Source organism: Petromyzon marinus, chromosome 57 (genome assembly GCF_048934315.1).
Source record: "Petromyzon marinus isolate PM22_M1 ecotype Great Lakes invasive population chromosome 57, UKy_Petmar_22M1.pri1.0, whole genome shotgun sequence".
NCBI classification, from domain to species: Eukaryota; Metazoa; Chordata; class Hyperoartia; order Petromyzontiformes; family Petromyzontidae; genus Petromyzon; species Petromyzon marinus.
Genome location: NC_133723.1, coordinates 6628465 through 6750360, shown reverse-complemented (window position 1 = coordinate 6750360; position 121896 = coordinate 6628465). Strand labels below are relative to the sequence as shown.

Sequence of the window (121896 nt, the reverse complement as noted above, 5' to 3'; positions counted from 1 at the left end):
CGCTAAGAGTGGCGGGCGATGTGGAGGAGGCTCACTAAGAGTGGCGGGCAATGTGGAGGAGGCTCACTAAGAGTGGCGGGCGATGTGGAGGAGGCTCGCTAAGAGTGGCGGGCGATGGCGGAGAAGGCTCGCTAAGAGTGGCGGGCGATGTGGAGGAGGCTCACTAAGAATGGCGGGCGATGTGGAGGAGGCTCACTAAGAGTGGCGGGCGATGTGGATGAGGCTCGCTAAGAGTGGCGGGCGATGTGGAGAAGGCTCGCTAAGAGTGGCGGGCGATGTGGAGGAGGCTCACTAAGAGTGGCGGGCGATGTGGAGGAGGCTCGCTAAGAGTGGCGGGCGATGTGGAGGAGGCTCACTAAGAGTGGCAGGCGATGTGGAGAAGGCTCGCTAAGAGTGGCGGGCGATGTGGAGGAGGCTCGCTAAGAGTGGCGGGCGATGTGGAGGAGGCTCGCTAAGAGTGGCGGGCGATGTGGAGAAGGCTCACTAAGAGTGGCGGGCGATGGCGGAGAAGGCTCACTAAGAGTGGCGGGCGATGGTGGAGAAGGCTCACTAAGAGTGGCGGGCGATGTGGAGGAGGCTCCACGTGCCGTCGACTCGCCCGCCTTGCAGCCGCACCCTCCCCCTCTTAGCAAGCTTTGTGAATGCGTCGGCCTTCCACAAGTTCCCATTTTTTTCGTTGAAGAAACTCACCGTGAGATTAACAGGGCGGATGTCACGGTTGTTGTTTTTTCTTCTTCTTCTTCTTGCCAGCGAGCTGACCACGCAAGGCGCTTGTGGTTTTTTTTGGTCGCTGTTGCTTTTGTGGCGTGCAAGGAAAGTTTCTCAACGCCGCCTCCGCCGCCCTTATAAAGCGAGCTGGTACCCTGCTTCGCCCTACTCGCCTGCTTAGGCTTCCAAGTACTCGTTGGGCGTTCGCACGATCAAAGTAAGTATGTGTGTGTCCTTTGTAGCCCCCCCCCCTCTTTTATCTGAATAAAGAAGGCCACGGTGGGTCCAGGGTGGCTCCAGGGTGGCTCCATGGTGACTCCGCAGTGGCTCCAGGGTGGCTCCGTGGTGACTCCGCGGTGGCTCCAGGGTGGCTCTGGTGGCTCCGTGGTGGCTTCAGGGTGGCTCCAGGGAGGCTCCGTGGTGGCTCCGTGGTGACTCCGTGGTGGCTCCAGGGTGGCTCCAGGGTGGCTCCGTGGTGGCTCCGTGGTGGCTCCAGGGTGGCTCCAGGGTGGCTCCGTGGTGGCTCCACGGTGGCTCTGCGGTGGGACTCGAGTCACGAGCAAACCGAGACAATTCTTTAGGTTCCCCAAATTCATGATAAAGAACATTTACGAGAATCCATCACCTATCAGTTAACGTTTGGCAAAAAATTCCAGCTCTGCGGAAATATTGGTGTGCGTGCCATGGGCATGAACATTTCGGTCCAACGGGACGCCAGAAAGTGCCCCTTCTCCAGAACTCGAGATCCTCCTCTGCCTCTACAAAGCGATGCAACATCGGAACAACTTTCTAAACGCTTCTGAACGACGGCCTCCTCTCGACATCAAACAAATACGCTAGCCTCGTCGTTCGCGGCACCGTTGTCAAATCGAACGCTAAATGATGCCCCCCCCCCCCCTCCCCGCCACTACCTCCTGTACCGCATGTCGATGGCGGTGCTCGTTTGACCATACTTCACCACGGAGATGGCACCGCTGGCTGTGGCCGCCCTGCTGCTCGGCACCGCCCTCATCGCCGCCGCCACCGCTGCGGATCCGGCGCTCGACTCGCACTGGGGGGCCTGGCGGGACATGCACGGCAAGAGCTACGAGCAGGCAAGGCTGCGCTGCTGCTGCTGCTATTGTCTCACGTAACGGCGATACACACGGAGGGGGCAGGTGGGGGGGGGGGGGCGTGGGGCATGTGGAGGGGGGGCAGGGGGGGAGCCACCTGGGCACACTGCGCCCGTGTAAAATCATCGCGTGAGTTTTTTCTGAGGGGGGGCAGGGGGGGTTGGGGGGGGCATCTGGGCTCACTGACACTCCCCCCCCTCCCCATCATCATCGTGCTGCTGTCACAAAGCCCCCAGTGGTGGTTTGACGTGGCGTGGCGGGCAACCCTCGCGCTACTGACGATGTCTCATCGGCCAAAGTGCCCCCCTCCCCGCCACCGCCACCCTGACAACGACAACAACACCGTGCGTAGAGCAATAAGTGCACTCGAGCCGGAGAATCACAGCAGGAGTAGCGGCGTTTGCCGCTCGTGTGTCGCTCTTCGCGTTCCCCCACGGGGTGTCGCGTTTCTCGGTGGACAGCAGTCGCCCGCGCGCTGTCCGAGAGTTTAAAATCAGGGGTGGGGAACGTCCTGGCCCGCGGGCCGTATGAGGCCAGCGAAATCATTTGGGTCTCTGGCCCTGCCAAGGCAACCGCAGGCGGGACTCGAAATTCAATAAATCTAGGGGAGCAAACCTGGAAAAGCAGTTGCGAGTAGCAGCAACATCGTCAATGCCGGCTAACATCACCACACGCCTCGCCAAAGAGGAGCAGTTCCAGCCATCGCATTAGTGGTGAGTTAATTAAATGTTTGACCAAATATAACGGGCTAATTCACCCGTGATTAAACCGAGTTTTCAGTTAAATCGGGCATTCACCCGTGATTAAACCTGGTTTTCAGTTAAATCGGGCATTCACCCGTGATTAAACCTGGTTTCAGTTAAATCGGGCATTCACCCGTGATTAAACCTGGTTTTCAGTTAAATCGGGCATTCACCCGTGATTAAACCGAGTTTTCAGTTAAATCGGGCATTCACCCGTGATTAAACCTGGTTTTCAGTTAAATCGGGCATTTACCCGTGATTAAACCTGGGTTTCAGTTAAATCGGGCATTCACCCGTGATTAAACCTGGTTTTCAGTTAAATCGGGCATTCACCCGTGATTAAACCTGGTTTTCAGTTAAATCGGGCATTCACCCGTGATTAAACCTGGTTTTCAGTTAAATCGGGCATTCACCCGTGATTAAACCTGGTTTTCAGTTAAATCGGGCATTCACCCGTGATTAAACCTGGTTTTCAGTTAAATCGGGCATTCACCCGTGATTAAACCTGGTTTTCAGTTAAATCGGGCATTCACCCGTGATTAAACCTGGTTTTCAGTTAAATCGGGCATTTACCCGTGATTAAACCTGGTTTTCAGTTAAATCGGGCATTCACCCGTGATTAAACCGGGGTTGCCAGTTAAACTGGGCATTCACCCGTGATGAAACCTGGTTTTCAGTTAAACTGGGCATTCACCCGTGATGAAACCTGGTTTTCAGTTAAATCGGGCATTCACCCGTGATTAAACCTGGTTTTCAGTTAAATCGGGCATTCACCCGTGATTAAACCTGGTTTTCAGTTAAATCGGGCATTCACCCGTGATTAAACCGGGGTTGCCAGTTAAACTGGGCATTCACCCGTGATGAAACCTGGTTTTCAGTTAAACTGGGCATTCACCCGTGATGAAACCTGGTTTTCAGTTAAATCGGGCATTCACCCGTGATTAAACCTGGTTTTCAGTTAAACTGGGCATTCACCCGTGATGAAACCTGGTTTTCAGTTAAATCGGGCATTCACCCGTGATGAAACCTGGTTTTCAGTTAAACTGGGCATTCACCCGTGATGAAACCTGGTTTTCAGTTAAATCGGGCATTCACCCGTGATGAAACCTGGTTTTCAGTTAAACTGGGCATTCACCCGTGATTAAACCGGGGTTGCCAGTTAAACTGGGCATTCACCCGTGATGAAACCGGGTTGACGAGCGTAGCGATGCTGAACTTCGTCTCCACCCTCGTCTCCCCCTGGTGGTGCACAGGCCGAGGAGGGCCAGCGTCGCCTCGTGTGGGAGCACAACCTGAAGATGATCGATCGGCATAACCTGGAGGAGGCCCTCGGCAAGCACTCCTACACGCTGGCCATGAACCAGTTCGGGGACATGGTACGTGCGGCCGCATCCCCGATGCTGTATAGAGCATGCGGTTGTTACCGTCTGATACGTCTGCACGGCACGTCAACTTCGTGGTTGGAGAGGGGGGGGGCGGGTATGTTTGAGTGTACTTCAAGCGCGCCTGTCGATGCGATGTTTGGCGAAGGGAATGCCCAGGACGGGTTCAGACTTGTGCAGAGACCAAACGGACTTTACGAGATGTATGGATGTGGACAGTGAGAATCGAACTCGGGTCGCCGCTTTTGTAGCGAAGCGCTAACTGCTACGCTACCGCTCCCCACACACAAATATCAAAAGATCCCCCCCCCCCGTATGACCTTTAACAGACTGTTGGGGCAAGTGCTGTTAGCGAGCACCTATTGAAGGCCGGCAAGACACACGAAAGAGTGGGTGGCCAAGACCACGCCCAGCCGCCTTTGTCTCCCTCGTGGCGATGTTCACACACTGCACCAGGTACTAAGTTGAGGCCGAGTCGACCTAGGGGAGGAGGCCCAAGACTGGTTCAGATAATCGGCGTTTTGTTGTGGCCGTGAGCGGGAATCGAACTCTGGTCGGCGGGTTCGTAGCGCTAACCGCTCACACTACCGCTCCTCACGCATTCACACTTTCCCACACACACAGACACACATGTCCGTGCACGCACACACCCGCACACATACGCAAACACTCACTCCCACTCACTACAACCTCGCGGAGGATCGCTACTCCGAAACAAAATCGTTTCGCGGTTCAGTTTTGCAATTGCGAGTTCGCGTCTTAAAGACCATGTAATTTGTCTTAACATATTTTAATGGAAGCTGGTTCGTAAGCACGATGAGTTCGTAAGTGCGGGCGTTCGTAAGTGCGGGCGTTCGTAAGTCGATGATCGCAGTCACTCACACCGAGACGCTCATCGGCTCATGTAGCGCGCCCCCTCGTGGAGGACTCTGGGTTGCAGCGGCGTGAGCGAACTTCTGCAGAACTGCGACCACCATTCGTCTATTTTTCAGACTTTATCTCGAGAGCTACATTGCAATTGTAGTGAGCGACTTCCGACACGCGTCTAGTAGAAGGCTTCGTATTTATTAAGAGCACGCCGGACGATACACCTACACCTCAGGCTGTCCAAACACGCAGCCCATCTCCGTCCTGCGCTGATGAGACTCACATGGAGTGAACACGATGATGAGACTCACATAGAGTCACAAAGATGTAAATGCCACTGGTTGTTCACGTTCTGCAGATGTAGATGCCACTGGTTGTTCATGTTCTGCAGATGTAGATGCTACTGGTTCTTCACTTTCTGTAAATGTGGATGCCACTGGTTCTTCACGTTCTGCAGATGTAGATGCCACTGGTTCTTCACGTTCTGCAGATGTAGATGCCACTGGTTCTTCACGTTCTGCAGATGTAGATGCCACTGGTTGTTCATGTTCTGCAGATGTAGATGCCACTGGTTCTTCACGTTCTGCAGATGTAGATGCCACCGGTTCTTCACGTTCTGTAGATGTACTGTAGATGCCACTGGTTCTTCACGTTCTGCAGAATCAGATGCCACTGGTTCTTCACGTTCTGCAGAATCAGATGCCACTGGTTCTTCACGTTCTGCAGATGTAGATGCCACCGCCGCCATCTATTGCGCGGCAGCCCGAACTCACGACTCTCGGTCTGAACAGGCAACTGGACAGGTTTGTTCGTATCTCTGAAAGTTCGCAATTCGAATGTTCGTAAGTAGAGGAGTCCCCGTACCATCAACCGCCCCCACCACCGTTGCAGACGGAGGAGGAGTTTGTGCAGACGATGACGCGGCCCATGCTCGTGAACGAGACGGAGGTCGCGGCGGAGTTCGTGACCTTCGAGCCGCCGCCAAACTTCACGGCGCCCAGCAGAGTGGACTGGCGCAAGACGGGCGCCGTCACGGACGTCAAAAACCAGGTGACCTTGCCAGTGCCCTTGCGTCGTTGCCAGTACCGTTACCATTGCCAGCGCCTGTGCCGCTGCCGGTGCCGGCGACATTGCCTGTGCCAGTGCCGGTGCCGCCGCGGATTTGTCCGTCTCGGTGTTTTTGTCCGTCGTGACAGGCGAGCGACGGTGATTTCCTCGGAGGCATAATTTGGTGCCCATCTCCCGTCGAAACAAAGCCCCCCCAAACTGAGCCGGTAGTGGGAATGTTACGTTCCTACAGGAACATCCTACGGGAACGTCCTATGGGAATGTCACGTTCCTACAGGAATGTCCTACGGGAACGTCCTATAGGAATGTCACGTTCCTACAGGAATGTCCTACGGGAACGTCCTATGGGAATGTCACGTTCCTACAGGAATGTCCTACAGGAATGTCCTATGGGAATGTCACGTTCCTACAGGAATGTCCTACGGGAACGTCCTATGGGAATGTCACGTTCCTACAGGAATGTCCTACGGGAATGTCACGATCCTACGGGAATGTCCTACGGGAACGTCCTACGGGAATGTCACATTCCTACAGGAATGTCCTACGGGAATGTCACGTTCCTACGGGAATGTCACAATCTTACGGGAATGTCACGTTCCTACGGGAATGTCACGTTCCTACAGGAACATCCTACAGGATCGTCACGTTCCTACGGGAACGTGACGATCCTACGGGAACGTCACGATCCTGCGAGAACATCCTACGGGAATATCACGTTCCTGCGGGAACGTCCTACGGGAACGTGACGATCCTACGGGAACGTCACGTTCCTACGGGAACGTCACGATCCTACGGGAACGTCACGATCCTACGGGAGCGTCACGTTCTAACGGGAGCGTCACGATCCTACGGGAACGTCACGATCCTACGGGAACGTCCTACGGGAACGTGACGTTCCTACGGGAGCGTCACGTTCTAACGGGAGCGTCACGATCCTACGGGAGCGTCACGTTCTAACGGGAGCGTCACGATCCTACGGGAACGTCACGATCCTACGGGAACGTCCTACGGGAACGTGACGTTCCTACGGGAGCGTCACGTTCTAACGGGAGCGTCACGATCCTACGGGAGCGTCACGTTCTAACGGGAGCGTCACGATCCTACGGGAGCGTCACGTTCTAACGGCCATCGCGAGTCTGCTCATGGGACGACCGCTCGCTCCCATGACACTCCACCTCACGCAGTCTCCCTGTCGTTCTTTCTCGCTTCTTGCCCCCGTTGCACTGGGACAAACTTCCTCTCCACATTAGACTCCCCCCCCCCCCTCCCCCCGCTTTCCTCCTTTCGCTCTGCCCTCAGCTCCTTTCTCTTCTCTCTGCTGCTCTTTCTCTTCCACTGCCTCCACCACCACTACCGGTTCCTCCAACTCACTCCCAGTCCCCCCCCCCACCACCACCCCGCTCCTCTTCCTCCTACGACTCTTTAATTCCTGACCCGGCTCCCACCACGTCTCGCTTTCTCCGCTGGGACCTAAGGGGCCCTCCATAAATGACGTCACGCACCTAGAGGGGGGACAGACATTTGTGACGATGTGTGGCGAGGGGGGGGGGGGTTTGAGAAATGTGACGTCACATCAAAATGCGCAACTTTATAAATAAATATAGACAACACGTTCTAGTAAATTAAATAGACTTTTAAATAAATGTTTTCTCCTACAACATCAGAGTGCAGCGCCACATTAAATACGCACTACAATGACAATAGTTTAAAGCGATTTGAAGCATGTTTTATTTTCAAAATGGAAATATGGTTTTGGGGAGGGGGGAGGCAGAGCTTTGATGACGTCATATTTGAGGGGGGGGTCTGACTTTTTGTGACGCCGTGTGACGAGGGGGGGGGGTCAAAAATCGCGTGACGTCATTTATGGACGGCCCCCCTCGCGTTGCAAAGTGCCCCGTGGAAGGGCACTGCGATATATGGATCCAAAACAGAATAGAAAAAGTACAGCGAGCTAAACCAAGGCCGTAGCTATGGAGTCAACATTGGGGAGGACCAAATCTTCCAGGGGGTCTGGGGGTGTCCCAACCCAGAAAGAAAAAATATCGAAATTTTAAAACTCATTTCCTGCCTAAAATATTAATAAATCACTAACACATAGGATTAACTTTTTATTTATTTTTGACAATAATGTCTAATAGTGTATTGTATTACATTGCTCTGTTTTACCTTTTTTTACTTTTTCTTGTTTCATTGTCTGTAATGGCAGAGATTAGGGATTAATAAAGTACAACCATAACCACAATCATATAAACAGACATCTATTTTATAGCAATACAATGGTGGGGACTTGGATTCACCACGCCCGGTCGCCTTTGTCCCCCCAGTGGCGATGTTCACACCACAAGAGTTACTCGTTTCAGGCTGAGTCGACCTAAGGGAGGCCCAGGACCGGTTAAAATAATCGTCACCGGTGGTGGCCGTGAGCGGGAATCGAACTCTGCTCGCCGGGTTCTCAGCGGGGCGCGCTAACCACTACACTACAATGCGTTACGCTTCCACGTGCGTGGGTCACGTGACAGATTTGACGTCACAGCTCACTTGCCGTGCAAAAAACATACGCATTATTGAGCTTCCCCCCACCCACCCCCCCCCAAAAAATAGAAAAAATAAAAAAAGTGTATTTTTATAATTTTTGCATGGTGTACACCCTGGAGAGTACCCACATGCCAAATTTCACGTCTGTTGCACGTCGGGAAAGTACCCTAAACATTTCGAACAGACACACGCAATCACAAACTTTGCCTTGTTATGCGCATGGAGATTACGTCCTTGAGCTTAACACGCGACGATTTTTGAGGACCTGCGGCTGGGTAACCGCGGGATCCGTGCCGCTTCGTGCAGGGCGCGTGCGGCTCGTGCTGGGCGTTCAGCTCCACGGGCGCCCTGGAGGGGCAGTGGAAGCTCCGCAGGGGGCAGCTCGTATCGCTCAGCGAGCAGAACCTCGTCGACTGCTCACGCGTCGGCAACTACGGCTGCCGCGGGGGGTTCATGGTCAACGCCTTCAAGTACATCCACCAGAACCGCGGCATCGCGTACGAGCGCAGCTACCCCTACACAGGGCAGGTGAGTGTCTGAGAGGGTGAGTGTCTGAGAGGGTGAGCGTCTGAGAGGGTGAGCGTCTGCTAGGGTGAGTGTCTGCTAGGGTGAGTGTCTGAGAGGGTGAGCATCTGAGAGGGTGAGTGTCTGCTAGGGTGTCTGCTAGGGTGAGTGTCTGCTAGGGTGAGTGTCTGCTAGGGAGAGTGAGAGGGTGAGCGTCTGCTAGGGTGAGTGTCTGCTAGGGTGAGTGTCTGAGAGGGTGAGTGTCTGAGAGGGTAAGCGTCTGTTAGGGTGAGCGTCTGAGAGGGTGAGTGTCTGAGAGGGTGAGTGTCTGAGAGGGTGAGTGTCTGAGAGGGTGAGTGTCTGCTAGGGTGAGTGTCTGAGAGGGTGAGTGTCTGCTAGGGTGAGTGTCTGAGAGGGTGAGTGTCTGCTAGGGTGAGTGTCTGAGAGGGTGAGTGTCTGAGAGGGTGAGTGTCTGAGAGGGTGAGTGTCTGCTAGGGTGAGTGTCTGAGAGGGTGAGTGTCTGCTAGGGTGAGTGTCTGAGAGGGTGAGTGTCTGCTAGGGTGAGTGTCTGAGAGGGTGAGTGTCTGCTAGGGTGAGTGTCTGCTAGGGTGAGTGTCTGAGAGGGTGAGTGTCTGAGAGGGTGAGTGTCTGCTAAGGTGAGTGTCTGAGAGGGTGAGTGTCTGCTCGGGTGAGTGTCTGCTAGGGTGAGTGTCTGAGAGGGTGAGTGTCTGCGAGGGTGAGTGTCTGCGAGGGTGAGTGTCTGAGAGAGTGAGTGTCTGAGAGGGTGAGTGTCTGCTAGGGTGAGTGTCTGAGAGGGTGAGTGTCTGAGAGGGTGAGTGTCTGCTAAGGTGAGTGTCTGAGAGGGTGAGTGTCTGCTCGGGTGAGTGTCTGAGAGGGTGAGTGTCTGAGAGGGTGAGCGTCTGTTAGGGTGAGCGTCTGAGAGGGTGAGTGTCTGAGAGGGTGAGTGTCTGAGAGGGTGAGTGTCTGAGAGGGTGAGTGTCTGCTAGGGTGAGTGTCTGAGAGGGTGAGTGTCTGCTAGGGTGAGTGTCTGAGAGGGTGAGTGTCTGCTAGGGTGAGTGTCTGAGAGGGTGAGTGTCTGAGAGGGTGAGTGTCTGAGAGGGTGAGTGTCTGCTAGGGTGAGTGTCTGAGAGGGTGAGTGTCTGCTAGGGTGAGTGTCTGAGAGGGTGAGTGTCTGCTAGGGTGAGTGTCTGAGAGGGTGAGTGTCTGCTAGGGTGAGTGTCTGCTAGGGTGAGTGTCTGAGAGTGTGAGTGTCTGAGAGGGTGAGTGTCTGCTAAGGTGAGTGTCTGAGAGGGTGAGTGTCTGCTCGGGTGAGTGTCTGCTAGGGTGAGTGTCTGAGAGGGTGAGTGTCTGCGAGGGTGAGTGTCTGCGAGGGTGAGTGTCTGAGAGAGTGAGTGTCTGAGAGGGTGAGTGTCTGCTAGGGTGAGTGTCTGAGAGGGTGAGTGTCTGAGAGGGTGAGTGTCTGAGAGGGTGAGTGTCTGAGAGGGTGAGTGTCTTAGAGGGTGAGTGTCTGCTAGGGTGAGTGTCTGCTAGGGTGAGTGTCTGCTAGGGTGAGTGTCTGAGACGGTGAGTGTCTGAGAGGGTGTCTGCTAGGGTGTCTGCTAGGGTGAGTGTCTGAGAGGGTGTCTGCTAGGGTGTCTGCTAGGGTGTCTGCTAGGGTGAGTGTCTGAGAGGGTGAGTGTCTGAGAGGGTGAGTGTCTGAGAGGGTGTCTGCTAGGGTGTCTGCTAGGGTGAGTGTCTGAGAGGGTGAGTGTCTGAGAGGGTGAGTGTCTGAGAGGGTGTCTGCTAGGGTGTCTGCTAAGGTGTCTGCTAGGGTGAGTGTCTGAAAGAGTGAGTGTCTGAGAGGGTGAGCGTCTGTTAGGGTGAGTGTCTGAGAGGGTGAGTGTCTGCTAGGGTGAGTGTCTGCTAGGGTGAGTGTCTGCTAGGGTGTCTGCTAGGGTGAGTGACTGAGAGGGTGAGTGTCTGCCAGGGTGAGTGTCTAAGAGGGTGAGTATCTGCTAGGGTGAGTGTCTGAGAGGGTGAGTGTCTGCTAGGGTGAGTGTCTGAGAGGGTGAGTGTCTGAGAGGGTGAGTGTCTGAGAGGGTGAGTGTCGGCTAAGGTGAGTGTCTGAGAGGGTGAGTGTCTGCTAGGGTGAGTGTCTGCTAGGGTGAGTGTCTGAGAGGGTGAGTGTCTGCTAGGGTGAGTGTTTGAGAGGGTGAGTGTCTGAGAGGGTGAGTGTCTGCTAGGGTGAGTGTCTGCTAGGGTGAGTGTCTGTGAGGGAGAGTGTTTGAGAGGGTGAGTGACTGAGAGGGTGAGTGTCTGCGAGGGCGAGTGCCTGCGAGGCGCGAGGTGGAAATTCGATGCTAAGGCTGCATTTGGAATTGGACATCGGCATTGGAGTCTTTGTTTATTTACCCTGGAGAAATGCGTTTTGGTCAAACCGGCCGATTGGCTGTCCAGACCGTCATGGAACGTCACTTGGATAGCTTGGCGGCCCACAGCGACACCGGCTTGTGCCTCACAGCAAGACGCCTCTGGGTTTGATTCCCAACTCGGGTGCCTTTCTGTCTGGGGTCCGTACATTCACCTCCCACAACGCTCGGGAGCGACGCGCGGCGCGCGAGCGACGCGGTCGTCTGGAATTTTTCGTCGACCGATCCAACCGGAGCCGGCCCGACCGTCGTCCCAAGATTCAATCCGAAACCGGCTCAGGGTGGCGGACAAAGAAAGCCCTTTCAGGCAAGCCCACAACGACCGACCCCAGCGTGCCGTGCACCCCCCCCGCCCCCCGCCCCCCCCCACCCCGCGTGCCTTCCCAAGGACAACCGGCCATGCCGCTACGACCCCCGCAGCCGCGGGGCCTACCTCACGTCGTACGGGCGCATCAGGAAGAACAGCGAGGCCGGCCTGCAACAGGCCGTCGCGAACGTGGGGCCAGTGGCCGTGGGGATGGATGCCAGCCAAAGGTCCTTCCAGTTCTATAGAAACGGTAATGACCTCGCTAAGCGTTAAGCACCATCATCATCATCATCATCTTTAGCTTGTTGTCTTTCCCCCCACACCCCTGATTAATTATCTATGTAAAGAAGTTCAACGTGCGTGTTTTCAGAATGCGAATTAGCTATAACGCAATGAATGTATTTTTTTTTTATAACGCGGACGCGAATTGGATGTAACGCGATCTAGCGAACGGAACTACATCGCGCGCGAGTAGGAACAAGCGGTTTGTACGGCCGCCTCGCCGTAGCCTTATTGCGCAACCCATTGGGATGCTGCTGGATGCTTCTAGATCAGCGCTTCTTCTTCTTAACCTAAGCACCTGCCTGGGTATTTTGTACCATCGGACACTCCACCCGCACAACTCCCAATTAATTGGTGATGGGGCAGTTGTGGAGAGAGTGGAGAGTTTCTCATACCTGGGCAGTGTGCTCATGACCGGCTCCGGTTTGACAGCAGAGGTCTCACTCCAAATCAGTCGAGCGGCATTATCTTTTCATCGGCTGCGTAATGCTGTGTGGAAGTTCCCTGGTCTGTCGCTCCACACGAAGCTCCAGGTCTTCTCGGCCACGGTCATTCGCTCCCTTCTCTACGCTTGCGAAACGTGGACCCCCCTAATGAAACATCTTCGCCGGTTATAAACATTTAGGCTGGCCTGCCTATGATCCATCCTGGGTTTAACCAGACTGGATTGTGTGAGGAGCTCACAAATCCTTGAAAGATCTGGACAAAGTCCCATCGGTGAGCTCCTCCGGCAGACAAGGCTGTGTTGGTTGTGTCACGTAGCCCGCATGCCCGGCCACCGCATGCCGAAACAGCTTTTGTTCGGCCGCATAGAGAGGGCTAAACGGGCACGACATGGGCTGGAGAAGAGATGGATTGATGCTGTAAGGGAGGATTTGGAGCTGTGTGGACTTGCCGATGACTGGTACCAACGGTGTCAAGATCGGCCTCTGTGGAGGAGGCTCGTGAAGGACGCTACTAGGCAGTTGGAGGCAGTCGCCCTCCAACAACAACGGAGGGCGGAGGAGCGATGCCCACAACAACGAGCGGAGCGCCGGGTGGCTAAAGCACAGCAAGTTAGCACAGTAGGGGGTACAGGTGCTGCATCAGCCAGTCGTCTCAGTCAGTCAACCCGTGGCACCTGGGTCTGCCCCGTGACCTCCTGCCAGCGGGCGTTCGAGACTTCACGTGGCCTCAACGTGCACATGGCCTGGCACAAGCGTCGTGGTGACGTCACCGCCACTTAGTGGCGGATGGCGGTTGTTGTTGTGTTGTAGTAGTGGTGAGTGCACTAGTGGTGACTGCACTAGTGGCGAGCGTCTTATCTGTTTGCGTTTCTCCCTCGCGATGGTGACTTTTTTGTGGGATAAACGTTGAGATGTATAAGGGGCACGGGGTGACCAATGAGTTCTGAACTGGCCTGTAACAAGGTAAGAGGGCACCGGTCGAGGGGTTTACAGCGAGACGGCGACGTCGACTCTTCTGACGCTTCTCGGCGACGTGACTGCGCCGCAGGTGTTTACTACGACCCGCGGTGCAGCCGCACCAGGATCAACCACGCCATGCTCGTGGTCGGCTACGACCAGGAGGGGGGCCACGAGTACTGGATCGTCAAGAACAGGTAGGGCCGGGTTGGGGGAAGCGGGCACGCTGCGACGGGCACCCTGGAACGGCTCCCTGGTGTCTGCGGTGATGAGCGGAGGGTGGGGAGGGGCAGATTTTTGTTTATTTGCATTTTTTGGAACCTTTATTTTTATTATTTATTTCTTATGCATTTTTGTTATTTCTTATTTCACCTTCATTTAACCGGGTAAAAAAAACCCTTGAGGTTAAAAAACCTCCTCTTTTGCGACGGGGTGGGCGGGGGGGGGACCTGGCATGAAGTCGGCGGACATGGTCGATGCTGATTGTCCGCGCGACTTCTCGCTCCGATCCGCGGACAACGTGTGTGTGACCAAGACGCAAAGAGTTGCGGGCGATCGTTGCGACGGTCGGGATGAACCAGGCCTGTGGGGTTAGGGGAGCGAGCGCAGATACGGCAGTGGCCACAGACTGCCGGATCTGATTATGATCGGAATCGCGGGTAAATGTGAATTCCGGATAAATAGGGCTGCGGATAAAAGGGGTTTGCTGCTTTATCGGTGCCCCCAGAGGAACAAAAAATATGTTCCCACCAGTGAGCACCTTTGTCTCTTACCACTTAATTATACTCTTAGGTTATGTTTCGATTTAAAGCTTTCGTGACTGCAAGGATTCATCTTCTTTGGTTCTTTCGGTAAAGTCACGTAGAATGAGAATAAAATAATAAATTGATAAAATAAAATAACACAATAATATTCTCACGACGTTTCGGCCACAACACAAGCGGCCTTCATCAGGTGAAGGAACGAGACTGTCTGGTAGGACAGCGCTGGAGTGGACAATCTCGTTCCTTCACCTGATGAAGGCCGCTTGTGTCTTGGGTTATGGTTAAGGGATCGGGTTAAGGGGGTAGAATTAAGGGGTAGGTGGGTGGGATTGCATTTGGTTCTGCGCTCAACTCAGCGAGATTTCCATCTCTGAGAATGGGAGCTGTCGATGTGACTGACGCGTGACAAGCACGACGGCTCCCAGATGGCAATGGGCCACCTCGTTAAACCTCAGCGGCTAAGGGAGGTCCCTTTAAAGGAATCTCGGAAGAGGTGACCCACTTGCCGTGCGCCGGTCTTTAAGCACAGAGGCACTGTTCTCGTAAAAAAAAAACACGCGCGTCAAGAAATCACGAGAAAGTACGTTGAGGGTTTTTGTTGTTGTTGCTGTTGTTGTGCTGTTATTGTGTGCGCGTGGTTTGCTTCTCGTCGTGAACGTCTTTGCGCAGCTGGAGCAAGCGTTGGGGCGACGGAGGCTACATTAAAATGGCCAAGCACCGGAACAACAACTGTGGAATTTCCAACTACGCCTGCTACCCAATCGTGTGACCTCCGCAGCAGCGGAGGCCGCGCGCGCGCTCGCACGCGCATGCACGCACGCACGCACGCGCGCACACACTCACACAAAGATCCCCCGTGTAGCCTTAACAGAATGTCGGGGCAAATGCTGTTAGCGTAGCACCTATGAAGCCCGGCACGATACACGAGGGGGTGGGTGGCCAGCACCACACCCGGCCGCCTTTGTCTCCCCAGTGGCGATGTTTACGCAGCGCACCAGGTCCTCATTTGAGGCTGAGTCGACCTAGGGGGGAGGCCCAGGACCGGTTCAGATAATCGTTCTTAGTTGCTGGCCACTCTCCTCTCTGCGTCTTTGCGAGTTCAGCCGCGCCTCCATCTCGCCCCTCGCGGGAGTGTGGTGGGAGGCGCGTGTGACTTGCCCTGTGTGTGCGTGACTGTGCGTGCGTGTGCGTGATTGTGCGTGCGTGTGCGTGACTGTGTGTGCGTGACTGTGTGTGCGTGACTGTCTGTGCGTGACTGTGTGCGTAACTGTGTGTGCGTGCGCGTGACTGTGTGTGCATGAGCGTGAATGTGCGTGCGCGCGTGAGAGTGGGGAGCGGTGGTGCAGCGGTTACGAACCCGGCGACCCGAGTTCGATTCCCGCTCACGGCCAAAACCGGTACGGTTAAGGGACTAACCCCGACCCACCCACCAGCGACCAGTACGAGCTTTTACCCCTAACCCTAACCGATGAGCCAGCTGACCAACCAGTCACCAGTACGAGCTTTGACCCCTAACCCTAACCAACTAGCCAGCTGACTAACCAGCCACCAGTACGAGCATTAACCCCTAACCATAACCGATGAGCCAGCTGACCAACCAGCCACCAGTACGAGCTTTGACCCCTAACCCTAACCGATGAGCCAGCTGACCAACCAGCCACAAGTACGAGCTTTAACCCCTAACCCTAACCAACTAGCCAGCTGACTAACCAGCCACTAGTACGAGCTTTGACCCCTAACCCTAACCAACTAGCCAGCTGACCAACCAACCACCAGTACGAGCATTAACCCCTAACCCTAACCGATGAGCCAGCTGACCAACCAGCCACCAGTACGAACTTTGACCCCAAACCCTAACCAACTAGCCAGCTGACCAACCAGCCACCAGTACGAGCTTCAACCTCCTGACCAAATCGCCAACCATCCATTTGTATCAGCTCTTCCCATAACCAGAACTGGCCAACCAGGAAAAACACCCGAGATTAAACGAATACGAGCAGAATTCTGTTTTTGTTCCACCGCATATGATTATTATTAAACAAAAGATGAACGTGTTTTAGTCCACCGGCCTCTTGGCCCTTCCAAACGAACAGCGATCGAACGAGCGGTTTGTTCAAGCGAGCAAACTCTGGAGCCGGGTTTCGACATTCCGGGGACGCGTCAGAACAAATCTTCGGGCAGCAGTTCGCATTCGCTCGAAACGCAACCCCAGATTGGCTGCCCCTTTCCACGTGACGCTCCGAAGCTAAAGCCATTGCGAGATCGTCACGGCGTCTTTGGCCGTTCGCCCCAAGGCGGCATCAGTTTGAAGCCAGCGGTTCTTATGAACCTTTTCTGCAGCCTTTGCGCCCCCTTTGGTTCTTCATCATTACGATTTTATTTATACAGGGACTCCTCTATTTACGAACGAGTTAGGTTCCAGAGGTCTGTTCGTAAGTCGATTTGTTCGTAAGTCCGACTTTACTCCTCTCGATTGCAAACGTGTTGTACGGCGTGTAGACTAAACACGGGGAATGGCTTTAAAGGTTGTATAATATAAATTTAGATGTAGATGCCACTGGTTTGTGATGATTGCTTGTGTTGCAGTCGAAACGTCGTGAGAATGTTATTGTTTTATATTTTTTTTATAATTTTATTGTTTCCCTTCTACGTGACTTTACCGAAAGAACCAAGAATATGAATCCCTGCAGTCACGAAAGCTTTAAATAAAAAATGCCACTGGTTCTTCACGTTCTGTAGATGTAGATACCACTGATTCTTCACGTTCTGCAGATGTAGATGCCACTGATTCTTCACGTTCTGTAGATGTAGATGCCACTGATTCTTCACATTCTGTAGATGTCGATGCCACTGATTCTTCACGTTCTGTAGATGTAGATGCCACTGGTTCTTCACATTCTGTAGATGTCGATGCCACCATCTATTGCGTGGTGAATGAACTTACGACTCTCGGTCCGAACAGGCAACTGGATTTACGAACAGGTTTGTACGTATCTGTGAAAGTGCATAACTCGAATTCCCATAAGTAGGGGAGTCCCTGTTGTTACTTAACGTCCCCGTGGCTTAATTTGTGTCTTCGATGATGAACCTTCTAAAAGAAAAAAAATCTGGCCACGTCTCGCACACCCCCCACAAAGGGCATCTCGCATCCCCAGGGGGTGGGAGGGGGGGGGGGGTGTGCACCCCCAAGTTAAGAAGAAGAGCCACTGCTTCAAAGGTGACTTGCGTCAAGCGAGCCCAGGTGTCAGCCCCAACCTTGTGGATTTTTACTCTGCGCCGGGCACCGCTATAACAACTCTCCTATACTTCGCTAGGGAGCTCCTTCAATTGCTCTTGTTGTTTGTTGTTGTTCCGATCGTCAGTTTTGGAGTTGACGGTGCTGCTGGTCCACCACGTCGCCACCTTCCCAAACTTGGGCCCGTCACGTGGGGGGGGGGCGAGTGGGGGGGGGGCGAGTGGGATGGGAGGGCGAGTGGGGGGGGGGGAGCGAGTGGGGGGTGGGTAGAGAGTGGGGGGAGAGTGGGGAGGGTACCGACTGCCGCTGCTCTGTCGCCTCCCCCGCTACGGCTGCTATCGTCTTCACTGTCGCTTTTGTGAGTGACATCGGCCCCCCCCCTCCCCCCGCCCACCGCTGGCTAAGGGTCAGGGTTCATATTTATGGATGGCACGGTTGGCTACGTACGGTGCGAAAGAAGTTCAACGTACACACGTAAAGGGTATGGGTTAGAGTCTCGGGTTATGGCTTAGGGGTTAGAGTTCAGATTTTTGGGATAGAGATTATGGTCATGGGTTGAGGCTCGGAGTTATGGGTCGGGGGGGGGGGGTCTTAGAGTTTAAGGTTAGGAGTTAAGGTAATAGTGAATGATTTAGGGTTATCGGTGTATGGGTTCGAGTCTAGGGTTAGGGGTTAGAGCCTCATCTCTTTATGATCGTTTCCGCTTTGCACGATCCTCAGTGGAAGTCTTTTGGGGTCCTGCTCTTCGGCATTTCGCTTTCTACAGACTTCAGATCTTAACGAATCAAATGCGTATAATGATTATTTTTATATATATAGCTGCAGCTTGCACTGTCATTTAAAGATGCAATGTTCAATAAAGGCACGTTTTAAAATCATTGTTAACACACCGCTGAGAAGAGTGCTGTTACTGTTTTATGCTGTGATGTAAGGCGCGTTGGCAAGTTATTGTGGCATTAAGTGCCATATAAATGCAATTCCGAATCCCTTTAATGGCAGATGATGTTTCCCGATTGATGACACAGACGGGCACGTGGCAGCATACGAGCGTTTTTACCCTTTCTGGCCATAATTCATATTATTGGTTCTTTCACGTAGAAGGGAAACAATAAAATAAACAAATATATATAAAACAATAAAATTCTCACGACCTTTCGACTGCAATACAAGCAATCATCGTCAGGTGTGAAAACCACAGCGATGATTGATGACGATTGCTTGTGTTGCAGTCGAAACGTCGTGATAATTTTATCGTTTCATATTTTTTTTATAATTTTATTGTTTCCCTTCTACGTGATGAATTTAAGATGTTCAAACACCAAATAGATTCCCTTTTGCAAGGGCTCAAGTCGTGCGCAATGATGTTTTCATACTTTAATACTGGCAAAACAACAAAGGTATCCCACGATATAAAGCTGCTCAGCCCCAGTTGTGCATGCTCTGACACGTGTTTTGGTGCTGTTCGCCTCTTGGCGTTGTTCTCTGACACTGGTGGTGGGATCTAGGCCATAGAGAAGACTCTCTCTGGTGTAAGGGGCCGTCCATGAATGACGTCACGCACCTGGGGGGGGGGTTCAGATTTTTGTGACGATGTGTGACGAGGGGGTGGGGGGTTTGAGAAATGTGACGTCATATCAAAATGCGTAACTTTAAATAAATATAGAATTGTTATAACAACACTAATTGATATAACAACACTCCTACAACATCAGAGTGCAGCGCCACATTAAATACGCACTACAATGACAATAGTTTAAAGCGATTTGAAGCATGTTTTATTTTAAAAATGGAAAAATGGTTTGGGGGGGGGCAGAGCTTTGTGACGTCATATTTGAGGGGGGGTCTGACTTTTTGTGACGCCGTGTGACGAGGGGGGGGGTCAAAAATCGTCCAAAATCGCGTGACGTCATTTATGGACGGCCCCTAAGCCAATCAGTTTTAAAGACAATACGTATAGTATAATTATCATGTTTGTTTGCACGTCCGCCACAAAGTACTGTGTGCGGTTAATGCAGACAGGATTCCTCGTAAAAGGGTTACCTTGGGTGTTTGGACATCTTAACGCAACAGGGAGAGGTCAAATATATTTTCTTACTTTTCCATACTTTGATACAGGATGTGTGAACACCGAATAGACACCCCTATCGCAAGGCATCAATTCTGCATCGACCACACAATACTTTGTGGCGAGACATGCTCAAGTTTGTGTGTCAAAGACAACGTGTGTGTTATCAGCGCGTGTTTGTTTGCTTCATTTGCCACAGGTACGTGTGGTTCATATATTTGGTGTTCGAACATCCTAACACAACTCAGAAAAGGGTAAATAAACACCTCTTATAATTATATATTTTTTTATTTCTCAGCATGAGCGTGTCGCCAGCGAGCAGCAATGCGAAATGAATTGTCGCCCTCTGCGCCACGCTCCAAAGTCTGTGCCCTCCCCACCTTCACCATCCACCCCCCCCCCTCCCATATCTAACCGGTGTGGTGAAGTATGGTTAAACAACTCCCAAGACCCGAACCACGTCGAGGCGAGGGGGGGGATTGGTAGGCCCTCATCCAGCAGTGGATTAACCAAAGGGCTGTCTGCATGCACGCGGTGCTGCCACCCGAGAACGCGTTGCGCGGGGAATGGCGCGCGTTGCCACGGTAACAATCCATCTCGACGCCGATGGATTGTTACACACCGCGCGTTGCCACGGTAACAATCAATCTCGACGCCGATGGATTGTTACACACCGCGCGTTGCCACGGTAACAATCAATCTCGCTCGACGCCGATGGATTGTTACACACCGCGCGTTGCCACGGGAACAATCCATCTCGACGCCGATGGATTGTTACACACCGCACGTTGTCACGGTAACAATCAATCTCGCTCGACGCCGATGGATTGTTACACACCGCGCGTTGCCACGGTAACAATCAATCTCGCTCGACGCCGATGGATTGTTACACACCGCGCGTTGTCACGGTAACAATCAATCTCGCTCGACGCCGATGGATTGGTACACACCGCGCGTTGCCACGGTAACAATCCATCTCAGCGCCGATGGATTGTTACCCACCGCGCGTTATCACGGTAACAATCCATCTCGACGCTGATGGATTGTTACACACCGCGTGTTGCCACGGTAACAATCAATCTCGACGCCGATGGATTGTTACACATCGCGCGTTGTCACGGTAACAATCCGTCTCGACGCTGATGGATTGTTACACACCGCGTGTTGCCACGGTAACAATCAATCTCGCCCGATGCCGATGGATTGTTACACACCGCGCGTTGCCACGGTAACAATCCATCTCGCTCGACGCCGATGGATTGTTACACACCGCGCGTTGCCACGGTAACAATCAATCTCGCTCGACGCCGATGGATTGTTACACACCGCGCGTTGTCACGGTAACAATCCGTCTTGCTCGATGCCGATGGATTGTTACACACCGCGCGTTGTCACGGTAACAATCAATCTCGACGCCGATGGATTGTTACACACCGCGCGTTGCCACGGTAACAATCAATCTCGCTCGACGCCGATGGATTGTTACACACCGCGCGTTGCCACGGTAACAATCAATCTCGACGCCGATGGATTGTTACACACCGCGCGTTGTCACGGTAACAATCCGTCTTGCTCGATGCCGATGGATTGTTACACACCGCGCGTTGTCACGGTAACAATTAATCTCGACGCCGATGGATTGTTACACACCGCGCGTTGCCACGGTAACAATCAATCTCGCTCGACGCCGATGGATTGTTACACACCGCGCGTTGCCACGGTAACAATCCATCTCGCTCGATGCCGATGGATTGTTACACACCGCGCGTTGCCACGGTAACAATCCATCTCGACGCCGATGGATTGTTACACACCGCGCATTGCCACGGTAACAATCAATCTCGCTCGACGCCAATGGATTGTTACACACCGCGCGTTGTCACGTTAACAATCAATCTCGACGCCGATGGATTGTTACACATCGCGCGTTGTCACGGTAACAATCCATCTCGCTCGATGCCGATGGATTGTTACATACCGCGCGTTGTCACGGTAACAATCCATCTCGACGCCGATGGATTGTTACACACCGCGCGTTGCCACGGTAACAATCCATCTTGACGCCGATGGATTGTTACACACCGCGCGTTGCCACGGTAACAATCCATCTCGACGTCGATGGATTGTTACACACCGCGCGTTGCCACGGTAAAAATCCATCTCGCTCGATGCCGATGGATTGTTACACACCGCGCGTTGTCACGGTAACAATCCATCTCGACGCCGACGGATTGTTACACACCGCGCGTTGCCACGGTAAAAATCCATCTCGCTCGACGCCGATGGATTGTTACACACCGCGCGTTGTCACGGTAACAATCCATCTCGCTCGACGCCGATGGATTGTTACACACCGCGCGTTGCCACGGCAACAATTCATCGACGTCGACTCCAGGCCTACAAGGGGCGATGTATCGATTGTTCGTGCAGCCGGTCGAATGTGACGAAGCGGGTTCTGTTCTTGTGCCGATAAGGCCGAAAAAAAATAGGGGATAACGGAGGGCATTGCCAAACGTCTGTGGTTGTTGCGCGCGAAATATGGGGAAGTGATGAGGTCAGACCAGTGAAAATAACCAATAAAAAATACGATCGACCATGAGCAACGGTAATCATGATGTCAACTCGTTATTCGACCGGTGCTTGTGGAGTACGGTTAATCAGCCACGCGTGTCGTCATGCAGCGTACACATCTACAAAGTGGTTGGTTATCTCGTGGTGGCATTCTTCCCCGTCCCACTGCTCAGAACTTGTCCAACGTCCCCTTCAGTCTTGATTTGCGGTTTGTTCCACCCCGATGAAGATCGCTCGTGTTGCGACGGAAACGTCGTGATTTGTTTGATTTTATTTCTACCCTACGTGACTTTACCGAAAGAACCAAACAGTATGAACAGCCCCTCCCTTAGTGATGCAATTTTGGTCGATCTCTCTTTTGCAACTCGGTTGCATTTTGATCGTCGTCATCAGCGACGGTGTTGTCCGCTGCTGACGGAAGATCTCCCGCGGTAAAAGCCATCGCTCTCTCGCTCTCTAGCTCTCTCTCTCTCTGTTCGTGGTTATCGCGCGCGCAATGGTTTACGATTCGTCGCTTTTCTCCCGGCTTGCGCGGTGAGCCGAGTTCGGCGAGTTCACCGAATTTATATCGAGTCCGCCGAATTTTGCCAAGTTCGCCGAATTTGCCGAGTTCGCCGAGTCCACCGGATTCGCCGAGTTCACAAGTTCACCGAATTTGTCAAGGTCACCGAGTTCACCGAACTCGGAATTCACCGAACTCGCCGAGTTCACCGAATTCACCGAGTTCACCGAATTCGTCAAGTTCACGAGTTCACCGAACTCACCGAGTTCCCCGAATTCGTCAAGTTCACCGAATTCACCGAGTTCACCGAATTCGTCAAGTTCACGAGTTCACCGAACTCGCCGAGTTCACTGAATTCACCGAGTTCACCGAGTTCACCAAACTCGGAGTTCACCAAACTCGCCGAGTTCACCGAATTCACCGAACTCGGAGTTCACCGAACTCGCCAAATTCACCGAATTCACCGAGTTCACCGAATTCGTCAAGTGCACGAGTTCACCGAACTCGCCGAGTTCACCGAATTCACCGAGTTCACCGAGTCCACCGAACTCGGAGTTCACCGAACTCGCCGAGTTCACCGAATTCACCGAGTTCACGAGTTCACCGAATTCGTCAAGTTCACGAGTTCACCGAACTCACCGAATTCACCGAGTTCACCGAACTTGGAGTTTACCGAACTTGCCGAGTTCACCGAATTCACCGAGTTCACCGAGTTCACCAATTTCACCGAGTTCACCGAACTCGCCGAGTTCACCGAATTCACCGAGTTCACCGAACCAGCTTGGCGCGCGGTGGTGGGGGGCTTCCTGCCCGGCTCGTTCCCTCCCTCCTTCAGGTGCCCACTCCATCGTGAGTCTCGACCACCTCGTCATCGTCCACCTCGTCATCGTCCACCTCTTACACCTCGTCATCGTCCACCTCGTCATCGTCCACCTCGTCCACCTCGTCATCGTCCAGTTCGTCATCGTCCACTTCCAGCTGGAGGCGTGGCTCTGCCCAAGCCCGCCACGGGGTTGCCCAGGGCCCATGTATGTAGCAGGGTGGGGGGGGGGGCACGGTGGTGAGATGTCATTAATAATAAGCACAAACTCTTTGGTTCTTTCGGTAAAGTCACGTAGGTAGAATAAAAAATAATAATAGATCACGCAATGGTCTTCAGGTGATTGCTTGTGTGGCGATCTTCAGGTGATCGCTTGTGTGGCGATCGAAACGTCGTGATCTATTATAATTTTTTTCTACCCACGTGACTTTACCGAAAGAACCAGAGAGTTTGGATTCCTGCAGTCACGAAAGCTTCAAATCAAGAATAATAACAACATTTATATAGCGGCTTTTCATCAAGCGCTGTACAGGGCACAGCAGTAGCATACACTCAGCAAAATATTTTTTTTATATTATAGACACATTTTAAAAATCCATTTACGAAATTAACTAAAAGTTGTGGAAGGGTATCTAAATATGTTTTAAGGCGTATTTTTTTTTAAATGCCCACAGACTTCAGAGATCCCTGCTACATCGTGAAAAAGCGTTCCATAGCCTGGGGTCTACACGGGGAAACATCTCGGTCAGCCGCAGACAGAAGTCTCAACCTGGGAATACAGAGAGAAGATCTGCATCATGCCCAGATGTTAGGGACCTTGAGGTGGATATGTGGGTGCAGCGTATCAATGATGTAGGCTGGGGTAAGATGATTCACCGCTTTCTAAGTCAACAATAGGATTGTAAACTGTATTCTATGTGAAACTGGAAGCCAGTGCAGGGAGGCCTAAACGGGAGTAATACGATGTGAAGAAGGTTGTTCTGGTGAACACCCTAGCAGCCGCAATGTTAACTTCCTCACCTGGTATACAGGAGGTCGTGAGTTCAATGCCGACCCTGACGCCTGCTGTGATATTTGGAGTTTGCGTGTCTCTCTCCCTGTGGTCGTGTGGATTTCTCTCCGGTTTTGCCCCCAGTGTTTAGAATAAACATCACCACGCGTTTAGAGTATTTGGCTGCTACCATAAATGTCTACATGATGATGATGATGATAAGCCCACTTCGTTGAGCTATCATTTGTGGCCAAGTCGCTTCTGAAAAACAGCTACGCGGTTCAGTGGGCCTCACCTGGTAAAATAAAAAAAATAGTTTAGAGTTTGTACGTGCATCTTTCGCACCGTACGTAGTCAACCGTGCCAATCAGATGCGCGTGCTGTTTGTACGTGCTGTCTGTCTGTGCGGTGTGTGTCCTGCGGTGCGTGCGCCGTGTGTACGTATGCGTGTTGAACTTCTTTCGCACCGTACTGCGTCTCACGGCTGTCAGTGGGGCCAGGAGGGAGATTACGATGAGAGCAACGGGGGACATTGGGACAGGGTGGCAGGGAGAGGTGGGGGGGGGACCATGCACGTGTTGGTTTTATTTATCCGGTTGCTCCTGTTTCACCGATTGATTGGGCTGACAACGCTTTATTAACGTACTAGTTCATTACGCCTGTCTTCGCCAAGCAAAAGTTCTCAATAAATGTAATAATTAACCTGATGTGATTTATTTTGTACGATTTTTTTTTTATCTACGACCGGACCAATGACAACTGCTCCAAACATTTGGTATTTTTCAGCGAGAAAAACACAAAAATTGTTGACGACTTGTTTAAACTTCTCAGATTTAAAGACGGACCCATCAGAAACCGCTCATTTTAAAGATTCTGTTCTTTTTTTATTAGAAAGAACAACAATTTATAAACTTAATAGTCTATGAGGGGAAGCTCTGCTAGCCTTTATCGTTTTTTTAATGATTCAGATTTGAACATCATAAAATGCGGATTTTTTCCATTAAAAACCGCTAGAATTCGAAATATCTCAAAAACAATAAAATATAGAACTTTACTTGCCGTCTCACGCTCTATCTATTTTGAACGGTTTCTGAATGACGCAACGCGCAAATATGTTTATGGGGCACTTAAACATCGAGATTTGGGGGCCTTAAAATGAAATATTTTGGATTTTTAGATGTTTCCTGTTGTTTGTGTCCTAAAAGCGACCCATGTATGAAAACAGTAGAGTCAACTTGCGGTGTGAGTGGACTAGTGGTCACGGGAGGTAATGACAGGGGAGTCAGCCTACAGTGTGAGTGGACTAGTGGCCACGGGAGGGAATGACAGGGGAGTCGGCCTGCGGTGTGAGTAGACTAGTGGCCACGGGAGGTAATGACAGGGGAGTCGGCCTGCAGTGTGAGTGGATTAGTGGCCACGGGAGGTAATGACAGGGGAGTCAGCCTACAGTGTGAGTGGACTAGAGGCCACAGGAGGTAATACCAGTGGAGTCCGCCTACAGTGCGAATTGACTAGTGGCCACGGGAGGTAATGACAGGGGAGTCAGCCTACAGTGTGAGTGGACTAGTGGCCACAGGAGGTAATGCCAGGGGAGTCCGCCTACAGTGCGAATGGACTAGTGGCCACGGGAGGTAATGACAGGGGAGTCAGCCTACAGTGTGAGTGGACTAGTGGTCACGGGAGGTAATGACAGGGGAGTCAGCCTACAGTGTGAGTGGACTAGTGGCCACGGGAGGAAATGACAGGGGAGTCGGCCTGCGGTGTGAGTAGACTAGTGGCCACGGGAGGTAATGACAGGGGAGTCGGCCTGCAGTGTGAGTGGACTAGTGGCCACGGGAGGTAATACCAGGGGAGTCCGCCTACAGTGCGAATGGACTAGTGGCCACGGGAGGTAATGACAGGGGAGTCAGCCTACAGTGTGAGTGGACTAGTGGCCACAGGAGGTAATGCCAGGGGAGTCCGCCTACAGTGCGAATGGACTAGTGACCACGGGAGGTAATGACAGGGGAGTCAGCCTACAGTGCGAATGGACTAGTGGCCACGGGAGATAATGAAGGGGAGGCAGTCTGCAGTGTGAATGGACTAGTGGCCACGGGAGGTAATAACAGAGGAGTCAGCTTGCAGTGTGAATGGACTAGTGGCCACGGGAGGTAATGACAGGCGAGTCAGCCTACAGTGCGAATGGAATAGTGGCCACGGGAGGTAATGACAGGGGAGTTAGCTTGCAGTACGAATGGACTAGTGGCCAAAGTAGGTAATGAAGGGGAGGCAGACTGCAGTGCGAATGGACAAGTGGCCACGGGAGGTAATGACAGGGGAGTCAGCTTGCAGTATGAATGGATTGGTGGCTACGGGAATGATCAAAAATAGGAGCGTGGCCAGGTGACGGAAGAGGACTGTGGAGTCTGCTGGTGGAGCGAGCGGTCTGGAGCCAGCGTGAAGGTTCGGGAATCGGGGCGTGGCCTCGGTCCGTATATAAGGGAGATGCGCGGGAGACTCGAGGCTGTTGCAGTGGGGGTCTCCGCCTGCTCGAGTGAACGTGTCTCTTCAATAAAGAAAACATCTCAAGAAAGTGTGTCAAGTTGTTATTACACACGTACCAAATTTCAGCTTTCTACCTTGCCGGGAAGCACCCTGGAGGTGTTTGAGACGCACCGATTACAGGTCTTTTAATTTACTTAGATAGCTAGATTAACGTATAGACGCAACGAACACGCCAGGCACAGAAAAGAGAAAAATAAAAACAAACTGAGTGACGTTCCAGAGGCAGCACCGTCACCCAATTGAGGCCGCACATTTGGAACAAATTTCACTTTTGATCGACTCTATTTGGCAAACTCCACACGAGTGACAATTCGGACAACATGCAACCTGAGGAAATGATTGCCTGGCAGCTGTGTTGTTCTTACAAGTGCTTCACCGCCAGTGTTGCCAAAAGCACCACGCCCGGCCGCCTTTGTCTCCCACTGTGCCGATGTTTTCACACATCGCACCAGGTGCTGATTTTGAGTCTGAGTCGACGTAGGGGAGGCCCAGGACGGGTTCAGATGATTATAATCGTCACTGGGTGCTGGTGGCCGTGAGCGGGAATCGAACTCGGGTCGCCGGGTTCGTGGTGGAGCGTGCTAACCGTGATGCCACCACCACCAACATCACGACACAAACAACCTCCTACCTCCTCGTGGTGCCGGACGGTAACGCTGTGGTGGGCAGTGCCATGAGGGGAGGGCCAACTCAGATTGGCCTTTCCCTTCATGGCGTTTGTAACCACCACAGCGGCCAAATGGGGGCTCTGGATGGGTGCGAGGGGCTGGTGACCCCTCCACCTTCAATTAACTACCACTAAACTACGATGTAAAAAAACTTATTAAGCTGGTGCCGGAGGCCCCGGGGGGACAGGCATCTATGGCGTCTCCTGGCTAAACCCCATTTGGCAGAGCCAGGAGACTGAATCCTTACCCTCGGGGCTCCTCCAGAAACAACAAAAAGTCACTTCGGATGGCCACGTGGAATGTTCGAACGCTCACTGCAGAGGAGAGACTGCTATTCCTCTATCGGGAGCTGGACCGGCACCTCCTGGATCTCTGTGGTATTCAGGAGGTCCGGTGGACCGGCTCTGGCTCCTGCTACCATGAGGGGTGGACAGTCCTCTACTCGGGGTAGGAGACTGCCAAACAACAGGGTGTGGCTCTTCCTATGAACAAAATAAATAAGGGGGCGTGGGAGCATGGCGGTGAGGTGTGGGAAGCTGTAAGCCCCAGGCTACTTTGGGCTCGCCTTCCCATCAACCGGAGGCGAGGAGTGGTGGTCGTGGTTACTTATGCCCCCGTCGAAGACGAACATCCGTGGAGGGATGCAGGCAAGGCCGATGAGTCAGATGCCTTCTATGACTTCTTGTCACAGGTGCTGGCAAAAGTGACCACCACTAACACCACCACCAACACCACCACCATAACCGACACCACCATCACCACCCCCCACCAACACCACCATAACCAACACCACCATCACCACCCCCACCAACACCACCACCATAACCAACACGGCCATCACCAAAAACACCACCCCCACCAACACTACCACCATAACCAACACCACCATCACCAAAACCACCACCAACACCACCACCACCAACACTGTAGTATCGGTCCGCATTGGCCACTAGGAAGCGGAGCGTCCACAGACATCTCGCTTCGTGACAAGTGACACAAGTGCCCAACACCGCGGTGCCTGCTGTCACCCTGCCCAAGCTTCTGCCACCCTCCGCTTAGCGGTGAACGCGGCACCGGCTCAACGTCAGCCTGCTGCCTTCATTCCCCCTCTCGTTTTCTCCTCGCTGCCTCTGAGTGCCCCCCCCCCCTCTCTCTTTGAGAGAGAGCGGTAGTCCGTAACACTGCGCAGCAGCGAGTTACAAGTTGACATAATTTTTTATGAGACAAAAAAAAATTATTGCTGATGGTGGCGCGTGTTTTTTTTTTGGGTTATTTCCACCGGCCTAACTTCATCACTTCCCCCATTCGCGCGCAACAACCACAGACTTTGCCAATAGCCCCGTCATTCCCTTTTCTTCCCCCTGACTTATCGGTCCAAGGCAGATCTTGCCTCGTCACGGATTGCAGCACCAAACGTTTGGAAACAACCTGGAGCGCATGATTAGCGCTGGATAGCAACCACATTTGCCAATGTGATTTGTAACTGTGATCCTTACCCACGTATCCACAGTTCCATTTTAATGTGCAGTTTTATTCAGGGGCTGTGTGCTGTCTTGGTGTGGCTCTGGGACTGTTTTTTTGTTTCCTGCCCTGTCCAAGATTGCATTTATTGTTGAAACATCGGCAGGCATTTATATGCACTTATGCAAAGTGTACTTCAGTACTTTATTTGTATTTTTATTCAGTGACTTGTGTTTGGACTGTTTGTTGTTGCAACTTTCTGACCCGCCCCGACTGGACATCTGTAAAAAAGAAAGAGCTTCATAACTTATCAGATTCTTCCAGTCTACATACAGATTCTGATCCTGGATTCACTCACATCCCATACATTTGTGGCAGTGTTGAAAGTGTTTTTTTTAATGATCCAGTATGCAAAGAAATGTATCTGACAACATACATACACACATACATACTATACTACATAATGTGATTCCATTGCACTTGATGTACACATTATAGGCTACGTAACGTCATCGTGCATTTAAAGAGACTTCTTCGTGTCGTACGGCTCACGTAGATGCAGAGCATCGACTACAATATTCTTTGGTTCTTTCGGTAAAGTCATGTAGATAGAAAAAAATAATAATGAAAATAGAGTGATTAAAAATACCACGACGTTTTGATTGCAACACAAGCGGTCGTCATCAGGTTAAGGCGTTAGCCTCTAAAGGCAAACTGTTTATAAAGGTTTGGAGATGGGCGTAGCCCAAGTGTGTCAGTAGAACCAGGACCAGCTGCTGACATATTTGAGCTACGCCCATCTCCAAACCTTTATCAACAGTTAGCCTTTAGATGCTAACCCCTTAACCTGATGACGGCCGCTTGTGTTGCGATCGAAACGTAATTTTTATTCACTCTATTTTCATTATTATTATTATTTCTATCGACGTGACTTTACCGACAGAACCTAAGAATATCAATTCCTGCAGTCACAAAAGTTTTAAGTCAAAATCGACTACAATTTGACATTCCGGTGGTCAAACCCAGACCACAGCGTCAGGGGCCAGCGGAGTAGCGGATCGCCGCCGCTGTGATGTCGCCTTCGTATTTGTGGATCGGGCCATTGCGTCGTTACACGTTGCACTACGGTCTGTTCTGGAGGACCACAGTCGCACACCACTACTGCTGGAGAGTTTTTAATTTTCCATCTGCGCATCATCAGGGTGTCCGCATCTGCTGCTGCCACGGTTTGTGTAGCGGATGCGGTTTAGGGTGGACCTTAATCAGCTTCGCGGAAGATCAAACCCCAGGGATCTGCATTGACTCTTGCACTGTAACGGGGCAACGCTGTAACCCTTAACATCACGGTGGCTAGGAGATGTTAACTACCTCGCCTGGTATACAGGAGGTCGTGGGTTCGATCCCGACCCTGACGCCTGCTGCTGTATATTTGGAGTTTGCGGTGTCTCTCTCTCTCTCCCTGTGGTCACGTGGATTTTTCTCCGGGTCCTTCGGTTTTTCCCTCCACATTTAGAACCAACATCACGTGTTTCGAGTATTTGGCTGCTATAAATTCCCACATGCTCACAAGCCACTTCGTTGAGCTATCATTTGTGGCCAGGTCGCTTCTGAAAAAAAAGAGCCATATAGCTCAGTGGGCCTTCCTTACCCGCAAAAAAAAATCATAGTTCATTCCTCGCTCACATCGCATCTGGCGGAAGGGCGTCTACGAGAGGGTAGAGTGCCCCTCTGGAGGGTAATGGGCCTACTCTTCCACGCAGGCCAGACGTCTTGGAAGAGGACGGCAGTGTCCACGTTTAACCCCACCGCACGAGACCTGTCGATCGACTCACTCGGCTCTACCCATGTGTAGCGACTAACTCGGAGACAGACTTGGAGGCACTTCTTTTATTGAACGAGGACCATCGGGATAATACACACACCCTACGTGGGTGACCACTCTATACACAACTCTAACCGTCTAACACTGACGGCGCTCAACGGAGACAGCCAACAACCATCTAGCAGCGCAATGTCGAGTGAAGACGGCATCGGTGATGGCGACGACGAGATTGGTAATGGCGATCTTGAGCAGCACGACGGGGATCCCACTTCCAGCAACATCCACGGAGTCCCACACAGAGGGGGGGGGCCCTCTTATACTCCCAGCGTGGCCTAGCTCCGCCCCCGGGCCACGCCCCCTCTCTGGAACCTACTAGCAGGGTTCCCGAGGATTCCCGATGGGCCCCCCTCTGTGACCTTTCCCCCCTAGATGTCCCCCTCCCGTGTCTATCGTGGCCTGCTGAAGTCAGCACTGCCGTACACCGCAGATCCCCTTTACCGCCAGCAGCCAGCGCTATGCCACTGCACATGTGTACAGAGTGCTTCAAAAAGATGTTAACGCTTCTGAGAATTTGCAACGATGCCACAAAGAAATGTGCCTCTGGGCTCTGGACAAGGCCGTAATTATGATATGTATTTGGGGGTGGGGGACACACATCCCCTCCAATATATTGCTATAAGAATAATTGCTATGCTATGTAAATAAAAACAACAATTTGCTAAACCTTGGCCACAATATCTGGACTTGTCTTCATGCAACAATGCATAGATTTCTGTTTATATGATTGTGGTTATGGTTGTACTTTATTAATCCCTAATCTCTGTCATTACATACAATGAAACAATATAAGGTAAAAAAAGGTAAAACAGAGGAATGTAGAACAATACACACTCTTAGACATTATTGTAAAAAAAAAGTCCATCCCATGTGTTAGAGAATTTATAAATATTTTAGGCAGGAAATTCGTTTTCAAATTTAGATTTTTTTTTTTCTGGGTTGGGACACCCCCAGACCCCCTGGAATATTTGGTCCCCCCCAATGTTGACTCCATGGCTACGGCCTTGGCTCTGAAGACCACCCAGAGAAGATTCCGGGCCACGTGTTGACAATGATGGCGAACAAGTGGGAGACTCTTTGACTTTGTGAAGCTATTAACATACATTTGTTATCATGTTACTGTGTATTAACCTTTCTTCTTCCCGTTAAAAACAATAGTCCCATGTAAGTTTTAACTTTTTTTTAAGCACCCTGTGCTGCTGGGGTTGGTCTGGGGGTGAGAGGGGAAGATTTAAAAACAAATTTGCACCATTTTTTGAATTGTAATAAATATAAGAATCAAACGAATCTCTCCCGTCTCCGTCGTGCCTGTATCTCTCTCTTCTCTCAATCGACAACCCTTGGATTGCATCTCGAAAGGTTCACATCTGTCCTGCTACTCCATCACCCTTCCGTTATCTAACAACTCGTTGTCTGCATGTCTCTCATCTCGCTGCCTCGCTGTCTGTCGTCTGCTGTTGCTGTTCTGCTTCTTTACCCAGGAAAGCCTCACTTTCAGGAGGGTCGTGGCATTTGTATTTTCATAGGAAGGGGCACTCCCGATCAGCACGTTTGGCTACGTGCGGTGCAAAAGAAGTTAAACATTCGTGCATGTGTACACATCGTACACACGTACACAGTACACGCACCGCAGTAGACACATCGTACAGACACGCAGTACGTACAAACAGTACGCACCCACGATCAGCACGGTTGGCAACGTACCGTGCAAAATAAGTTCAACATACGTGCATACAAAAAAAACCCCCTGTAAACTATTCGTAATCGATGTCCATATTGCAACCGGGTCATTCACGGGCGTTATTTTTTCAAACGTGGCCCGTAATTTGTTTAAGAGGTCAAAAAAATACGCAGAGCGCAAGTGTTAACCAGGGGCGGCCGCTCGATTCGAACCACCAACCTTTTGCAAACGAGCGGTGGGATCTGCCACCGCTTGGCCAAGTCACCGCCCCCGATATCCATAGACGATCTGTCAACTCATTCGGAGTTTAGCCCCCCCCCCCCCCTCCAATATGCCAGCACCACCGCTGTCAACAACAACGACAACAATGACAACAACAGACGGCTGCCACAGGTCCAATTTTTGTGCTTTGTTTTAACCCGGCGAGAACTCAAGAAGCCAGGGCGAGCGTCACTTGCCAAGAGGGCGATGAAAAAATTGAAGTAAAGCAACGAGGCTCCCCCCCCCCCCCCAAAAAAAAAAAAAAGGACACAAATTCCCGAACCGTTCCAACTCTTCGCAGACCCCGGCCCAGGTCACGCTTTCACAAGGAGCACAGCGGTTGAAGATAAGGCAGGAGACTTCACTCTTCCCCGTGACGGCAGCCGCAGGTTCTCATAAACACTTCACCTTTTTGTGGTTATTATATATTTTTTTGGCAGGACGGGGGGTGGGGGGCTGGGCTGGGGTGGGGTGGGGGGCGGTGGTGGTGGTGGTGGGGGTACAGAGATATTTGCCAACACATCGAGTTAGTTCAGCTGACTGTCTGCGATTCTGGCCGTGTATAAAAAGAGGAGGCGACCCGATCGCTTGAGACATCACGGACAAGGTCCCCCTCCCAACTTGGTCGGTGCATCTCGCTTGCAAGTAAGGGCCTCTTGCATTCATCCGTAACGCGATTGATTCCGCGAGCATCACACCACTGAGGCTTCCACGGTGGTGGCAGCGATGCGTTCAGGTACTAGTTGGCACATGGTGGCAGCAATGCGTTCAGGTGCTAGTTGGCACATGGTGGCAGCAATGCGTTCAGGTGCTAGTTGGCACATGGTGGCAGCAATGCATTCAGGTGATAGTTGCCACATGGTGGCAGCAATGTGTTCAGGCGATAGTTGGCACATGGTGGCAGCAATGTGTTCAGGTGCTAGTTGGCACATGGTGGCAGCAATGTGTTCAGGTGCGAGTTGGCACATGGTGGCGGCGATGCGTTCAGGTTCTAGTTGGAACATGGTGGCAGCAATGCGTTCAGGTGCTAGTTGGCACATGGTGGCAGCAATGCGTTCAGGTGATAGTTGGCACATGGTGGCAGCAATGTGTTCAGGTGCTAGCTGGCACATGGTGGCAGCAATGCGTTCAGGTGATAGTTGGCACATGGTGGCAGCAATGTGTTCAGGTTCTAGTTGGCACATGGTGGCAGCAATGTGTTCAGGTTCTAGTTGGCACATGGTGGCAGCAATGCGTTCAGGTGCTAGTTGGCACATGGTGGCAGCAATGCGTTCAGGTTCTAGTTGGCACATGGTGGCAGCAATGTCTTCAGGTGATAATTGGCACATGGTGGCAGCAATGTGTTCAGGTTCTAGTTGGCACATGGTGGCAGCAATGCGTTCAGGTTCTAGTTGGCACATGGTGGCAGCAATGTGTTCAGGTTCTAGTTGGCACATGGTGGCAGCAATGTGTTCAGGCGATAGTTGGCACATGGTGGCAGCAATGTGTTCAGGTGCTAGTTGGCACATGGTGGCAGCAATGTGTTCAGGTGCGAGTTGGCACATGGTGGCGGCGATGCGTTCAGGTTCTAGTTGGAACATGGTGGCAGCAATGCGTTCAGGTGCTAGTTGGCACATGGTGGCAGCAATGCGTTCAGGTGATAGTTGGCACATGGTGGCAGCAATGTGTTCAGGTGCTAGCTGGCACATGGTGGCAGCAATGCGTTCAGGTGATAGTTGGCACATGGTGGCAGCAATGTGTTCAGGTTCTAGTTGGCACATGGTGGCAGCAATGTGTTCAGGTTCTAGTTGGCACATGGTGGCAGCAATGCGTTCAGGTGCTAGTTGGCACATGGTGGCAGCAATGCGTTCAGGTTCTAGTTGGCACATGGTGGCAGCAATGTCTTCAGGTGATAGTTGGCACATGGTGGCAGCAATGTGTTCAGGTTCTAGTTGGCACATGGTGGCAGCAATGCGTTCAGGTTCTAGTTGGCACATGGTGGCAGCAATGTGTTCAGGTTCTAGTTGGCACATGGTGGCAGCAATGCGTTCAGGTGCTAGTTGGCACATGGTGGCAGCAATGCGTTCAGGTTCTAGTTGGCACATGGTGGCAGCAATGTGTTCAGGTGATAGTTGGCACATGGTGGCAGCAATGCGTTCAGGTTCTAGTTGGCACATGGTGGCAGCAATGTGTTCAGGTGATAGTTGGCACATGGTGGCAGCAATGCGTTCAGGCGCTAGTTGGCACATGGTGGCAGCAATGCGTTCAGGTGCTAGTTGGCACATGGTGGCAGCAATGTGTTCAGGTGCTAGTTGGCACATGGTGGCAGCGATGCGTTCAGGTTCTAGTTGGCACATGGTGGCAGCAATGTGTTCAGGTACTAGTTGGCACATGGTGGCAGCAATGCGTTCAGGTACTAGTTGGCACATGGTGGCAGCAATGTGTTCAGGTGCTAGTTGGCACATGGTGGCAGCGATGTGTTCAGGTGCTAGTTGGCACATGGTGGCAGCAATGTGTTCAGGTGATAGTTGGCACATGGTGGCAGCAATGCGTTCAGGTGCGAGTTGGCACATGGTGGCAGCAATGTGTTCAGGTTCTAGTTAGCACATGATGGCAGCAATGCGTTCAGGCGCTAGTTGGCACATGGTGGCAGCAATGCGTTCAGGTACTAGTTGGCACATGGTGGCAGCAATGCGTTCAGGTGCTAGTTGGCACATGGTGGCAGCAATGTGTTCAGGTTCTAGTTGGCACATGGTGGCAGCAATGTGTTCAGGTTCTAGTTGGCACATGGTGGCAGCAATGTGTTCAGGTACTAGTTGGCACATGGTTGCAGCAATGCGTTCAGGTGCGAGTTGGCACTTGGTGGCAGCAATGTGTTCAGGTGATAATTGGCACATGGTGGCAGCAATGTGTTCAGGTGCTAGTTGGCACATGGTGGCAGCAATGTGTTCAGGTGATAGTTGACACATGGTGGCAGCAATGTGTTCAGGTGCTAGTTGGCACATGGTGGCAGCAATGTGTTCAGGTGCTAGTTGGCACATGGTGGCAGCGATGCGTTCAGGTGATAGTTGGCACATGGTGGTAGCAATGTGTTCAAGTAATAGTTGGCAATGTTGAAGTCTGCTGGCCTCGACGGGTCTTCATCAGTGAGGAAGAGTTTGTGTCGTGTTGCTATTCCTTCTCCGTTGAAGGAGCGCAGACCGCAGTGCGGTTTGCTGGATGGCCCACAGATTGGCTTGCATGGCCACCACCACACTACTGTGGCTTGTGGCTTGTCTTTAATGCATCTATATGGGTCTTTATAGGTCTCTATGGGCCTTTACGCGTCTCTGTGGGTTTGCTACAAGGTCCATAGTTTGGCTTTGCATCGCCACCATCTCACTCCAGTGGCTTGTGGCTTATATTTTCCGTTCATGAAGGAGACGCGCGCATCAGCCTGCTATCGATGTTCTGATGATGCGAGTGATGGTTCCTCCACCGCGTCGTTGAGGAAGAATGTCAATGCCCGGAACAGGTGCGATCATAATAATAGGGGTTTTCCCCTTTTTTCTGGCAACAAAACTGAAACCTTTTTACAAGGATTCATTTCTGCATTAACCACAATACCTGCAGTCAAAATGCAAACAAAAAAACATACTATGATAATATATGATGCATTGTTCTTGAAACTGATTGGTCCACACCAAGGGACGGCGTTCTTTTGAGCCTCGACCCAATTGGTGCTCGACCAGATGACGCCAAAAGGCGTACAGTTCAAAGACAATCCACTATCAAAGTAATGAGGGCTCGGGGTGAGCATCTACATCATCAGACCTCCTTTGCCAGGACCAATATGTAATAATAGGGTTTTTCCCCCTTTTTTCTGGCAACAAAACTGAAACCTTTTTACGAGGATTCATGTCTGCATTAACCACAATACCTGCAGTCAAAATGCAAACAAAAACATACTATGGCAATATATGCCTTGTCCTTGAAACTGATTGGTGGTTCACACCAAGGGACAGCTTTCTTTTGAGCTTCGACCCAATTGATGCTCGACCAGATGACGCCAAAAGGCGTACCCTATTATTACATTTCGGTACTGGCAAAGGAGGTCTAATGAGGTGCGATCATGATGATGTTTAGGGTCCCGAATGAGGTGGCATTGCTCCACTCTACTCGTCAGTGGCTTTATACTGGTAGGAACGAAGTTGTAAACTGAGTGTACCAGCCTGCAATAGATTCATGTGTCCGTCCGTCCGTCCCCTTTCAATACTTTAACGAAGTGAAAAATTCCAATGTTCCTACCAGCCCACCCTGCAGGGACCTGTTTTTTACTTTCCCGCATCCGGGCGAGATTCTAGGATGGTGACAGCAGCAGCAGCGGCAGCAGCAGCAGCAGCGTGATCCCAGGGGATTGCGTGGTGGGGTCGTTGATGAGAGTTCCCTTGGCGCCCTCTCCCGATACAGAACGGACAAACTAAGAAGAAGAAGAAGAAGAAGAAAAGAAACAGCCAAAAGCGACTTCCTGCTCAAATGAGCATTGGCAGTTTGTTGCTCATCTCATATTTTTTATAGCCCTCCAATGCCGGTGGTGGAAATTCTGCATTCCTATGGCAGGGGCGAGTCGTCCTGTGATCCTCGTTGAAAAGTGGTACCCATTCAAGCGGTACTGATTCCATGGGCTGAGGCAACACCTTAACCAGGTCTTGAACTCGCAACATTCCCGATCGAGAGCTGCCTTGTTGAGCCACCTACTGGGACATCTGCGAGCCTGGTGGGGACATCTGTGATAAAGAGCTTCACCGCTCATCGGATTCGCCCGGTCCAAAAAAAGATTCTGATTCACGTTGGCCGAACTGACAGAGAGCAAACAAAGATCCCCCGTGGAGCCTTACCAGTCTGTTGGGGCAAGTGCTCTTAGCGAGTAGCACCTATGAAGGCCCGCATGGCACACGAGGGGGTGAGTGGCCAACACCACGCCCGGCCGCCTTTGTCTCCCTAGTCGCGATGTTTACAAACCGCACCAGGTACTCATTTGAGGCTGATTCGACCTAGGGGAGGAGGCCCAGGTTCAGGTTCAGATAATCGTCATTGGTGTTGAACAGACAGTACCAGTCAACACCTTATCAGTGCCCTACCTTATTACAGACCAATTCAGACCTTATTGGTGACCCCGTGCCCCTTATAAATCTCAACTTTCATCCTACAAAGGGGCCGTCCATAAATGACGTCACGCACCTAGGGGGGGAGGGGGGGTCAGACATTTGTGACGATGTGTGACGAGGGGGAGGGGAAGTTGAGAAATGTGACGTCACATCAAAATGTGCAAATTTAAATTAATATAGAATTGTTAATACAACACTAATTGGTATAACAACACATTGTATAACAACACATTGTTATAACAACACACACCATCAGAGTGCAGCGCCACATTAAATACGCACTACAATGACAATAGTTTAAAGCGATTTGAAGCATGTTTTATTTTAAAAATGGAAATATGGTTTTGGAGGGGGGGGGCAGAGCTTTGTGACGTCATATTTGAGGGGGGGTCTGACTTTTTGTGACGCCGTGTGACGAGGGGGGGGGGGGTCAAAAATCGTCCAAAATCGCGTGACGTCATTTATGGACGGCCCCCAAAGTTACCATCATAAGGGAGAAGCATAAAAAATTGAAAAACACTTTTTTTAAAACTCAATTTCCTTCGTACAAGAACACGGATAAACCGTACGGGTTGACAGCTGTGAGACTCACACACACACACAACGACTCTCAGTCTCAAATTGTAAGGTGCTGGTGAAGGTGGTGCTCAGCTGTTCGCCCCCCCCACACACCCCACCCCTCACAGTGGCGAATCAGAGGACCACTGTGGCTCCGCCCCTCCTCCTCCTCCTCATCCCCCTCGTCGTCGTCATGGTCACCGTTACCGTGGCGACGCCGGCAGGCCCGGAGCAGCGGGGAGACCCTCACCTGCAGCCGCACTGGGAGGCCTGGAAGAGCCGCTACGACAAGGCCTACGACGAGGTGTGACAAGCGGGGATTTAAGTTGCGGTGGTGGTTCAACTTAGAACGCCGCCGCAGTGGCTCGGAGATGTTAACTACCTCGCCTGGTACACAGGAGGTCGTGGGTTCGATCCCAACCATGACGCATGCTGCTGTATATTTGGAGTTTGCGTCTCTCTGTCCCCCCGTGGAGAGATGTTAACTACCTCGCCTGGTACACAGGAGGTCGTGGGTTCGATCCCAATCATGACGCATGCTGTATATCTGGAGTTTGCGTGTCTCTCCGTGGTGGGATATGAACTACCTCGCCTGGTACACAGGAGGTCGTGGGTTCGATCCCGACCCTCATACATGATGTTTTTCTGGAGTTTGTGTCTCTCTCCGTGGTGAGATGTTAACTACCTCGCCTGGTACACAGGAGGTCGTGGGTTCGATCCCGACCCTCATAGTTGATGTTTTCTGGAGTTTGTGTCTCTCTCCGTGGTGAGATGTTAACTACCTCGCCTCGTACACAGGAGGTCGTGGGTTCGATCCCAACCATGACGCATGCTGCTGTATATTTGGAGTTTGGGTCTCTCTGCCTCTCCGTGGTGGGATGTTAACTACCTCGCCTGGTACACAGGAGGTCGTGGGTTCGATCCCGACCCTAATACATGATGATATTCTGGAGTTTGCGTCTCTCTCCGTGGTGAGATGTTAACTACCTCGCCTGGTATACAGGAGGTTGTTAGTTCGATCCCGACCCTGACGATGCATGCTGTATATTTGGAGTTTGCGTGTCTCTCTCTCTCTCATCATCATCACGGTGGCTAGGAGATGTTAACTACCTCGCCTGGTACACAGGAGGTCGTGAGTTCGATCCCGACCCTGACGATGCATGCTGTATATTTGGAGTTTGCGTGTTCACCCTCCCCGTGGTCGCGTGGATTTTTCTCCGGGTGCTCCGGTTTTTTTTCCTGCAAATGTAGAATCACGCGTTTAGATTATTTGCCTGCTGCTATAAATGTCCGCGCAATAAGCCACTTCGTTGAGCTGTCATTTGTGATAGCCAGGTCGCTTCTGAAGAGGAGCTATACAACTCAGTTGGGCCCAACCTGGAAAAAAAATAAACATATTTTAGTTTTAAAATTGAATATATATTTTGTTTACATTCAACGAATGATAGGGAAGAGATCGTTTCCACATTTGCATGCTTTGTCTAATGATGCAGGGGTGGGGAACCTTTTTTCTGCCAAGGGCCATTTGGATATTTATATAGCATCATTCGCGGGCCGTACAAAATTATCAACTTAAAAATTTGCCCGTTATATTTGGTCAAACATTTAATTAACTCGCCCCTAATGTGATGGCTGGAACTGCTTCTCTTTGGCGAGGCGTGTGATGACGTTAGCTGGTATTGATGATGTTGCTGCTACTCGCAACTGCTTGTCCAGGTTTGCTCCTAGATTTATTGAATTTCGAGTCCCGCCTGCCAAGCCTTGGTAGAGGCCAGACCCAAATGATTTCGCGGGCCCTATACGGCCCGCGGGCCAGGACGTTCTAATGTGTCCGTGCGATTCTCCGCTGCCACTAGAGGCCGCTACACTCTCCACCCTCGTCTCCCCCTGGTGGTGCACAGGCCGAGGAGGGCCAGCGTCGCCTCGTGTGGGAGCACAACCTGAAGATGATCGATCGGCATAACCTGGAGGAGGCCCTCGGCAAGCACTCCTACACGCTGGCCATGAACCAGTTCGGGGACATGGTACGTGCGGCCGCGTCTGTGTCCGCATTGCTACACAAGTGCTGCATGGGCATCGTCGTCATCACGATCCATGGGCGGACAGCCCCGTATGTGTCCTCTGCACATTCTGTCAGTTGTCTCCACTTTCCTCTCTGCCTTGTGACAGTATGCTCAAGTGGTGCCACATCTTTCTGACACCAATCTCTCCTCTCTGTGCATAAGGTATGCAATTGTCATCATTAGCTTTGTTGTTTCATGCATACCTGTCTACCCCCTTTTTAGTGTCTGCCTTATTGCAGACCAATTCATACCTTATTGGTCACCCTGTGCCCTTATAAATTCCAACGTTCATCTTACAAAGTCCAATCACAAGGGAGTATTGAAACGGCTGTACGCCGTATGGGCAGTGCGGGATTATCTTAGTAGCAAAAGTAGCTACACATGTAGTAGTAGCTGCTACTACATGTGTAGTAGAAGCTACTACTACACATGTAGTAGTAGCTACTACTACATATGTAGTAGCTACGGGCCCCGCACTTTCAAGGGCACCCGCGCTAAATGCTTTCAAGCTATCAATTCCGGTTCAGTGATTCTGCACTTGCTCTATCACTATAGTACTATACCGCCTTCAACTATTATGAACGACTGGGTGTTTAAGGTTAGCGATTTGTCGTATTATCTGGCCGCATAGCAAATGAAAAAAAATACAATTACATTACTATGCGGGTAAAACATTTTTTTTACACGTGTTTGTTTTTTATTTAGGGCCCCATTATAACATATGCTACAGGTCCCGCACTAGCTTAGTCCGGCACTGTGTGTCGTGAAGCACACGCACGGTATACATGATATCTGTTTAACAGTGGGCGGTGACGATAACTTGGCTCCCTCGTCTTCTGCCCCATCCTCTCCCCATGGCAGTCGGAGGAAGAGTTCCAGCTGCAGATGGCGGCGATGGAGCCGCTGGCAGATGACGACGATGACGCGAGCGAGGAAGACAACGAGGTGAAGAAGTGGACAGAGTCGTTCATCAACGCTCCACTCGACGTGTCGCTGCCGAACGAGATCGACTGGCGCAATCGCGACGTCGTGACGCCCGTCAAAAACCAGAAGAAACCGGTATTCTTCCTTCATTCCATTTATTTGTTGAGCAAGAAACTCGCCCCCCCCCCCCCCCCCCCACTAAAGAGGGCATCGCAATACTTGACCGTATGAATCTTACCTATAAAATCAAGACGCATGTAAAAAATATATATATAAAAATGTGAGGACATACTCAAGGGATCAAGGGAAAGCTGAAAGGAAAAAAAAGAGTCTTGCAGAGTTTCCTGAACTGTTTGGCGTTCGGAGACAATCTGAGGGCCGGTGCATATGAGTTGCACATCTTAGGCGCTCGCTCCTTCGCTCACCCGCCCCCTCGCTCGCCCCGTCGCTCGCACTCGAAAGACTTGACCCCAAAATCGCGCAGTTCTTTAAACAAAAACAAAATTCTAATTTGTTTTTCACTTTTCCATGGATAGTGTCTTAAATCCCCCACTCAGCCTCTGTCCACCGAACAGCGTGTGGCATGGGTGTGGTTACTTCTGGATACCTTCACATCATCCAAGACGTCTGGCCAGTGTGGAAGAGTAGGCCAAGGCATTTTCTAGAGCTCTCTCTAGTGGAGGACCATTCCACCAGCAGTGGCGTGAACAAGAAATTGTGGGGCTCCACCTTTTACCTTTTACCCTGTGAGAGTGGTTTTCATGGGGATGTACCCAGAGTTTCATTTTTCACTGAATATTTCCCAGGCTACGGGTATACTGGAGTAGTCGGCACGTCGCCAGTAGCTACAGCTCTATATTTGGAGAGGTATACTGGATGTGGTGCCCAGGGCGCAGAAATATTTTCCGGGTCGCTGGCAGACTGGGAGGTGGCACATGTACACGCGTGTATGTTGAACTTCTTTCGCGCCATACGTAGCCAAACGCGCTAATCGTAGATGCGGGAGAAGGACGACCAACTAAGCACATAAAAGCAGTTCTACAGAAATTAGTTTTCAATCTAGGTAAAACAAACTACCACATGATTGGTAGCCACAGCCATAGCTGGAGAGACATACTGGATGTGGTGAGTCGTGTGCATAAATATGATTTTGTAGAAAGGGTCCCTTGTAATAATAATAATTACATTTATAACGCGCCAGATTTTGCAGGCAAGGCAATAACTCAGAGGCACGGAGCCAAGCTCTGAGCTGCTCGGAAGCCTGACCCAACACAGATAGAGGCCTTTAGATCTCTCTTGAAAGTAGCAGTGCATTTAACGTTGCCGATGTGCAAAGGGGTCGAGAGTTCCACTCCGAGGGGGCGACAGCAGAGAGCCGACGTGAGGCTGTAACAGTTCGGGAACCGGAAAAGGGGCATATGACCAGCTTGAGAGGTTTCACTGGATGTGGTGACTCGAAATTCAGTTCCACGCGCACACACACACACACCGGTCTCTTCTCTGGGGATCACCACTCTGCCGTCACTGTAATAACTTAGACATTATTGAGGTCGAAACGATTCAAATGCGAATATACGTCATTGATTTTTAAGAAAATTTGGTTTAATTTAATTACATTGTTCATATATTGTTTATTAACTCTTGCAGCCGTGTGTCTCAAAGCTGGCAGAGTCACCCTCTCAAAAAAAATTGCACGGATAACAATGTGGGGTTATTTTACTCGGGATAACAAACAATTTCGGAAAACCTCCACACCTTTCCCGTGCCGCCCGGTGACCCTCCCCGTGCCGTCGTCTCCCCTTCTCCGTACCCCCGGGGGGGGGGGCGTGGGGCAGAGGAACTGCTGGGCCTCGTGGGCCTTCTCGGCCACGGGCGCGATGGAGAGCCACTGGAAGATCAAGCGGAGCGGCGAGCTGCTGGAGCTCAGCGAGCAGCAGCTCATCGACTGCTCGCGCCCGTACGGCGCGCGCGGCTGCCGCAAAGGCTCGGCGAGCATGGGGTTCGTCGCTGTGCAGCAGATGCAGGGCATCAACACGGAGGAGAGCTACCCGTACGAGGGCAGGGTACGTGCCGGGGTAGCAGAGGTGGCGGCAGCAGCGTGGCATGGTTGTTGGCTACGTACGGTGGGAAAGAAGTTCAACATACAAACGTACAACGTAGTGCACACGGCACACGAATGCAGCACACGCACCACAGTACACACAACACCGCATACAGAATACACAGTACGTACAAACAGTACGCGCCTCCGATCAGCACGGTTGGCCACGCACAGTGCGAATGAAGTTCAACATACATACTGCACATAGACTAACACTGCCCATGGACTCAACACTGCACCTCCCATCAGCACGGTTTGCTACGTACGGTGCGAAAGAAGTCCAACATACATACTGCACATAGACTATCACTGCCCATGGACTCAACACTGCACCTCCCATCAGCACGGTTTGCTACGTACGGTGCGATAGAAGTTTAACATACATACATACTGCACATAGACTATCACTGCCCATGGACTCAACACTGCACCTCCCATCAGCACGGTTTGCTACGTACGGTGCGAAAGAAGTTTAACATACATACTGCACATAGACTATCACTGCCCATGGACTCAACACTGCACCTCCCATCAGCACGGTTTGCTACGTACGGTGCGAATGAAGTTCAACATACATACTGCACATAGACTAACACTGCCCATGGACTCAACACTGCACCTCCCATCAGCACGGTTTGCTACGTACGGTGCGAAAGAAGTTCAACGTACGTACATGCATGGGCCCTGGGCAATCCCGCGGCGTGACCTTGGTTAAAAGGGGGGGAAGTGAGGGGGGGTGGTGGGGCACGAGACACAAGTTGATGTTCAACAAACTCTACACGAGTGTTAAACGCTCAATCGGAATGAGGAGGGAGTGAGTGACAACGCGATTTGCTTTCGTCGACCCCGCATTCTGCTCTGGCTCTCACCCCCGTGCTCCCCCACCCCTGTATGTGGACATAGCTGCGATGCCCATTTATTGTAATGATTTTGCCCATTGATTGTAATGATTTTGCCCATTGATTGTAATGATTTTGCCCACGTCATTTACATCGCGTTTGATTCCCCGCCCGCCCGCCCGCCCGCCCGCAGGACAACATTGCGTGTCGCTTCAACATCAGCCAGCGTTCCCCGGTGAGGGTCTCCGGCTACAAGAGGATCCCCAGCGGCAGCGAGGCCCACCTGCAGGCCGCCTTGGCCACCGAGGGGCCAGTGGCGGTGGCAATCGACGCGCGGCACATCAAGATCTTCTACAGTTCCGGTCCGTACAAGCCCCATCCGCAACCACGATTCCCACAAGATCCTCCTTCCGCCTGCACGCCGTCCCATCTCCCCATCTCTCTCCCTCCCGATGTCCCCCAATCTCTCGCGCAGGGGAAACTGCGCAACAGCTGCGCCCTGGATGTTGAGCAAGCTGTGCCCTTAGGGGCCGTCCATAAATGACGTCACGCGATTTTGGACGATTTTTGACCCCCCCCCCTCTCCTCTCCTCGTCACACGGCGTCACAAAAAGTCAGACCCCCCCCCCTCTCAAATATGACGTCACAAAGCTCTGCCCCCCCCCCCCCAAAACCATATTTCCATTTTGAAAATAAAACATGCTTCAAATCGCTTTAAACTATTGTCACTGTAGTGCGTATTTAATGTGGCGCTGCACTCTGATGTTGTCGGAGTGTTGTTATAACAATTAGTGTTGTTAGAACAATTCTATATTTATTTAAAGTTGCACACATTGATGTGACGTCACATTTTTCAAACCCCCCTCGTCTCACATCGTCACAAATGTCTGACCCCCCCCCCCAGGTGCGTGACGTCATTTATGGACGGCCCCTTACTCGCCAAGGCAGTGGTTCTTAACCTTTATGGCAGCGTTGCACACCTTTGGTTCTCGGTCGTAAATAAAAAAAAAGTACAATGTTAATAACTGCATAGGGTTGGATGAAACAAGGAAAGTTTTTACTTATGTGCCCCGAGCTTAATTGACCTTATAAAAAAAAATCCGGCCATGTCTCGCACCCCCAGAAAGGGCGTCTCGCACCCCCCGGTAAAGAACCACTGGGCGAATGGTTCCCAGTGGTTATCTGCGCTCTGCGAGGCCCCGTTACGTTATGGGCGAATACAAAAAATAAAAAAATAAAACAGTTTATTTTTTATTTTACGAGGTAAGGCCCACTGAGCTATGTAGTTCGTATTCAGACGCGACGTGGCCGCAAATGCGAGCTAAACAAAGCGGCTTACCGCGTGCGAAAAATGTATAGCAGCAGGCGAATACGCTAAACGCGTGATGTTGATTTAACATGTGAAAGGAAAAACTGGCGGACCCGGAGAAAAATCCACTCGACCACGGGGAGAGCAACACGCAAACTCCAAATATACAGCAGCAGGCGTCAGGGTCGGGATCGAAACGACGACCTCCTTGCATACATGGCGAGGGAGTTAACATCTCGCGGCATGAGCGGTAGAGCGAGTGGCTCATCTCACCACCCTACCATCCTCGTGTGGATATGTTGGGGGTGTCCAGATACCCATGACACCCGCAGTGGGTGAACCCATGATCCCCAAAACCCACTCCGATTGCCCCCCGTGACCCCAAACCTCCCTTCCTCTCAACTCCAACCCCATACTTGCTCTCAACTCCCCCTGCTCTCTCTGATCCTCCCTGCTCTCAGCAAACCCACCCTTGTGTGGACGAGCGCCGGACAAAGGTTCTCGTGGGCCCTAGGCCCTTCTGCTTCGTAGGCCTTCAGTGATAACTTTCAAACAGTTTGTGGTGCTGCTGCTGCTGCCCCATGATACTACCGCCGCTGTCACTCCGCTTGTTTCACCCGTTGGTACTTACTTGGTCCAGCTGCTGGACAGACGTCGTTCCTGCTGACTGCGTTCATTATATAGTCTCTCCCTAACTCGATTGGGAGCTGCGCTGTGTGCCGCGGAGAAGCAGATTTCATTTAAAATTATTGGGGGGGAAAAAATTAAGCCTAAAAATATTACGAGCGAAAAATGTCTTCAGCTATTTTTGTTGACACTTGATTAGCATCATATCGGATGACGCAGCTTTAAAGGGATGCCTTTAATGTTCATCGACAACAAATTCAATGTTCTGGCAGGACGACCGCGTTGCGAGCGCCACGTTGCTTTACTTCGGTTTAATCTTAAACATGTGCTTGGCTGTTATTTTAGGTGTATTCAACAGTCGTACTCTATAACCAGGAGCTCTCACCTGGGTTTAAATCCATCCATTAGCTCACACGAGCGAATCAATGATTTGAATGAATGAACGAGCGAATGAACGAGCGAACGAATGAACGAGCGAGTGAGCGAGCGATGATTCCTGTGGTTCCCGTACAGGCATCTACTACAGCCGTTTTTGCCGCAAGAAAGCCAACAGGCTGCACCACTCCATGCTGGCCGTGGGATACGGCACGGAGGATGGCAAGGATTTCTGGCTGCTGAAGAACAGGTGAGGGGTGGCTGGGGGGTGAAAGGTGATGGGGTGGTGGTGAGGGGGGGGAGGAGTTGCGGGGGGTTAAGGGGGGGGTGAGGGGGGGTTAGGGAGGGGGGCAGCCACGACATAAGCGGGTGCAGTGTTGCAGTGGAAGTCACGTTATGTGTGAGGCGCTCGCCTCGTCACGCTGTAACAAGAAACAAAGAGGCGGATTTTGTTGTAGTGGTGGCTCGCCTCTGGCTCCGGCTCCGCCTCGGGCTCTAACGCGGCCTCGGCTCAGCTTTGAGCCGAATGAGTAGCTCAGCCGTGGCTCGGCTTCAGGCTCAGCTAGCGGAAATCCCGAACTTAGCTGGGAGCCTGGGACCTTGCCGGGTGTCGGCTAAAGTAAAGTATGAGGTGCCACGGTGGCGAGGAGATGTTCACTACCTGGTCTGGTATACAGGAGATCGTGGGTTCGATCCCGACCCTGACGCATGCTGTATATTTGATGTTTGCGTGTCTCTCTCTCTCATCACCACGGTGGCTAGGAGACGTTCACTACCTCGTCTGGTATACACGAGGCCGTGGATTCGATTCTGACCCTGACGCTTGCTGTATATTTGGAGTTTGCTTGTTCTCCCCGTGATCACGTGGATTTTTCTCCGGGTCATCCGGTTTTTCCCTCCACATTTAAGAACTAACACGCGTTTAGAGTATTTGCCTGCTATAAATTTCCACACGATGATAAGCCACTTGAGCTATCATTTGTGATAGCCAGGTCACTGAAAAAGAGCTACACAGCTCATTCGGAACTTAAACCTGGTGCAATAAAATAAATAAAGTAAGCGTATAGCTTTGGGTTGGCTCACTTGAGCCAGAGCCAAGCCGGAACCAGCTCTGACTCAGATTACGGCCCTAAGTTTTACTTAGTGCTGTGTTATTCCAAGTGTAAACCCCTCCGAGATTCTTTATTCCATTCCCAGTCACTTTGTTCCACTGTGTCACTCTCCACAATGTCTTATCCATGTCACAGCAGCAGTAGCAGGCGAGACTTGCCTTGGACACGACTTTTCACTTTGCTTGTATGAAGGTCCCTCTGTAAATTTATTACCAGCCCTCCTATGTCCCACATCCAGTATACGTCTCAACACTAATAGCTGTAGCTACGAGTCACGCGCCTACTACTCCAGCCTACCAATGACCCGGAGAACATATATATATTTTTTATGAGAAATTAATCCGTGCCTGTAACGAGCAAACGTAACCTAACATAGGAAGACCAAACACGATCGTGTATTGCAGACACGGTGCATGTTGTGTGTGTGTGTTGTGTGTAGCTGGGGCGCTGGGTGGGGAGAGCAAGGCTACATGAGGCTGGCGAGAAACAGAAACAACAACTGTGGTGTCGCCAGCGATGCCACTTACCCGATCGTGTGACCCAGCGAGCGGCCAGGCTGCTCGGCCTAGAGGCGCTCGAGCTCCAGTGCCCATCACCCCTCCGCCGCTACCACGTCCATCACGTCCATCACCTCCACGTCCATCACCTCCATGACCTCTACGTCCATCACCTCCACGTCCATCACCACCACGTCCATCACCTCCACGTACATCATCTCCACCACCTCCACCACCACGTCCATCACCACCTCGTCCCATCACCTCTACGTCCATCACCTCCACCACCTCCACCACCACGGCCATCACTTCTACCAACACGTCCATAAAAGTCTACGTCAATCACCCCCACCACCTCCACGTCCACCACCTCCAACACCATCGCCTTTTGCACCGATAACCACCATCGTCATCGCCAACATCTCCATCACCACCAACACTACTTCTGTCTGTACTAACATTACCACCACTACCAACACCATCATAGACACTGACAACACCACCACCGCTAAAAATACTACCACTACTACCACCACCAGACACATACCGACACTTCCGCCACGACTACCATCGACGCTACTGATACTTCCATAATCACCACAACCACCATTACCAACACAACCGCAGACGCGACTGAAACATCCATCGTCAGCACCACTTAACAAGCATCACCACCGCTTTAACTGACATAGCCACCACAACCTTCACCACTGCTGCCTTTGCCACCACCACTGCTAACACTACACTACTACCAACACCACCACAACCAAAATCATACCCACCAACACCACTTACATCAACACCTTCAGCACTACCAACACTATCATAGTCTTAACACCATCACCATCAGCACCGCTGCCATCGTCAACTACCACTGCAATGGCTGCCACAAACACTGTCGCAACTACTACTGCCCCCATCGCCACCAAAAGCACCACTGTCAGTTCGCTTTTTAGTGGGCCGTGAGGACTGGAGTTTCCGAATCATCGTCCGATCTTTGGGTCGGACATAACGCATTGCCACTCAGACATACTGAGGAGTTGACATTGGAGGCTGGTTGATCGGGACACGACAAGACAATATAATTGGGTTTAAACGTTGCGATATTTCTGAATTAAAATGCAGCAACAATTCTTGCTTGTGGTGTTTTGCCTATGTTTAGCTTTCCATTTTAATTTCCCAATAAAATATGTTGAACAGTTCATTTTTTTTGTTTGTGCTTTCTATTTGACTTAAATCACGATTGCCGAGCACAGGCCCAAAGACGCCAAACGGCCTGCAACAATTAGGACCCAATAGAAGTGGCCACAGTTGGAGTTACCTACGATTCGTTTCTCTGAATTAGGCACGGTTACAAATCACAACTTGGGGGGGGGGGAAAGAGACGACGGGAGGGAATAACAAAGGAGCGCGCTGCAATGGAAGAAGCCGACACAACAAGTGTTTTGACATACAGGACTACGAGCTGTACAGCATGGCGTGTGTGTGTGTGTGTCTCTGTTAGGTAATAAAACAAACTATAAACTTTAAATTTCGATTTAAAGCTTTCGTGACTGCAGGGATTCATATTCTTGGTTCTTTCGGTGAAGTCATGTAGAAGGGAAAAAAAAAACAATTACAAAAAACAATATTGTTTTATTTTTTATTATTTTATTATTTCCCTTCTACGTGACTTTACCGAAAGGACCAAGAATATAAACGATAAACTATTTTTAAACTACAAACGATTATAATTTACCAGGTAAGACCCACTGAGCTATTTTTTTTTTAAGAAGCCACCTGGGCCACAAATGATAGCTCAACGAAGTGGCTTATCACGGGGAACATTTAAATCTACCAAATATTCTAAAAGCATGATTCTAAATGTTGAGGGGAAAAATATATATATACGGGGAGCGGTTAGCGCACTGCGTTACGAACCCAACAGTGACCTGAGTTCGATTCCCGCTCACGGCCAACACCAGTGACGATTATCCGAACCGGTCCTGGGCCTCCTCCCCTAGATCGACTCAGCCTCAAATGAGTACCTAATGCTGTGTAAACATCGCCGCTAGGGAGACAAAGACGACCAGGCGTGGTGCTGGCCACTCACCCCCTCGTGTGCCGTGCCGGCCTTCATAGGTGCTCGCAAACCGCACTTGGTTCAGAAGTCTGTTTAGGCTATACCGGGGATCTTTGTCTTTAGGTAATTAAAATATATACAGCATTGGTTTTGTGGGTTGACACCTGTTACACAGCCTACTTTTGCCAACGACGATGTAACGAGGCATTTAACGTCCATTTATCAATTCATCTTCACAAACCTGTCAACCCCTTATCAGTGTCCTAACTTATTACAGACCAAATTCAGACCTGATTGGTCACCCCGTGCTCCTTATAAATATCAACGCTCATCCTACAAAGGGGCCGTCCATAATTGACGTCACGCGATTTGGGACGATTGTGACCCCCCTCCCTCGTCACACGGCGTCACAAAAAGTCAGACCCCCCCTCAAATATGACGTCACAAAGCTCTGCCCCCGCCCCAAAACAAATTAAACATGCTTCAAATCGCTTTAAACTATTGTCATTGTAGTGCGTATTTAATGTGATGTTGTAGGAGAAAACATTTATTAAAACGTGTATTTAATTAAGTAGAACGTGATTTAAAGCTTTCGTGACTGCAGGGATTCATATTCTTGGTTCTTTCGGTAAAGTCACCACGTAGAAGGGAAGCAATAAAATAATAAAAACCACAGCAAGAAAATTTCAAATTTTATTGTTTTATGTTTTTATTATTTTATTGTTTCCCTTCTACGTGACTTTACCGAAATAACCAACAATATAAGTAGAAAGTGTTGTCTATATTTATTTAAAGTTGCACATTCTGATGTGACGTCACATTTCTCAAACCCCCCCCCCTCGTCACATATCGTCACAATGTCTGACCCCTCCCCCACCCCCCTAGGTGCGTGACGTCATTTATGGACGGCCCCAAAGTCACCATGACAAAAGAGAAACACAAACAAATAGACAAACACATTTATATTCTTAGCTCTTTCGGTAAAGTCACGTTGAAAGGAAACAAAATATAAAAAATACAAATTCTCACGACGTTTCGACCATAACACAAACGGTCGTCATCAGGTGTCACCCTTCAACGTGACTTTACCGAAAGAGCTAAGAATATCAATTACTGCAGTCACGAAAGCTTTCAATCAAAATTTAAACACATTTATTTTTATTATTCTTAGCTCTTTCGGTAAAGTCACGTTGAAGGGAAACAATAAAATAATAAAAATATATGTTCATATTCTTAGCTCTTTCGGTAAAGTCACGTTGAAGGGAAACAAAAAATAATAAAATATATATTTTTAGCTCTTTCGGTAAAGTGACTTTACCGAAAGAGCTAAGAATATGAATTACTGCAGTCACGAAAGCTTTAAATCACATTTATTTTGCCCGGATTGAAACGGCTGTACGCCGTATGGACTTGAAGGACTCAATTTCCCTGTACATTAGTACAAGAATACTGGGCATGAACCGTATGGGTTGACGCGGTGTGTCTTCACTGGTTCCACGAGGTGGAGCGGTTACCTGCAGGTGTCACGTCAACATTACTTATGTAACATGGGCCCACGTGTCATTAACATAATGTTTACGTTACCCCCCGCCCCACGCTCGCTCTTCTCATAAATTAATAAATTAACGGTCGCATCTCACGTTTCCATTGGTTCCGAACTACGCCCGGCAATCATTATTCCCACCACTCATTAGCATAACGCGTCACAACCAGTCTAAGCTTGTACATTAACATAATTTATGCAACCCCCCTTTTTTTCCGTCGTTTCTTTTGCGGCGCGCGCGTGACAATTGCGTGTACAGCCCGCGCGCGCGCATAAATTAACGGCCGATTCTCGCGTCCATATTGGCTTGGGCCGCCGAAACTTACACGCCCCCTCCTTCCCTCCGCGTCACGTTACGCCCCCCCCCACCTCCGCAACCCACCGCCAACTGGCTATGGGCGCGAGCGCGTCGCGTGCGCGGATGTTTACGTTTTTGGCGCCGCTCGACAACCGTCGTCCCTAACGCGCGCGGTGTGCGCACTTGGCACACAAGCAAAAGTGCGACCAACTCTCATCGCCTCACCCCCCCCTCCGCCGCCGCCGTCGTCGCCGTCAAAATTGAGAACATTTCTGAGGGAAAGTCGACCGCGGCGATGAAGGAAAACCACAGCCCGACGCTGTCCGACGAAGACGACGCGGACGAGGTCGCGTCGTCGTCGTCGACGGCGTCGTCCGGGTCGGGCTCGTCGGCCTCCGGAGGCGAGTGCGGCGGCGTGGAGTACGCGGGAACGCTTAGCAAGTGGACCAACTACCTGCACGGCTGGCAGGAGCGATACGTGATGTTGGCGAACGGCACGCTGAGCTACTACAAGTCTGAGCACGACACCGAGTTTGGATGCCGCGGCTCCGTGTGCCTCGGCAAGGCGCTCATTACGGTTTGTTTTTGTTTTAGTTGTGCGTGTGTGGTTTAAAAAAAATAATATGAAAAAAAGTATCGGTTTTTTTTGTCGTACGTGGAAAGTTTATCGTTGCGCATTGTTGGCGTCGTAGTGGCGATCTGATGACGACTTGGCGACGTTAAATGTACTCTCGCGCCGTGTTAGATTTTGCTTCTGAAAACCCTTTTTACGTGTAAAAAAAAACACCCCGGAAACTGTGTACGTTGAGAATGTCGTTACAGCGCACCGATGACGCAAACGCGCGGTAATGTGTATATTTAATACAAATCAATAGCGCGCAGCCTGGAGAAGGACCGTCACTTTAGCGTCGGAACTCGGTTGGACCCACCACCCCCCCCCCATAGCCTACAGAGGCAGATCCGTGTCTGTGATATCGGCAGAGACACCATCGATTTCCTCCCAGCAAGCCTCACTGCTGATGAGACACCGTGGTGTCAAAACCGGTCCCAGCGTTTATTGCCTCTCGATCTCAACGCTGCTGAAATTACGCGTGGCTGAAGGGATGTGTAAGAATACACGCACGTACTTTATATGTGGAGACGCACGTGTGAAGGAGATACTGTCAATGGATCTATGCGCGAATGCACGCATGTGCTATTGAAGACGGGTTGCCCGAAACGTCGCCTGTGATTAGCCGGGTTGGCTACGTACGGTGCGAAAGAAGTTCTACAGACACCTGTCAACCCCTTATCACAGTGGCCCTATGCTGTTACAGACCAGTTCAGACCTTAATGGTCACCCCGTGCCCCTTATAAATCTCAACGTTCATCCGACAAAGTCCCCATCACAAGGGAAAAACACAAATAAATGTTTTTATTTTATTTATTACACGCTTTTATTTAACTTGTTGCCGTTGTTGTATCCTCAAATATTGTAACTCAATTTTAACCCACTTTCCAATGTGGTTTCGACTGCAAACCTGGTATACTGATGTCATACTGATGACAATACTATATTCTATCAATAAAAAATCTATAATTTAAAACATTCTTTTTTTATGTTAGATGTTTTGGCTTGGGTCAAAATTGTCCACTGTTAACTGACGTTGGCTGTAATTGACCCACGGTCCCCCTTACGTTGTGGCAAGCTTCGGGGCCACTTCCTGGAAGTCGTGGAGTTTTTTTCCATTACTAGTACGGTACATTTCATTAAAGCGTGTTTAAAAAAAAAGTGTTTTTAAAATATGACTTATTTTGTTGATGCCCGTATTGAAACGGCTGTACGCCGTATGGACCTGAACACTAATTTTCCCTGCACAAGAATACGGGGTAAACCGTATGGGTTGACAGCTTTTCAGTCTCGATTTAAAGCTTTCGTGACTGCAGGGATTCATATTCTTAGTTCTTTCGGTAAAATCACGTAGAAGGGAAACAATAAAATAATAAAAATATAAAGCAATAAAATGCTCACGACGTTTCGACTGCAACACAAGCAATCATCATCAGGTGTGAAAACCACAGCAATAAAATTTGAAAAATTTCACACCTGATGATGATTGCTTGTGTTGCAGTCGAAACGTCATGATAATTTTATTGTTTTATATTTTTATTATTTTATTGTTTCCCTTCTACGTGACTTTACCGAAAGAACCAAGAATATATATAGCTTTGCAGTCGTATATTTGTCCACGTAATGTTTAACGCAAGTATTATTGACGAACGTGTAGACATTTAGTCTGTATTTTTTTGTGCACCACTGTTAACGGTAGCAGCAGCAGCAGAATTGCCAAATTATGTGCTTACATTTTTACTCGCTCTCTCCCGCCTTGCCTTTAAATAGCCTTGTAGCCAAACATCAGCAGGAATTGGACCCGTTCTCGCCAGATCTCAAGCTAAGCAGGTTTGAGCCTGGGTAGCAACAAACTGGTTTGCTATACGGGCGAGCGGAGCAATTTTGTGTGGAAGCAGAGAGCGGTGCAGGAAAAAAAGCAACTGTTGTACTGTACTTCTGTGCTCCCCGGGTCTCTGTTGCGCCTCCTTCAACTCGCCCTGACCCAGTGTGGCGGTCGATAGTGTAAAGAGTATGTACCACTTTGTTGGAAGTCAATATTGGTTGTCCTTTTTGGATGGACTTGCCCACCCCCCCCCATAATAATGTGGAATTTACACCACTATGCTGGGCGTAACGATTCCCTTATCCAGCAGTGGATTGACAAAAATGGCCGTACATATGTACATTTAACTTCTAAGTAAACTTTGAGATGCTCACTTGATTGAAACTGCTGGCGCCTGACCGTGCCGTTAAGGTATTTTCTTCTCTTTAACAACGGTTAAAATTCGCGTCCAAAAGTCACTAATAGCTACCAGATAAGATATCGTAGATATGAGCTATTTGCCTCTCGTTGCGTTTTTAATGGCCTGTTATCTTAATTGCAATGGATAGGGAGGCGCAGTGGTTATCGCACTACGCTGCTATGAACTTGACAACCCGAGATCGAGTCCCTTCCACGGCTAACATCAGTGGCAAGTGATATCTGAATTGTTCCTGCTGTCCCAGCACTTGACCAACCCGCATCTCCGATTAGCACGGTTGGCTACGTACGGTCCGAAAGAAGTTCAGCCTACACACAGTACATTGACCAGCGTGGTGAAGTATGGTAAAAAATCCACGAACAACATGGCGTAGAGAGGCCATGTGACTAAGGTGGCTCTGATCAGTGTAAATTTCACATTTCTGTGCCTGAAGTCAGTCCATAGAGGACAACCACTGTTAACCTCCCACAAACTGGTTTATTGACCCAGTAAGGATGATTGGTTGAGTCGACCGCCAAATTACGTAGTCAGGAGTGTTTCACTGAACCATTAATTCCAACGTTGTTGATAATAAAAGTAGGACCTCTTGGTTGGAAGTCAACATTGGTTGGCCTATTTGATGGACTGACCCACACCATAACAATGTGGAATTTTCACCGTTGGGCCCCAAGTCTCCATTGACATTCGGATAAATTTTGATGTGTAATGTTAAATTGTTTTTGCCATAATAGTTTTTTTTTATTGAGGGGAGGTTGCTGCCTGTCTTAAGCTGCATGCACAGACGTGACACATGATTGCTCATCTGCAATGGTGGTCTTGATGCAGTGATGGAAATTCCACATTTTCTTGACGGTTGCCTACTGCTTGGGTCTTGATCCAATGCAGTGCCAGATTTTATGTTCGTTTTGTTTATGTTCTGTATGTGTGTGCAGAACTCTCAAGTTGGCTGGCCACTCAAAGCGAGAGTCTTGAATTGCGTTATTTATAAGTGAAGAATTGTATTATTTACTCAGATATTGGTGACAGTAGGAGACCTTTATTTAGGATCATGTGAGAACCCTTTGAGACCAGGAGTCTCTTTCTCAAGGGGAGACCTGGGTAGAAGTAGTTACAGCAAACTAACCTTGGCTTGGAGACCCCAAACTGCAGTGACCTTGCCTGGTGAAGTATGGTCAAAAAACAACGCATGACCAATACGGTGTGCGTGGTGGGGGCTTCATCCGTTTGAATTAGGAATGGTTGCAATATTTTTTTTATTTCTCATGGATTTGCATCGAGAATGCATACACAGCAAGCCGTAAAAAGTGCATAGACACATAAACGTACATAAATGACCTTTATTCATAACCGGGTATGAGCGCATTCAGTTTAGGAGTAATTTTCAAGGGAGATATCGGTTTAAATAAGTGCTGAGAAACACACGAACGCAAATATAATAATACAGTGTATGCATTGGGGGGAAATCCCATTGTTAAGATTTTCTGATGAAAATAATATTCAATAATGAAACTTAAATAAAAACGTGTGCTCAGTCAGACATTTGGCTGGTAACAATAAGGTTGCATTATTGAAGCACCAATAATCACTATGACAAATGCGCATTGATTAATGTAATATGCTCAGATGTCTTAGTATCTGTTTAATAGGGTGGGCAGCAAGTGCCTCTACCCCTCTCCTAAAGCTGTTATGGCCCTGTAGAGATTCATATTTATTTGGACTTCCTGCTCACCATTTACATTGTAAGGAAAGTCATTATAATGACTGGTGTAGGTAAAAACTATTTTTTTATTTGAAATATTCAGCAAGGACGCGGAAGAACTATTTCTGAAATCCTCCCTCGAACGCCGGTCCAGTGCCTTTCAATGTGAGCAGGTGCCACGTTGGCGTCCTGAGGTGATGATGGTGCGCTGGGAGTGGTTGTTTACCTGGGGCGACCGGACAAACTGGTCTCAAGGCCACGGCTCCGTGCCTGCCTGCCTGCCTTGAGTGACAGCAACCTTGCTCAATTTATAATCGGCCAAGAGGACACGTATTCACTATGCCATGTGCAACAAAAATATTGTACTGATCGAGTACCCCCGCAGCAGTCGTAAGAGGCTGTTTATCGTCGTCGTCGGCAGTTGTCGTGATCAATCCACTGCTGGATGAAAGCCTCCCAAGCTGTCGCCGCCTCTCGCGGTGTTGCAATGCAACGATGTACGCATGATGAACATTCTCTTGGGTGTATTTCCTTCTTAGACTGCTGGCCAGTATCTGTTCTAGCGACTTGCCCAGCCCACATTATTTTCTTAATAGTCAAATGATGTCTTTAACTTGCGCAAGTTCTCTAATCCATGTGTTCCTCTTCTGTCTCTCAATGTGATTCCATGTGTAAAATCTCTTTATGTCTCATCTTGATCAGTTCAGCAGTTCCACTGCTGGATTATATTTTTTCTGCCTGAGGACGACCGCTTGTGTCTACTTTCCTTCCATTTTCTGTTGTTCCTTTTTTGTCTTAACTCCATGTTGCAGCAGGATTTTTTTAAATAACATCTGGCAATTGAGCATCATTATTTTCATAGTCCACAAACTGCTGATTAAACTTGAACAAAACTTATTTATGATCTGTTCCGTTAAGCAAATACTGCTGGAAAACGTTTATGTTGAAGGCCCATATGCAGATGTACCAATATGTTAATTCATAGTGGTAAAATAGTTCCTTGTCAAATTTGTTTTAGACCATCAGCCATTGTTTATGCAGTGCTCTTGCCAACAACATCTGGCAACCCAATAGTATTTGGTTTAACAAGCCTGACTTTCTAATATTACCCAGATGCTCTAAACTGGTCCAAAGTGTGCCTATTTAAATGATACTGGAAAACATTGGTCCAAACATATTGTTAGTTTTTTCGGTAAAGTCACGTTGAAGGGAAACAACAAAATAATAAAATATATATAAAGCAATAAAAAATTCTCACGACGTTTCGACCATAACTCAAACGGTCGTCTTCAGGTGTGTTGGTTTATTATTTTGTTGTTTCCCTTCAACGTGACTTTACCGAAAAAACTAAGAATATGAATTACTGCAGTCACGAAAGCTTTAAATCAAAATTGGTCCAAACACTCAATGGCTAATCAACGGACTAAAAACATTTTCTGTATATGTGGAGGGATGAATTGAAGTCTGTTTCACAACGGCTCATAATGATTTATTTAAAACGTATTTGATATATAGTTAAAAAAACAGTATTGCAATATTGTTCTGTCATTGGAAGTTTGCAAATTAACATCCTGATTGGTGGTCAACTCGCCCAATCATTCGTCTGGGGTTGATAAGTGAATTTCCTGTGGATAAAACTGACCCCACACGTATTTCCCTGCCCATATGAGCAGCGAAACAATGCCTTTCATTTTATTTAAGTAGTCAAATCCGAGGAGACAGAGCAATTAGATCGCTTCGCGGGCAGGTGCTAGGTGGACTATGCAGGATCTTCAGAAGTGGTGTGTCGGCTTGGGGAGGCCTTCACCCAGCAGTGGATGGACCATGGCCGATGATTTTGATGAGTAAAATCTACAACCCATGTATCTTCTCATGCAGTTGGATCATCTAACCACCGTGGTTAGATGATCCAACTTATTAGAGGTACTGAACCCTGCAAGCTTCATCAGTGCATTCACCGAAACCTTCCTAATTGGAAAAATAAAGTATGATTTCTTCAAAACATAGGTATATATTTTATTAGTGCGAACTTTGCTATACTGTGTGTGTCTTGAATGCCTGGGGTTCGATCGAACCCTGGTTAAGAGCCACTGTACGTCGTTCTAACGTGATGCAAGGGATACCAAGGGTGTGTATCAAAGTTTTTGCAGGCCACATCCTGCTGTTGAAACTTACGGGTGGATTTTCGAGAAGGACATTGCTGAGCTCATGCTTTTCACACAATAAGTTTGTTGAATGAAAACATTGAAATAAGTTTGTGCATGGCTCAATAAGGATGGTGTGTGCATCTGCCTTATAGTATTAATTCTGTAATAATTATTTTGTATGTATTCGGGAAAGGCTCACAAATTCTGAAGACATTTCAGGAGAATCATACATGGCCAGTTCTTGAATATTCTTACATGGGAGAGGAATCCGATGTACATGAAGATATTCCACACACGTGGACAGGATAATTCTACCGTCCTTCATGGGAACAAATCATGTCTAGTGATGTTTTTTGGAGATAAAACAAAACGTAATGCCAATTTTACACCTGCTGAGTGGACAAGGCAGTGTCGAGAGGCAATATCACACTTTATTGCATGTACTGCAGTGTCATGACATTTTCCGCATCTCCTTGCAGATAATTCACCCAACATCCTCCAGGCCTTTAATATCCTGAGCAGGCCTTTGTGCTTAACTGGCATTGTCAATGTCCAGTGGATATAAATAAATAGCTCTTACATCTTGATATGGCAACCTAATGCCCTTTGGGTAAACATTTGTGCTACAATTTGAAGTTGTATTGACTGAGCACTCATTATGAAAGTCACGTGACCTGTTTATCTGATGGAAGTTTAAGCCGTACAGTTTTCCACGAATGAGGGCTTACGTGTCTGATTCACTTTCAACTTTAGCAGGAGCGGCTTTTGGGAAGAGTGGGCGCACACACCTTAAGTTTCTAAAACAGGTGTGGCCGGACAGGTAACGAAACCACATGAATTGTGTTGCGTAAGAATGGGCCACGTAAGTTCTTAAACCCGCAATGTGGAGGAGGCTTCTTAGCTTACTAGCCTTTTGCCCATCGAAGGACGGGTGTATTGCAGTAAATTTGAAACTTGCAAGTGAAAAGCAGACCGCGACGTGATATTCATTGCATTAATGCGTGTGCAATTTGTTCATAATGACGTCCTTTTTACTTTAATGTCTCAACAACGTTACGGAGATCGCGTGACGTGAGGGTTCTGCCTTTGTAGTGAGGGTTGTAAGTTGACGCAGAGGAGGGGGGAGGAGGTGCCTCGGCCCCCCACGTGGAGTGAGGTCAGCCGCAAATTATTATGAATGGGGGGGGGGGTGTCCATTTGGAGGACGTCACCTTATGATTATTAATGAGGGGGGCTGTTCGATGTGGAGTGATGTCACCTGCTCATGATTTTTAATAAGGAGGGCTGGTCAACGTGGAGTGACGTCACGAGCGTTGCACACAGACATTCTTGGCTCATAGTAGGTAATAATAATGGGGGGGGGGGCCTCCATTTGCAGGACGTCACCTGCTCATGATTATTAATGAGGGGGCCTGTTCGTTGTGGAGTGACGTCACTTGCGCATAATTATTAGTGGGGGGAGTACTCCATATTGAGTGACGTCACCTGCTCATGATTATTAATAAGGAGGGGTGGGGGGGGGTCCATTTGGAGGACGTCACCTGCTCATGAATATAAATGAGGGGGGCTGGTCGATGTGGAGAGACGTTACGAGCGTTAAGGACAGACATTCCTGGGTGATTATAGTACGTATTTTGCAAACCACATAACAATGTACAGTGCTGCATTTGTAAACACCGCTTAGCATTCAATATTTAAAGCAGTTTGCTCTTTAGTTTTGTTCAGTGCTCAATTTGTGCGTAGTGTAACTTTTGTTGTATACATGTTCACGTATCACATACAGTATCTGTCTACATACAGTGTCTGTCTATGGCTCAGTCCCCAGCGAATTGGATTTTCAACGTTTTTGTCACTGTACCTACCGCCTTGCGTGTTGTAAGTTGCTGTACATCAGGTTAGTGCATTGTTCCCTTTCATAATCGGTTCCTTTTGTGACATTTCTCCATGCGTTTTAAGTTAAAATATTGCGGTATGAAAGACATTTTGGCGATTTCATTCACCTCACATTTATGCATTTTAGCCCAGTCAGATTGTCTTAGCCCTTAGGTATTCTTGTTAAATAATAAATGATAAATAATGCAAGTGCTGTGGGTGTGATGAGTTCAGTTGATGACTGTATTGTTTGCTAAAAGCCGAATTTTTTTTAACACAGAAAGGCTTACTTAGTTCTGCATTTGGAAAGAGAAGCATCAACTTCTTGTTTTTACTCAATGAACTTTTTTTTTCGTTATGCCACATTGCGGCATAAATGCTTGCCTTGCAAACTGAGTTGAGGTCATAAGTACAAGTCCTGTGGTCACTCAAGGCTGCCACTGATAAGACAGGAAGAATTGCTCTTGGCCAATTCTGTTCATGCTTCCAGGCTGGTCATCCCTTTATCTACGCTGATGTACAAAGTTTAAACATTCATACTGTTATAGCTATGGGATATTTTTTTGCCAGTATCACAGTATGAAAAATATTAATAGGTGTTACCCTTTCTGGCAATAAAATAGGTGTTAAGATGTTAAAAAAAACAATTAAGTCGACATTAACCACACGTACTTGTGGTAAAACATGCAAACAAACATGCTTCAATAATATTAATACTGTATCGGCATGCAGTGAGGAATGTCACATGTTTGATGTTATGTACGTATGTTGAAGTTCTTTCGCACCGTGCGTAGCCAACCGTGTTAATCGGAGGTGCGAAATACGTGAGTGTTTGAAGAGTTATTTTGAACACCAGATGATTTATTTTGAGCATGCACGTTGAGACAGGTGTACGCTTGGAATTATTTTGAGAAACAGAAAGAAGAGCATGGATTAGAGAACATATTCAGGTTAACGACCTCCATCAGTTGTTAAGGGATGTAAGTGGGCTTGGGCAGGACACATCGATGGAACGCGTGATGACCTGTCAACAATATTGATGGGAGTGGCGGCCAAGGAATGGAAGACGTCGGTCGAGGAGATGGAGTGATCAAATCAACTCGTGTTTAGTTTGTTTTGTTTTCACCTGGTGACGACGTCAGGAGACCGGTGTGCGTGTGCTGGGTGGATTGTTGCATCGCAGGAGAAATGGCGGAGGCTTAAGCATCCGTCATCCAGCAGTGGATTGACTATGGCTGCTGATGGTGATTTTTTTTTTTAGAAAGTACTACTTATGTCCAACAAATCATGTTGCCTCCTTTATGTGCTATATGTTGCACTGCAGTATAATTTACATGTAATGCTTTTCTCTGTCCAGAATAAGGAAATGTACTCTGTAGGCCATAGCCACAGGAGACTGGTTACCAGACTCATTCGCTTTTGGTCTTATTACCAGTAGTCAGATTGGGAATGGTGGCTTCAGTGGCTAGTGCGCTGCGCTATGAACCTGGTGCCCCGAGTTAAATTCCTGGCGATGGCTGCCATCCGCACCTCCGATTAGCACGGTTGGCTACGTCATGGTGAAGTATGGTCAAACAACCCCATGACCGATATGGTATGGGGAGGGCCGCCTTCCAGCAGTGGATTGACAAAAAAGGGCTGTAATTAAAATCATTATTACAACCAATTGTCAGGGGTAATTGCGTTATTCACACCTTTACAGTTCTGCAGTTGTACATTTATTGAACATATTTGTACTTGCAGTATAATTGCCAATTATGGAAATTTTAAAATTGCAGTGTAAGCAAACCTTTTAAATAAAAGGTTGTGTTTTTTTGTTGGTGTACGCATTAAGTTATTGCAGCGACACTAAAGAAGCAAAGGGTTACCTTATCCCCGGATCACAGTTGGTTTAACTTAACAATGCAAGTTTTCTTTCCATAGGTTTGGACACCGTAGAATAAAAAAAAAATATTCCTATTGTACTATGACACAATCAGAATGATACTTATACTGGAGGAATCCGATTAGCTATAATAAAGCTCCTCTTCACAGATGTCGAGCAGGGCCGGGTAAGAACGTTTCAACAACAAACATCACAAAAACATGATCGTAGTGCAAAGTACAAGCAAAGGTAAACAATTCACCCAAACACATAAAAATGCAACGAAACCATCCCACATCCTACCATGGCAAAGGCCCACTGAGGCATTCACTTATTTGTAAGAAGCGATCTGGCCACAAATGACGCGTTTGTGCTCTGTGGTTTGACACATGTACGCATCCCTATGAGAGATTAAAAACTCAGCCGCCTGCCATTCGAGCGGTGGAACAGTGCACAACCTTGTTTACATTTTCACAGTTCGGTGCAGCCTTTCATGCATTGACGCGCATACAAATAGTAATATGGCTTTTAATTTAGATGTCTATTACACAGATGGTGTTTTCAGTAAATGCTTAAATCTGTAGGAACTAGCCTTTTGCCCGTCCAAGGACGCCGGGTGTATTGCAGTAAATATGAAACTTGCAAGCGAAAAACAGACCCTTGACGTGATATTCATTGCATCCATTCGTGTGCAATTTGTAAGGCCGCGGTGACACAGACTTATTTCATTTAAAGGTTATAATCCCTTGTGCATCGTGACGTCCTTTTTACTTCTATGCGTTACGGAGATCGTGTGACGTGAGGGTTCGGCCTTTGTAGTGAGGGTTATAAGTTGGCGCTGAGGATGGGGGAGGAGGCGCATCGCTCCCCCATGTGGAGTGACGTCACCCGCTAATTATTAATGGGGGGGGGGGGGTGTCCATATGGAGGATGTCACCTGTTCATGACTAATAATGAGGGGGGATATTCGATGTGGAGTAACGTCACCTGCTCATGATTATTAAAGAGGGGGGGTTCTCCATGTGGAGTGACGTCACCCGCTAAATCTTAATGGGCGGGGGGGTGTGTCCATTTGGAGGACGTCACCTGTTCATGATTATTAATGAGGGGGGCTGGTCGACGTGGAGTGACGTCACACGCGGGACAGACATTCTTGGCTCATAGTAGTAAATATTTGCATAGGCTCGTGTGATATGTTGTCTCCTGCGATGCCATGGTGAGCATTTTTGTAATTTTTAAAAATTTTACTTTTGGACACTGTGCTACAGTCGAATGTGGTTGTACACAAATGCTAATAGTTTATTTTATTGCCAAACAATAAAACTGAACTGTACACGTTTGGGAATCAGTGATCCTTACCTGATGGTCTGTATTGCATGCATATGACACCATATTTCCTCATGGTATTTGATGATTCAAACTTTAGTTCATGTAGTACACCTGTCAGAAGCTTGGTGAACTAACACAATTGTGCTACGGTTCGATGATCTCAGATCGAAATGGACACCGTTCACCGTGACCTCATGAGTCACGTAATGGACTGTGTGTTCTTTTAAATTATTAGCAAGGGATTGAGCACACGCAGTGAGTTATGGCAGCCGTGGTTAAGAATGTATCATGCAGAACTGTATGCATAGTGAAACCATACTTGACTTTAGATCTCTCAGCCACCACCACCCATACTCGGCAAATAACCCCCCCCCCCTTAACTGATGCATTGCCCAAAAGGAGCACCTGTCGTCACTGGGACCGCACCTATCACTGTGTGCCATTCCAGGCTGTACCCAGCATTGCACAACTCTGTTTAAAATTTGCTTGCTTAAATACTGATGGATAATATTGTTCTGGAAAGCCAATAGGCCAATGTACGATGTAAAAACATAATTTGATTTATGTGGTGACAGAACAGAGTTCTGCTTAAATGTGCCTTTAAAATCCAGTTGGTCCCTCAACTAACTGCAAATTCATATGCTTTGGGTATTTCGGTAAAGCCACGTGGATAGAAAAATAATAAAATTAATACAAATAATAACAATATCATGACGTTTCGATCGCAACACAAGCAATCATCATCAGGTGAAAAATATAGCGGCAGGAAAATAATATATTCTTTCCTGCCTCAGCAGCTCTCCCGTGATATTTTTCACCTGATGACGATTGCTTTTGTTGTGATCGAAACGTCGTGATAGTGTTATATTTTTTATTAAGTTTATTATTTTTCTATCTGCGTGGCCTTACCGAAAGACCCAAAGAATATGAATTCCTGCAGTCACGAAAGCTAGAGACAAATAATGCTCATGTGAAATTGTACTGATGTGTCGTGAACATCAGAAGTTTATTATCCGAGTAAATTACCAATTGAGCTATGCGGTTCTTTTTCAAGGGTGACTCAGCCAGCAGACAGACACGGCAGCGAGGGTTAACGAACACGATATAAAATATAAAAAATATAAAGTAAATCAAACCAAATGATCTCACAAAACAATTACCGTACATTCGCATTTGTTTTGTTTGTACCTCAATAATGTCTGTACAGCGATAGCAGAGTGGTTAGCCTCAGAGAAGCAGCTCCATGACTTGCTTTTGAACCAGGAAGTTGCGTCAGGTGCAGGGTATAACAATTAACGGTGAAATACTTAATTAGATACACCATTTAGAGGATAAGGGTGTCGTGAGCGTGCAAATAAAGAGCGAGCATGTTTGCATTGCACATAGAGAAGATATTGTGGCTGAAGAGAAGCAGGAGGGCCCGGCTAAACTCTCACGTGGTTTTGTTTTGCTGTGTGTGTATGTGTGTATTGCAGCCGCATGAATTTGACGAATGTCGATTTGACGTCCGAGTCAACGACAACGTCTGGTACATGAGGGCAGAAGATGCCAACGAGAGGAGAATTTGGATGGAGATCCTGGAACAGAGCAAGGTACGCTGGTTTCGGGGGTTTACTGCTTAACGCGAGCCATTTGTTCAAAGACAGGCTGCATTGTGATGTCTACAAGCATGTTGTTGCACCTATTACAGTTTGGTAATTGACGGCCCTAACAGCTCCTCCACTCATCACTTGAGACGTGATCTCAAGACCCACATTCTCTCTCCTGTTTCTTACTCGCCCTCCATTATCTGTGAACTTCATGCAAAAGGTAACCAACGCCCTGGCAATTGGGAGTCAAACAAAGGAGTGAAGTCTTTCCTTCTGCTGCGGTTAATTTTAAATCTACGTGTAAGTGCTCGTGACACGATTGGCGGCGCAAAGAATTTTAGTTGGTACATAGGGGGTTAGCCATGGGTGTCAGGTTGCAGTGCATAGGAGCAGCTTGGAGGGTTTTTGTCTGAAAACTGGTTTTACTGCATGCCTCACGTGTCAGAAAAGGAGGTCTTAACAACCAAAGCCACATCCGTAAAGAATTTTTACGTTCAATAAATAAACTGCTAATTAATTATGCTTCCAGACAGTGTTAAATTAAATTAAATTTGACGTTTAAAATGCACTTGAAAGGTGAACGGTATTGCTATAAATAAACCCGGGCACGTGTCTGTTGTGTGATAGCATAAACACAATTATGTGATTTTAATCTAGCCCCACTGAGCCTCAGTACTCTTTTTCATACGGCTTCTGCATTGGGATATTTTGGCCATTTTCTTCTCATGGAGCGTTTTGTGTGTCGGAAGTAAACTTGAGTACCGGTACGTAAGGGGGATAAGACTCCAAAGATCCATGCAAACTTGTTTACAAACTTGCTGTACTGGCATGAGCAGATATGTTTCCTCTATATATGTATCCGCCCCTCCACATACTTTTTGACAAGAGCATCCTCTGTCTCTCCAAATGGAACAAATACTCTTATACTGCATGTGGAGAGACATATGAAAGAGAACCTTGATGTACTTATCTCTTTTGTTGTTTATATTCTGCACAACAGCGCAAATAATTATTTAGTGTTATCTACTGCCATAGATGTCTTGGCCACATCACAGCCCAGTGGATTTCGGATTGCTAAATCTACATGATCAATTTATGATGCGCATTTGTGATAAGAAGTGTTCAGGCTTACCATCTCTTACCTCTAAGGTATTGGATTACATACACGTGCCACCAAACTCGGCTCAAAAACACAATTGTTGTGGGTTTGTGACCCGCTGATTCTGTTCACACCTACAATAACCTTGGCTCACAGCTAAAATTTACCACTTGGAAATGCTCTGCGTAGCGCATGCATATTGGGTGTGTACTTGCGTTGAAAGTTGTCACTTGGATACTCTCTTAGCAATAGTGGAGGACAAATTGGTGGTGAGCCCTCAGTTCTCATCTCCACGAGTGATCCGTGGGCAAACAGGAGGCGTCATTGTGTGGTGAGCTATTCTAGATTCTCGGCAAGTCATGCGATAACCACATTCATTCCATTGGCTACAATGGGGTCAGTATTTACACTAATGGCGTAATTCTTACGAGACGGTATTTGAATGTAATGCCACTGGGAGAGCTAGCAAGGAGAAGCTTTTGTTTGTTTTGTTTGTCCCCTGCAATGCAGCAACCGCGGTGCAGTAAACATTTGCCCAAATTTGCAAGAGTATATTCAACTGTTTGAAATGGGCTATCATTCAAAAGCGCCGTTAAGATGTTTTACGTCGTTGACAAGGGCATCCTGTGCATGAGCGACAGTGTGCTACTCTGTCATGGTGGGTAAACAGGAGCAGGCATTTTTTAACTGGCACGTCGTCGCAGTTGTAAACATGCGAACGCTAACCCAAAGGTCACTCTTCTGGGCCAAATCTCATTTAAACCATGATGTGTTTGCTCATTCTTGAGTGGAGTTTGTCACCGTTGCCCAGACCTTGACTTTTTCGGCAGCGTCGGGTCAGTAACCCATGTCCCACAAAAATAAATACGTCAAAGATATCTACACGGTGGCCATAAAGAAAGTAACCAGTGACAACTTTACCGTGCTGTGTTTTAAAAACCGATGAACATGATCTGGTCTGAGCACTGATTAAGTGGAAAAGATAATAACCCTACAAATTGCCATATTTTTGCTTCTGTGAGCAAGCGCATTGGAAGATAAGCACATGAGTACAATCTGATGGTTTCATGGAGGGTCATTTACAAGATTATTCTAACAATCCTCCCCATAACAGTGGGACTTTGGTATGGCCCAGTATAAAAAGCTGAGATGTGTTAGCCGTACACCGTGCAATGTTAGAGTGTTAGACTTCGATGTTGAAGCTCTGAAAATACGATTTCCTGTTTACGCCTTTCAGTGTGAAAATCCAGTTACGTTTCACAGATGTTAAAATATATGCAGAATATGCCTGACAGTCATCTCGCCACCATCCTTGAAGAGTGCTCACTGAAGGTTTTAGACGTGCATCAAAAAATTACGACCCAGCTAAAACTGTAATGCATACAGTTTATGGTTAACACGTGTGTGGCAGTAAATGGTAACTTTAAGGTTGTCCATTCAAGTTTCACGTGGTGTATACAGTATGGGTTGGAACAGTGGGAGAGTGTTTAGCATATTGCGATATGAACCCATCAACCTAAGTTTGATTTGCCGGCCACGGCTAACGTCAGTGGCAACTGTTATCTTCACTGGCACTGGCCTACTCTGCACCCTCCCCCTTCAACAACCCACACTGACGAACGTGATGAAGTGTGATCTAATAACAATGACTGACACAGCATGGGGAGACCTTAATCCAGTCGTGGATTGTGTATATACATAGTGTGTAAATTGTACTTGAAAAAATACTGTGATTCCTCAGTCTCAAAATAATGCAAAGTTCATAATGTGCCCATTGATAAGGGTGCATTATGCAATAGCCCTTGCAATAAATGCATGATAACAGCCGATAGATTCTGACATTGCATGCGATGCTGTATTTGGCTTCACTCTTCAGCCACTGCCATATGCAGTGCATGGGATATATTTTAGGTCCTTAGAATCTCAACCTCATGCTTTTTACACCCCTGTTAAAAATGTGCTTGTGGGAGGTGTTTTGAGGCTCTCCTGTGGAATTGTTGGCATTTATCTGCAGCTTAAAACATGTAATACGGAAACTGGTAATACTGGATGGGCGCGGGATTTATTTTATTTTAAAGGTGAACGCATGTACCCTTCCCCCGGGTGCTTATCATATCTATGATGTACTCTGTTAAGTTTACGGAATCGGGTGGTTCGGGGGGGATCAAAGGTCAGAGCATGCCGAGTAGCCACTGCTGAGATCCTTAGTTTGAATCTCGGCAGCTGCCCGTGAATCAACTGGGTTCTCAAATAGAGAGTTGATGTTCTCAGCCTCGGCAATATTTGGTTAATTGTCATTTGACAAAAAATACTTTATGACAAGGTGGGAAAGTGTTCTCTCCTCCTTTGTGAATTAGAGGTGACTTGAAGGGATTTCAAAAGTAGCTCTGTGGAATATGCTTCTCTGGACCATGCTATAACATGAAGGGTTCCACTGTTCTGCAACAGTTGTGAATGGATTATTAGTTTAATGATGTGATGCTGATAGCATATTAAGTATAAAATCGGGGGAGAATTTTTTTACATTGTTCCATTCCTGAGGCTCTCAGCATGTGGAGTGAAATGTTTAACTTCATGCTGAACAATACACTCTACAACTATAACACATCAGAGTACATAACACATCAGAGTACATAAGAAATACTCAAGCCACGTACACTTTACGTATGAAGGAATCAACACATTACAAGCTGTGCAGAATGATTTAGAACATTTCTATGAAGCTGCTTGCCATGCCTGCGAGTGAACATTGTATCCAATGCAGTTTCCAAAGTTGATATTTACTAAAGAACAGTTGTGCACAAAATTCCAACCAACCTTTACTGAGTGCAATTTTCCAATCTCTTTCATTTAATGTTCCAGCTACAGTGAGAGAAAAAAGTATTTGATCCCCTGCTGATTTTGTACGTTTTCCCATTGACTAAGAAATGATCAGTCAATAATTTTAATGGTAGGTTTATTTGAACAGTGAGAGACAGAATAACAAAAACATCCAGAAAAACGCATGTCAGAAATGTTATAAATTGATTTGCATTTTAATGAGGGAAATAAGTATTTGACCCCTCTGCAAAACATGACTTAGTACTTGGTGGCAAAACCCTTGTTAGCAATCACAGACATCAGACGTTTCTTGTAGTTGGCCACCAGGTTTGCACACATCTCAGGAGGGATGATTTTGTCCCACTCCTCTTTGCAGACCTTCTCCAAGTCATTAAGGTTTCGAGGTTGACGTTTGGCAACTCGATCCTTCAGCTCCCTCCACAGATTTTCTATGGGATTAAGGTCTGGAGACTGGCTAGGCCACTCCAGGACCTTAATGTGCTTCTTCTTGAGCCACTCTTTTGTTGCCTTGGCCGTGTGTTTTGGGTCATTGTCATGCTGGAATACCCATCCACGACCCATTTTCAATGCCCTGGCTGAGGGAAGGAGGTTCTCACCCAAGATTTGACGGTACATGGCCCCGTCCATCGTCCCTTTGATGCGGTGAAGTTGTCCTGTCCCCTTAGCAGAAAAACACCTCCAAAGCATAATGTTTCCACCTCCATGTTTGACGGTGGGGATGGTGTTCTTGGGGTCATAGGCAGCATTCCTCTTCCTCCAAACACGGCGAGTTGAGTTGATGCCAAAGAGCTCCATTTTGGTCTCATCTCACCACAACACTTTCACCCAGTTGTCCTCTGAATCATTCAGATGTTCATTGGCAAACTTCAGACGGGCATGTATATGTGCTTTTTTGAGCAGGGGGACCTTGCGGGCGCTGCAGGATTTCAGTCCTTCACGGCGTAGTGTGTTACCAATTGTTTTCTTGGTGACTATGGTCCCAGCTGCCTTGAGATCATTGACAAGATCCTCCTGTGTAGTTCTGGGCTGATTCCTCACCGTTCTCATGATCATTGCAACTCCACGAGGTGAGATCTTGCATGGAGCCCCAGGCCAAGGGAGATTGACAGGTCTTTTATGTTTCTTCCATTTGTGAATAATTGCACCAACTGTTGTCACCTTCTCACCAAGCTGCTTGGCAATGGTCTTGTAGCCCATTCCAGCCTTGTGTAGGTCTACAATCTTGTTCCTGACATACTTGGAGAGCTCTTTGGTCTTGGCCATGGTGGAGAGTTTGGAATCTAATTGATTGATTGCTTCTGTGGACAGGTGTCTTTTATACAGGTAACAAGCTGAGATTAGGAGCACTCCCTTTAAGAGTGTGCTCCTAATCTCAGCTCGTTACCTGTATAAAAGACACCTGGGAGCCAGAAATTGTTCTCATTGAGAGGGGGTCAAATACTTATTTCCCTCATTAAAATGCAAATCAATTTATAACATTTTTGACATGCGTTTTTCTGGATTCTCTTGTTGTTATTCTGTCTCTCACTGTTCAAATAAATCTACCATGAACATTATAGACTGATCATTTCTTTGTCAGTGGGCAAACGTAAAAAAATCAGCAGGGGATCAAATACTTTTTTCCCCTCACTGTATGTTGTGTGTTTGTGAACCGCTTGGGAAACCTGTTTGCCCCCCCAACAGTTTGAAGTCTGAAATGGGGGTTTGTTTAATGGTTCCATTTGGGTGACCGTTAAGTGGTGAGCAGGAGGGCTTTTTGTTTAGCACAGCCGACTTTTGATGTGTATTTTTTGTAACGATTGCCTTGAACTAGAAAAGCCCTGTTCCTTTCAACCTCTGCTCTTGTGTAGCTGCAGACTGATTTAGTTGCCTGGCCAGCCCAGCTTGTGTTTCATTAACTATTGCCATCCGCTGGAGGTGAGGTGAGGTGTCTGCCCACTGCGTTTACTTATTCAACAGATGGTTGTTCAAGGGGAAGGCTTCATAAAATCCCACAGCCCTCATTAAAAATTAATCACAAACAGGGTTTTGCTTTAAACGTGATGCATATTTATCTTTTATCATACTAATAGTTTGCGTCTGGCTGCCTACTGGTGGCGTTTGCGACATTTAAAAATGTACACGGCAGGGAGAAAGCAACATTATTTGGAGACAAAATAAGCTGTTTGTATTAAATTCCCACTTGAATAATTTGTTTTACATCAGTTTGACCCAACGTGTGCAGTCATGTTTTATACTAAGATTGCTTTCCGAACAGCTGCTTTTAGATAGGTTTAAAAAATATATATGATAAAAAATTATATATCTGCACGTTTTTTCTATTAATTAGTAGGATAAAAAAAAACGATCAAAAGGATGAATGGTGTCATATTCTTAGTTCTTTCGGTAAAGTCACGTTTAAGGGACCATAACACAAACGGTCGTCTTCAGGTGAAGACGACCGTTTGTGTTATGGTCGAAACGTCGTGAGAATTTTTATTGTTTTATATATTTTATTATTTTATTGTTTCTCTTAAACGTGACTTTACCGAAAGAATTAAGAATATGAATTACTGCAGTCACGAAAGCTTTAAATCACAAGATGAATGGTGTCATTCAACGTTTAATGTTAAACACAAAAAATAATTTGACATTGCAATAGAACACAAACACAAACCAGGCACATTAATCAATAACGGCGCCTCGAAAAGGGAATATATAAATCATGAATATGTTTGGAAATGTTTTGGACAATGGTTCTTTCTCTGCTATTAGGAAGGGAGCCATTGGCTGTAATGTCGCCTTTTTGTGTTATTGCCGAATGTATTGAGTTTTTATTTCACATTAGCCTTTCTAACCGAGTTTCGGTCTTTTCTGGTTGGAAACTAGAAAGGTAAGTCCGTGCACCAGTTGTGTGTATGCGTGTGTGTTACGTGTGCGTGTGTGTTACGTGTGCGTATGCTACACTATTGCTTGTCGGGAGCAGTAGTTTGGTGGTTAGCACGCTGCACCACGAACCTGGCGACACGGGTTCGATTCCCGCTTATGGCCAACACCAGTGACGATTATCTGAAGCGGTCATGGGCCTCCTATCCGAGGTGAACTCGGCCTCAAATTAGTACCTCGTGCAGTGTGTAAACATCGCCACTGGGGAGACAAAGGCGGCCGGGTTTGTTGCTGGCCACCCACCCCCTCTTGTGCCGTGCCAGCCTTCATAGATGCTCGCTGACAGCACTTGCTCCAACAGTCTGTTCAGGCCAAACGGGAGATATTTGACTTTATGTGTACGTGCGCTTACGTGTGTGCCTTGTCGTTTCCACGTGCCCACGGCTTGCAGCAAGAAATTATCAACGGGTCGGACTTTAACTTGCGCCGCCATGGCTCCTTGGCCTCCATCCTGTCGACCACCAGCGCCTTTTCTACCACCTCCATATCCTCTTTCAAGGTGGGCATTTGCGTGTGTCAAAAAAAACAACACAAATAGCTAAAATGAAAACCGTGACAATAACCTCAATGACAAAAAATCCTTTCCTGAAGCCCATTGCTGCATGACATGCTGACCCTGCCAAATGTATCTTTGTTCCAGGGTTTGTTATGCGTACCTTCTTTTGCCTGGATAATCAATTTTGTTATCGGCGGGGGAGTGGTGTCGCAGTGGATTACGCGCTACGCCTTGAACCCTGCGATCTGAGTTTGATTCGTGGCCATGGCTAACGTCAGTGGCGAGTGATATCTGATCCCCAGCCCTCCCCCACCCTCGGACCCTCACCAACCTGCACAGCCCATCGTGGTGGTGATGTAAGGTCAAACAACCTAATTTATCGACACGGCATGGGGAGGCCTTCATCCAACAGTTACTTGACAAAGGGCTGTAAATTATTATTTTTGATCATTGGCGAATTAAGTAGCCTAATTTTAGATTATCAGGCTTTCCTATTTTTTACAGTGAACTATGCAGACAAGGCATTAGTCACATTTGTGCATGTATTTTTTCATGTAAGAGGTGTTTTATCATGTGTAATATGTGGTTTCAAGGTGGGTTGTGTGTAATGAAATGACAAGGGTGTGATGTAGAACTGGAACATGTTTTAAACAAACAAAAAATAGCTTGGAAAAGTGGACCACTCATTTGTTAATTGTCTCATCAGCACATTGCTGCGCAATTCATCGGTTTAAATTTACACATGTTGAAGACGCGCTGTCATTTCCCATGAACTCTTCATGCCACAAAACAGTGGTTCCCAACCTTTCACATACCTGTCAACCCCTTTTCAGTACCTACCTTATTACAGACCAATTCAGACCTTATTGGTCACCTCGTGCCCTTATAAATCTGAACGTTCATCCTACAAAGTCAAGGGAGAAGCACAAACAAATAGACACTTTTTTTTGCCCGCATTGAAACGGGTGTACACCGTATGGACCTGAAAACTCAATATCCCTGTTCAAGAATACAGGTAAACCGTATGGGTTGACAGGTATGCTTTCAGGACCCCTTGTGCCATACTCAACCCCGAAACAGGACGTTGCGGACCATCATGTACCAATAATATATTTTTCTAAAATAACATGCCTCGAAAAGCACCGGAAAATGCTCATCAAAGAGTTACGTAAACGATTTGCTTGTTTTTTTTTTTCAATTGGTCTGAATAGTTTTGCAATGGGCAGTAAAAAATATAACGTGTAGGTGAAAAAAGTAACTGCGACAGTTCCGTAGACTGCTTCCCACGGCCTTGCAGACCACGAGTGTCTTGCGGGTCACAGGTTGGGAACCACTGCTCAAGAGTCCCATTACGTACGGCAGGAGCAGTGTTTGTTGTTGATCTTGTTATTGCACTGCTTCTATAGTTCATTGAAGCTTTTTTTCCTCGCTTCTCAGGTACAGAATGAGTGGATTACGTACTCGGGGCATGTTCTTGCTTGGCCTGTTTTTCACTGCCGTACATCTGATGATGGGGCTGTGTGTTTTGTGTGTACGTGTGAATGCTTTGTACGTGTGTTTTTGTGTGTGTGCAGACCCTTGCACACACAATGGACGAAAGGAATCTAAGAAATGAGTGTGAATGAATAACTTATCTTTTATTACTGTTGCTAGACGTGTTTACGTGACCTCTCAAAGCAACCCTAAGAAAAACATCTCTTTTAAGAGCAAAGGTCACCAAAGTTTGGAAAAAGGCTAATGCACAATCTCTGTTCTTTGTAATCTGTTTATTTCTTCCAAAAGTTCAGACGTCGTGTCATCTTCACAGTTAATAAATCCGTGCATTTGTGCACGCTCTCTTACAGTACGTGGGAATGACGCGCATGGGTTAAAAATGGACATGTCTTCATCACTGTGGGAAACGTGACCTGCAATTTTGAAAGAACGTAACGTCCTGTGTCTAGTAAGACTACGAGAGTCACAATGTTCGTTTGTTCGTTTCTCAATCCGCTTGTCCTGGTGAGGGTCGCGGCAGCGGCAGCATGTTGAGTAGGGTGGTCCAGACCTCTCTTTCCCTGGCGATGGACTCTAACTCTTCCTGGGGAATTCCCAGGCATTCCCAGGCCAGCCGAGCGACATAGTCCCGCCAGCGTGTTCTGGGCCGGCCCCGGGGGTCTTCACCCAGTCACAATGTTTTTATTTATTATTACCATCTCGTTATTTCCATCATCGTTAGCAATCATTTGGACATAAGTTGCGTAGATTGCAAATAATCTTTCTCACACACGCACGATTTGATGCAAATATCAGGAGCATTAGAGCGGGGGTGGTTCATGGCGCAAACAGTTCACGTCTTGCCCTATGAACCTGGCGACCCGAGTTAAATTCCCGGTCACAGGTAACACTGCGAGTGATATTGGAATCAATCAGTCCTGGAGCCCCCCCTCCCCACCTGCTTTCGCTGACCTGCACTGACCAACATGGTGACGTATGGTCAATCGACATCCGTGTGTATTATAATGGTCTGAGGAGGTCTCTGTCCTCCGGCAGTATGACAAAGAACCATAACTTGTCATAAATTATCATGAGCTTAAGATGATATTTTAATTGACGGGTTGATGCATTTTTAAACACTTAACGCATGCCAGATTCTGTCTGTAAGTGAAGATGGTCTAGCGGGAGCACGTTTTCCAGTTGCAGAGGTTTGTGGTTCGAGCCCAGTGGCTGCCCTGGTTAATACTGCAGGTATACGAACCAAACTTTACGCCACTGCCTGCTTCACCGCGGATATCATAGATCGCATGACGTTTTACCAAAAACAGTAGAACGTTGAAAATATATTACAAATTACGTAATCGGGTCAAGCCGTCCCCAGAAATGAAGCTATTTCATACTCTACCCATCTGTGAAACATAGTACCTTCGTGATAGCCTCATGCCACAGCAACGGCCCACATTCGAATTGTACGGTCGATCAGATGTGCTCCTGTGACGCTGTGAGTTTCGCTCGTTCCGCGCTGATGCCCCTCAAATCCGTGTTTGCAGCGGACACGGGGGCTGAGGGAGAAGCTGGCGGAGCTGGAGACGTTTCGGGACATCCTGTGCCGCCAGGTGGAGACACTGCAGAAGTATTTTGACGCCTGCGCCGACTCCAGCAGCCGCGACGCCCTGCACCGTGATTGTGGTGAAGTGCTCAGGCAGAGAGCGTTGTCCCTCCTGCCCTCTTGTCTCTCTCTCTGTTATCACTAGGAGGAAGCCAAGCTGGCTGTCTGTTTTGCAAACCTCAGATGGCTCGAAACGTATTATACATCCAGTGTTTTAAAAGAGCTGCAACTCTGTCATTGTTCCTCTCAGAAGGCGCCCGTGAGAACGTCCGGCGAGGAGATTAAGTGATGAAACCAGCTTGTGTGTAGGTACTAGGTGGATTATTACGTAGCCGGATTGTGGTATATGGTGTTTAGCTTGGGGAAGACCTCATCCAGCAGCGGATTGTTTATGGCTAATCTGTAATTATGTGAAAGGGATAGCTCTATATTTGTATTGGCCCTTGCCCTTCTATTAGGTGTTGACCCTGGACATGTGGTCATTCACTTAATTAAGTGTTCACTCAGTGGGGGATTGCTCATTCTCTTTTGTTACCCCCACAGGCTTGATCCCCCTTCCCCTATCCATCTGTACTGTCATCTCCCTGCCCTTGTTCACGTCCAGCCTCAAGAACTTCCATTTTTCCCCTCTTCCTATGACTAACTGCCTCTTTCTACAAAATAATATGCATGCTGCTTACGTGTATCATCTTGAGATGTGGTTGCATTCAGATGTAACTTGGGCGTAAAAAATATATCTACATAGTATCGTATTGTAAAAAAGGGATCATGCTCATTTCTTTGCAGCTGTGGGCGATGATGATGATATTCTACATGGGCCAGGTGTGAACGGACCCCACCTCCTGAATGGCAACAGCGGGCACAAGGAGAAACGTGAGAGTGAGTGCCTTGTTTGTTTGCTAACGCAGCAGCCAGCCAACTTGGGCGATCCGCCTCTTTGTCTGCTAGGACATGCACCTGTCGGCAAAACCATTGTCGCGTGCAAAGGTGTGCACTCTCGAATTGTCAAGCCGGTGTCGCATATAAATGTCATTTATCCTGGAAAGACTGAAGGTTACATTTTCAGGAGGGTCCTGCATTGGGATGTTTGGCCAGTTATGTTGGTCGAAACCGAAACACCCAAACAACACCTGCCGTGCGTAATAACCTTTGTGTATGAGAGTCACACAAATACAAAGCATCCACAAACCCTTGCTTTCAAAGTTCCAGTTTATAGGTGTGCCCCACCACGCCCACCATCGAGGTTCAGTCAGGAGAATAGGCTCTTGGCATTAGCTTAGTATTTCAGCTGTTCAACCTGTAGTCGGTACAGTAGCATTTGGGATCAAACGGAATGACTATTTCATAGTTCTCTGAACAAAGCTTGAAAGAATAAATTATATTGAGACAGTTCTAGTTTAATTTGTAAGTTAATGTTGCAGTGTGCGCATGTTCTTCACCCTAAAGGTACTTTGAAATGTCATGGTGATCTTTACGCATGCTGTGAACTTTTACACGTCGGCACACTCTCACAGAAACTTCACATTTCCAATTCTGCTCCAAATAAAGTAAATTTACTCTTATATTTTACAAACGTAATCATTTCATTGTGTCCTTTTAAATAGACACGCACCCTGTCTGATGCGTTTCGAGTCGTACCACGTATTGTTAGGCATGATGTCCGATGTTTCGCTCTTCGTGCTGGGAGCTTTTTCAGGAACTGAATTTGAGCAGAAGCTCTCCCAGCACACGGAGTAGAATGTCAGAACATCGTTCCGAACAACGAACAGTAGAATCTGAAATTACTCGAGAGAGCTGTGCAGCACAACGACGAAAACCTGCGGTCGCGTTATTAACACGGCCCCTTCCACCGCTGTCACAACGTCCCCTTTGCCGCGCCGTCCAGTGTGCTTTACGGGCCCCGGCGGCCGCGTCAATGGCCTGGACTTCAAGGGCGAGGCCATCACATTCAAAGCGACAACGGCGGGGATCCTGGCCACCCTGTCCCACTGCGTGGAGCTCATGAGCAAGTGCGACGAGAGCTGGCAGAAGCGGCTCGACCGGGTGGGTCTGATGCCACACTCTGCATTGCCCGTCCGAGTAATATGACGGTGTAGATTTTCGCAGGTCGTGTTGTATGGCTCTCCGATGTGTTTTCGGGATGTACCGTGCGTTGTTCGACGTGACGTCCAATGATTCTTGCCACGTGCTGAGAGAGCTTCAGCGACTAAATTGAACCTGCTCACTGTCCCCCTTGATTATAAAAGAGCAGCAGCAGGCAACCCTACACAATTGAGGGAGAAATGAGCCGCTCAGTTTAGTTTCCTAAAGAAATTCAGAGTGTGAAAATAAATGTCGGGCATCATGCCGAACAGGACGCGGTACCAGAAAATACATCGGAGGGCTAGCCGCCTGAGTTGTGAGGTTGTGTTTCGCTTGTTATTTGGAGGGCAGTTTGCACAAGTTGGTTGGTGAGAATGTGCATGCCATTGCGTGCATCATAACTTGGCCCCAGGGGGTTCCCATGTGCTGAAATTTTGAGTGTAATTTTGTTAAATGGGCCGTGGTTTCCTTTACATGTTGCTGGAAAAGCATCCAGGCTGAGGCTTGTTCCACCAGCAGGCAGGAAAACTGATTTATTCTTCACAATTATGCTTTCTTTATGACCAGATGGGAGACTTTGGTAAGTTATACAAGCAACAGAATCGTTAACATTTGAGAAGGTAATGAACTTTGCAAGTTAATAAATGCCTCCCCTTGCTTATCACATTACAGGCTCTTAAAAGTTCACTTTTGAACATGCTGCATTGGAGGGATGCTGCCGTGGTGTATTAGCACACTGGTCTTACAATCCAGAGGTCGGAGATTCCACGCCATCTTGACAATTGGCAAGTTTCTTCAATCGTCCTGCCTCTGTCCACCCAGAATTGTAATCAACTGGTAGGTCGTGTACGGTGGGGCCAAGTTTGGGTCCTCCCACCTGTCTCAAAATGTCTGGCCAGTGTGGAGGTAATTATCCTTTAGAGGGGCTCCCCAAAACTCTCTCAAATAGAGGTCCATCAGTCAGCTGTAGCACGAGCAAGCAATTACAAAACCACATTGTTACGCGGTGGCTGTGACAGGAATTGAACCTCCTGGGTCCATGATTAATGGCACAGTGGTGAGCGGGTGTCTTCCCCTGACTGGTCACCGTGTCCCAACAGGAGGTGGAGAAGAGGCGGCGGGCGGAAGAGGCTTACAGGAACACCTTGGAGGAGCTCAAGAAGAAATCCTACTTCAATGGACCCGATTACGAGGTCTGTTAATTGCTTAGGGTCTGGTCATTTGTGTCGATTGAGCCGTCTTACCGATTACAGTTAAAGGAACTGAATGGTGGGACTGGAATGAGCGCGGTTTTTGGGCATGTCACAAGAGGAGCTGACAAGTATCTTTGTGAAACCACACACTTGATATTCCCTTTATTGTCCGTCATGAGATTTGCTCTTGAAATCGGGCCAGCATCCCCACCAGGTTATTATATTGAGACTTTTCTATTCAGAACATTCACAGTGAGCAAGTCAGAAACTGGTCCACAGATTTTCTGCGCAAAAGTACTCCTGAAGTCAGTTATTCAATTAAATTCAACTTCATGTTTAATAGAGCCTCATGATAATTACCATCTCAGTGCACTTCACAAGGTGACGATTATCCAACATTATAGTACAACTAGTAGTAAGGTTACAGGAAAATTTGTATATATCCAAACAAGGGGCGCATCATTTATATGCTCTGTAAAGTGTATACATTACATCTCAATCAAACCAACATGTTTAATTGTTATGGCTGAAATAACCCAAATTAATTCGCAAACCAGGTTAAATTTGATTGTTTTTTTTTGTGCAGTCTTCATTTTCTGGACTAATCTTTTACACTATAGAACGCAGTTTAAAATCACGGGCAGGCTGGAACCTGGATTCAAATCCAGTATCTCAGCGATTAGAGTTCAGCATCTCTGATAATGTATTATCCCCCTAATACCACCCAGCCACGTCGTCAAGTCAGTCTCAGGGTTGCCCTCTCATGCTAAAGTCCGGAGCTAAGTCGAGGTGCCCAGGATGTGCGTGCTCAGTCACATCGCCAGCAGTAAAATCCCACACGAGTTTTACTGGTTGCCTGCTGTAATACGTTTTAGTGGAAGATAAAATTCCACTGCAGGTATGGTACAGTGTGTTCTAGAAATTCCGGGCATGTATGTATGTATGTTGAATTTCTTTCGCACTGTATGTAGCCATCCGTGCGAATCGGAGGTGCGGGGGAAGGACAATAAACTAAACACGACAATCGATTCTAAAGAAATGAGTTTTCAATCTAGATTTAAAAGTGCATAGCTCCAGTGGCTTCCTAATATCGGAAGGAAGAGCGTTCCAGACGTCCACAGAAGCGCATTTGAAAGCGTACAATGCAGTGACCACTGTCTGTTCGATGTTTAGCCAAAAAAATGTTAGTTGGTGTGGTACCCCTGGTATATCCATTTTTTTCGAAATAATAATTTACATGCAGGTTTTTTTCTCCAATGTACTGCTTGTAATGCTATTTATATTGCGTGTAACAAAAAAAATGAGAGCACTATAAAAGAGAGGTAAAAAAACAACTGAAATCACCAAAAATCACAATCCAATTCTGGAAGGCACCAATCCACTTATACAGTGGTTACTACACGGTTCAATACGACAGTGAAACTGCCTGGTGCATGATATTTCTAAACAGCGTGGAAACGCAGCTAACAGCAAGTTGGAATTTCTTTGCACGCTTGTTACATTTTTTTATGTTCAGGAGTGTGACTTTAAAATTTTCCCTGCTTAAATAATGTTTTTTTTTAAATACACAACGTTGTCGTTTATGTAAGTTTTACATCTTACAATCGCTGGGGAACCACAGGGAAGATGGAAGGCAGCCAGGTGGTGTGCCATTGCCAACAATTAAAACTTTAAAAAAGCTTTTTTATTGTACCATGTAAGGCCCACTGAGCTCTGTAGGTTTTTAAAAAAATATATATATAAGCGACCTGGCCACAAATGATAGCTCAACGAAGTGGCTTATCATGTGGAAATTTATAGCAGCCAAATACTCTAAACACATGTTTCTAAACGTGGTGGGAAAAACCTGAAGACCTGGAGAAAAATCCATGCGACCATGGGGACAACATGGAAACTCCAAATACACAACAGGCATCATGGTTGGGATTGACCCCTTGACCTGTATACCAGGCAAGGCGGTTAACATCTCGCACCGTGGTAGTTAACATCTCACCACCGTGGCGCCCGGGCTCTGCAGTCCTCTGAATTAAAAATGTTTGTGGCCAATAAATGAGTGTTTGTTTATACATGTGGGAGAAATCCAGAAAACCCACACGTGCGAGGGGACAACACATTATCCTACACGGATGGGACAGATGATATTAGTCTGCACTTTGCTCTACTATCTTCTCCTAGAAGGCCCAGGATATGGCACCTCGACGCCAACCGGATGGGGAATCCATTAACCTTCACCTCCACCATGCTGGATTGCAGGCATGCGCCACCACCGACCGGGCTAGATTATTTGGGGGGGGTCCCTCAAAAAAAGCCCCATTATATTCCGGGACGCGGTACATATGCCAGTGTTTCTTTGGGGATAAGCTCGTTCGATGAATTCACGCAATGCTTATATATAGCCTCAACAAAAGTGCCAAGCGAGAAGTGTTGTTGAGTTGCTTTTACAGTTAAGGAAGAAAATGGAACATAAACACAAAAAAATGCGCAAAGAATCTTGCAGAGAGAGAGATTCATACTAGGATTTACGTTGAAAGACAGAAAGAGGAATGCACATTTGAAAAAAAATCCCTGTTAAAGACAATTCTATTTTTAACTGTAAAGAAAAATAAGTGTACAGATAGTCCCCGAGTTACGATGGTCCGACTTACGATATTTGGATCTTACCATGGCGATAGCGATACGACAAAATTGTAAAATATTTTTAATTTCGCGCAGCTGGCAAACGCAGCAGCGTACGAGGTACGATACTGTACGTTGGGACGCTGCCGGGATGTACGCATCTCTCGCCTTTCTATTAAATTGCAGTTCATATAGGTAGGCTAAGAATTTACCTTGTTTTTTTTACTTTACATTTTACTGTGCAATAGAGTATTTTAATGAATAAATACATACAGTATATAGTTTATACAGTACGGTACTGTAAATTGCTCTGTTTTGCTAAATTATCACCATTCTTTAAGACTCCTGGGTAGGCTAGGCCATCTTCGACTTACGATATTTTTGACTCACGATGGGGTCGTCGTAACGCATCTCCATCGTAAGTAGAGGACTACCTGTATTTGGGCAGGACATGCTACTCGGAGGGATAATGGCCAATGGTCTAGAATGAATGGAATGCGTCCCAAATATATCTAAAACGAATGTACTCGGTGGGTAGGTACGAGGTGGTTTATTAAAACTCAAGATGATGAGATATGCCTGGGGAGACTTTCATCCAGAAATGTATTGATCATGGCTGGTGATTTTGTTTAATCAGTTAAGCATAGGCCCAAAATACCAAGTAGCAAGCAACAACAAACACCATTAAAGGTATAATACGTAAGAGTTAATACATTTCTTGAATTGGGAAAAAAACACTATGGGGAGGGTATTTCAAAGTCAAGCAGAGGAGGAGCAAAACGGATGTGATAAAGATGAACTGTTGAAGAGTTTAAATGCAGTGCGAAGTGAAATGTTTCGCGTTCGGTTTTGGCACCAAGCCACGGTCCTCCATCAGCATGCGGAGTGGAATTTGTGTGCGGCTTGGGCATGCCAGCGTGGCCTCGAGGAAGCACTCGTAGCGTAGGTCTTATTTGGGAGAAACTCAATTGACCTCGGTGCTAACGCATAATAAGTCGTTACAGCCCTGTGACATGTGTGTGTGTGTTTAGGTTATTATAGCAAGGTCTCAGTATGCGGTGGGGGGGGGGGGGGGTGGGGTTAGGTTCCCTGTACCCCCCCCCCCCCCCCCCCCCCCGTAAACATGAATTCGTATAATTTGGGGTTCACCTATACGAGTGTACAGTGAGGGAAAAAAGTATTTGATTAACTGCTGATTTTGTATGTTTGCACACTGACAAAGAAATGATCAGTCTATAATTGTAATGGTAGGTTTATTTGAACAGTGAGAGACAGAATAACAACAACAAAAATCCAGATAAACGCATGTCAAAAATGTTATGAATTGATTTGCATTTTAATGAGGGAAATAAGTATTTGACCCCCTCTCAATCAGAAAGATTTCTGGATCCCAGGTGTCTTTTATACAGGTAACGAGCTGAGATTAGGAGCACATTCTTAAAGGGAGTGCTCCTAATCTCAGCTTGTTACCTGTATAAAAGACACCTGTCCACAGAAGCAATCAATAAATCAGATTCCAAACTCTCCACCATGGCCAAGACCAAAGAGCTCTCCAAGGATGTCAGGGGCAAGATTGTAGACCTACACAAGTCTGGAATGGGCTACAAGACCATTGACAAGCAGCTTGGTGAGAAGGTGACAACAGTTTGTGCGATTATTCGCAAATGGAAGAAACACAAAGAACTGTCAATCTCCCTCGGCCTGGGGCTCCATGCAAAATCTCACCTCGTGGAGTTGCAGTGATCATGAGAACGGTGAGGAATCAGCCCAGAACTACACGGGAGGATCTTGTCAATGATCTCAAGGCAGCTGGGACCATTGTCACCAAGAAAACAATTGGTAACACACTACGCCGTGAAGGACTGAAATCCTGCAGCGCCCGCAAGGTCCCCCTGCTCAAGAAAGCACATATACATGCCCGTCTGAAGTTTGCCAATGAACATCTGAATGATTCATAGGACAACTGGGTGAAAGTGTTGTGGTGAGATGAGACCAAAATGGAGCTCTTTGGCATCAATTCAACTCGCCGTGTTTGGAGGAAGAGGAATGCTGCCTATGACACCCCAAGAACACCATCCCCACCGTCAAATATGGAGGTGGAAACATTATGCTTTGGGGGTGTTTTTCTGCTAAGGGGACAGGACAACTTCACCGCATCAAAGGGACGATGGACGGGGCCATGTACCGTCAAATCTTGGGTGAGAATCTCCTTCCCTCAGCCAGGGCAATGAAAATGGGTCGTGGATAGGTATTTCAGCATGAAAATGACCCAAAACACACGGCCAAGGCAACAAAGGAGTGGCTCAAGAAGAAGCACATTAAGGTCCTATAGTGGCCTAGCCAGTCTCCAGACCTTAATCCCATAGCAAATCTGTGGAGGGAGCTGAAGGTTCGAGTTGCCAAATGTCAGCCTCGAAACCTTAATGACTTGGAGAAGATCTGCAAAGAGGAGTGGGACAAAATCCCTCCTGAGATGTGTGCAAACCTGGTGGCCAACTACAAGAAACGTCTGACCTCTGTGATTGCCAACAAGGGTTTTGCCACCAAGTACTAAGTCATGTTTTGCAGAGGGGTCAAATACTTATTTCCCTCATTAAAATGCAAATCAATTTATAAAATTTTTGACATGCGTTTTTCTGGATTTTGTTGTTATTCTGTCTTTCACTGTTCAAATAAACCTACCATTAAAATTATAGACTGATCATTTATTAGTTAGCGATAGTAAGGTTTAAAACAGAAAATATTAGAAATCCATAAATCTACCAAAAGCCAAGAGTTATTGCCAAAGAATGTTCCTTTGACATTTTAGTGAGTTATACTACAATACAGCGTTTGTGTTGCTAATGGGAATATTTGAAAGAAGCAGTGTACATTCAGCAATAGGGGTGCTGTGGCTGGATAATAAATCATATTTAGAAGAGGGTGCGGGTGAAGGCAAGAAGAGAACACACAACTTGCCCAGGGCAGATCTATTAAGGAGAGGAGCCGCACCCTCCATGCATGCTCACTCCATAAGAGCCAGAAAGCACAGCACGTACAAGCGATTTGTTCCTTGCTCCAGTATAAAAAAAATAGGGGGGGTGGATAGCCAGCACTGCTCTGTTTTTACCGCACGTACTTCTGTGCTGTCGTTTCAGTGTTTCGCGCCTTCACTAACCTGCACTGACCAGTGTCATGAAATATGGTCAAATCGCCCCTATGATCTGCATGGCATGGGGAGTCCCTCATCTAGCAGTGGATTGGCAAAAGGGCTGTCTGTACGTGTTTAATGTGCAATTTAATGCATTATCGTGACCTCAACCTAGTCCTATCCACGTATAAATTGTACATAAATGTTAATGTTACATTTAATCGTATGCTTTTTTTTTTTACTTTGCCTCACAAGAGGTGTTTCATTTGAACCTTATGGCAGGACCCCGGGGTCCCATAAGCCCCCGGCTCTCGCATAAACTGCGTTGCGACGTAATTTTATGTTTGTTGAAGGCGAACGATATGGAAATCCTCTCGACGAGCTCTACACGATGCGCTAATCAAAGTTTTGTTTATGACTACGGCATTCGTCGTTGCTGCTGTGCTTGGATGACATGACAGCAGAATGATCCGCGCCAGGTGGGTCGCGGCGTCTATGTGCGCGGTGGGACGGAGTCGCCAAAAATAAAATAATTAATTACGGTGTTGACTTCCGTTTATTTGGGACACTGGGGTCCCACCATAATGTTCATTTTAAGAAATGCACTGCTCGAGTTTGAAGTCATGTGGTGGCACAGGCCTGTAATCCAGTGCTTTCGAAGCAAGAGTTTGTAGTTGACGTATATTTATAAGAATCTCAAATCTGTTGCATTGTGGTGTGGCCAAGATATTCCAGCACAGTATGTGTTGTGAACCCATCTGTGCGGACCTTGTCAGCGTCATCACCTGGTACACGTGGGTTTCCTCTGACTTCTCTGGATTTCTTTGCCTGTGAAAAACACTCCTTCATGAAACTGGCAAAAAACATCCCAATGCAAGGACCCTTCCTAAAGAGTCTTAAGACTGAATGGCACTATCCTGGATAAGGGCAAGCAACAAAGTATCAATCTTGTGCTTGTTGTCTTGCTCTTTCGGCCTGATAGTTGGATGCTTAGAGGGCCATCGTTTTTTTAATACTTTTTTTTATCGTCATTCAAGAACCCAGAATACAGTGTTTCAAAAGGAGGGCAAAAATAAGAGCTAACGTGTAACAAGCTAGACGTACTGAACTCCTTTGTTACCATGGGATGAGTGTGTCCAATCTAAAGGCTACTGCAGAAGACATAAGAAGTGGCTTGCTACCTTCACAATACAAGAACACCAAATATGGCACTTTGGGCACGTGGCTCGACGCTTCCCCTTGGTCGAGCATGCCCACAAGGTTCTCTGGACTAGAGAACCTCATGTCTGGAGGGGAATGAGGCCGTAAGGCCGGCCACAGGACTCGTAGCTTCATCAGCGCTGTCCTACCAGACAGTCTCGCCCCCTTCACCTGATGAAGGCCGCTTGTGTTGTGGCCGAAACGTCGTGAGAATATTATTGTGTTATTTTATTTTATCAATTTATTATTTTATTATCATTCTACGTGACTTTACCGAAAGAACCAAAGAAGATGGACTGCTACTGTCGAGCACTCGGGGATAGGAAAGTAGGAAAGGAGCTCGCCTTGGGGGCTTAGGGTCAGGAGTAATCACCCCCCTCAAGGATGAAGACTCACTGGGTGCCACGGTGGCGATACGTTAACTACCTTGTCTGGTATACAGGAGGTTGTAGGTCTGATCCCGACCCTGACGCCTGTAAATTTGGAGATTGCATGTTCTCCCTGTGGTCGCATGGATTTGTCTCTGGGTCTTCCGATTTGTCCCTCAACATTTAGAATCAACATGCGTTTAGAGTAACTGGTAGCTATAAATATCCACATGTTGCTTGTGGCCAGATCGCCTCTGAAAAAAAGCTATAGAGCTTAGTAGGCCTTACCTGGTAAACTAAAATAAAACATTTAATTTGTTTATAGTTTACTTGAGTGTTTTCCAGGAGTGACCATAGGGGTTGGCTCATGAATATGAATGCTGCTACGTGCCGTCTCGACGCATAAAATACTTTGGATGCCCAGATTGAATTCCTCTGAACTGCCACCTCTCCTCCCGCTGTGGTGTTGTGTGTCATGCAGGAAGGGCCCAACAGCATCATTAAGGACGATGAGTTTTTTGACGCAGTGGAGGCTGCCCTGGATAGGCAAGACAAAATCGAGGAACAGGTACCAGTGGACAGTGCGCACCATACGCTGCACGTATACGCGCGTCCCTTTTGTCAATCCACTGCTGGATGGTGAGCCTTCCAACGCCGTGCGGGTTGCAGGCGTTGTGTGACCGGGTGCCTCACCACGCTGGTCATTTTGTGGTACTGAAGCCCGTTAACATAGACGTGGGATCATATAAGTGCTGTACAACGGTTGATTTTGTTGCGCTACACTCTTGCTGACAACAGTGCAGCCTTTTAGCAGCCTCGAACGGCAGTTTTGTGTGGTGGGCACCCGTCTGAGTACTATCCAGCCTGACGGGATAAGGCGCATTAGGGTGATTTTTTACAAAGGCATGTAGACTACACGTATGGGTATTCATCATTTAAAGTTGTTTTGCTCACAATACAAACATGGAATAATGCATGTCGTGTAATAATAAGAGTTAGGAAAACTACAAGCAAATGTTACAGTGAGGGGAAAAAAGTATTTGATCCCCTGCTGATTTTGTACGTTTGCCCACTGACAAAGAAATGATCAGTCTATAATTTTAAAGGTAGGTTTATTTGAACAGTGAGAGACAAAATAACAACAAAAAAACCCAGAAAAAAACGCATGTCAAAAATGTTATAAATTGATTTGCATTTTAATGAGGGAAATAAGTATTTGACCCCTCTGCAAAACATGACTTAGTACTTTGTGGCAAAACCCTTGGCAATCACAGAGGTCAGACGTTTCTTGTAGTTGGCCACCAGGTTTGCACACATCTCAGGAAGGATTTTGTCCCACTCCTCTTTGCAGATCTTCTCTAAGTCATTAAGGTTTCGAGGCTGACGTTTGGCAACTCGAACCTTCAGCTCCCTTCACAGATATTCTGTGGGATTAAGGTCTGGAGACTGGCTAGGCCACTCCAGGACCTTAATGTGCTTCTTCTTGAGCCACTCCTTTGTTGCCTTGGCCATGTGTTTTGGGTCATTATCATGCTGGAATACCCATCCACGACCCATTTTCAATGTCCTGGCTGAGGGAAGGAGGTTCTCACCCAAGATTTGACGGTACATGGCCCCGTCCATCGTCCCTTTGGTGCGGTAAAGTTGTCCTGTCCCCTTAGCAGAAAAAACACCCCCAAAGCATAATGTTTCCACCTCCATGTTTGACGGTGGGGCTGGTGTTCTTGGGGTCATAGGCAGCATTCCTCTTCCTCCAAACACGGCGAGTTGAGTTGATGCCAAAGAGCTCCATTTTGGTTTCATCTGACCACAACACTTTCACCCAGTTGTCCTCTGAATCATTCTGATTTTCATTGGCAAACTTCAGATGGGCATGTATACGTGCTTTCTTGAGCAGGGGGACCTTGCGGGCGCTGCAGGATTTCAGTCCTTCACGGCGTAGTGTGTTACCAATTGTTTTCTTGGTGACAATGGTCCCAGTTGCCTTGAGATCATTGACAAGATCTTCCCGTGTAGTTCTGGGCTGATTCCTCACCGTTCTCATGATCACTGCAACTCCACGAGGTGAGATCTTGCATGGAGCCCCAGGCCGAGGGAGATTGACAGTTATTTTATGGTTCTTCCATTTTCGAATAATCGCACCGACTGTTGTCACATTCTCACCAAGCTGCTTGGCAATGGTCTTGTAGCCCATTCCAGCCTTGTGTAGGTCTACAATCTTGTCCCTGACATCCTTGGAGGGCTCTTTGGTCTTGGCCATGGTGGAGAGTTTGGAATCTGATTGATTGATTGCTTCTGTGGACAGGTGTCTTTTATACAGGTAACAAGCTGAGATTAGGAGCACTCCCTTTAAGAGTGTGCTCCTAATCTCAGCTCGTTACCTGTATAAAAGACACCTGGGAGCCAGAAATTGTTCTCATTGAGAGGGGGTCAAATACTTATTTCCATCATTAAAATGCAAATAAATTTATAACATTTTTGACATGCGTTTTTTCTGGATTTTCTTGTGGTTATTCTGTCTCTCACTGTTCAAATAAACCTACCATTAAATTATAGACTAATAATTTCTTTGTCAGTGGGCAAACGTAAAAAATCAGCAGAGGGTCAAATACTTTTTTCCCTCACTGTATAGTCGGACAACCCCCGTGACCGACACGGCATGGGGGAGGCCTTCATCCAGCAGCGGATCGATGTAGGGCTCCGTAAACATTCTTCTCTGCGTATGTTGAATTGTTGTCATAGGCTTTAAGGCTCACAAGGTACGGTGTTGTTGTGTTGTAATGTTTTTAGTACCAAGTGGAGAGATCGCGGACTCAACCACTGTCATCAGTGAGTTCCACGGAGTTGTTCACGACAACTGGCCAACATCGTTACACACAACAGGTAACGATGCTCCTGTCGGTCTCCTTCCAACTACTCTTTAGTACAGGGACTCCTCTACTTACGAACATTTGATTTAGGAACTTTCAGAGATACGAACAAATCTGTCCAGTTGCCTGTTCAGACCGAGAGTCGTAAGTTCAACCGCCGCGCAATAGATGGCGGTGGTGGCATCTACATCTGCAGAACTTGAAGGACCAGTGGCATATACTTCTACAGGAGATTATACTACCTTTAAAGACATTCACCGTGTTTTGTGTACACGTCGTACAACACGTTTGGAATCGACGGGGGCAAAGTTGGACTTGCGAACAAATCAACTTACGAACCTAATTCGTTCGTAAGGAGAGGAGTCCCTGTATCAAAATGGAGCTGCTTGATTAACTTAGCGTACACTTGACGTAGTTGGAAGTGGACGAGTGGCTCACGGGTCAGACCAGGGAGCTGACACCGCTGATACGTGGGTTTGAATCTACGTTACGGCGGCCACTCGTGATTAAACCAGACTCTCAAATACAGCAATTTGATTGTCTTGGCCCGGTAGGTAGAGACCCATGGACTTTATAATATAGACACCGATGTACTCATGTTAAGATCAATAGACTTACATAGAGAACCATAGACCTACATAAAAACCAATATAACCTATGTAGAGATGCAAAAATATACATAGAAACCCATATAGTCATATAGACCAAGTTGTAATTAACCTGGGTTGCCAAGGGTAGCAAGTTTGTATTAAAAATGTTTAGCATAATTTGACTGCATCTCGGAACGTATGAAAGTGTTGGTTTGACTTCCATGCACCAAAATGCTTCTCTGTCGGAGTGTGCTACGTAGGAGCGTGCACTTTTGCTCGCGTGTGGATAAATAGGTCACTTGAAGGGATTTCAGAAGTAGTTCTGTGGAATCCGATGTTACGTTTTGTTCTGTAAGACATGGCGAGAGTTCGCGGTGGAAATTTTGCCCCGTAACTTGACGCCAACAGCGCAGTTGGATTACGGAGTGTGGGGGACCTCCTGGTGTAGTGTGACTTGCAACTTGATCAAGTATAAAAAGGTTTTGTTTGTGCAGGAAATTTGCCTTTTCGCAAATTATTGCACAAAAGTCCAACCGTAGAGTTGGATTTGGACTGAATTGTACTGCACTTGGCAATGAGAGTAAGCATTTCTACAAAGCATCTGCTACGTAGGTCAATTGTGATATCTTGCCTGAAGTCGGGTTAGAAAATCAATCAGTTAATCATCACCATCATCAGCTATCCACTGCCAGATGAAGGCCTTCTGAATTTATTACTATCCTTCACAGTCTCGTGATGGTATATTTTAGCAGAGCAGTTGTAAATTACTTCATTATTAGAGACGGGCCCAGGCATGGTGAACATACGTATGCAGCCATTACGTGAACGCTTTCGACCTCAGTTGGAAAGAGTGAAGTATGCATCTGATCGACGACGCACACGCAATGCGAGCAAACGCATTGTTCAGCAGATATGTCTCCAGGCACGATTTAACAATAGATGCCGAATCTGCAGACGTTACCGAAGGTGGTAAGGACATCCAAAGGTTAGGAGCGCGTATTGTGAAAAGGTTCTGTTGCCCTTAATGCACCTTACGCTACCGGCGAACAGACCTATTGTACGAACGCTTTTAACCTCAAACCGGAATGTGTTTAAAAAAAGAAAACAATTGACGTGGCGTTGACGTGGCGGCGGCGTCGGCGCTGGCAGGTGGAGGAGGTGATCCAGAGACACATGCAGTACTCCCTGCAGGACGTGGGCGGCGACGCGAACTGGCAGCTGCTGGTGGAGGAAGGGGAGATGAAGGTGCCTGCACGTTGCTCTCTGTTTGTGCCGCGTTACAGTCGCAATGTAAAGTCACAAGGCTTGGCTACGATGACAATTACAACCTGCCCCCCCCCCATCCTCATCGTGCAAAATAGGCAACATGATGGGTACTGCTTTTTGAAAGCTACGGCTAAAGCGGGCTCTGGGTTAGTAGTGTTGTACTCAAATGAGTGCGGGGTGTGGGGGGGAGTGGTAGTGTAGCGGTTAGCGCTACGCTGTGCTAAGAACCCAGCAACCTGAGTTCGATTCTCACTCACGGCCAACACCAGTGACGATTATCTGAACCGGTTCTGGGCCTCTCCTAAGTCGACTCAGCCTTAAATGAGTAACTGATGCGATGTGTAAACATTGCCACTGGGGAGACAAAGGCAGCCGGGGGTGGTGTTGGCCACCCACCCCCTCGAGTGCCGTGCCGACCTTTATAGGTGCTGGCTAACAGCACTTGCCCCAACAGTCTGTTACAGGCTATATGGGGCATCTTTGTCTTTGTACTCAAATGAGTACGTGGTGCGATGTGTAAACATCGCCGCTGGGGAAGATGAAGGTGGTCGGGTGTGGTGTTGGCCAGCTTTACCCCCCTTTTGTGTCATACAGGCCTTCATAGGTGCTACTCGTTAACAGCGCTTGCCCCCAAAAAGTCTGTAAAGACTATACGGGGTCGGGGGGTGGGGGTCATTTTCTCGTAGTACTAACTATACTTTAAGGCAGCTGAGCCTGTCAGATGCCAATGGCACACAACAGGGTAGTGGGGCCCTCAGTAATACAGGGTGCCTCAAAAAAATGTTAACACTTACATGGGACTATCGTTTTTAAAGGAACAAGAACGGATAATACACTGTAACGTGATAACAAATGTATGTTAATCGCTTCAAAAAGTCAAAGAGTCTCCACTTATTCGCCATCATTGTCAACACGTGGCCTGGAATCTTTCCCAGTTGGTCGCAAGGGCCCGGAGTCACATTTCTTGTGGTATTGTTGCAAATTCTCAGAAGTATAAAAAATATTTTGAAGCACCCTTTATATTGGTTACTCCAGGCAGACGAACCTCACGTAGGTCAATGCCATCGATAAACCTGTGCGGAAGGAGGGAGCTGCAACCTGGTGTATTGCTCCGGCCACCAGCCATCACTTCATGAGAACGATGAAAGCTTTGGCGCAAGAGGTATTGTGGCAGCAAACGGCTGTGGCCATAATGAAATCGTGATTTTGATCTTGGCTACGTAAAGCCAAGCGGCCATGAGGCTTTACGGAAGGCATGACTCCAAACACAAGCGGTTTGATACTTGTGATATAGGAATCTAGGGCTGGGGAAGGGACTTGCACTGTTCTGCGATAGATCTGAATGGATTCTTTGTCACGTGGCACCGATAGTACAATTGGGATAGCATCAGGGGAGGGGAAATGTTTTTTTGTTTATTTAAGAACAGAAGTGATGCTACAGTGATGTCAAACATTTCTGTGATTTAAAAAATATATCAAATAAGCTTTACAAACCTGTCGGACAGCCCGTACAATAAAACCGAGTTGCCTATCGATGAAGAGCTAATGTATCTGTTGGGTTGCATCTGGACATCTGTGTCCTACTGCACTTGTGTGAGAAAAAGAGCTTCCTCTGGCGTAAAGGAATATTCTGGTTTCTGATCTCCTGTTAAAGTTGTTGTGACGCTCGTGTGCGGCCAGGTGTACCGCCGCGAAGAGGAGGAGAACGGCGTGGTGCTGGATCCACTGAAGGCGACGCACTGCGTGCGCGGCGTGACGGGCCGCGAGGTGTGCCACTACTTCTGGGACGTCGAGTACCGCAACGACTGGGAGAGTAAGAGCCGCGAGTGGGCGGGCGAGCAGCCGAACGCTACGCCAAGCGTGGCCCAGCAGCAGCCGCAGCAGCGGCGGCAGCGCGCTTGCCCCTTGTTCCAGAGGTTAAACTAAAAAGCGAATTTTATTTTACCGGGAAGGCCCACTTGAGCCGTGTAGCTCTGTCAGAAGCGACTTGGCTATCACGAATGATAGCTCAACGAATACTCTTAAACGCAGTGATGTTGATTCCTATATGTGGAGGGAAAAACGGAGGACCCGGAGAGCCCAGCAGCTGAACTGGTTCATACTGCCGGTGCATAAACCATAGTTCATACTTCCAGGTGCATAAACCATTAAATACACACCGTGTGTTCCCAAACAAGTCACTTACTTAAAGATCCAACAGTGGAACTCCCCAACTTAACTGCACGTAGGAATTGCAGCTACCTCCTCCATAGGTGGGAAATTAAGGATTCGATAATTGTCACTGTGGTGAACTGTAATCCGTCATTCACATTGTGTTGTATAGTGTGGGTCACTGCGAGTCTATGGGTCTCTATGTGGGTATACGGGTCTCTTACGAGTCTGTGGGTCTCTGTTCGAGTCTATACCAGTCAAATTGTGACTGTGGTGAAGTGGAATCCCTCCCTCGCGTCACTGATCATGGCCCAAAGCACGCCTTTGCAGGAGGTTCAAATTTGGTACATCTGGTTAGCCCAGACATCAACAAATAGCCTCTCCAAACTCAACGTATACGGTTTTAAAGTCGTCCGTTGCTTAATAAATGCCATACGAAAGGAGAAAGCAGACTTTTGCAGATTCTTAAAAAAATTGTTAGAGAACTTATTAAGTTGTAACTGTATTAGAAAAGCAACATGTTACATTGAATGCACGCATCCTTATTTGTCCAACACTTGCCTTGTCTACCAGTAATTATGCTTGCTTTCCATTTACCTCTTTGCTACGGTTGAATTTAAACGAGCAATAGCATCTAGATTTGAAGTGTTCGTGACTGCAAGGATCCGTACTCGTTGGTTTTTTCGGTAAAGTCACTGTAGGTAAAAGATAAAATAAAATTAAAAGAAAAAATAACTACATTTAGTTATTATTATTTGTTTTCAATTTATTTTATTTTATCTTTTACCTACGTGACTTTACCGAAAAAAACCCCGAGCCCTCAATACTCTGATGGTGCGCTGTTTTTGTGTTGTACACCTTTTGGCGTCTTCTGGTCCAACACCAGTGGAGACTAGGCTCTAAGAAAAGCCGTTTCGGGTGTGGACCAATCAAATTCAAGGACAGTGCATATTATTATCAGAGTTGTCTCTTTTGTTTGCATTTTGGCTGCTTGTGTTGTTGTTGTTATTGCAAACATGATGCCTTGAATAAAGGTGTCAGTTTTTGTGCCAGTTAAAAGGGTAAAACCTATTACTATATCTTGTTACTGGCAAAAGGAGGTCTCATAATGTAAATGCTCACCCCGAGCCCTCAATACTCTGATAGTGCGCTGTTTTTGAGTTGTACGCCTTTTGGCGTCTTCTGGTCCAACACCAGTGGAGATTAGGCTCTAAGAAAAGCCGTCTCGGGTGTGGACCAATCAATTTCAAGGACAGTGCATATTATTTTCAGAGTTGTCTCTTTTGCTTGCATTTTGACTGCTTGTGTTGTGGTTATTGCAAACATGATGCCTTGAATAAAGGTGTCAGTTTTTCTGCCAGTTAAAAGGGTAAAACCTATTACTAAAAGCCAAAGTGTAAGCAACAGCATCTTTCGAATTGTGGTTATTGTTTTGTCAACGTTCCAGTTTAATCGCTGAACGTTCTTTATTTTGCAGCAACCATCGAAGGCTTGAATGTTGTGGAAGTTCTGTCGGCGAACACACTGCTCGTCCACCAAACCCACAAGGTACTCGTTTGTAGAGTAATGGTACACACAGGATGATACCTTCTCAGATGCAGTAGAATTGATAACCACTGAAGAAAGTTTTCATAGCCAAAAGTTGAATTCAGATGATTAAATGTACCCAGAAATATTAGCAGCCCAATCAATCCTTGTTATCTTCTCTGAAACTATTCAACTTGTGCGATACAACAATGTCGTGGTTTCCGTATCGTTTTCCTAATTGGCCAAAGAAGGGTATTCCCATTCTTAGTCGACTCATCTTTTATCCTGGACACTTTTTTTTTAATTCAAACTTGTCACCATTAACGAGTAAACGTCTACCTTTGGTTAAAGCCGGATATAAGCACACCTTTAGTTAGCGCAAGGCAAGGTGTGCTTTTATCTGAAATCGTGTGCTGGTATGTTGCCCTTTTCCTTCCCAGCACCAGTGCAATGTAAGCGTGTACCTGTTGGATTATATAAAAACACTGTGTTTACGTAAAGGTCGCTTACGTGCAGCTTTTATTGTTTATGCTTGAGTAGTGTCTCCGCCGAAGTGTTGCCAAAACGCGAGTGCTCGTCGGCAAAAAAGTTTGCGCTCAGTTAAGGCTACTTTGATCGTGCACCTCCTGAAGTCTCACTTTCCACTGGCAGAGCTTGCCAAAACGTTGGGCCACAGCTCTCCTTCTCTCCCCACGTGAACTCTGGAGCACCACATACCTCCATCTGTGCGGCGTCAGAACTTACTCCCAACAGTGTGTAGACAATATGGGGGGGGATCTTTGTCTTTTGTGTGTAAGTATGCGAGCACATGTGAATGTGAGCGAGAATATTCATGTGTATACTGTGGATATATATTTCTGTGAGGAACTAAATGAGTGTCTTGGTGGAACTTAAACGTGCGCTTTCATGTGTTTCTGCGGCCATCTGGAACGCTCTTCCTTCTGATATTAGGAAGCCACTTGAGCTATGCACCTTTAAATCTAGATGGAAAATGTATGTCTTTAGAACCACTTTTTGTGTTTAGTTTGTTTTCCTTCTACTGCACCTCCGATTAGCACGGTTGGCTACGTACGGTGCGAAACACGTTCAACATAGATTCATAAAGTTAAGACATTTCACAGGAATTTTCTCATCTTGAATAACAGTCGCGTGCCGCTTTCGGACAAGCACAGGGAAGCGCAGTACACGGCAAGTGAACTCATGTCCTGTGCACCCCCCGTCCCCGTGCCGTCCACAGCGCGTGTGGCCGGCCTCTCAGCGCGACATCCTCTTCCTCTCGTGCCTCAAGAAGGTGCCGGTGCCGCCTGTGTCGTCTGCCGCCCCGCCCGGTTGCCGCGGCGGTGGCAACGATAACGACGGGGGCGTCGGCGCGCACGACACGTGGATCACGTGCAACTTCTCCATCGATCACCCCGCGGTGCCCGTGACGAACCAGGCAATCCGCGCCAAGATCAACGTCGCGATCATCTGTCAGACATTTGTGGACCCCGGGGCTCTGCCCGACGGCCACCTTCGGGAACACCTGCAGTGCCGGATCACCTACGTGGCCAACGGTAAAAGTGGTGGGGAGCATGCGCTGGGATCCAAAGAAAATGTAACGATTTTGGGTTTATGGTGTGTGTGTGTGCAATCGTTGGTGCCCGGGCTGAAACGATTAACTCTCGAGACTCAAACCCAGGATCTCAGCAGTGCTGGCTCCGTGCGCCTCCATCGTATTTAGCCCCCTTAGCCACCTCACTGGTCTCCAGTGAGTTTGTGTCATTCTGCAGTGTTGCTGTTTTGCGGATGTGGTGTGCCGTGGCGTTGGAATGCGCTGTCGGCATTTACGAAGGTTAGCCACCTCCCCTGGCGACCGTGCCGGTCTCAAAATGAGTTGGATAACGACATTGCCATTGGAGTTGTCTAATTCTACATTGTTGCCATTTTGTGGATGTGGGTGGCACCGTGACGTTTGTGCAGACGTGACCGTGTCTTTTTGTGTGTGTGTGCGCGCGTGTCCGCTGTCCCACAGTGAACCCGGGGGGTTGGGCACCAGCATCGGTGATGCGTACAGTGGCGAGGCGCGAATACCCACGCTTCCTGCGGCGCTTCACCTCTTACGTGCAGGAGAGGACACGTGACAAGTCGGTCATGCTCTAGCCGGGTGAGTTGCATGCACATACAGCAGACAAAGACCCCCCGTATAGCCTTAATAGACTGTTGGGGCAAGTGCTGTTAGCGAGCACCTATGAAGGCTCACACGGCACCCGAGGGGGTGGATGGACAGCACCATGCTCGGCCGCCTTTGTCTCCTAGTGGCGACATTTACACACCGCACCAGGTACTAATTTGAGGCTGAGTCGACCTAGAGGAGGCCCAGGACCGGCTCAGATAATCGTCACCGGTGTTGGCTGTGAGCGGGAATCGAACACGGGCCGCCGGGTTTCGTAGCGCGCTCACCATTGCACTACCGCTGCCCATACGCAGACTCGTACACACGCATACTTACGGCAGTTACGTGGGTGGGAGGCTCCTTAATGCCACCACCAATCTGTTGCGCAGCGTGGCTGGCATGGGCCCTGGTGCAAGGAATTATACGGGGCCTTCCGTTCAATTTGCACCCTCTCTTCGTAGCTAGCTCGGCGACTGGGCCCTCTCTCCGGTTCGTCAACACCGCTGCGGGTTATGTCACCTGCACACCCGATAGTTACGCGATTGCCGTCTCTGACATGTGTGACATATATACGACTTGGTGATCGCGAGGTTAATTAATATTTTAACCCTTCTATCGATTCTGTGAAGTAATGATTCAGTAGTCGTAATTCCAAAAAATGTTCTCTCTAATTCATCGTTTTGTTCGCTCCGATCACCTAAATATAACAGCAAGTCATTTGTATTCACTATGCATACATCCGAGTAAATGATCTTCGCCACACATGTCGATGCATGCATCACGAGCGTACTTTAACAAACTAATTGATGTATTGTTACATGTCTAATGATGATTTGGCACTGGCCATATATCAGAGCTGGGTTCAAATATGTCTGTGCCTCTACTCCAGTGCCTGAAATGCAGTCGCTGAGATTTTGTACGTTTAGCATTGTGCTTCCGTTCACGCTGCTCAGTTGAAGCGTCACGTTCCCGACAGCGATATCCATTACTTGGCGACCGTGAACAAATCCCTCTCTTTTACAACGCAGACCCGGGGTTAGTCATTGGATCTTGTGGTAATACATCAGGCAGGGACATCTGAACCATTTGTTTGGATTCCTGTGACAGCAGATGTCTTGTTTTTTTGTTCTCTTCCGCAGAAGCACCTGGCTATCGATGATACCCACTGCAGAGGTGAATGTGTTGGAAATTGGGGGGGGGGAAAAACATCCTTGTTTCTCTTTTAAATCTACTTACAGTATTTGCTGCTAAAGTATACAAATCTAACACTTGGGTTATTTGTATATATTTTTCGTATTTTCGAAAAGCCACTTTATAGATTCACTAAAGGGAGAAATGCCGAACAAGTTTCGTATTTACGCGTTTGCATTTTAGGCGAGCCGAGGCTGTGGCTGTTGCCGCGTACGTGTCCGCCGTGCTTGTGTTCGGCATGTGGAGGAGCGACTTGAGGATTTGCCATACTCGTTTTGATTGCACTGTTGGGAGCGGCAGCGCGCCCGCCCGCCTGCCTATCGTAAACTACCGCACCGTGTGCGTAAGCGTGCGGTGCCACCTAGTGCATACTCGTCAACCCATGCGGTTTGCCCGTATTCTTGTACAGGTAAATTGTTTAAAAAAAAATTGTCTATTTGTTTGTGGTTTTCGCTCGTGATTTGACTTTGTAGGATGAATGTTGAGATTTATAAGGGGCACGGGGTGACCAATAAGGTCCGAATTGGTCTGTAGTAAGGTCGGCACTGATAAGGGGTTGACTGGTATGCTAGCGGCACCGTCGCATCTGCCCCAGTGGGTGTCGTCGTCACGTTGACGAGCGATTGCTTAGAAAAAAAACTACAGCTGTGACAGACGTGAAGAATTTTAAAGTATGTACATATACTGTACTTTATTTTCTATTTTGCCCAAAGTGGTCGAGAATGTTGTATATTTTTTTTGGTGATGGTTCAACGTTAACACCGGGTTTGATTAAATAAAGGGTACAATATAGATGCAGATCAAGATGAGTGTTTTATTTCACGTCACCTAACCTTGTTTCTCACGCCGACCTTGCAGCCTTGTTCTGCCTTTATTTCCTCAGGCAGGGCTCATGCCGCCACCACCACCACGGTTGTTCGCCGGTTTATTCCAGATTGTGGCAAAAAAAGATTGTGCAACATTGGCGCACAAGGTGTTCATTTTGGAGTACAGCAAGATCTCGCAGTACGCGGGGGGGAGGGGGGGTTAGGTTCTCCGTGTACCCCCGCGTAAGCGCGAATTCACGTGAGTTGGGGGTGTTCGCCTATGCGAGTGTAAATATACAACGTAAGAGTGCATATAAAATGTATATAAATGTACATAAATGTTGAATAAAGTACAAATCTGTACAGTCAATGATTCACTAACCATCGGTAGCATCCAGGTCAGAACACAATTTTTTTGGACTCGTTTCTTGCACGGGCTATAGTTACACGCCGTCAAATACACATTTACGTGGGGAGGAGATTTGACTCTCTTCCCGCCACGTGTGTAGCGATAGTACAAGTCACAATTGTAAGTATGAATCGGGGGTCGGTCGCGTATAAGCGGGTCTGTGTACTCCTAGCCCGTATCCTCTGAGCCCGCATACTCTTGAGACCTTACTGTATTGTTTCATTATAACTAAAGAGCGGTAGGAAAGTTGTGTCACCGCAGTTTTGCGCCAAGTGTACATGTTTATGACTCAAGTTCGATTCCCTGCCACGGATAACGTCACTGCACGAACCCACACCGACCAGCGTGCAGTTAAAGTTAAACAAATCCCACGGACCAACGTGTTATGGGGAAAGCCTTTATCTGGCATTGGAATATTCAAAGGGTCTTTACATTATTAAAATGTTCATGATTAAATAATTAAGGTGAAAAAGTCCAAAGCAAAATCCTATCGTCGTGAAAAGGGGGCTTCGGTGGTTGTACATTTGGTTTTCGTTTTTACAGAAACGCCAACTTAAAATAGTCTTATCGGATGACCGCTCTTTGTCTCTGTGCCTTCCACATTAAGCATTCCACTTGTGAAATTACCAATTTGTCACTTTTACTTTTAAACAGCCATTTCAGCCCTTGTACGTACAAGGACGGCCTATAACCAATTCACTGATCTTGTCAGATCTCGGAAGCCGAACAGTTTTGGAGCCTGCGTAGGGCTCGGATGGGTGACCAACATGAATAAAACAAGTGTTGTTGGCTGCTGCAGGGCTATGTTATCAGGAAGGACAGTGGAGCAAAATCCATTATTGTACTACCAACCCACACTGACCAGCAAAAAGTACGATCAAATAATGTCCACAATCTGCATGGAATAGGGTGGTCCTGGTCCTCATCCAGCAGTGGATTGATAAAATGTGTTATACACGTACGCATTAAATGACAAAGCAAGTTTGGAGTGCCCAAGAACCCATGCAAAGTTAACCTGTAGCATCATGCACTGCACCATACTTTTTGGGAAAAAAAAAACATTTGTTTGGAATTAACGTTGCAGCACAGGGCATGCCATGCCAGAGGGAATGAGTAGCAAGTTCTGGGAACGAGCCGCTGTGTTCACCTGTAAGAATGACAACGCGCAGAGATTCATTTGTGTTTTAATTTCTTTACTTTGTAATGCAAATATGCACAGGAGGCGGTCTGGAATTTCCAGAATTGCATCAGTTATTTGCGTTGTTGCGGGCACAAAGAATGACGCCCGCGGAATGCGCAGACGTGAACTACGCCAACACGTCTCTGCGGGTAGCTGCACCCGCGAGTTGTAGGATTCCTGGAAAAACCCGAGCTGGCTCCAAGTAGTTTGGTAACTTTTAAATAGTGGTAATTTCACAAAGGGTGGGGGGGGGGGGAGCGGATGTGATAGAGATCCTAGAGGCCTGGTCCCACACATAAGCGATCAGTTGCACAACCGAATTGACGCTCGAAATAGTCGCAGCTTACATCATCGCTCGCAACTGCTTTTGTCTTCCATCGGAGTGAGTAGCTGCGCTAAAAAGGACGTGTCAAAAGAAGCCCATGCCCTTTACCAAATCGCGCCACCCACATCGGGATTGTAACGACCAATCATAGTTCACAAATGTGCAGCACAATGAAATACGTTGCTATAAATCGCTCGAAAGAACTGTCCACTGTAAGCAACGGCTTGCGTAACTGGCTGCAGAGACGTCGACATATAAGCGATTCAGCTGCATGCAGCCAACCAAAAGTTGCCTTCATCCTGTGACGAATGGGGCCACTGGAATGCCACGGTTTGATGTTGCAACCAAGTTGCAAACCTGATCGTGGAGGTGTGGACCCGGCCGTACATCATCCCGCGGGGGATTCACAATCGCCGCGTGCGTTCACGAGGCGACATCGCACAAAAGCCCTCTGGCCACGGCAAATCATTTACGGTTGGCGCGTTTCCCCTTCACAAACCGATTCGAAACAACGTATTCATTTTTAAAAGTACATCAGTAATAAAAGTTACCCATGATACGCGTCCGAGATGCACTGCTACGCTCGGCACATGGAATGACCCCAGCCTTGGCGATCGATTTTTGATAACGAGCGTCACGGCGTGTGCCCTCTTTGCCGCCCGGCTACTTAACTGTCCGGCTACGTAACCGTCACCGCTTCTGCACAAGTCTTGAGCCTGTCCCCTTTAGCACAATCAATCAATCTTGCCTCGGTTTTTACGTTGTGCTGCGCAGCTCTCCGATGCGTTTTGAGGTTGTGTACCACGTGCAGTTAGGGATGATGGCCATCCACGGATTTGGATTTGGATGGAGGAGAATCGGTAAATGTGGAAGCACGCACTTTGTGGTGGGTTTTTGAGAATGTAAATGTTGAGACCGTTCCGTTCGTGTTTATTTCCAGCAGAGACACCTGACTGCTGATTCAAGCGACATTCTGGGTTTTAAATTGCTAGGGATGCATTGATTTCCCGCCTCCCCCCACCCCTCCTGATTCCACACAGTTTAATGAATGGTTACAATTTGTGGTTACGATTACGTTCACACGTCACTTATATTTTTCCCTGGTAGTGCGAGTAGAATCATGGCTAAAGTATCTTAAAGAAGCAATAACATTGAGGAAATAGCGAATTCGTAAATCCACATGTTGATGTACATACCGTAGTAAAAACATAAATGGCAACATTTTAAAGCCAAATTTTGATATGCCTATTGGGGTGTAACAATTCACTCCCTCCTAAGCAATTCATTTTTAAAAGTGGTGATTGTAGCAGGCTCAAGTGGTAGGAGCGGGGGGGGGGGTTATGTAACATAACTTACAACGTACACACAAAACAACAGATTCTCATGTACATCGTTTGGCTAATGTATTATGAGCATAATTTATTAAGCAACGAATGTATGCACTGTTACACACAACTCCTATTCACTCGTAAACCTGTTGTGTAGAGCCCTTTTTCAATCCACTGCTGGACAAAAGCCTCTGCAGGCGGTGTCGGTAATGGGGGGGGTTGTTTGCTCTACCGTTGCCATGCTGGTCACAGTACGGGTTGGGAAAGGAGAGGGGATATGGCCCAAGATGGCTTTGGATATCACTCGCCACTAATGTTTGGCTCCGTCCGAGAATCGGGTTCTGGGTTGCTGTATTTGCAGAGCGGTGCGCCGACTATTGCGCCACCGCTCCCCTTCCCGCCTTACGCCTGGTGTCATTTAAATTGGCGCGATGAGCGGCGCTGCCATCACAGCTGCCTGGCGTTGTCTTGTTCCCAAGGTGGCGCTCTCGCCTTGGCCAGGCGCTGTGCCTCGGGCCGTGATGATGATGATGACGACGACTTAGCTGCAGTCCTTGTGGCACATTAATTTACCACGTCCGTGAGGTGACAGTAGACAATTTACCCTTACGCATCTGCATTACAACAAGAGACCAGATGGACACAGGAGTAGCCCCCATGAGTGGAGTTCATAACCACTTGTGTGCTTTCATCAAGGTGGACCCAGAGGCGATACCAGGCCCTAATGCTGCGCAGCCTCTCCTCAATCGACATCCGTGGTAATTTCACATCTATTTCTTTTTTACATCTGATTGGCAAATGATTGCTAAACGTTAAAAAAAAAAGTCCGTAACTTGTTGACACGAGGGGGTGTGAGATCGGAACCCGGATGATGCAGTGGGTTCGCTGTGGTGGTGAGTGCCTTATGCAGAACTTTTTGGAGGGGGAGTTAGTAGACCAGGCAGAGGTTTACTTGAAGAGCCCTAATCTTGTCGAACGACATTGGCCCAGACGGCCGTAGACCAAGTAGGTTTCTGACCTATGTACACATTTTCTGCGTTATCACCGTCGTTCAGCGCGCCTGTTTTCCCCAGACACTTGCTCCCGTTTCCCACTGGTACATCCGAGCCAGCGCAGGACCTTAAGCGGTGGGGCAGGTGGGTTTTCCCCCACTTGCGCCGAGCCCGAACCAAACTACGATATGCCGAGCTGACAAGACAAACCCGAATTTGGCTCCGCGGGGACAAGCAGGGCAGGGCTGGGTCTAACGGTGCGTTGGCCGCGTGTGGACGTCGGTACGCGGAGAGCAACGCAGTGTGTCACCCGCGGCATCTTACACGGAGTCTCAGCTTTCGATTATTGCACGTCGAAGTCGGCGGCACGGGCCCTGGCGCGGCTCGGAGGCGAGGTGGGAAAAGAGGCATCCGGTTTCCTCCCACGCGAAAACGACCAAACATCTCGATAAACAAGACTCCCCCCCCCCCTCTTGCAAGAGAGAGAGAGCCCCGAAATTCACTCGCCGAAACCTCTCCGGATAAATAAAGTACTGTTGTCATTATTACTGTAATACTAAACCCCTCCCCCCCGCAAGTCGCCAGCGCCGGTGCGATCTTTTGAGAGTTCGCTCACCCCTCCACCCTACCCCCACCCTACCCCCACCCCCCCCTCCCCAAAAAACGATGCTCAGCTGTCGCCTCCGTCGTCATCGTCGCTGGCGCCGCCGTCGGGGTACATCTCCGTGGGGATGTCGGCGTCCGTGTCGGCGCCGCCCACGCGCTCGATTGTCACCAGCCCGTGGAAGAGCGCGTAGCCCACCATGGCGCCCACCGCCACCAGCAGCGACAGCAGCTGGTTCCGCAGCTTGTGTGGCTCGTGATCCCCCTCGGACGGTGAGCCTGCGGGCTCATTCTGCCGCCGCTGGTGATTCTTGCTCCGTGGGCCGTCTGCGGAAGAGGGAGGGGGTCTGGTCAGTTTGTCGGTAGGGGCGCTCCGGCAACAACGGTCATCCCTCGCAGGGCGGCACCGGCTTTTGGCTTAAGCCATCGGACAAAGACGGTCACGCGCGCTTTCAGATGCGCTTCTGCGGCCGTCTGGAACGCCCTCCCGATATTAGGAAGCCAATGAAGCTATGCACTGTAAAATCATCTAGAGTGACGAACTAATTTCTTTAGAACTGCTATTTTGTGTTTAGTTTGGTGTCCTTCCCCCACACCTCTGATAAATACGGTTGGCTACGTACGGCGCGTAAGATATTTAACATACAACGGGAGGAGCGACGAACAACAACAACAATAGGCGGAGCGTAGGGTGGTGCAGCTGCCATTGACGGGCGTTCGCGCCAGGATTGCGTTTGGAATAATGTTCGGCCTACCGATTTGCTGCAGCCCAATTTCAGCAATGAGCGGCGTTATTTGGCGCCATCCCGCACACATTCCACCCACCTCTCCCGCCCCGCCCTTACCCTGCTCGTCCTGTGGGAAGTACTGCGCCAGTATGCGCTGGCAGAAGCGGCACAGGTTGTCCAGCCCCTTGAGGTGCTGCTGCAGCTTGGCGCTGGGCAGCGGCGCAAGCAGCAGCGGAGCCACGTGTCCCAACACCACCGCGTCCAGCGTGCTGGGCCTGCGCACACGGGGTGGGGCGGTGAGGGTGGGGGGCAGGGGGAGGGCAGGGTGGGGTGGGGGGTGTCAGTGAGCGACCGTCCAGAGCAGGGGAGGTGTTTGTGTACGGCAGCCTCCTTGTGCTTTTGCTGCTCTCGTATGCCGGGGGAGGAGTTTGGGTTGCCACCTGTCCAGCTTTTCCCAGGATCGCCTCTTGTTGCGGTAGCTGCGCGTCTTTCCAGGACATTAAAACGTTCCGTTGTTTTGCGAGCGGCTCTTACTAAGAGGGCAAGTGGCAACTGCCGATTGCAAGCAGACCTACTTCCGATATAAGCACACCGCATTTGCTCCCACTGGGTGTGCTTATACATCCAGAATTCGACTGCGCCACACGAGCCGACCACTTACGAGTCGCGGAAAAAGTATTCCTTGTCACCCAGCGTGTGTGACAGAAGGCTGAGGCAGTCCATTGCCTCCGCGTAAATCTGGAATCGAGAAAAAACACAAAAAAACGTAGACTCAATAATCATTAGCACGGTTTGCTACGTACGCTGCGAAAGAAGTTCGACATGCATGCGTAGACAACGTAGGGGAAAAATATCCACCTATTTTTAAACTCGCTCAACGCAACACACGATCTTGAAAACGACAATTTTACTGCCATTTTAAAAGACGAAATGATAGCAACAAATGCTTTTTTGACTTGGCTGCAGACTATCATCTGGAACGCGCCCCAATGCCATCAAGACCTCTTAAGCTAAGCCGGCTTTGAACCTGGACTGCACCTGGATGGGTGACCACCATGCACGCCAGGTTGTCTTAGGCAGCTGCAGGGTCTGTGCTAATTCGTAACGAACAAGAGGGAGGTGCAGCAAAATCCACTGTACTGTGGCGAAGTACGCTTGAACAATCCCCGCGATCCACACGGCACGGGGGGGGGGGGGGGCCTTCTCCTCCAGCGGCGTCTACATACGTAGACGTTTTGCCTTAGGGTGACACGCGCGACGTTTTAAGTCGCCGTCGTTTGGCACCAGCGGAACTGCACCGGCGTTGCTGCGTATTTGCGGGCCGAGTGCGGCGGGGGGGTTTACCTCGCTCTGGACGGCCTCCTCCATGGGGTCGGCGTCCCCGCCGCGCATCTGCCGCAGCCTCTCCTCGGCGGCGTGGTGCATGCGGTTGGGCAGGACGAAGTTGAGCGGGAAGGGGATGGCCTCTCCGTGCCACGGCCGCGTCAGCTCCACGTAGTTCACGGGGTCCAGCCACATGGCGTGCGTCTGCATTGCGTGTACACGTGTGTGCGTGTCGGGAGGGGAGTGGTGGTGGAGCGGGTTAGCGCGCTGCGCTACCAACCTGGTAACCAGAGGTTCCATTCCCCCTCACGGCCACCAACATCAGCGACGAATATCTAAACCGGTCTTGGGCCTCCCCTAGGTTGACTTGGCCTCAATTGAGGACCTGGTGTGGTGTGTAAACATCGCCACTGGGGGCGCGGTGTTGGCCACCCACCCCCGAGTGTGCCGTGTCCATCTTCATAGGTGCTCGCTAAAAGCACTTGCCCCGACAGTCTGGTCAGGCTACACGGGGGATCTTTGTCAAAAGAGAGACGGGATGAGGATGTTTTAACGCTTACGTACGCATGTATGTTGAACTTCTTTCTCACCGTACGTAGCCAACCGTGCTAATCGGAGGTGCGGGTTCATTTGGAGTGCTCTTACTTTATAATATCTGGTAGCCCCAAAATTAAACAAATTATCTGCTGCTGCATTGGCAGTGGTGCACAAAATACTCAACACATCTGTGTCTGTGTGTGGCCTTAAATGGAAAAAAAAATATATTCAATATTTTGCCTGCGATATACTGCAATAATTGATGCGTTTACCGTGACCGCATCTTGTGCGGAGGGGGGGCGGCGGCCCTCCTTCGCGGCAAACACAATGTGCTGTTGGGAAGGGCCACTGCCGATGCGTTGCCCACGTAGGCTTTCGCGACCAATTTCATCCGTAAGGCTTTTTTTGGGGGTTAGATCGCGTAAATATATGTGTCGTTATACCCGCCGCCACCCGACACAGCCAACTAGTAAGGTCTGTCACGTAAACAGAACGTGCCAAATCGTCACTAGTACAGCACGCCGGTGTTTTTAACAAAAAATAAAAACAGTAACAAACCCTTCACCATAATAGCGGTTTTTTGGGTTAGATCTATTGTGGATAATATTGGTCGCGAAAGCCTACGTGTTAAACCCTTCACCGTTATTCCTTATGGGAAAAGGACTCCCGCTTTACGCCAATTCACTTTGCGTGGCAACGTTCAGGCAAGGGACCCCCCGCGTCCAGCGAGGAACTCTTCGCTCATCACCCCGTGGCTTTCCGCTCGGCCTAAGCTCGGCTCATTTTGGTCCGGTGCGCCAATAACGCCTGCCCGCCCGCCACTGCACTTAGCCTGGCACAGGCGCCGTGGCGACGTCACCGCCACTTGGTGGCAAATGGCAGCTGTCGTCGTTGTTGATGTACTTTGCAGGATTCGTTTTTTTTTTCCCTCCATAGGAATGCATCTCCAATAATATATCGTGGAGGTCCATGGGGAAACAAGGATTCGAGATTCGGAATTCTGCTTTACGGACAACTTTTCAGGAATGTACCCGTTCCATACATCGAAGGATGTATGATAAGTGCTCTTTGTGTTCAATCCACGCTTTTGCTCTCCCTCCTCTCGCCCCCCTTGACTGGAACAAACTTCCCCCTCCACATTAAGCGGTCACCTTCGCTCACTAAGTTTCCGCTCCTCACTCAAAACTCGCTTATTTTTCCCTGGCCCGCCCCACAACCGCCCCTTAATCTCCCCCGCATTACCACGACCATTACTGTTCCCTCTTCACATTCTCATTACATGGCTATTATTCATTGACCCCATTCATTAAATCCATCCGTCGTCATTTACCGTCATCAATTTCGCTTTCGCCGAATTCACGCATCATCACAGATTTGCCCCCGTTGCTTCCTCTCCCGTCTATTTCGTTCGCCTCGTCTCCGCCATTGCAATCATACGTTGGTACCGTTGATCAGTATTTGTAAAGCGCCTTGCTTTCAGGCGCGATATAAATTACGTTAAGGTAAGTCTGTAATGAATCGATTCTCACGCGCACGATTAAATGCACGTATCGTGAGCGTGAGATTAAATTTCAATGAAATAAATCCCTTTCCCACGGTTTACTAAACCCACGGAAGACGAGTGCTCGAGTGCGGGCGATGCCGCAGCACGGTTTGGCGATGGCATTTCAAAATACGCTCGCGACCTTCACGGTTGACCGACACGTGTCCCACCAACTTGTACAGCTGGCAATGTAAAACATCCAGAGGGTAAAGGTTCAGCCCTGCAATGACGTTCTCACGCCACTGGCGGCATAGGGCACCACTTGAGGAAGCTGACGAGAGACCCTCCATTAGGGTATTTGGCCTCTTTCTTTGGTGCAATATGCCTGTTTTATTTGTGAATTTTGTTACTATTAAAAGCACTAATGTTGCCAGCACCTCTGACGCGTTCTGATCCGCTGCTTCCTGTTTCCTCCGTGTGCATCACATTGATGCCGCTGTTCTCTGCCGATGCACCACAGATCTTCCTTTGCAGACTAGCTGGGTAACTGGCTCCACGCAACTTTTTTTCATTTAACGAGTGAACATCGATTGAAGGACCGACTCCGACGCTGGAAAAAGATGCGAGTGTCTTGGTAGAGGTGGGGAGTAGCAAAACCTTAACCACCCACAATGTGTGTCGGTTGACTAACTGCGGTGCACCCATCAACGCTGCCGGGTGGACAAATGCGGGGGGGGGGGGGGGAGGGAGTTTAAGAAACTTGACCATCGCCAAACTGCCACGTGTGGGGAGATCGAATTGACCCCCGGCGCCCTCCGGGTTGCGAGTCCGCGTGCGCCGACCTTCACGCCGCGGCAGCGTCCCTCGCGGACAAGCGGGAGCTCGCCGTGCACGTTATACGCCGTTAACGTTACCCCGTCGCGAGACAGTTGCGCGCGCGCGCGCTTCCTTACGAGCGCGGGCTGGAGCTTCTGCTCGACGAGGGCGATGAAGGCCAGCGTGTCGGCGCCCTCCTTCGGAGAGAGGCCGTAGTCGGCGTTGAAGTTCTGAAACAGCGGCGGAGCCACAAGTCGACTTTTAAAATTTGGCGACACGTCACGAGTCGCCGACACGACCCAAGTGCTCTCTTGTCTTGGGGAAAAAGAACACGCGTGGTGATAAAAGCACAACTCAAAAAAAATTGCTGTACGCTGCCATAGTGGGTGGGCAAGAAAGTAACATTTCAGCTTTGCGGTGTGTCTTCGGGTTGCCCCACGCGTTGTACAGCACGGTTTTAAATTTGCGGTGAGCTTCTCTGGGATAGTTCTTGCAGAAGCTCCAAGTATGTGGAGTCAGATATCATGCTGAGAAATGCGGTACAAACCAAAAAAACACATCGTAAAGCTCTACAGCAGCACACCTATCATCTTGTGTTTATGCGGTTAAGTGGGCAAAAATGTGTTATTACCTACAATCCACCACGGCAGTGCGTAGGGCACTTTGTACACTCTTGCTGTACGGCAGCGAACGAGCGTTCATGCAGGGACTCTTGCCTCTCACATCAGCACCGTTTGTTAAACAGGCAACAATGTTCATAATAAAGGTTTTTGGGTTAGATCACGTTATTTATAAATGTGTCGTAACCCTCCACCACCCGACACGGCCAATCAGCAAAAAAGTGTCACGTTGACAAAAGACAAATAGTTCACTACTTTAGCCCACCGGTGTGTTGAAGAGTGAATCCACAACATTGACAGTTTGAGTACGACGTTTGGCTGGTAATTAAATCCAGCATCATCGGGCAATTCGCCAGAATGGTAAAGCCCTCACTTGCTCCCGGTCTTAAACAGAGCAGCAGGGTGACGTCATCATTTAACTCAAGCCTACGTGTTCAACAGGCAACAATGTTGTTGAAAATCAGAAAAGTCAAAACCAGGTAGAAGCTCGTTGACTTAAGGTCTGCTGGTAAACATTGGGTCTAAAAGGCCCACAGCCTGATGGAACTTTATCATGTAGATTTTTTTTCAATTGGTGAAACAAACCCTTGTACGACTATCTTTTATTTGTACTTTTCAGTGGATGAGGCTACGCACTCTACCTGTTTTCTAAGGTGGTCGAGGATTTGTAAGGGTTGAGTTATGACGTTCTTGCCCGACTTGAACACTGGCAGGCTCCCTGTGGGGAAAAGCAACAACAAACGCGTGCGCTGACGTGCGGAACGTAAAGTTTAACAAACAGTAGGAGTAGTAGGCTTTCGCGGCCAATATTATTATCCATAAGAGGTCAAATATAAATGTGTCGTTAAACCCGCCACCACCTGACACAGCCAATTATTAGGTTTGTCATGTAAACAAAACATACCAATTCGTTACTAGTTCAGCACACCGGTGTGTTGGAGAGTAAACCCACAATTGTAAATTCTAAATGTGTGGGTTTACTCTCCAATACACAACCGGTGTGCCGAACTAGTAACGAATTGTGTTGGAGTGTAAACCCACAATTGTCAATTCTAAATGAGTGTGGGTTTACTTTCCAACACACCGGTGTAACGAACTTAGCAATGTTCTGTTTACGTGACAAACCTTACTAATTGGCTGTGTCGGGTGGTGGCGGGTTTCACGAAAATCTTTATATTTACGCGATCTAACCTCAAAATATTCCCCTCTATTATTGGAACGTAGAGTCTGAAAACTATTTTTCACGCAGGGGTCTCCGTATTGCGGTGTTTTGGCCAATTCCTCGTATGGCTTCACGTGCAGGAAACCGCAGAACTCGGGGTGAAAATCCACCACACATACGAGGGGATGATAACAAGCAACAGAGAGACCTGCAGAAACGAGGAACGGACTTCTCTTACCTGCACCGAAACTCAAAGCGCTGCACAAATAGATTGATGCGTACTGTAATGAATTTAGCACAGTACTGAAGTACTCTTGATCAACTGGTAAATCGTTTTCAAGGACTTACCCAAGTTGGCCAGATAAATCCCTGTCAGTGCACATCATTAATCAAACGTAATTTTAACTGGGCCGTCGCAGGGTTTGGCCTCTCTCCATGCATTATTTTTACCGTACATAAATATTAATTAATAAATCAAAGTAATTAAGCCGTCTAACCCTGGGATGCCAGATCCGGGATCAACCGTTGTGTAGTTCGTAATGAACAACGCCAGCCACAATGTCATTGCCATGTCAACTCGCATGAGCACGCACGGCTATTTAGTTAATCCACTGCTGGATGCAGGGCTCCCCCCAGCCTGTGCAGATCATGGGGGTAATTTGCCCTACTTCACCATGCTGGTGAATGCAGAGAGGTGTGTGCATATTCGTGCCGTACAACTGACTTTAGTAAAACAGTATTGTCCTCTGCTGCCCACCATGTAGCCCCAAAGACAAAGATCCCTATGAAGGCCGGCACGGCACACGAGGGGGGGGAGGGGGTGGGGGGGGGTGGCCAGCACCACACCCGACCGTCTTTGTCTCCCCCGTTGGCGATGTTTTTTTACGCACCGCACCGGGTACCCCTTCGGCCACGCAGCCACCCCCCGGCAGCCTGTAACACCTGCTTATGCACGGCACATCCGAATAAGTGCTCCTTTAAAGAAGATTCCATTGTACTCGTCTATCGTTGCTGTCAAAGCAAAGAAGCCAGGGGTGGGTGGGGAATCTTTTTTCTGCCAAGGGCCATTTGGATATTTATATAACATCATTCGCGGGCCATACAAAATGATCAACTTAAAAATTTGCACCGTTATATTTGGTCAAACATTCAATTAACTCGCCCCTAATGCGATGGCTGGAACTGCTCCTCTTTGGTGAGGCGTGTGACGATGTTAGCCGGCGTTGACGATGTTGCTGCTACTCGCAACTGCTTTTCCAGGTTTGCTCCCCTAGATTTATTGAATTTCGAGTCCCGCCTGCGGTTGCCTTGGCAGGGCCAGAGACCCAAATGATTTCGCGGGCCTAATAGGGCCCGCGAGCCGGGACGTTCTCCACCCCTGCGCTAAGCCGTCTGGATACGGGGGGGGGGGGTCTCTGGTCGCCCTGACCTGTCGGCGTCCACCAGGGGTTGTTGGTCCTTTGCAGCTTCAGGGGGGCTCCGGCGAACTTGGCGTAAGCCTGGGGCGGAAGGGGGTCACGAAGAGGACACGGGGGGGGGGGGTGGTTGGTGAAATCGGCCGCGAGGAGTAGAGCAAGACGACCGCAAAGACCGAGAACGCCTCGGCGGACGAAACTCGTGCAGGACCGGGATGACGAAAATCCCGAAGCGCCGCAGTTGGGTCCAAGGCGGTTGTGACCGGGTTACATTCCTGTCAACCGCTTATCAGTGCCCTCTACCTTATTACAGACCAATTCAGACCTATATGAATCTTTTCAACCTACAAAGTCACCGTCACAAGGGAGAAACACAAACAAATAGGCGAAATGTTTTTTGTTGCTACCCGTATTGAAACGGCTGTACGCCGTATGGACCTGCAAACTCAATTTCCCTGTACAAGAATAGGGGGTACACCGTATGGGTTGACAGCTATGGGGGCGGGGGGTTAACAGACTGTAGGGGCAAGTGCTGTTAGCGAGCACCTATGAAGGCCGGCACAGCACGAGGGGGTGGGTGGTCAGCACCACGCCCGGCCGCCTTTGTCTCCCAGTGGCGATGTTCACACACCGCATCGTGTATTTATTTGAGGCTGAGTCAACCTAGGGACGGCCCAGGGACCGGTTCAGGTAATCGTTAACGGTGTTGGCCGTGAGCAGGAATCGAACTCGGGTCGCCGGGTTCGTAACGAAAGCGCGCTAACCGCTCCACCACCGCTCGAGACACACACACACACATGTACACACAGAGACAGACACACAAACACACACACATGTACACACACAAGTACACACACAGAGAGACTAACACACACGCGACAAACACATCTATATGGCACCGGTCGCCACCCTCTAACCCTCCTCGGCGGCCCGGGCGGTCGTTCACCCTGCCCGGGCGAGGGTCTCGGGCTAAGGAGTCCCCGGGATGGCAACGGAAGTCCCCCGGTGGCCCCGGCGGTTTCGCGCCCTCGCCCCCTCGCTCGCCTCCTCGCCCCCTTGCCCGCTCGCTCCCTCGGCCACTCGCTCGCCCCCTTGCCCGCTCGCTCGCCCCCTCGCCCGCTCGTCCGCTCCCTCGCCCCCTTGCCCGCTCGCTCCCTCGGCCACTCGTTCGCCCCCTCGCCCGCCCGCTCGTCGGCTCGCCTCTACGCCCGCCCGCTCACCATGACCGTGAGGCTGCCCGGCTCCACGGACGGCAGCCCCCAGTCACCCCGCCAGCACTGCAGCTCCATGGGCGCGGACATGTTGCAAGGCGGTGGGGCCCGCGGTGACCCCGTGAACCCGGAGACGGAAGTTGGGGTCATAGAGGTGGTGGGAGGGGGGTCTCTACCCAGAATGCACCGGGGAGGACAGCCCCCACCTCTTATGTAATGTCGTGATTCTCTCGGTGAGGTTTTCACACCTGATGATGATTGCTTGCGTTGCGATCGAAACGTCGTGAGAATTTTATTGGTTTTATTTTTTTGTATTAATTTAGTATTTCCCATCTACGTGGCTTTACCGAAAGAACCAAGAAAATGAATCCCTGCAGTCACGAAAGCTTTCAATCGAAAGTCGTCGTCGTTATTAATGTTGGTGATGTAATTCGAGTTGTCACAAATAAGAAAATGTGTTTGGCCTGCCTGGCGATACAACAGGAGTTGTGTTAAGATGTTGAATCACCGAAGAATCGAGTCCCCGTTAACCACACACAGTCCCTGTGGTGGACATGCGAGCACACGTGGCTCTGATAACACTATGTAACACGATTTTACTGTGTAGGAACCTCCTGGTTACTACACCAGCAGCCCACAGGGGATTATTGTGTCCGTCCGTCCGTCGTGCATCCAAAAATGGGAGGGGTGGGGCTGGGTGGAGAGGGGAGGGTGGGGGAGGGGCTGTGTGGAGAGGGAGGGGCTGGGTGGAGAGGGGCTGGGTGGGGAGGGGAGGGTGGGGAGGGATGGGCTGGGTGGGGAGGGAGGGGCTGGGTGGGGAGGGTGGGGCTGGGTGGGGAGGGGCTGGGTGGGGAGGGAGGGGCTGGGTGGGGAGGGTGGGGCTGGGTGGGGAGGGGCTGGGTGGGGAGGGTGGGGAGGGAGGGGCTGGGTGGGGAGGGAGGGGCTGGGTGGGGAGGGTGGGGAGGGGCTGGATGGGGAGGGTGGGGCTGGGTGGAGGGGGGAGGGAGGGGCTGGGTGGAGAGGGGAGGGTGGGGAGGGGCTGGGTGAGGAGGGTGGGGCTGGGTGGGGGGTGGGAGGGGTAGGGCTGGGTGGGGAGGGGCTGGTCACACCGTGGTGCCCTTATAAAACTCAACGTTTAACCTAATCACGCCGGCTTATGCCCGCCCTCACAGTCGGGCATATTTGCGGAATACACCACGTGGTGCCGCTGTTGACCCTGACCATTGACCGAGCAACGCATCGTTCCTACCAGCTCCCTCCTCATGAATGTGTTTGTTCCTGGGTAGTAAGTGTTATTTTCTAATTGCTTATGCCTCAAAAGTATAGAAAATGGCTATTATTCCCCACAAACTTTGCTTTTGCGACCAGGACTTTATGTGAAGGATGACACAAATGTACGCGTTTTCTCATTCAAATTTTTTAAATAACACTACCCAGGAACAAAAAAATATTACATTTGTTAAAGTGTTATTCATGGAATGGATAATTGATTTTGCGTTTGTCTCCTAGTCACAAAAACAACGTTTGTGGGAAATAATAGCCATTTTTTGTACTTTTGAGACATAAGCAATTAGACAATTACACTTACTTCCCAGGAACATTTTTTTATTATTACAGTGTAATGTCCATTGACTCCTCGACTTGCGAGCATCCGACTTACGAACTTTCAGAGATACTGACGAAGCTGTCCCGTATGTCATGTAGATGCCACGTGAAGAACCGGTGGCGTCGACATCTGCAGGAGATTATTACAACCTTTAAAGGCATTCCCCCGGGTCTAGTTTACACGCCGTAACAACACGTTTGGAATCGACGGGAGTGAAGTTTGAACTTACGGACAAATCGACTTACGAACAGACCTCTGTAAACGAACCCGTTCCTAAATAGCGGAGTCCCTGTATGGCATTGTCTTTGAAACTGATTGACCTACACCAGAGACAGTCTTCTTTATGGCCTAGTGTCGCCAATATAATTCGATATACTGTGAAATTATAGATGACACGAGACAAAAACAATATCCGTGTTTAAAAAAAAATAATTTAAAAAGAGGCTCACAAGTTAAAATGGAAGGAACGTCATGTTTATTAAAGTCACATCAAGCCATGCATTAAAATTCCTCATCCCCCATCGTGTAAATTCGATGGGTAAACTTTACTCGTTGGTTCTTTCGGTAAAGTCACGTAGGGTAGAAATAACATAAAACAAATCACGACGTTTCGATCGCAACACGAGCGATCTTCATCAGGTGGAACAACCACAGCACGAAAGCTTCAAATCAAGGGTAACCTTTACTTGAAGCGATTCGCTACATCAAATGTATGGCTCATAATTAAGTCGTACAACACGTCTCTGTCTATTGCTTAAACATTGATGTCCTTGTAATGTTGATAATAGCAATGAAGCTCATTGCAATAAGGGGGTCCCCATTAGTGTAGAGGAGACAGCTCGCTTGTATATCGGTGTTGTTACTCTTACAGTTTCGTCACCTTTCGTCGTTATTAATCGTCAATTACGTTTGTGTTGGAATTGGCACGCAAGCACAGGTAACTAAACAACCCAACACATTCGTGATTTTGAAAGAACAATATGTAAAGGGCGACATTTCAGGCAATCGCCCTTCTTCATAGCACGAGAAGAATAAAAGTGTAAAATAAGAGATGGAGGCTGCACCATGGCACCTGACGATTATGAAAATTGTAAAAAAAATGCTTACTGGCATTTTAAATAGGCACAGGGGCCGTCCATAAATGACGTCACGCTATTTTGGACGATTTTTGACCACCCCACCCCCCTTCGTCACACGACGTCACAAAAAGTCAGACCACCCCTCAAATATGACGTCATAAAGCTCTGCCCCCCCCTCCCCCCAAAATAAAACATGCTTCAAATCGCTTTAAACTATTGTCATTGTAGTGTATACTTAATGTGGCGCTGCACTCTGATGTTGTAGGAGAAAACATTTATTAAAAAGTCTTAATTAATCAGAACGTGTTGTCTATATTTATTTAAAGTTGCGCATTCTGATGTGACGTCACATTTCTCAACCCCCTCCCCTCGTCACACATCGTCACAAATATCTGACCCCCCCACCCCCTAGGTGCGTGACGTCATTTATGGACGGCCCCATATGCATAATTGCACTAATAGTAGCTGTTGAATAGCAAACCCCTCCAATCAAATAGTATTACTCCTTTATACGCTCATTTATATTCAAAGTTACATTTCTAAATAATCCATGATCGATCCACTGCTGGATGAAATGCTTCCCCGAGCCTTTTTTCCCACCCTTCTTACGATCCCGTGAAGGTAACAATGTAGCCCGCTCCTGCTCACGAGCTCGTTTCATCGCTCCATCTCCGTGGCGGACGTTACCCTCTGAGACGCGTTCCGTTACCTTGGCGTTTACAAAAGGTCATTAATACTGGTAGGAACCTCCTGGTTACTACACCAGCCGACAGGGGATTATTGTGTGCGTCCGTCCGTCGTGCATCCAAAAATGGGAGGGGTGGGGCTGGGTGGAGAGCGGAGGGTGGGGAGGGAGGGGAGGGTGGGGAGGGGCTGGGTGGGGAGGGTGGGGAGGGGCTGGGTGGGGAGGGTGGAGCTGGGTGGGGGGTGGGAGGGGTGGGGCTGGGTGGGGAGGGGCTGGTCACCCCGTGGTGGGGGGGGGGGTCAGACATTTGTGACGATGTGTGACGAGGGGGGGGGGGGTTGAGAAATGTGACGTCACATCAAAATGCGCAACTTTAAATAAATATAGACAACGCGTTCTACTTAATTAAATATATATTTTTAATAAATGTTTTCTCCTACAACATAAGAGTGCAGCGCCATATTAAATACGTACTACAATGACAATAGTTTAAAGCGATTTGAAGCATGTTCTATTTGGGGGGGGGGGGGGGGGCAGAGCTTTGTGACGTCATATTTGAGGGGGGGGTCTGACTTTTTGTGACGCCGTGTGGCGACGGGAGGAGGATCTAAAAAAATCGTCCAAAATCGCGTGACGTCATTTATGGACGGCCCCTTATACGTGTGGTGAAAGAACACAGAGGTCCAGGATGATCACCTCGTTCGAGACCCACACATCATCATCGCACCTCCTCCCGGCTTTGACATTCCACCTCCTTCTCTGCCTCGAATACGCCGATTGTGTAACCATGAACCCGCATTATCAGGACATCATCAGCAGGCCAAATGCGCGCGTCTCCTTAATGGATGGGAAATTAAGGCCACAAGCCACGGGAGTGATATCGTGGCCATGCAGCAAACTACGGACCATGTAGTAAATCCAGAGAGACACATAGAGACCAAGGCCGTAGCCATGGAGTCAACATTGGGGGGGACCATAACATACGGCCATAACCACAATCATATAAACAGAAATCTATTTTATAGCAATATATTGGGGGGATTTGTGATCGTGGGCCATTGAGGCAGACTCCATCTCCTCAGCAACCCGCGACCACCACCCATCCTTGCAGCGCCTGACGGCTCTCCGAACCTCCGAGTGAAGGCTGCGATAAGCCTCCTCATTCTCTGAGGTGGGATGCTGGAGACGATTAGAGTGGGCCTGTCACTTTTTCACAACCATCCTGAACACTTCCTCTGTCAACCAGGGTCTCTGGGGAGGTCTGGACCGCGTACCCAAAGCAGCCATTGCAGCTGCATGAGTCACAGTCCTAAACCTCGCCCATTTACCCTCGAAATCAGGAATAGTGGGGGACGATGCCAACCCCAGCCACAAGCGATGATGAAATTCTTGCTTGTAACTTCCATCAGCTAGCTGAGACCAGGCCACCTTAGTTTGGAATGGGGTCCTGGGTATACACCCACCACTGGAAGAATGGCAGGCGCATCTTACAGATGACAAGTCGATGGTCAGAGGGCAGATCAGCTCCACGGTAGGTCCTGGTGTCAAGGACATGGGCTCGCATCCGCTGTTCCGTCATTATGTAGTCCAGCAGATGTTCTTGCTTGGACCCGGCATACATCCATGATTTTGTGTGGATGCGCCGATGCCGGAACAGTGTGTTGGTAATTACAAGCCCATGGGCTGCACAAAAATCTAGCAGCTTCCTACCCTTGTTATTCAGCTGATCTGGCCCATGACTTCCAATCACTCCAGACCAGGTGCCAGCATCATGACCAACTCGGGCATTGAAGTCACCCAACAAGATGACTCTATCCCGAGGGGCCACTTTAGGCAGCACCTATGACAGGAGGTCATAGAAGGCATCTGGCTCATCGGCCTTGCCCGCATCCCTCCACGGATGTTCGTCTTCGGTGGGGGCATAAGTAACCACGACCACCACTCCTCGCCTCCGGTTAATGGGAAGGCGAGCCCAAAGTAGCCTGGGGCTTACCGCTTCCCACACCTCACCGCCACGCTCCCACGCCCCCTTCATTCTTTTGTTTAGAAGAAGAGCCACGCCCTGTTGTTTGGCAGTCTCCTGCCTCGAGTAGAAGACTGTCCACCCCTAATGGTGGCAGGAGCAAGAGCCGGTCCACCGGACCTCCTGAATACCGCAGAGATCCAGGCGGTACTGGTCCAGCTCCCGACAGAAGAGTGGCAGCCTCTCCTCCACAGTGAGCGTTCGAACATTCCACGTGGCCATCCGTAGTGGCTTTTTGTTGTTTCTGGAGGAGCCCCGAGGGTAAAGATTCAATTTTCTGGCTCCGTCAAATGGGGTATGGCTAGGAGACATCATAGACGCCTGGCTCCCCGGGGCTTCCGGCACAAGCTTATTAATTCGATCTTTTAGACGTGGTTTAGTGGTAATTTGTTTAAGGTGGAGGGGTTACCAGCCATCGCACCTGTCCAGAGCCCCCATTTAACCGCTGTGGTGACTACAAACGCGCTGGGCGGAAAGGCCAATCGGAATTGGCCCTCCCCCCACGGCACTGTCCACGACAACGTTGCCTGTCCGGCACCACGAGGAGGTAGGGGGTTGTTTTGCCAGACTAGACACATACATGCACAAAGAGACACATACTCACAGAGACACATACACACAGAGACACATACACAACAGAGACACATACACACAGAGACACATACACACAGAGACATACACAACAGAGACACATACACACAGAGACATACACAACGACATACATCAACAACAACAACCGCCATTCGCCACTAAGTGGCGGTGACGTCACCACGACGCTTGTGCCAGGCTATGTGCACCATGAGGCCACGTGAAGTGTCGAACGCCCGCTGGCAGGAGGTCACGGGGCAGACCCAGGTGCCACGGGTCGACTGAATGGAGACATACATACACACAGAGACACATGCATAACAGAGACACATACACAACAGAGCCACATACACACACACAGAGACCCGTAGAGACACATTCAGGACAAGCCACGGCAGGGCGATTGTGGTCACGCCACCCAAACTACGGACCGCCACACTAAACCCCACTGCGGTCTGTCGCTCCTTCAGTGGAGGAGGAGAAGGAGGGTGGTGGGAGGCCAGTGACACGACGCGATTTCTCCGTCTCTCTGCTGAAGCCCCCTTCTCTGTGGCTATCATCAGAAGTCGACGGTGGCATTTAACTCCCGAGCATTTTTTTTTGCCTTCATACGCAAGAATAGAATCGAATTTATAATCCGGATGCTTTTAGATTAATATGATCGTGATTGATGTAAAGGACGTGCACGATTTACCCTGGATGCCAAGCAGCGCATTCTTGCGGCCGTGGTTGCGTTGGGAGGGGGGGGGGCGGATAGAAATCCGTGGAATTCAAAATAGAAAATCCGTGTCGCTGTCATCACGGTCAGATGAGCAATGAGGCGGCACGGATGGTTTCTCGTCTTCGATTTACAGCCCTGAGCCAGTGGCTGGAATTCCACGTTCCTATGTCGGGGGTGGGTAGGGGTGAGGGCTGTGTATATCCACAGGGGCAATCACTGTATCATGTTATCGACCCCGTATGGGTGATTGGGCCCGAGTGAACTCCCACCAATATTACGACTGCCAGTTGCTGCCTGCCCGGCCACAGTTACCCATGAATGTAAAGGCGAATAGAAATCCGCAGAAGCGGCCAGAAATCAGCGTCGATCGTCATCACCACCGAAGGCCTCCACCCCTCCATAAAATGCATCGCCACGTCTCAGCAATCCTGCGAATTGCAGTGAATCATCCCGGTCCCCGTCACAGAGCCGCACTGACCAACGTGGGGTGAAGTATGGAGGGCCCTTCACCACTGGTTGTATGTGTACGTTGAACTTCTTTCACGCCGTACGTAGCCAACTGTGCTAATCGGAGGTGCGGAGATTACTTGGATGGGTGACAACTCTGCACAACGGACTGTGAGGCTACGTTTTGGGCAGCAGAGGGCAGTGGAGCAAAGGTACTCTTACAGGGAATCCTCTAGTTACGAACGAGTTAGGTTCCAGAGATCTGTTCGTAAGTCGATTTGTCCGTAAGTCCAACTTCACGCCTGTCGATTCAAAACGTGTTGTACGCCATGTACATTAAACACGGGGAATGTCTTTAAAAGTTGTATCATCACCTGGAGATATAGATGCCACTGGTTCTTCATGTTCTGCAGATGTAGATGCCACTGGTTCTTCACGTTCTGTAGATGCCACCACCACCGTCTATTACCCGGCAGTTGAACCTACGACTCTCGGTCCGAACATTCAACTGAACGTCGGGACAGGTTTCTTCGTTTTTCTTACAAACCATAGCCAGCGATGGGACGGACAAAGAGCTGCAAAGTTATTCAACGTAGTAAAAGTTTTAATCCGCCCAATTGATGTTCCAACGTGATTTTTAAACGGAACAAACGACTTAGGGGCCGTCCATAAATGACGTCACGCGATTTTGGACGATTTTTGACCCCCCCCCCCCGTCACACGGCGTCACAAAAAGTCAGACCCCCCCTCAAATATGACGTCACAAAGCTCTGCCCCCCCCCTCCAAAACCATATTTCCATTTTGAAAATAAAACATGCTTCAAATCGCTTTAAACTATTGTCATTGTAGTGCGTATTTAATGTGGCGCTGCACTCTGATGTTGTAGGAGAAAACATTTATAAAAAGTCTATTTAATTGAGTAGAACGCGTTGTCTATATTTATTTAAAGTTGCGCATTTTGATGTGACGTCACATTTCTCAACCCCCTCCCCCTCGTCACACATCGTCACCAATGTCTGACCCCCCCCCCCCCTAGGCGCGTGACGTCATTTATGGACGGCCCCTTATTCAAACTGACAAAACACAACTGCGAATTGGAAACCGTGCGTGTCAAAGTGTACCGGTGGCCTTAAAGGGACACCGGCACGCTTTGCCCGGTGGCCTTAAAGGGACACCGGCACGCTTTGCCCGGTGTCCCCGCCAGTAACCCTTTAAGGCAGCGGTCCCCAACCTTTTTGGCACCAGGGACCGGTTTCGTGGAAGACAATTTTTTAACGGACCGGGGGGGGGTTCATCATTGGGTCTTTCCCCCTTTTCAAAGAAGCTCTCCAGCGACGCTTTGTTTTGTACTCATTGTGGCTACTAGGGGTTAGAGCTTGTGGGCTTACTCCTTGTGGCTACTAGGGGTTAGACTTTAGAGCTTGTGGGCTTACTCATTGTGGCTACTAGGGGTTAGAGCT

The 121896-nt window shown here is 48.6% G+C and overlaps 4 protein-coding genes across 6 annotated transcripts; 3 read left to right on the top strand and 1 right to left on the bottom strand.

Annotated features, from left to right (window-relative positions):
- The first annotated feature begins 623 nt into the window (after positions 1-623).
- On the top strand, positions 624-16158 carry LOC116954994 (cathepsin S-like). Its single transcript, XM_032975911.2, has 8 exons — positions 624-925; positions 1674-1802; positions 3817-3939; positions 5704-5862; positions 8722-8943; positions 11737-11905; positions 13432-13537; positions 14774-16158. Exons 2-8 carry the CDS (start codon positions 1674-1676, stop codon positions 14871-14873), a joined length of 1008 nt encoding a protein of 335 aa, XP_032831802.1. The 5' UTR covers positions 624-925; the 3' UTR covers positions 14874-16158.
- Positions 16159-33307: 17149 nt separating this feature from the next.
- LOC116954983 (digestive cysteine proteinase 2-like) lies at positions 33308-49515 on the top strand. 2 transcript variants are annotated; one of them, XM_032975887.2, is made up of 8 exons: positions 33308-33427; positions 38595-38770; positions 40368-40490; positions 41391-41588; positions 43289-43516; positions 44587-44755; positions 46843-46954; positions 48256-49515. In XM_032975887.2, coding segments are annotated over exons 1-8 (1107 nt in total). In that variant the 5' UTR covers positions 33308-33426; the 3' UTR covers positions 48356-49515. The 2 variants fall into 2 exon arrangements, with proteins under 2 accessions (XP_032831778.2, XP_032831775.2); XM_032975884.2 differs by lacking the exon at positions 33308-33427 and adding an exon at positions 36248-36275.
- Positions 49516-52258: 2743 nt separating this feature from the next.
- LOC116954949 (ceramide transfer protein-like) lies at positions 52259-99142 on the top strand. Of its 2 annotated transcripts, none has more exons than XM_076052714.1 (15): positions 52259-52793; positions 65456-65572; positions 72826-72933; positions 75954-76092; positions 76799-76885; positions 77898-78055; positions 79195-79287; positions 87083-87169; positions 89392-89484; positions 91211-91306; positions 93008-93140; positions 94956-95026; positions 96243-96558; positions 97017-97148; positions 98297-99142. In XM_076052714.1, the coding sequence occupies exons 1-14, from the start codon at positions 52512-52514 to the stop codon at positions 97142-97144; spliced, it is 1908 nt and encodes a 635-aa protein (XP_075908829.1). In that variant the 5' UTR covers positions 52259-52511; the 3' UTR covers positions 97145-97148; positions 98297-99142. The 2 variants fall into 2 exon arrangements, with proteins under 2 accessions (XP_075908829.1, XP_032831708.1); XM_032975817.2 differs by having other exon boundaries at positions 52260-52793; positions 76799-76891.
- Positions 99143-104039: 4897 nt separating this feature from the next.
- Positions 104040-113891, bottom strand: LOC116954989 (metaxin-1-like). The gene is made up of 8 exons (XM_032975900.2): positions 113296-113891; positions 112090-112159; positions 110140-110216; positions 109016-109108; positions 106064-106246; positions 105381-105457; positions 104837-104994; positions 104040-104318 (listed from the first exon to the last, which is right to left on the bottom strand). The coding sequence occupies exons 1-8, from the start codon at positions 113617-113619 to the stop codon at positions 104059-104061; spliced, it is 1242 nt and encodes a 413-aa protein (XP_032831791.2). The 5' UTR covers positions 113620-113891; the 3' UTR covers positions 104040-104058.
- Positions 113892-121896: the final 8005 nt, after the last annotated feature.

Coding starts and splice junctions, on each gene's coding strand:
- LOC116954983 (XM_032975884.2), top strand. Junction 41,589..43,288: donor TCAAAAACCAGAAGAAACCG/GTATTCTTCCTT, acceptor GGCGTGGGGCAG/AGGAACTGCTGGGCCTCGTG. Junction 43,517..44,586: donor GCTACCCGTACGAGGGCAGG/GTACGTGCCGGG, acceptor GCCCGCCCGCAG/GACAACATTGCGTGTCGCTT.
- LOC116954994 (XM_032975911.2), top strand. CDS start 1,674: ATGGCACCGCTGGCTGTGGCCGCCCTGCTGCTCGGCACCGCCCTCATC. Junction 11,906..13,431: donor CTTCCAGTTCTATAGAAACG/GTAATGACCTCG, acceptor ACTGCGCCGCAG/GTGTTTACTACGACCCGCGG. Junction 13,538..14,773: donor TACTGGATCGTCAAGAACAG/GTAGGGCCGGGT, acceptor GTCTTTGCGCAG/CTGGAGCAAGCGTTGGGGCG.
- LOC116954989 (XM_032975900.2), bottom strand. CDS start 113,619: ATGGGAAATACTAAATTAATACAAAAAAATAAAACCAATAAAATTCTC. Junction 106,247..109,015: donor AGAAGCTCCAGCCCGCGCTC/GTAAGGAAGCGC, acceptor CACGCAATGCAG/ACGCACGCCATGTGGCTGGA. Junction 105,458..106,063: donor AGGAGGCCGTCCAGAGCGAG/GTAAACCCCCCC, acceptor TCTCGATTCCAG/ATTTACGCGGAGGCAATGGA.
- LOC116954949 (XM_032975817.2), top strand. CDS start 52,512: ATGAAGGAAAACCACAGCCCGACGCTGTCCGACGAAGACGACGCGGAC. Junction 76,892..77,897: donor GCACAAGGAGAAACGTGAGA/GTGAGTGCCTTG, acceptor CGCGCCGTCCAG/TGTGCTTTACGGGCCCCGGC. Junction 91,307..93,007: donor TGGAGGAAGGGGAGATGAAG/GTGCCTGCACGT, acceptor GTGTGCGGCCAG/GTGTACCGCCGCGAAGAGGA.